The sequence below is a fragment of the Ceratotherium simum genome, chromosome 10 (assembly GCF_057802395.1).
Source record: "Ceratotherium simum simum isolate JZ-2026a chromosome 10, ASM5780239v1, whole genome shotgun sequence".
NCBI classification, from domain to species: domain Eukaryota; kingdom Metazoa; phylum Chordata; class Mammalia; order Perissodactyla; family Rhinocerotidae; genus Ceratotherium; species Ceratotherium simum.
The window spans coordinates 567,382-691,968 of NC_141909.1; the positions used below are offsets into that span (position 1 = coordinate 567,382).

Sequence of the window (124,587 nt, forward strand, 5' to 3'; positions counted from 1 at the left end):
TCGCTAAGGATGCCAGAGCTGTGGTTCCAAACCCAGGCTGCCCCTTACCATCAAGATGTTTTCTTCATTACTACTGTTCTGAGCTCAACGCAGGCCAACTGACCCGGAATCCCTGGGCACGGGGTAATTGTTAAGAACCCCAGTCACTCTAAAGGGACCGTCCACCGCGATGGGAAAACTCGCATACGTGCACAAGCTGATGCCTACTGTCGGGGAAAGAGGGTGAATCTCCCTCTGCCCTTTCCCTTAAGGTTCTTATGGCTGGCCAAATAATCAACAAGACAGGTTAGCAGGAGAAAATAATACCAAGTTTAAGAACATGTATACATGGGAGAAACTCAGAAATGAGCAACTCGTCCCTCTGTCTAAGCTGCTTGCTTAAGTATTGCAGCTAAAGGCGAAGGAACGTGTTGGGGGTGGGTAGTGGCCTGGGACTTCAGAGGGCAGGAGGACAATTCTTTTCAGGGTCATCTATCGATAATGTCGTCAGAGAGAGATAGAGTTTTTTGATAAAAGGGGCTTGGTGCCCCTCCCATTGTAACATCTATTTTACATTATCTTTATAGCCATCATGATAGAAGATCTGTTCCAGGAATGAGCCACCATGTCAGATTCTTTAGGCAGTTAGTGGGGGAGGTCAAATGTCCTTATTGTCTTCAGCTCGAAATAATCCGCATACCAGAGTGGTGCTTCCTGGGGCAGCTTGCCCTGAGCACCATCACTACGAATTACTCAGCGCAGCACCACGTTCAACGGCAGAACAGTGGACAAAACCTAACACCCAACATGGGGACAAGGGACAAGTAAATCCACTTATACAATGGTATACTATGTGGTGGACAAAATGAAGGAAAGCTTATGGATCAACATGAATAAATCTTAAAAACAACGTGGAGCAAAAATGCAAGTTCATAGTATTACGGTGACTGTGATGCCATTTAAATAAAGTTTTAAAGTATGAAAACAATACTATTCACTCACTGATCCTCTCAACAAACACTTATTGAGCACCCACTGCATACACTAGACCCTGAGCCACACACGTGGAAAGTATCAATGAAGAAAGCACACAAAGACCTAGCGGAGCCGGCGTTCCTGTGGAGAAGAGAGATGGTAAGTAGTAAACACAAGAAATGAGAAAATGCAGAGTTCAGGCTCACCGCTCAGGCACTGGCCTCCCTCACCGCTCTTCCTCCCTCACGACCTCAGTTGTCCTCCAGGTTGAGGCTTTGGAGAAACCAAAGATGGGAAGACTGGCAGGGTTCCTGCCCCACACAGGCCTCCCTCCCTGAAGCTGTGAATCTCAGAGGCCCCAGCTTGAATGGAGCAGAGGAAGTAGACGAATTTATAATTTAGAGACCTAAATTATGATCAGGGTGATTTAAAAATACGTAGTCAGGCTGCCCTGAGGAGAATGCATGTGCCCCTTGAGACTGCTCCGGGGGGAGGGGCCCTCCCCGGTCGCCCCCAGTCACTGCAGAGGCAGAACCTGGCGGGGCAGCCGGGAGGCAGAGAGCCAGGGAGCGGCCTTCCCTGGGCTCCAGGGACCGACAGCTTTGCCTCTTCCGGGTGAAAGCAGGATGTGAGGGAGTAGCGGGCTGGACGACCACAGCACATACGCAGTTCTATCACAAAAATAAACTCATCGAGGGTGGAGACTCCTGCCTTTCTGTCCCCTGCTTAGAACCGCGCAGGCTCACGGCAGGTGCTCAGTAAGACAGGTTGAAGGGAGACTGAGTAACCTCGATTCCCAGCCCCGCTCGGCACCTGCTCCCTGCGAGCCGGGCTCATGCCAGGCACACGTCCCTCTCCTGCGGGCGCCTCGCCTTCTCGGCCCCATACTGGAGAACCTGTGGAGGGCCTGTCACCTCAGTCTGACAGATGGGAAAACCAATTTACTAGAGCAGATGGGTCAACAGGCTCTGACAGCAGGGACATGGGCTCTACTGGCTCTAGGAGAGGGATTAAGGAACCATAAAAATTAGCAAGGAGCCACCTCTGTCAGCCACAGGCACAGTGTAGTTCCCCGGTTGGTTCCAGAACGCGGCCCCTGGGTCCCTGTGTGGGGGCAGCACCGCGGGGGCGAGTATGCACAGCCCGGCTCTCAGCTCTCAAGGGTCAGAGGAGGCAGACAGCACAACACTACTCCCTCCTGTAACCAAAGAACCCTGGAGATGACGCTCGGGAATGAATAATGCAGACGGTGTCCAGGGACCCTGCCCGTCTGTCCCTGTGTAAGGGGAGAGGGGGGCGGCAGGGACAGATGGGAGATGCTCTGAGACATGAATTTTTTAAACTGAAAACATGCTCGGGGCTTTGCCTGAGGCCTTGTAACCATGATCTCAGATCCTCTAGTGAGCCAACAGGAAGTTTCGCCCGTCCAGACATCTCAGGTTCCACTGCCCTCTGGCTCACATCCCCACAGGGAGCATGCAGCACACACGATTCCCTGGGGCGTGAGGGCCAACTCGGCCTGGGATTCGGCAACCATAGGCTCATCTGTCCAGTGTCTCCTGTTTTAGCCAAACAGCCTGCGCAGTGGGTCTCGGCAGCCTGGTCGCCGCCCTGTTGAAAGGAGAGAACCATGCCCCTGGCAGGCGTGGCCCGCGCTTAGTGCGGATTAAAAATTGACGGGGAAAAGCAGCGGCCCTAGGCTTCCCCAGAACCACAGGGACGGGCTGGAGCTGGGACGCCGGCACCCACCCCGGCCGGGCTGTCGAACACCAGGCTGCGGGCTCCACACACATGTTTTCAATAACCCCGCAGAGAGAGTCGGCTCTCGATGACCTTGATCCCCTCAGCCTGCTTATCTTGGGTACGTTTTTCCACTGTAACTGAGGAATTGAGGTTTGGTTTTCACAAAATCACATCAAGCCTTGTTGTCGTCATTTTAACGTCTGGGTGGAACCTGAGAGCCCATCTCATATTCATTTTTAATTTCATGTTTTCAAATTGAAGTTTTCCTTTCAAAACTGTTCTTCTATTAGCAGCATGCTGCTGTCATCTGTCTGTTCTATTCTCAGCTGAGGCCCACCCGCCCATCTAAACACTCGAGGTGGGGACGGCCCCGTCGTAAAGCAGAAGGGGGTGAGCTTGTTCCTTCTAAGGCTCCTTGCAGCTGAGTTCTCGTTAGGTAATCAAACATTTACAAATCTCTGAAGACCATAGACAAGAAAAACCCAGCCGCCTATGCAAATACAGTCAATACTCCAGTAAAGGAGCAAACGAGAAGCGCTGGGCGTGTGACCCGGGTCCCAATGATGAGACGGGACCCAATATCCTGGGAGCCAGTCTGTCCATCACCCTGGACGGCCCTGGAGAGCACGGGCTGGGCCTCTGTGGGCTTTCCCCACGGCCTTCCCCAGGGCCAGCCCAGGGGGAGGCGGTGCAGCCTCAGGGAGCGAAGGGAAATTGTCTCCTCCGGGTCCTGGCCAAGCCACCCCAACAGCCATGGAACGCCCCTCCCACCAGAACCACCCACATTGTCCTGTCTCTTTGCTGAGATTGCCCGTTTTCATTTGCTTCGAGCATCTCATAGTTCCTCGTTGAAGCATTTTTGTGACGACTGTTTTAAAGCCCTCATCAGACAACTCCAACATCTGTGTCATGCCAGCATTGGGACTGTTGTGTTTTCTCATTCCAGGGGTTTTCTTGGAACAATGAGAGACTGTCCATCCTCTCCTGGACAACAGGTGTCATGTTGTGGACTCTGGGTCCTATGGGCCATCAGTTTTAGCCACCTCCTCTGATACAGTGCCCGGGGGAGATGGGCAGGTGGGGTGGGAGTCAGGTTCCCTCCCGTCTATGGATGGCCGAGGATGGGGGGTTCTCCTCATTCCTGCCAGGTGGGGGAGGGGATGGGGGAAGCACACGTTCCCATTGGGCCTCCTCGGGCACGGCCCCAGTGGCGCAGTTGGGCACCTTGTCACAGCCATGGGTGGAGGTCCAGGACCTCGCGGGCCATTGCGGTGGGCTGAGGTTGTCCTCGTCGTCTGATGGGCACAGGCGGTCGTCTTCCAGAAGGTGTCTGTCTTGCAGGGCTGGCTCCTCCTGTGGCAGACAGCCGCCGTTCTTGGGGCTGTTTTTGTTTGTATCCATCGCTGCTTCTCTAGCACCTGGTCTGGGGTGTGCGAGGCAGAACGCAAACCCAGGGACCCGCCACCGTGTCTTTCCTCAGGTCTCGAGGTCCCCGGCCAGCCTGCCTTCCCTCCACCTTTCAGAGTCTCCCCGTTTGTTTTACGTGAAGTGTCCAGGGTTTTGGCTGCACTCGGCAGGCAGAATAGAGAACGTGCGCCAACTCCATCGTGCCCAGAACCAAGGTCGACTTCTCATGGTTTAAAATCGGAAAGTGGCTTGAGCCCTCAGCCTCCAGACAACATTCACCCCCAGCTGTGCTGTGCTTCCTCCCACGGTGCTCCCTGGGGTTGGAAGGAGAACGGGGCCCAGTGGAGACGGAGACAGCATTAACTTGGGTAATCACAGGAGTCAAGACCAACCGATCTGAATGCCAGGCTGCAATGGTTCCTGGTGCTTCCGGCGCCTTTCGCCAGGGATCCTGCCAACCCCAAGAGCCCCTGTCCAGTCCGAGACCCTGCTCATCCCAGGGTCAGATGGGGCCCTGCAATGATGAGCGGGTGGGTGGGGAGGAGCAGGAGAAGAGCTGATCTCACAGCAGATGCCAAGGCACACCAGGCCTTTGAGGACACACCTGCTCCCTCGGGTGGGAGGTGCTGGTTGAGCCCCAGGCACAGACACCAGCAGAGCGGGATAAGAGAGGCGCTCGGTCTCACTGGAGCTGCTGACAGGCCGACAAGGGGACCAGCAGACAGACAGGAAGCAGACACTGCGTTTCTCCCCATCTCACACGAGGCTTGGCCCCCAAAGACACGCGGTTACTGCTCATTAGCTACAACCTTTCCCGTATCACACTTGATTTACCTCAATAAGCCCCGGGCCCAGGGGAGTTTATTGGGGATAGTGGTGGAGGGTTTATGGGGTTGGTGGTGGAGGGTTTATGGGGGGGGGTGGTGGTGGAGGGTTTATGGGGGGGTGGTTTATGGGGGGTGGTGGAGGGTTTATGGGGGGTTGTGGTGGAGGGTTTGATAGTAGAGGGCGGCCTCCGTCTAAGGCAGCTCTGTCTCTCACTAGCCGCAAATCCACTCAAAGAAGCAGGATCTCCAACAAGTGTGTGACACAGGTTTGGAATAAAGGGGATTTATATGTGAAAACAGTAGGGACCGACGAGCTAGTGTGAGTAGCAGAGTGAAGCCACATGGGTCCTGCCATCATGAGGGACAGAGTAGACGTGTGGAAACCCAGACGCCCTGGATCCAAGGTGACAAGCAGGGGCTTTCAAGCAGCTTTAGAAATCTGGTGGCCACAAGGAGATGAGAATGAAGGCAAAGTATGTGTGTGCATGTGTGTATATATGCATGTGTGTGCATGTATAAGTGTGTGTATCTGTGTATATGTGTGTGTGCACACGTGTATGTGTGTGCATGTGTGCGTGCATGTATAGGTGTGTATGTGGTCATGTGTGTATGTGTGTGCGTGTATACATGTGTGTGCGTGTATATACATGTATATGCATGTGTGTGTTGACTGTGCATGTGTATACGTGTGCGTGTGTGTGCATGTGCATGTGTGCATATATGCGTATGTGCATGTATAAGTGTGTGCGCATCTGTGTAGATGTGTGCGTGTGTGCACGTGTGCATGTGCGTAACTGCCTATGTGTGGTTTTGAAGGGAAGAATACAACCAGTATTCACATGACAATCTAGAGAGTCCATCCCTCTTTTTTAACTTTTATTTGCACCTTTTTCTGCTTGAATAGAAATTACATTTTTTGTTTTTTACAACCAAAAAGCAGCCCTGAACTCGTTCTGAGGGCAGTCTCTCTAGGGCGCCCCCCAGCCCTCCCTGCGGGACCAGGTTCCTAAGGAATTCCGGGTGAGGTTCTTGGACAGCTGTGTGTCTGACGGTGGTGAAGGCGGCACACGTCTTGTTGGGCCTCCGCCTGGACATGTAGGTGACCAATACCAGACGCCCAGGTGCCCAAGACCCGCGCCCTGTAGGGATTTTGACGCTGGTGTCCGAGGACCCTCGGCTGGCTCATGGTGTGGAGAATAAAAAAGGTCAGGACGAGGGCTTCTCTGCAGAGGCCCCCACCTCAGGCCTGGCGCGAGAAGCCTCCTGGGCCTCCCCCACATAGGCCAGCGGCTGCCCGAGGTGGAGCCAGGTGAGCGGTTGCTGCAGGGGGGCAGCGGGTAGCCCCGTTGTCCAGGCAGAACGGTGTGTCCCCTGGACCCAGGTGAGCAGAGGAGAGAGCTGGAGGACCGTCGTACGCTGCCAGACAGCGAGACCCCGTGGAGCGTGCCCGGTCAGGGGGCTGTACCCGAGAGACGCCCACAGTGAAGGCCCTGAAGACCACGAGGAAACCCCGCCATGAAGAGTGGCCGTGAGCCTGCCCGAAGGCTCAAGATCGCCCTGTACACCTGCCTCCCTCCCGGGCCTCACACGTGTGCGCACGCACATACGTGTGCACACACACGTGTGCGCACACAGACGCACACGCACACATGCGCACATACACAGACACACACGTGTGCACACACGAGCACAGGCACACATGCATACGCAGACGCACGTGCACACAGACACACACATGCATACACACGTGTGCACACACACATGTGCACATGCACACACATGCATACACAGACGCACACGCGCGCACAGACACACACACAGACCTCCCAGGGGCCAGGCGCTGAGATGATTCCAGGGGGTGGGAGGGTTCCTCCGCCCGGCTGGGACAGAGGTGTGAGTGACGGGAGTCACGACTGTCACCAGGCCTGGGATGTTAAGTCACCGCCTTGAGGCCACTGCTACTTCAGTGGCTGCAGGCAGACATGGTCGCCTCTGGGCAGGGGAGGGGCAGGGCGGGCACACGGGGCTGGCGGGGTGCCAGAAGCATCCTGGCTCTCGCACAGGTGGGTGGGTGGCCCTGGTGTCACGGTGTGGTCACTGACTCAGCATCCATGATTCGTTTTCTTTATGTAATACTTTAAGTTTTAAGTTTTTAAAACAAAAATGAAGTGACTACAGGACTTTCAGTTGCTGTGTGTGAACACGTGGGGCTGGCTTCAGTTTCATGGGGGGGAGTTGGCTCCTGAACAGCCAGCTTGTCACAGTCAGTGTATCCCCCAGACCTGCCAGCTCAGTGGACAACAGCTTATTCACAGGCTACGCAGAGAATCTGCAACAGGGTGCCAGGTGTAGCAAAAACAAGTGAAATAATTTCTTAGTGTAAGTGTGTCCTGTGCAATATTAGGGATAACACTGAAAAATTACTTGTTGCTTATCTGAAACCCAAGTTGACCAAAGGGCAGGCTCCACCTTCAGGTATGGTGGGCCAAGGACGGGCACATGGGGACGGGGCCTCCACCAAGCAGCTGAGGCCACTCAGACCACCTTTTGTCAGGGCCACGGGGAGCAGATTAAATGGGTTTAGAAAAATCAGAAACGGGTCCTTCTGGTACCAGATGTAGTGAAGTGAATTTATAGCCATTACTAATCAACGTGCGCTGCCCTAAAAAACAAATCCAGAATTAGGGAGGACACAGTGACCTGTCCTGCCAACAACCCAGCACCCTCAACCCGCAGTCCCTCATGGTGGGCCCGCACAGGGAGAATGAGCCGGTGGTAGTTTCAGGTCACAGACCAAAAAGCACTGGACACCTCCCCAAGGCCCTCGTGGTGGACCACACAGTCAGGGGGGACGACGGTTCTGCTCAGGCTTATTTCACACCCTTTCAAGGGCGCTGCAGGTAAAGTCCTCATGTGCACAAGGGACTAAAGACACACTGGACATGTCTTCACACAATGAGCTGCCCTGTGCACAGGGCACTTCCTGTCCCAAACCCGCTGAGGGACAGTCGCCACCCTACACAGACTAGACCACGAGACACAGCTGCTCCCCATGCTGGCTGGAGGAGCAATCCCAAAAGTGTCCATGCCAAATACTCGCCTCTCCCGAGGGCAGAGGGGGAGCAATGGCACAGGGATGTCTGGGGACACGGACACTCCACCACACTCGGTGTTGAGAGTCTGACGGCAGGGACGCCCCACCACACTCAGTGTTGAGAGTCTGAGGGTGTGGACACTCCACCACACTTGGTGTTGAGAGTCTGAGGGTGTGGACGCCCCACCACCCTCGGTGTTGACAGTCTGAGGGCGTGGACACTCCACCACACTCGGTGTTGAGAGTCTGAGGGCGTGGACGCTCCACCACACTCTGTGTTGACGGTCTGAGGGTGTGGACGCTCCACAATACTTGGTGTGGACATTCTGGGGGTGTGGACGCTCCACCACCCTCGGTGTTGAGAGTCTGAGGGCAACCACACTCGGTGTTGAGAGTCTGAGGGCAACCACACTCGGTGTTGAGAGTCTGATGGCAGGGACACCCCACCACCCTCGGTGTTGATAGTCTGAGGGCATGGACACTCCACCACACTCGGTGTTGAGAGTCTGAGGGCGTGGACGCTCCACCACACTCTGTGTTGACGGTCTGAGGGTGTGGACGCTCCACAATACTTGGTGTGGACATTCTGGGGGTGTGGACGCTCCACCACACTTGGTGTTGACAGTCTGAGGGTGTGGACGCTCCACCACCCTCGGTGTTGACAGTCTGAGGGCGTGGACGCTCCACCACACTTGGTGTTGACAGTCTGAGGGTGTGGATGCCCCACCACCCTCGGTGTTGACAGTCTGAGGGTGTGGACGCTCCACCACCCTCGGTGTTGACAGTCTGAGGGCGTGGACGCTCCACCACACTTGGTGTTGAGAGTCTGAGGGTGTGGATGCCCCACCACCCTCGGTGTTGACAGTCTGAGGGTGTGGACGCTCCACCACCCTCGGTGTTGACAGTCTGAGGGTGTGGACGCTCCACCACACTCGGTGTTGAGAGTCTGAGGGTGTGAATGCCCCACCACCCTCGGTGTTGATAGTCTGAGGGCATGGACACTCCACCACACTTGGTGTTGAGAGTCTGAGGGTGTGGACACTCCACCACACTCGGTGTTGAGAGTCTGAGGGCGTGGACGCTCCACCACACTCTGTGTTGACGGTCTGAGGGTGTGGACGCTCCACAATACTTGGTGTTGACATTCTGGGGGTGTGGATGCTCCACCACACTTGGTGTTGACAGTCTGAGGGCGTGGACGCTCCACCACACTTGGTGTTGACAGTCTGAGGGTGTGGACGCGCCACCACACTTGGTGTTGACAGTCTGAGGGTGTGGATGCCCCACCACCCTCGGTGTTGACAGTCTGAGGGCGTGGACGCTCCACCACACTTGGTGTTGACGGTCTGAGGGTGTGGACGCTCCACAATACTTGGTGTTGACATTCTGGGGGTGTGGATGCTCCACCACACTTGGTGTTGACAGTCTGAGGGCGTGGACGCTCCACCACACTTGGTGTTGACAGTCTGAGGGTGTGGACGCGCCACCACACTTGGTGTTGACAGTCTGAGGGTGTGGACGCTCCACCACACTTGGTGTTGACAGTCTGAGGGTGTGGACGCGCCACCACACTTGGTGTTGACAGTCTGAGGGTGTGGATGCCCCACCACCCTCGGTGTTGACAGTCTGAGGGTGTGGACGCTCCACCACACTTGGTGTTGACAGTCTGAGGGTGTGGACGCTCCACCACACTTGGTGTTGAGAGTCTGAGGGTGTGGACGCCCCACCACCCTCGGTGTTGACAGTCTGAGGGTGTGGACGCGCCACCACACTCAGTGTTGAGAGTCTGAGGGTGTGGATGCTCCACAATACTTGGTGTTGACATTCTGAGGGTGTGGATGCTCCACCACACTTGGTGTTGAGAGTCTGAGGGTGTGGACGCCCCACCACCCTCGGTGTTGACAGTCTGAGGGCGTGGACGCTCCACCACACTTGGTGTTGAGAGTCTGAGGGTGTGGATGCCCCACCACCCTCGGTGTTGATAGTCTGAGGGTGTGGACGCCCCACCACCCTCGGTGTTGACAGTCTGAGGGCAGGGACACTCCACCACACTCGGTGTTGACAGTCTGAGGGTGTGGACGCCCCACCACCCTCGGTGTTGACAGTCTGAGGGTGTGGATGCGCCACCACACTCGGTGTTGACAGTCTGAGGGCGTGGACGTGCCACCACACTCAGTGTTGACAGTCTGAGGGTGTGGACGCTCCACCACACTTGGTGTTGAGAGTCTGAGGGTGTGGACGCCCCACCACCCTCGGTGTTGACAGTCTGAGGGCAGGGACACTCCACCACACTCGGTGTTGACAGTCTGAGGGTGTGGATGCTCCACCACACTCGGTGTTGACAGTCCGAGGGTGTGGATGCTCCACCACCCTCGGTGTTGACAGTCTGAGGGTGTGGACGCTCCACCACACTTGGTGTTGACAGTCTGAGGGTGTGGACGCTCCACCACACTTGGTGTTGAGAGTCTGAGGGTGTGGACGCCCCACCACCCTCGGTGTTGACAGTCTGAGGGCGTGGACACTCCACCACACTTGGTGTTGAGAGTCTGAGGGCAGGGACTCTCCACCACACTCGGTGTTGACTCTTGTGAGGCAGCCATCTCTGCCACTGCTGGGGAGGGAGGAAGCGACCCCCAGAACATGTGCTAAAGCCATGAAGAACCCCGTCTTTTCCACTCCCTGGAAGGACCCCCCGTCAGTCCCACCAGATTGGTAAGTGCCACAGCTCCTTCTGATGTCCCCATGTGGAGCCGTCCAGATGACGCCCCCACTCAATGAGGTGAATCACCGGCCATATTGCCCAGACCCTCTTTTTCTTGACCAGCATGTGGTACACTCGTTGCTCCCTCCCCTTCGTGTGTGTGAGCTGCAGGGGACTCAAGAGAAATTCTCCCCTGAGAAAAGGTCAGACTCCTCCTCTGGAAATGAGTCCCCAGGCTCTAAATTACATCTCCTCCCCTGGGGCTGGGCTCCATCTGAGCCTCCATCATGGTCTCGGATTCCCAGGCCCACATCACCAAATCCAAACACAGGGGCGAAGGTCTTCTGGAGGCAGCTGCTAAAAACTCAGTCCATCCAGCTAAAACACGTGCAGCACTCGAGGACCTTGGAGGTTAAAAGTGTAGTTGGGAATGCCACACACGGTGAGGGTGGTGGCCTGGCTGGTCCAGCCAGAGGATGGGTGTGTCAGTGTCCTATGAGGTCAGGACCTTCAACCTCTAGTATGTTGCTGCTGGGGACACAGAGGGGGCAAGCAACTCCATGCAGCCGAGCAGCCTGCCCAAGCCGGCCTGGGAGGTGAGTCAGGAAAGGGCCAGAGGGAGAACAGCCAGCTTGGCAGACCCAGAGGCAGCCAGGGTGGTGAGCAGGTGCTCAGGTTGGAGAGAGAAGACCCCTGGCCCGCCCAGTCTGCCCGGGGGCCGGGCAGCGTTGCATCTGGTTGCCATCAGATGAGACGTTCTCAGGACAAAGAGAAGCCAGGGGGTGGGCGCTGCGGTCAATCTCACCCCCGACCCCCATGCCATCCCCACCTCCCAGACACCTGGGCCCGGCTCGGGCGAGGCGACCCTGTCGGAGACTGCACTGCTCAGCACCTGGCCGACGCGGACAGCAGTGTCCCCAACGTGCAGGTGACCAGCTCATGCCCTGCCAGCGAAAGGAAGCAACTTCTGGGCAGTTGCAGTTAAGGTGCCAGGGACCCCACGAGCACCCGCTCTCTGAGCGGCCCGTCGCCCTGGGTGCCCAACCCCCGCCAGCCGGCACGTCCACAGAGGAGTCCAGGGAGGTACGCGCCGTTGGTATATTCCATCCAGGACCCACTGTCGTGTCTCTTTTGAGTGAAATGGGGCAAAAGCAGTGGACTGTTTACAGGCTGGGCCCCTGACCCGGGTGTCCCCTCCACGTCTAGGACATCAGACACATCCCCGACTTGGACGAGGAGGCTGCCCCCTCCACGGCGACCCCCTTCATGTCGTCGGGCATCTGCCCGTCAGAGCGCCACACATTCAGTTCCCCAAAGACGCCCGTCTCGATCATCTCCTCCTGCCAGGGGATGGAGCAGCTGCCAGTGGCAAACTCCTGGAAGAATTCCGCGTCCGCTTTGTCAAAGGCCACCCCTCTGACCGTGGAGAAGGCACCCACATCCTGGATGTTCTTGGCATAGACGGTCCTGGAGTCTGGGATGAACGGGGGTATCAGCATTCCTGTCAAAAGACAGAAAACACCGCGTGAACCGGCGAACGGTGGGACAAAACACGTTTGCTAAAGAACCGTCCCCGCTAGGCTAGAGCCGCACAGAGCACGCACCCAGGTGAGAGCCCCGCAGGGTGCAGCCTGGATAGCATCGGAGAGACGGGGCCTCGTCTGCGTCCTCCCCCGCCTCCCCACAGCCGGCATGAGGGACAGCGCGTTCTACCCGCACCATCTCCTCCCTCACACCCGAGCCCACCTCTCTGCAGACCCCAGAGCCCATGCCCTCGCGCCAGCCTCCCCAGGCATGGCTGTCTGCAGGTTGGATGCCTGGAACCCACACGCTCAGAACTGAAGTCCACATCTTCTTTCCAAGGAGGCTTCTCTCCCTGACCTGCTCAGGAGCCGCGACTCTCCAGTCGCCAGACACAGAACGTTAGTCGCCCACGACTCCCACTCAGGCCACCGTCCTTCCTCTCTCTCACCTTGTCCCTCCTCAGCACAGGCCCTGGGCCTGGGCAGCCCTCATGGTGTCCTGCCAGACCATTGCAGTGGCCCCGGGACTTGCTTCCCAGCTCCAGCTCCCCGGCTCCAGCTCCCCGGTTCTGATCTGTCAGAGCTGCCTGACCTCACTCCATCCCGGGCTGGTCCTGATGGCTCCCCTGGTGGAGCCCACCTTCCGGTCAGCTGGGAGCTGCCTCTGCTCTGACCCTTCCCTGCAGAAGTGACTCCTCCTGCTCACGGCTCTGTCCCAGGGGCTCCTGCACGTGGTCACAGGCTCACAGACCCCAGCTGTCAGTTCTGGGGCTATGGCTGTGTCCTATGCCTCTCACTGCAAACACACATGCACATGCACACGCATGCACACGGGATCATGCACATGACACTTGGCGACAAACACTGGTTGAATGACCGAGCTTCTCCCAGGCAGACATCTCCAGGACCCTGCCGTGCCGTGATTGGGGCTCCTTCAAGGACGGGGTGTGGAAACGGAAAGCACAGGTTTGGAGCTTTGGTCCAGGGGTCAGCCTGAGTCCCTACTCATCCTCCCAACCTGCGGCCACCGGCAGGTTTCCCAAGAGGCCTGTCCGTCAGTGCCCAGCCCGGGGCGCGGCGGGGACGAACCCGCAGAGGACTGCAGGGAGGGGCCGAAGGGTGGCTCTCGGGAAGCGTCACCCACACAGCCCTGCTCTGCTGACATCGCCACTAAGCTGAGGAGACGCCAGTGGGATGGGTCAGGCAAGCAAGGGCACCTAACAGACCAGCCCAAGGCCCCCAGGCCCACAGGCGACGTACCGGCCTCGAGCTGCCTCCAGCTCAGGTCCTTGAAAAGGGCGCTGGCGCGGAGCCCGTCGCACGTCCCGTCACGGAAGCCCAGACGCTTCTGGGGGTCCTTCTCTAGCAGTGCCGCACAGAAGTCCTTGCTGGCCTGGCTGAACTTCTCCGGGTACGCGACCGGCTCCGAGAGGATCCTCCGCTTCAGCTCCGTGTTCTCCACCTGCACGCGGACCCCCACACCACGCTAAACCCTGCCGGACCCACCAGCGTCGCCCAGCAGTCACGTCACCTCAGGGGGGCGGCCCCCCCAGTCCTCTCAGCCGGGCAACCCCTCGCACGGGCAGAGGTGACCACAGCACTCGGGGGCCCCCTTCCCGCACAACAGCATCTCAGGGCAGAGGAGAGGACCCACAGGCGCCAGCAAAGCTGGGGTGTGGTGTACTTCAGGGACCCTGGTGGACAGCTCAGCACACTCACACAGCCAGTCCTTACCCACTGGAGGAAAAGAGAGTCAGCCTCACGGAGCCCACGTGGACGGAACCCTGAGGGGGAGCCTCGCGCCTGATTGTGGACCCGCTCTATGGACTGTGATTGACACACCACAAGACTCCATGCTCAGTGATGTGTGAAGAGCTTCAATCAATCTCCAGTCACCCCAGAGTGCCCTGTGCCCTCTGACCATGTCTTCCCCCGACCTCGGGCAAACACCGACCCCTTTCCTCTCACTCTAGACTAGATTTGCCTTTCCTAAGACTTCACAGAAATGGAGTCATCCCAGTGACTCGCCCAGGTCTGGCCTCTTTCATTCAGCGTGACAGGTCTGGGGCCCATCAGCGTTGGGCTGTATCCAAGGTTCTTGCTTCCTGTCGCTGCTGCAGTGGGGTTCCATGGTACCATGGACCACGGATGGCCCACGGTGAGCTCCTGGAAGGGCACCCCATGAAAGCTCCTCTTGCTCGTTTGCACACAGAAAGCAGGGGTGCCAGTCAGGCTGCAGGTCACTGAGAGCTCTGGGGTAGGAGCTTCTGTGGTGGCCCGAGGCCGGCCACCTGCAGTGGACCCCACACCACAGCTCACGTTGCTCCTGTGAGCTGTTGGTGGTCGGGAGAGACACAGGGCGACTCGGGGTGCTAGGCGTGTGAGGACTCTGCTCTTGGAAGACTAGGATCTTGTTCGCTCCACAACTGTCTGAGGGGACAGGAGTGGGGGCCTGGGAGGGACACACTAGGAGGGAGGGACACGCTAGGAGGGAGGTCCAGGCAGAACAAAGCAATGGACATGACCCCCAGACAGGCCGAGCAGCCGTGGCGTGGGCCAGAGAGGTGCTGCGTCTAAAGATGGCCCCGCACACCAGGCCCTGGAGGCCCCGCCTCATCCAGCCTCTTCCCGGTTCATGTCACGTTCCCTTCAAACAAGGGCCATCACATCTCTGAGCCAAGTCAGCATTTGATGAAAGGGAGGAGGCCAGGTTTGCTCTATTCATTTTGAATGGATGGTCAGGCCTTCTGGTGGGCTGGAGCAGAGCACCCCCAGGGATGCCCAGGCAGACTGCATAGGAGAGGAACGAGGGGTGTGGAGGGCCTGGGGTCAGGGCACAGCCATGCTATGTCCACTTCCCTCAAGGACATGCAGAAGTGCTGCTGTGCTGAGAGCGGGGCCTGCAGGCTCTTAGCATCGTGAGTCTGCAATGAAGGGCACAGAGGCCGTGAGGGGGTGGCCTGCACCACGTCCTCACCAGAGTGCCTGGGCCCAGGGGGCTAAGCGCTGCTCATTGGGGTGGGTTTGGGGAGCCCCAGGCACCTGTCATCCTGAAACCCTCCTTAGTGTCAGAAGATACATGAGATGAGGTCACTGTGTCCCCTCTCCTTCCCCCCAGGAAGGACCTGCCAGGAGAAGCCTAGGGCTCAAGATTTGAACAGCTCCCACAAGGGAGGATCATCACCAGCTCAGCCGCAGGGGCACCTGCTCCTGTGACCCCAACAAGGAGGGTCACAACCAGGTCACCTGCAGGAACTCCTGCTCCTATGACCCCAACAGGGAGGGTCACCACCAGGTGAGCTGCAGGAACTCCTGCTCCTATGACCCCATCAGGGAGGGTCACCACCAGGTAAGCTGCAGGAACTCCTGCTCCTATGACCCTGAACAAGGAGGGTCATCTTCAGGTCAGCTACAGGGACACCTGCTCCTGTGACCCCAACGAGGAGGGTCATCTTCAGGTCAGCTGCAGGAACTCCTGCTCCTATGACCCCTACAAAGAGGGTAATCTCCAGGTGAGCTGCAGGGGCACCTGCTCCTAAGACCCTCAACAAGGAGGGTCATCTCCAGGGCAGCTGCAGGAGTACCTGCTCCTATGACCCCAACAGGGAGGGTCATCTCCAAGTCAGCTGCAGGGACTGCTGCTCCTATGACCCCAACAAGGAGGGTCACAACCAGGTCAGCTGCAGGGACTGCTGCTCCTATGACCCTCAACAAGGAGGGTCATCTTCCGGTCAGCTGCAGGGACTCCTGCTCCTATGACCCCAACAAGGAGGGTCACAACCAGGTCAGCTGCAGGGACTGCTGCTCCTATGACCCTCAACAAGGAGGGTCATCTCCAGGGCAGCTGCAGCGGCACCTGCTCCTATGACCCCAACAAGGAGGGTCGTTTCCAGGTCAGCTGCAGGAACACTGGCTGCACCACATCCTACCTTCTCTCCTCGGGCTCGGAAGGGTCCTCTGGCAGCAATCATCTCATACAGCGTGACCCCCAGGGCAAAGTAGTCCACAGAAAAGCCATACTCTTCACCCCGCAAGAGTTCAGGGGCCATGAAACCTGCCGGAAGAGCACAGTTGACTCAGAGCAGGTTCATAGGAGCAGGTGCCCCTGCACGACCTGCTGACCTGCATCGCGTGAGCACCTACCCTGCCCTGGGAGCCGCGGAACTGATGCCCCACGTGCACTGCAGCCGGGTGCTCACACTGTGACATCTGGGGCAGGAATTCTCTGTAGGGGGCTGCGCTTTGCCCTGGAGGGTAAGGAGCAGCATCCCTGGCCTCCACCACTAGTAGTGCCCTCCAGCTGTGACAACCCAAACGTGTCCAAACATTGCTGAGTGTCCCCCCAGCTGAGAACTACTGCTCTCCACACATGGGGTAAAGTCCCGCCCCCCCTTCGGTACACCACCACACAGAGCCACATCCTCGCTCGTCCCCCCCGGCATGAGCGTGACCGGGGGGTCGTGGGTGTGTGTGGTCAGAGGCAGGCCCTACATGCTGCTTCCTGAAAGGGCACAAAAGGTCAGATTTAAGACAAGACATTCCAAACAGCAGTTCAGTTGCCCACCACTGCCCATCTGCCCCGTGCCAGGTCTGTGTCACATTTGGGGAGTTGGGGCCACATGCTGATCTCCACATCTTGAACGTCAACACCCCTGAGAGCCAGCTCGGGCCCCCACTCCCTAACTGCCACCCATGTAGAAGTCAGCCCAGTGAGTAGGAAGAGTGGACGGGCCCAAGGGCCACTCCCCTGGGACCGGGGGGAAGTGCTCTGGGCACGGGAGTGGGTGGGGAACTTCTGTGCTCAGATGACTTTGGACATCCAAGATAAGCAGAGCTAATTGTGTCCATTCATTTCGGCCCTTCCTGGGCCTTCAGTGTTCTGTGTTCATGGTAAGTCCCCAAGAGGGAGACGCGCTTGGCAACACCGGCCAAGCCAAGGGGACGGCAGAGTCATTTCTCCCCAAAGAGGTTACAGGGGTCAAACTCCATAGAACCCCCTGCCCTAAACCCAGCTTTGTAAGCTCTGCTTTTCAGGGAATTACACTATTGTCCAGACTGCCCAGACTCTGAGAAACACCTGTTCAACGGACCACACTTCTAGATTGAAACAGGGTCCAAGAGAAAGGTCTCCCAGACCACAGGGACGGGATCGTCCTCTGCGCATCCCCTGTTTACAATCAATTGTTCACTGACCCCGTGCAGAGGCTCTAGGAGGCCTGGGGCCAGGGGCTGCAGAGGGGCCAGGGAAGAAGGATCTGGAAGGCTCCCGTGGGGCGTTGCTAGATGCCCGGCCTTCAAACTCACACCCTGACTTCAGGATCTGCTGTTGCACCTGACCCCAAATGCAGGGCGAGGTCCATACGCGCCCCTGAAGAGACCCGCCCGCCTGGAGAGCTGCGGCCCTGTGTTCCAGTAAGGCAGCTCGGCAGCCACAGCAAAGCCTACAGGGCCCTCTGGCGGCCAGCGGGGCCCCCGCACTCAGCGATATCCTCAAGGTCAAGCTACTTCAAATCCTGGCTTTGGTGTCGAGTCCCCTGGGGTTTTCTCCTAAGGATCTGAATCACCCTGAAATACATGAGCCGTGTTTCCACTCTCTCGCTCTCGCCTGGGAGTGGAACTTGATAGATTTTGGCTGAGGATCCGGAAAACTCAAGATAGGACCTTTTCCCTAAATAAAGCTGCAGATGAGGACAGACCCAGCACGCCAACAGGTACACACCGAAAGGAGCCCAAACACAGGATTGAAGGTTCCAGGACACAAAACAAGGTCCATATAGGCCCCATTCCCGGTGGCAGTACTTTTTTCCCAGAGCCGGATCAACCCAGGGAAAGGGGAGATTTGCTAAGAAATCCTACAGAAACACACCTGGAAACCCTGCCCCTCAGGAACGTGGAGGAGGGAAGAACCTACACGCACGGGGTTCGTGCTGTGTGCGTGAGCAGGGACTATCGCTGCACTGAACTCTCACCATGGCCTGTGCATGAGCGTGAGAGCGTGAGCCAACCTCCCGTACTGGGCCCAGATGTGAGCCCTTCCTGCCCACTTCTCTGCTGTCTACACGGCTGCTCCCCACCTTGCCTGGGGGCATGAGAGGAGAGGAGTGAGGTGGGGGGGCAGCAGAATGCACCAGGCATGTGCACACACAGACACACGCATGCACACACAGACACACGTGTTCACACAGATATGCACCCACATGCACACAGACACACGCGTTCACACACACATGCACACAGACCCAGGCATGCACACATAGACATGCACACGCACACACAGACATGCACACGGGCATGCACACATGTGTGCACACAGTCATACACATACATGAGCACACACTGACTCACACGTGCACACACATGCTCTGGACGAGGGGAGCCCCTTCTCCTGCAAGCCCTCCGCCGCCTGCCCCACACTCCACCCTGGACTCCTCTGAGCAGTGAAGGCCTTGGTATGCTGAGATGGGGGCCCACTACCCCTCATGGCTTTCCTTCTAGTTGGCCTGCCCAGGAGGGTTTTATCACAGTTGAGCAGGTGTCTGGCACAGACGCCCAGGACTCTGACCCCCACAGTCGAGCGCTCCGGACAACTGCATTCTGCCGATGCCCAGAAAGTCATTAAAGGCAGAAGCTTTCATCACAGAGAGTGCAGCGTGTTAAACTCGACTGTGATATTTTACGTGTGGGGGGGTGCAAGCCCATGGAGCGGCTGTGCAAGCCCCATGCCAGTCCCCTGGTCTCCCCACTCACTCTGAGCAGTGAGAGAGCTGCTTCCCTACAACCCCCAGCCTTTGCCATGTGCTCACCCCAGGCCACAGGGACCCCAGGACCCCGCCTCCCAAGAGCCTGCCCCGTCCTCGCTCTCAGGCCTTACCTGGGGTCCCTGCATAGCCCTTGGTCTTGGTCTGCCCGTCCTTCAGCTCCACGGCCAGCCCAAGGTCGGAAATTCGGATATTGCCTGAAAAGCAAACACAGGCTGAGGTCACAGGCAGCTCCACGGAACAAAGGCGCCTGGTGTTCCTGGAGCCCCGGGAGCCCAGAGCCAGCCTCTGCGCACACACACACGCACATGAGCACACACACACTGACTCACACACACACTCACTCACGTCTCCACATAGGCACACACGCGTGCATGCACACATGCACATGCACACACTCATGCACACGTGCACACGCTCGTGCACACGTGCACACACACGCACCCTGAGGACCCCCGGAGGCCTCAGCACCCAGGTGCCTCTGGCTGAGTCTGCAGAGCGACCACAGGGTCCCAGCAGCACCCGCAACTGGAATTCGGGGCATAATCCACCCAAATTCAGTTTCCTCATCTGTCATCTCTCCCCCAGCTCCGCAGCAACGGCCTCTGAGAATGCCTGTGCGCGCGTGTGACTTGGTGACAGAAAGGGGGGGATCGAAAGGGAAATAAAGGAAGACTAAAGCTGTGTTTATTTTCTGATAAGAATCCCAGTTTGGCTTTACATAGAAGGCAGAAAGAAAGCAGTGATCAAATGAAGATTTGGCCATAAAATATTAACTGTTTGCTAATGGTTCCACACATTATAGACATCTTGGATTAATTCCCTGTAACCCTAGGTGCCTAATATGCACCAAATTTCACCAAAGTCCATCAGAAAGCTCCATTTGGACATAATACCGTTCTGTCACAAAATGATTGAACAAACAATAGACTTAAGATGTGTCCTGGTGCTGTTTAAAGCTGCACTGAGCATTTATCAAAACCAGCCCACGCCCCATGACCCGCCAGGCCACAGAAGCGAGCAGGACAAAGGGAGGTGGGCAAGGAGGGGCCAGGAGGGGAGGCCACCTCACCGTCGTCGTCCAGGAGCACATTCTCAGGCTTGAGGTCTCGGTAGACGATGCCCCTCTGGTGCAGGTGCTCCAGGCCGCTGATGATCTGGGCCGTGTAGAAGACAGCGCGCGGCTCCTGGAAGCCAGGGCTCTCCTCGTTCACGTTGTAGATGTGGTACCTGGGGGCAGACCACACAGAGGCCTGTGCTTTTGGGTCCAACTGTGAGTGGTGTGCCCGCGGTTTTATGGGAAGCAACATCTCCGGAAGGTGGGGAGGGGAGGGCCTCAGAATCCCGTGTTGTGTCGGCAAAGTGTCTGGTCATTTCAGGGCCTCAGCATCCAGCCTGAAGAGCCCACGGCAGAGCAAAGACCCCTGGCAGCTGGTGTGCACACCCTCACAGACCCCTCACCACCACTGTCGCAGGGGAGAAGCGGGGTCGCAGGGTGCACTCCTCCCCCGCCCTGGCCGGCGGAGGCTGGGAAGCGCGCCTCGAAGGCCTGTCACCGTGGCCGGCAGAGCGAGTAAGGGCGGAGGGGGGCGGAGGGGGGCGGAGGGGGGCGGAGGGGGGCGGCACCAGCAGCCAAGTACGTAAGCACAGAGCGTCAGCTACTCCACCCGAACATCAGGCTCCTCGTGGACCCGCGGCAGGATTTCCCTTCCCAGCCCCTCTCCCCGTAGCTGTCCTGTCTCAAGTTGCCACTATCACACTTCACAGAGAAGCAAAACCTAACAAATAAAAGGAAATAAGTTATTTGAGCTAGAGCAACCAGGGAGAGTAGAGGTAAACAGGAACCTTAAAAAAAAAAGGAGAGGGAAAAAAAACAAGGAGAAACCCTCGAATCAGCTGGAGCACAACACAGCAGAAACAACAACATAACAGCTTTTGCATTATATTCATATAATAGTGCTGTGTGGAGTAGTGTGCTGTGCTGTGCTGTGCTGTGCTGTGCTGTGCTGTGCTGTGCTGTGGTGTGCTGTGCTGTGGTGTGCTGTGCTGTGCTGTGGTGTGCTGTGCTGTGATGTGGTGTGCTGTGCTGTACTGTGCTGTGCTGTGCTGTGCTGTGGTGTGCTGTGGTGTGCTGTGCTGTACTGTGCTGTGGTGTGCTGTGCTGTGCTGTGGTGTGCTGTGGTGTGCTGTGGTGTGCTGTGCTGTGCTGTGCTGTGCTGTGCTGTGGTGTGCTGTGGTGTGCTGTGCTGTGGTGTGCTGTGCTGTGGTGTGCTGTGGTGTGCTGTAGTGTGCTGTGGTGTGGTGTCATGATCATTTCCGCTCTCTCTAAGTCACGCCATTAGCACCTCCCAGACCCTCTTCTCCTCTTCCGTCGACCTTCCGTTGACTGGGTTCCTCAGTCAAGGCCTCAGAATCCTCATCTGGAAAACGGGGCTGCAAACTTACCTGGCAGAGTGTCCTGGCGAGGAACCAGGTGGGAGAAGGGTGTGCAGTGCCTGGCAACCACCACAACGGCCCCTTTTATATAAGCAAGTCACACTCTTCTAGGTGTCTCGCTGGCATTCGCTTACTCCTCACGACAACCTTGAGCCCTGGTATTATTCTTTATCCCCGTTTTTCAGACCAGCACACTGAGGCACGACCAGTCAGGTGGCCCAGCCAGCTAGTGGGACTTTTCCTGCTCTGAGAGCCAGTGATGCGACTCCCTAGGGAGACCGGGGCGAGGCCTCAGATCTACAGCCCATCCAGGCCCCCGCACACCGCTGACGGCCCCTGGTTCTCTCCGCCGGGTAACGGCAAAGCCGTGGTTCCCGAAGTCGGCCACGTCGTGTTTCTAGCTCTGCCATCATCCCCAAGAGTGGGTTGTGCATGAAGTTTGTCATCATTTCCCGTCCCTCTTAATGCAGGGCCCCACCCACCGCGTTACTCATCCGTCCAACCAACCAGTACTCCTTCCACGGCACCACACGCTCCTGTTGCCCTCCCCGCCCACCCCCCCATCCGCACAAACTCGTGGTCCACAGGGACACCCCAACGACCAAGGCCACTCCCCAGGGGCTCCTGCTTTCACATGGGACTGAGCACACATCCTTCCGAGTACCAGCCACCAGAAGACAGAGAGGGAGATTCTGATGGGGGCACGGGCTCTTCCGCAGACGTCACCATGTTCTCTGCAGCTGGGAAGTGGCCCCGCTGGGCCCCAGATATCCCCTCTCAGAGCTCGGCCACTTGAGCCCTCCCAGTCCCAGCTCCCACGTGGGGAGAGGAGCCCCGTTACCTTATGTCGCCTCCATTCATGATGGTCATCACCAGACAGAGGTCGGTTTTGGTTTCAAACGCATAGGCCAGGGACACTATAAACCTGCTGTGGACTTTCGCTAGAATCTTCTTCTCTACCATAGCGCCCTGAAAAGCAGATGTCGAACAAGAACACAGGTGTAGGCAGGAGAGTGACATCGCCATAAAAGACCAAGTTCCACAAACCAGAAAACAGCGCGATAGATAGAAACAGAGTTGCAAATACTTTTTAAAAGTGGTTTCCACAAAGCAACTGACATAACTTACAGACATGCTCACTCGCCCCATTTCACAGAGGTGAAATTGGACAAGCAAATTGGTCATGTGCAGAGAACTTCAGGTTTCCTGGAGCCTCCAGCAAGGGGGGCTCGGCCAACAGGCTTAAAAATGCCAGGTGGGGTCCCACGCGCCCCTGGCAGCCTGTTCAGTGCTGACTTCCCTTCCAGTTCTTCCTTAGGTCTAACCAGCTCGTCCCAGCCCTTTCCTCCTGGCCAGGTCTCCAGACAGCAGCAGACAGCGAGGTCCATTGGCCAGCACCCTCCAAGCCACCCCACATCTCTGCTCATTTTCTGTCTCTATTTTAAAGCCTCTGAAGTCCATCTGATATGAATTTAAAAGCTGTGTTTGGGTGAGGAAAGCAGATCCCCCCTCGAAGGCGGAATTCCTGATCCTGGAGCAGGCCCCTGCCCGTCCACCCTGCACAGGAAGACTCTAGGCTGATGTCTCTTTGTATCAAGTTCAACAAGGACCCTGAACTCGGAGCGAAGAGACTGTAGTACTGACTGTTGGGTCAACATTGGGGTGGACAGCCGTGAGGGGTGACTGTGTCCCCCCAGTCCCACAGGAAGAGCAATGTCAAGGAACGCCGGGGGGTGCTCTGTGGCACTACTGTTTACCCTGAGAAGCTGTGTCTGCCACGGGCATATTCTGCGCGGTGCAGCAGGACGGGGACAAAGGACCATGCGGGACACAACGTGCAGCTGGGAGATGAGGTCCTAAGACATTAAGCGGCTTTCGCTGATCCTGCCCAAATGGAGTCTGAGGCGGTTGGAGTGGACACCACACGGAGCACCTGCCCGTGCCTCCATTCCCTCCCCGTCCCTGGAAACCGGCTGTTCTCGGGGAAGAGCCTGTGCCTGGCACCACGGACATGCTCTGCCTCACGTGAAGGACGGGCCCAGCCTGGGCTCCATCCCCATGCGTTCTCCCTCACACACAGCCCAGGACTTTGGGAAAGTGCCGGAAAGTCAGAGTCAAGAACCCAGAGAACAACCTCACAGCCTGCCCCCAACACCTGCCGCTGTATCTCGTGGTGTTGGTGCAGCACCAAGGAGGCGAATCTGGAGCCACTCTCCCAGGAGGGGCCTCGCAGACCCCGTCCGTGTGCAGGGTGCCAAGGCAGGGGGAGAAGGGCAGCCGGACAAGCGGAGTCACAGGCCAGCAAGACCACAGAGGCCAAGCCCCCTCGGGGCCAAGTGCTCGGCCGCAGCACACAGACGGGCTGACCCAGGACAGGGAGACTGGAAACCAGCCGACGGCTGCACAGCGCCAGGGGCTCGGAGTCCAATGGCCAGGTGAGCTGGCCAGCCGGCCAAGGAGCACCGTGCAAAGCCGGATGAGGCACCCAGGGCCCACCCGGCCCGCTGACCCTGCCCGCCCCCTCCGCCCCGCCGTGGCAGCCGGCTGCCCACCTGGTACCCCTTCCTTTTCTTCAGCCTCTTCTTGTTCAGCTTCTTACACGCGTAGATCTTGCCAGTCGCCTTCATCTGGCAGGCCCACACCTCCCCGAAGCCGCCCTTCCCCAGGACCCTGAAGTCCAGGAACCAGTCCTCCCCCGTGGGCTGGGCCTCCAGCCACTTCCACTGCAGGAACCTGCGGAAGTACAGGCTGTCCAGGTACTCCTGGAAGGGGGCCTGGCTCAGGTGCGCCAGGGTGGCCCGCAGGAGGGGCTGGAAGAGCCCGTCCCCGCTCGCCCAGGGCCCCTCCCGGACCCGCGCCACCATCTCCTTGTCCAGGAAGCTGCAGAAGAGCTTGGCCTGGGGGTCCAGGTGCTCCGCCAGGATGGCCCGGGCCTTCTGTGGCCGGAGGTCATCGTCGGCAGTGTCATAAGCCTCGATGCCCTGCCAGAGCTCCAGGGCCGGGACGTGCCTCTCGCAGGCCCTCAGGAACTGCTGGAAGAGCCGCTTGCCGATAGGCTGCTGTGAGCACACGCTCTGGAACGCCAGGTCCAGGCTCTCCCGGAGCACCTCACACCTGGAGAGCGGGGGCAGCCTGAGCTTGGACAGGTACTTCCTGTCCCGGGTGGACGGGGCGCTGCTCCCGTCGAAGCTGCCCCGGGCGGCGATGAAGGCAGAGTTGGCCACCACCGTCTCCAAGGACCCGAAATCCATCCCGGCGCCAGCCTCCTGCAGCTCAGGCGTGAGGGGCCGTGGGCTGGCCCTCGGCACCCGTGTCCCGAGAGGACCTGACCCACTGCCCTCGGCCTGTGGCCTGTTCCTGCCCTCTCAGGACGGGAGGCGTCCCAGCCGGTGCAAGGACGACTGGGGCCACGCCGTGGGCCCGGGGAACCCAGCTGACACAGCTTGGACTAAATCCCAGCTGGGTTACGGAGGACGCACTCAGGGCAGTGAGCAGGTGCCAGAAGACGACAATCCCCTAAGCAGCTCCCAGACGGATTACACGGACCACCCACCCCACTCCGTCCTCTCGACAGCCGTCAGGAAGGACAAACTCCAGGCCCCCAGGTGCTCCGCTGAAGTGCCAGGGCTGCAGATCCATGCTGAGCGGCCCCGTCCAGCCCTCTGGCCTAAGCAGACAGATGGACCGCCCGTTTGTTTCCTTGCAGGGACAAGAGCCGAATGTAAGGGAGGGGGGCCCAGGAGAAACCTTAACTTATAAAGATGACCAGTGGTTTCCCCACTATGTTTCATTTTTGTCTTAAAAAAAATAGCAAGTGAGAAGGAAATCAACTGATAATAGGAATTCAGGGAGAAAAAAAAACACAATGAACAGCTTCCTGGGGTGTCTGCAGGTGAGACCACTGGTCCAGGAAACTGGTCAGTATGTGAGGACTGACATCTGTCCTGACCTGACACTGAGAGCAGCTGCATGTCACAGAGCTGATGGCTCTGAGGACCTGAGGTAACCCTGGCACTTGCTACTCCCTCCACTCACCTGGTATGATGGCCAAGCAGAGGTGCCCGAGACGCAGCCAAGCGAAGTTAGGACAGGGACGCAGGAGACACCCCACGCTACACTCAGGGGGAGGCCCACACAGACAGAGGCAGGAGGGAGGGCAATGAAGAGGCTAGGGGCACACCGGGGCACACTGGGGCACACCGGGGCACACCGGGGACACACCTGGGGCACATTTGGGGCACATCTGGGGCACACTGGGGACACACCTGGGGCACACTGGGGCACATCGGGGACACACCTGGGGCACGCCTGAGGTACATCTGGGACACACCGGGGACACACCTGGGGCACACCTGGGACACGGCTGGGGCACACTTAGGAGACAGCTGGGGCACATCTGGGGATGCCAGGACCAACAGAAATGTCAGCTTCGTGAGGGCACAGCCTTGTCTATTGTGGTATACAGTGGGTGCTCAGTAAATGTATGGGAAGAATGACAAGGAAGTGATGGGGGTGGTTACAGCTTACAAGAGGAGGAAGTAAAGGGTTGTAAAAATGAAGAATGCTTCGGCTCACCTGCTGGTTCCACAGTGGGAGAAGAGGAGTGTCAAGGAGGCATCGAGATTCTGCAAGTGGGTTCGGGGACACGGGTGGATCCCCTGTAGCGACCGGGGAGGCAGAAATGAAAACTTGGCAGCTGAGCAGCGAGGTTTCCCCATCTCCTAACCAGGTGGGTTGGAGTCCAGCCTGGCCACTTAATAGCAGGTGACCTTGGGCCCATGACTTTAACCCCTTCCTGCCGACCCCATCAGAGTTCAAATGGGAAAGTGGTTCCCACAGTGCCTTGCAGAACGGAGCCCCTGCTCGTCCCCACAGTGTCCTGAGACAGCGCGTCCCCATGGTCCAGGCAGACAATCACCTGGAGATCTGGCTGAAATGAAGATTCTGCCTCAGTGGGTGTGGGGTGGGGCTGAGACACGTGTCTCACAAGGTCCCGGGTGGTGCTGACGCCGCCAGGCAGGACACACGGAGAGAAGTGAGGTCTGAGGACAGCTCCTGTGGGATCAACACGGAGCCACATCCCGGGGAGGGGGAGCATCCGGATAAACAAAATTAAACACGTTTCCTATCACGGGACTTAGAGACTTCAGAGAGAACTCGGCTCTAACGGAGGTACAGCACACAGTGTTTCCCAGACTCATTTGGATCTCTTTTTAAATCAGACTTTTTATTTGGGGATAATTGTAGATTCACATGCAGTTGTAAGAAATAATCCAGAGAGACCCTGTGTACCCCTCACTCGGTTTCCCCCAATGGCGACGTCTTCTCAAACTGTAGCTCAGGTTCGTAGCCAGGACACTGACCCTACACAGTGAACACACAGAACATTCTGTCACCACACGGACCCCGATTCCCTTTTACAGACACGCCCACCTCCGTCCCCCTCTCCTCCCCCCACTGAACCCCTGGCCACCACCAATCTGTTCTCCATTTCCATAATTTTGCAGAATGCTGAGTCGTTAGCATCCACAGTGTGGACGGACCATGGTTTGACAATTCGCCCAGTGAAGGCCATCTGGGTTGATTCCAGTTTGAGGCTATCATGAATAAAGCTGCTATAAACATACAGATTTTTGTGCAGATATAAATTCCCATTTCTTTGGAGTTAATGCCCAAGAGTGTGATTTGGTGGGGTCATATGGTATTTGCATGTTTAATTTTTTAAGAATCTGGTGAACTGTTTCCAGGTGGCTGTACCGTTTTACATTTCCACCAGCAACGTGCAAGTGGTCCAGTTTCTCAGGAGCATCCTCAGGAGCATTTGGTGTTGTCACTCTTTTTTATTTTTTCCATTCTGAGAGGTGTGCAGTGGTCTCCCATTGTGGTTTTGATTCGCGTTTCCCTCATGGCTGATGACGTTGAACACCCTTTCATGTGTTTCTTTGCCATCTGTAGACGCTCTTTGGTGAAACATCTCTTCGTGCCTTTTGACCATGTTCTAACTGGACTGTTTGCTTTTGTGCTGTTGAGTATTGACAATTCTTTCTGTATCTCAGATACTAGTCCTTTGTTGGATTTGTGGTTTTCACATGCTTTCTCCCAGTTGTAGCTTTCTTTTCATCCTCTTCACGTCAGATTACACAGAACAAAAGTTTTTAACTTTGTTGAAGTCCAATTTATCAATTTTTCCTTTTACAGATTGTGCTTTTGGTGTCAAATCTAAGAACTCTTTGCTTAGCCCTAGATCTTGAAAATTTTCTCCCACATTTTTTCTAAAAGTTTTATACTTTCACATTTAAACTCGTGATCCATTTTAAGTCAATTATTTTACCAGGCCTGAGGGTGGGTCAAGGTTCACTCTTTGGCCCGTGGATGTCTGACTGACCCGGCTCTGACTATCGAGCAGGCCGTCCTCGCTTCATTGACTCTCTTTGGCACCTTCGCCTCACACCAGTCGGGCGTACCAGTGTGGGTCTATCTCTGGGCTTTCTGTTCTGTCCCCTGGTCTCTGTGCCATCCCTCTGCCAGCACCGCACCGTCGTGATGGCTGCAGCTGCACAATGAGCCTCGAAACTGAGGAGACCGAGTCCCCCCGCTTCACTTTTCTTTTTCAAAAGAACACTTCAAAAAACGAGCTATTCAAAATACAGAAGAAAATGTTCCCCTATTTTAGTTCCTTTGCCTTTCTATATAAATTTTAGAATAGATTTGTCTATATCTACAAAACAATCTTCCTTGGATTTTGAGGGGAATCATGTTAAACCTTTATGCTGATTTGGGGAGAACTGACATATTTCCCGTGCTGAGTCTTCCACCCCGTGGACATAACTCCTGTCTCCCTTGCTTTAGATCTTTAATTCCTTTCATCCTCATCGTGGAGCACTCGGCACACAAGTCCTGTTCGTGTTGTGTTAGATTAACACCTATGTACTCCTACTTGTTTTGAGCAATTGCAAATGGCATGATATTTCTAATTTTGGTATCCCCGTGTTCGTTGCTACTATATAGAAATACACTTGATTGTGGACATTTTTATCTTGTATCCTTTGACCCTGCTGAACTCACTTATTCTAGGAGTGTTTTTGTAGAGTCCTTGGTATTTGCTACATAAAACAGTCATGTCATCTGAAAAGAGGGACATGTTTATTTCTTCCCTTCTGATCCGTAAGCTTTTTCTTCTCTTGCCTATTGCACCAATCCAGTGTTGAATAAGAGTGCCAACAACAGAAATCCATGCCTTGTTCTCCATCTTGGGGTCAACACATTCCATTTTTTTCACCATTAGATCTGATGTTAGCTGTAGAATTTCTGTCAACGCTTTTAATCAAGTTGAGTAAATTTCCCTCTATTCTTAGTTTGCTGAGAGTTTTTAATCATAAAAGGATGTTGAACTTTTTTCAAATGCTTTTTCTGCATCAGTTGGTATGATCACGTGATACTTCCTTAGCCTGTTACTGTGCTGGATTACAATGATTGACTTTCGAATATTGGACCAACTTTGCATCTCTAGAATACAACCCATTTTATCATGGTGTATAATGCTTTTTATAAACTGTTGGGTTCAATTTGCCAATATTTGGTTAAGAATTTTTGTGTCTATATTTGTGAGGGATTTTGGTCTGTAGTTTTCTCTTTTTCTGTACTGTCTTTGGTTTTGCTGTAATGGTAATACTGGTCTCATAAAATCAGTTGGGAAAGGCTCCCGTCTCATTTTCTAGAAGACATAGTGTACAATTTGTGTTGATTCTTCATCAAATGTTTGGCAGAATTCTCCAGTGAAACCATCAGGGCCTGCAGGTTTCTTTGTTGGGAGATTTTTAATTATGAATTCAGTTTCCTTAATAGTTACAGAGCTACTCATATTACCTATCTCAAATTGGGTGAATTGTGTTTTCGGAGAAAGTGTTCCATTTCACCTAAGTTGCCAAGTTTATAAATGCAGAGTTGTGTTTAGTAGTCTCTTGTTATCTCTGATGTCTGCAGGGCCTGTAGTCATATCTAGCTTCATTCCTGATATTGGTGATTTGTGTCTTCTCTCTTGCTATAGGTTTTGTCAATTTTATTGATCTTTTCAAAGAACTGGCTCTTTGTTTCACTGATTTTCTCTTTTGCTTTTCTGTTTTTAATTTCATTGGTTTCTGCTTTTATCTTTTATTTCTTCCTTCTGCTTGCTTTTTTTTCTCTTTTTTTCTAGGTTTCTGAAGTGATTTGAGACTATTGATTTGAGACTTTCCCTCTTTTGTAATATATTCCTTTAGTGCTATAAATTTTCGTGTTAACACTGCTTTAGCTGTGTCCCACAAATTTTAATGTTATATTGTCTTCATTCAGTTCTATGTATTTTTTTAAATTTCCTTTTTGACTCATGGATTTTTTAGAAGTGGGTTGTTTAGTTTTCACATGTTTGGAGATTTTCTTATCTTTGTGTTATTAATTTCTAATTCGATTCCATTGTGGTTGTGTACGATTTATGATTTCAATTCTTTTAAAGTTGTTGAGCTTTATTTTGTGGTCCAGGATATGATCTATCTTGGTCTACGTTCCATGGACACTTGAAAAGAAAGTGTGATCTGCTGTGGTGGGGTGGCGTATTCTACAACCGTCAGTGGATCCTGCTGGTTCACGACGCTGCTGAGTTCTTGTATCCCCGTGCCAATTTTCTATTTAGTTGTTCTGTAAATTGTCAAGAGAGAAGTGTTGAAGTCTCTAACGAAAACTGTGGATTTGTCTATTTCTCCTTTCCGTTCCGTCAGTTTGCTTTACATATTTTGCAGCTGTGCTGTGTGGTGCACACACGTTTAGAATTGCTGTATCTTCTCGGTGGACTGACCCTTTATCATTATGTGACGTCCGTCTCTGGTAATTTTCTCTGCTCTGGTCTACACTATAGGATACTAATGTAGCCCCTCCTGCTTCGTTTGATTAATATTCACATGTATGTCTTCTTCTAGCCTTTCCCATGCAACCCGCCTATATCATCCTATCTAAGGTGAGTTTCTTGTAGATAGCATAGAGTTGGGTCGTGGTTGTTTTTTTGTTTGTTTGTTTTTTTGTGGTGAGGAAGATTAGCCCTGAGCTGACATCTGTGCCCATCTTCTTCTATTTCGTACGTGGGTCATCGCCACAGTGTGGCTGATAAGTGGTAGGGGTCTGCGCCCGGGATCCAAACCCGTGAACCTGGGCCGCCAAAGCAGAGCACATGGAACTTTAACCACTACACCATGGGGCCGTCCCCCGGTCGTGTATTTTAACCCATTCTGTCAGCTTCTGTCCTTTCATTGGTGTGCTTAGACCATTTACATTTAATGTAATTATTAATGTTAGCACTCAAGTCTGCCATCTTTCTGTTTGTTCTGTTTTTCATTGCTCTGCTTGCTTTTTCCCCTTTCCCTGTGAGTTACTTGAGCATTTTTTAGAATTCAATTTTATCTATAGTATTTTTTTTTTAATTTTTATTTATCTATTTATTTTCCCCCAAAGCCCCAGCAGACAGCTGCATGTCATAGCTGCACATTCTTCTAGTTGCTGTATGTGGGACGCGGCCTCAGCATGGCCGGAGAAGCGGTGCGTCGGTGGGTGCCCAGGATCCGAACTCGGGCCGCCAGCAGCGGAGCACGCGCACTTAACCGCTAAGCCACGGGGCCGGCCCTATCTATAGTATTTTTGAGTGTATCTCTTTATGTAACTTTTTATTGGCTGCTGTAGGCTTTACATTATATATACATAACATCACATTCTATTGCTGTCATTTTATCAGTTCGAGTACAGAAATCTTACCTTTTATCCTCCTCTGTTTACAACAGAATTGCCTTAATTTTTTCATCTACGTACATTTAGAACAATATCAGGCAATGTTATGAGTTTTGTTTCAACCATCAAACATAATTTAGAAAACTCAAGAAGAAACGGAAAGCCTTTAGTATTCACCCATATTTTCTTACTGTGTTATTTCTTCCTTCCTGATGCTCTAATATTCCTTCTTTTAACATTGTTTTTCTGCTTTGAGAACTTCCTTTAGCCATCCTTTCAGGATAAATCTGCTGGTGACAAATTATCTTACTTTTCTTTTCCTTCCTTTGAGAATGTCTGGATTCCCCCTTCATTCCTGAAGGGTGTTTTTGCAGGATTTAGGATTCTAGGATGACAGCACTTTTCTTTCAGGGCTTTAAAAACACTGTGAGACTTCCTTCTGGCCTCTGATTTCTGTTGAGAAATCTGTCATTCAAATGGCTTTTCTCCGGCTGCTTTCTAGATTTGTGTGTGTGAGTGTCTTTAATTTTCAGAAGTTTAATTATGATGCATCTTGGCATGGATTTTTGAGGGGTTATGCTGTTTGGGGTTCACTCACCTTCTTGAATCTATAGGTTTACGTCTTTTGCCAAATGTGGGGTTTTCAGCTGTTAATTCTCTGAGTGGTTCTCAGCCCTGCCCTCTTTATTCTCTCCACCCAGGACTCCAGTGACACAGATGTTAGATCTTTATCACAGTGCCCAGGTCCCTATGGCTCTGTGCATTTTTTTGCTGAGTCTGTTTTCTCTCTATTGTTCAGATGAGGTCATTTCTATCGTTTTTTCTTCCTGTCAGTGATTCCTTCCTCTGTCTCTTCCATTCTGCTGTTGAGACCATTCTTTGAGCTTTTTATTTTGGTTATTGTATTTTTTGAATCTAAAGTTTCCATTTGATTCTTCTCTGTATATTCTGTTTCTTTCCTTAAACTTGCTTTTCCTTGCTGAGGCTTTCTAGTTTCGTTTCAGGCACGTTCACAAACACTCATGGAAGTATTTTGTCGTGGCTGCTTTAGAATCTCTACCAGATAATCCCAGCCTCTCTGCACCTCAGTGTCAGCCTCCATCAACTGTCTTGTTTTAATTCATTTTGAAATCTTCCTGGCTCTTGGTCTGATGAGTGATTCTCAGTTGAAACATGGACATCTTCCTATTATCTAACCCTTCGGTTTTAGCTGGCTTTCTCGGACTCCACACCAGCAGCAGAAGGGGGTGGGCTCCACCCCATCACGGCCAGGCAGGGGTGGAGGTCCAGGCTCCCTACTGGCAACCTAGGGTGTGACCTCACATTCTCAGGAGCCCACTCTTTATGGGGCATCTGTCCTACATTCTCAGATCGTGCTGGGGGGGAAGCTGCCCTCTACCAGCGTCCTCTCCCTGCCTCCCCTCCCACAGGCATGTGTCCAGAGAAGGTCATTTTGATAACGGGTGTGCAGTTCAGCACATACTTTCATGCTTCTGGGAATTCAGAGACTAAGTGGGGGAGACTTCCAGAAAGAATTCACATTTTGCTCGTCTCAAGAGCATCTCTGCACTTCACGGGGGGGGTGCATCTGTAGTGGAAGGCAGCTGCTGCACTGCGTCTTCGGGCCCCGGCACTCGGGTCTCAGCCCACAGGACGTGCCCCTGACTCTGCAGCCTGGTGCCACACTGTGTCTTTATTGCCCTAAAATTCCAAAGTTGTGAATGGAACAGTGTTGAGGAAATGCATAGGACTGGTCCACTGAGAAATTAGGATTTCAGGCTAAAATCGTGTGATTCTATCTGAGTTTTCGGGTGCTCGTTTTGCTGACAAACTCTAAATCATCCTAAAGAAAATAAGGCAGAATAATGCTAGAAAGTTTTCATTATTCTTCCTCCCAAAGAAACCTTCAAGTGTGGCTACATGGGTCCCTCCCTCAGAGGGCAAGCCAGACACGACAACGAATGAAATTCTAGATTTTTGCGTACAGTATCCATTATCTTAATCAGGTTTTGACTGAGATATTTGTAAAGAGGCCTCTGTGGCACATGGTATTCACCTGGCATTGCCCTTTCAACCTAATTACAGAGCTGGATGCCCCGGTGAGCAGACAAGATGGCCCCAGCTATGTAAAGAGCGAAGATCACTTGGTTCTGGTCATGCATCAAGATGGTCTGGGGGACCCGTAGCTGTCCAGATGCTCAGGCAGCCCGGGAGATTAGCTCGCTCAGATACTAGGTGTCTGACAGGTGTCAGAGGCTTTCAAGGCGCGCCTGGTGACTCCAATGAGCAGTCAGGCCGAGCGTCCCCGCCTGGACATCGCTGCAGTCCTGCAGCCAGAAGCACAGCCCACCGGGAGCTCCCGGGCTCACTGGGTCCCTGCTGGGTCCGAATCTGCACTTCAACAAGACATCTGGAGACTGGTGTGCATTCAGTTTTGAAAAGCACCTCCAGACCATATGGCTGTAAATTTCTCTGTAGACGCACAGAAGCGGATAGGGCCCCAGTCCCAGCCCAACATCGGATCTCAGGGGACATCACCCTCCTCGCCGAAACCAAGCATCCAGAGCAGCGGGAGGTGAAGACGGGACCCTCTGACCCCTGCATCTGGAACAGAACCTCAGCCCTGTTCTCGCTCTGTCAGATGCATTCTCCCTGGGGAGCCACTCGAGGAGCCCAGCAATCGTGTCATCATGACCTTGACCCCGCTCCACATGGGCTCAGACCAAGAAGCATCTCAGGGGCCGTGCGCGTGGGCCCAGGCCTGTCCTAACGCTGACCTGCACTCTCTACGCCTTTCTTCCTGAAGGAAGGAGACAAGGAGCAGAGCTGAGCGACTGGCTGTTCAGGCAAGAATTTCCCCTTAGTCGTTATCAGAGCAGATAGAGTTCTGGGCCAAGGGCAACCGGGAGCGGGTGGCGCCCGCCCTGCTTTGCCGGGGGGAAGGTGGAGGGGCACTGGGAGCGGGAGAACCTGCCAGTGCTCGCGGAGGGAGCTGCCCACGCTGGTGTTTGGACAGCCGGGGTCTGATAACACGGCTGCGGCGCTTTCCCCAGACCCGTCTCCACGATGCCTTTGACCTCTGAGGGAGGAGACTATAAAGCCCAGAGGAGGACGTTCTCCTCTCAGTCTGCGTGGGGGGCACCCTCGTTCTGCAGGAAGCGGGGCCTCCAGAGGCAGGGACGATGGCCGCGCTGCAGGAGAAAAAGTCATGCAGCCAGCGGATGGAGGAGTTCCGGCACTACTGCTGGAACCCGGACACGGGGCAGATGCTGGGCCGGACGCTGTCCCGGTGGGGTACGTGCCACGCAAGGCGCAAGGGGCGCTCTGGGGAGAGAGGCGGAGGCCCACCCAGCAGCAGCTGGGGGTCAGTGGGCCGGGTGCCCAGGACTCAGACCCTGTCCCGGCTTCCAGCCAGGCCTCGCCTCCCTCACCAGATGACCCCAAAGGCCCATTTCCGCTCTTCTGGCCCTGATGCCAGGTGCCTGCGAGGGGGGAACAACTGAAGGTCAGCCCCAAAGGTTCACCTCAGATTTGAGAACAGCATTTTCAAAGCCGTGTTCGTAAAACTTATAATGCTCAAAAAGACTGTTAAGTTGGGGGTACAGGGTTTCTTTTGGGGTGATGAGAATGTTCTGGAACTAGATAGAGATGATGGTTGAACAACAGTGTGTGAAAGCACTGCGCACCACAGAGTCACTCACTTGTGGACGGTTGAGACGGTGCGTTTACACTGCGTGTTACGCCACGATTAGCAGGCGTGAGGGTCTGACCCACCTCTCTCCGCAGTGTGGATCAGCCTCTACTACGTGGCCTTCTATGTGGTGATGACCGGACTGTTCGCCCTGTGCATCTACGTGCTCATGTGCACCATCGACCCGTACACGCCCGACTACCAAGACCAGCTCAAGTCACCAGGTAACAGGCGGGCTCGTGCAGGACGCCAGGACCCGTGTGTCGGGGCCCTGTGGTGCGGTCAGAATGCAGCCCCCCAGGAAGAAGCCCAGAGCCCGACAGGGGCCTCTCCGTGCCACCCCACTGGCGGCCCAGGGCTTCGAGAGGCACAGCGGGCGTGGACGGCCCCTCGGCTTCCTTTGATGAGGACGATGACCCCGATTATAAAGTCTGACTTAGGCTTTAGCTTTAATTATTGAAACAGAAGGTTTTGTTACAGAGACAGTCTTGATAGCACTTCCTTTACATGGTCACATACCACAGAGAGCGTTTCTAGGGGGAGAGAAAGATGCTCTTCCTGGGGGACGAGGAACGAAGGTTTGGGGGGTACGACTTGTTTTCCGCTTCATCCCCTTGGCTCTGAGGCATCTCTCCTGGGGAGCGAACTGCATTCAGGTTTTCTCAGTTTCACTCTGTCCACTGTTCTGTCCACTGTCCTGTCCACGAAGGAGCTCAGACGGTGGGCTGAGCGTCCCCCCTCCTCTCCTGAGTCGGCACCAAAATGACAGAAAGTCACGCGTGACAACAGGAGTCCAGGGCCTGAGACCGCAAGGTCGCAGCTCCCAAGCCCTGGGGAAGGCGGTTTAACCAAGACTTCCACATGGCCAGTCAGCCCCAAGAGCCCAGAACACGGCCTGGGGGTGGGGGTGGGGGCCTCCCAGCACACAGGCGCTAGTGTTTATCACCTCCATGATGACTCAGAAAACACCCACAGCAGCATGTCCGTGGGACCAAGTGGAGGAAAAGAAAATCCGGGAGCTTTTAAGAGAAGTCACCTCTGACATTGGACGCACAGGCGCGCTTCCCTCAGGTGGTCCAGCCATTCCGCCAGGACCTCCGGTGAATCCTCCTTATTAAAGGATTATTAAATCCTAACGCCAAAGGGCTTTGCTGGGTGTCAGTTTTTAGAATCAACAACAGATAAAACATGGAGGATTTCACTGTAATTTCAGAACAGAATGTAATGTATTACAAACTTGAGAACATGACCGTAATGCAATCTGCCCCAAACCCAGAGAATGGAAGGCAGGGCACGGTGGTCACAGGGAGGTGGGGACGGGCGACAGCTGCCATCTGAAGCTGATCCTGCAGCCGATGAACGAGTTAGGACACCACAAGAAGAGGCCGTGAAACGCGCCCAGACGGGTGCTCGTGGGAGGGAGTAGAGAGCTTGCTTTCTTCTCTTTAGACCTGAGGGCTTTTACTTTAAACCACGCACAGCTGTCACTGTCACAGCCATCTAAACAACAGAACCCTAGCTTGCTTACTTAGAAAGTCTCCTGCATCAAGCAGGGGACTGGCCAAAGAAATCATGCGACCTTCAACAACGAAATGCACTGCATATTCGTGGGAAGAAGGAGGCAAGTCGATAGGAGACGCCTGGGAAGGAGGATGACAACCTGCATCAGAAAGTGACCACAGAGCGTGACCCCGGGTACGCAAAGGATACAGGACACAAGCTTCTGCGTCTGCATTCACAGAAATGGAGAAGTTTCCAAAGGACACACCCCGATGTGAGATTGGGAGACCGCAGGCTGTCGTATCGACACCTGTACACTCTGACTCTTCTTATTTTACAATTAATACAACTTCACTGGGAGACCCAGTTCAGACTCTGGGTAAGTTGGCGCCCGCAGCAGCAGCCGTGGCCACCGGGGGGCGCCGGCACAGCCTCGCGTGCACAGAGCCCACCCCTCCTTCGGCACCAGGACAGGCCTTGGCCCTCTGACTTCGAGGATCCCGGCCTGGTGGGCAGGGTCCTGGGGCCTCCTCACTGTGCAGAGGACACCTGACCACAGCCTCCTTGCCCGGGGGGTCCCTGAAGACAGCGCAGCCTGGACCCGTGGCATCCCACACCCCACAGTTGCCTCCAACGAGCCAGGACGGCTCTCGTGCAACTCACCATCGCCATAGGGCACGGCTTGGATGTGAGGCACATTTGGGAACTTAAGTAAGAAGTGTCATGCTCTCCTTCCAGGGGTGACCTTGAGGCCAGATGTCTACGGGGATAAGGGCCTGGACATTTCCTACAATGTCTCTGACAACAGGACCTGGGCAGGCCTGACGCACAGGCTCCATGACTTCCTGGCAGGTAAAGTTTAAAATGCTTCCGCTGTCTCGTTTTTTCCCTTTCCTAAGATGAAGTCACCGAGGGGCGTGGGCTTCCCCGCCCTCTGACAGCCCCAGGGAGGCTGCCATTGGAGGCAGGTGCCCAGTGTGTCTGTGCCCGCAGGCTACTCGCCAGCATCCCAGCAGGACAACATCAACTGCACTTCCGACAAGTACTTCTTCCAGGAAGGCTTCAGGGCCCCCAACCACACCAAGTTCTCCTGCAAGTTCACGGCGGACATGCTGCAGAACTGCTCGGGCCTGGTGGACCCCAACTTCGGCTTTGCAGAAGGAAAGCCATGTTTTATTATCAAAATGAACAGGGTGAGCAAGGGGTCAGAGGTGAGAGGTCCAGTGTGAGGGCTCCTTGGGAGATGGCTGGCAACAGGGGTCGGGTGGTCGGCCCTCTCGTGACCACACACTACCCCGTCCGGGCATCCGGTGGTGGCAGGGCTGGACTCGCGCTGGCTGCCCCCTCCCCACTCTACACGCTCGCTCAGCACACACCTGCTGCGTTGGTTATGAGCTTAGCTTTTCTCACACAAAACTGAAAACTGCCCGTCCACACGCAGCACTTGACACTGTGGCATCTGGATGCCCAGCAGCAGAGCACGGGGCTGTTCAGGGCGGCCGGGCCACCACGTGCGCACAGTAGCTAGAGAGAAGCACGCTGTGTGCAGAGCTGGAGGGGCACCTGGGAACTGCCCAGAGCAGAGGTTTCCAACCTGGGCCAGGGGCCCGCTGATGGGCACTGAGGGAGGCTGACCGTGAGAAGAGAGCCAACTCAAGCAACCCACAGAAGGGCGCGGTCCATTCAGCCACGGGGGTGCGGGGGAGAGACCCGAGGAGGGGCGGGATCTGGCTGGGTGAGGGGACCCCACTCCACGCTGGCCAGTGAGTGCGGCCTGGGGGCCGGGGGTTCCGAGCACCCGCGCAGGCACCACTTATCTTCCTTCCTGAGGCCTAGAGGAAGCCATGCATCTGTGCGCCGCACACACGTCCCAGGTCCCAGCTGGGGTCCGTCAGAGGTGCCCGGCAGGTGTGATGGCAGCTCACACTAGCACAGCACAGGAGGGCTGTGCACACTGGGAAGGTGTGCAGGGAGGCAGGCGCTACGCTGGCCCCCGGCACAAGCGGGCACACACGAGGGCCGAGACGTCAGGAGGCAAGCAAGGCATAGACTGGAGGAGCACAGGTGGGCCGGAGACACCTGCTCGGGGCACAGTGGGCAGAAGGCAGATGCTGTGCCCATTTCAGTGCCCTGTAGAGGGCCTGGGGGTGGCAGCCTCGGCTCAGACCCTCCTGTCCAGCTCTGCCACCTGCCAGGGCCCAGACCTCAGCCCTGCGGCAGGGCCTCTGGTTTGAAGTAGGAGTTGGTGATCCCGGCCACGGTCATAAGAACAGGAACCACCCCAGACCCTTCCCAGTGCCCAGCGCCACAGGCTCCTCCGCGCTCAGACGGCAAGAGAGCCGCCAACACCTTTCCTTCCAGATCGTCAAGTTCCTCCCCAGCAACAGCACGGCCCCCAGGGTGGACTGCGCCTTCCTGGTGAGTGCAACCATTGGGCAGTCCGTGTACCCAGAATAACTTACCTGATTTTCCCTAAGAACATTTCAATTATCAGCCTTGTAAACCAGATACACAATTGCATGAACCATCGCTTAAAATAGTTCTATTACAGGGGATAAAAATCGAATAAGAAAGGAACAATGGTTCTTTGTTATTGTTTTGCTTCAAAAAGTATCTGGGACAGGACATCACTAACACGCCCCAAAATGTTCGGGGCAATTTGGGAAGGCCAAGGTACTCCTTGGTTTTGACCTCTTTATTTGCTTATTTACAGAAACATGCCAGATCACGACAGCTGTCGTTTATAGTGTATGCATGTGGGCCACTAAGAGTTGCCATTAATTTATTCCAGTTTTTCTCAAAACTCGTTTTTAAGTACAACACGAAAAAACTAAATGTCTTCATTGAATATTTTCTCAAGTTTGTTTTCACCATTACGCCCTCAACCGTTGCCATTAGCAGTGGGTGCCCCGCGTGGGCATTCGCAGACACACCACACCCTTCCAAGCTGTGAGCTCCCCGGGGATGCAGGGTTTGTCTGGTACACGTGTGGGCTGACTTGAGATTTTAGCAGACACCAAATTTCCTTCATCTGTGCTTGACAAGCTCAAGCTATCCGTCGGGCAACTCGCCGACTCGGACAATGAAAGGAAACAAACCCCACGAGAGCGGGTCGAGCTTATCCCAGAAAGCCAGCCCACATAGCCCAATGGGCTCCTTCCCCCGGGCTGACAAACAAGCACATTCTTGGCTCTGTTGACCTTTATTATCCCACGTGGACTCAAGATGGCAGAAATACAAGCTTGGTAAGTCACCAGGGGTTTTGCAAACTAACAATTATACCCCTAATGGGATCTCAATACTGATTATAAAGATGAGATCTAGTTTATGCGAATTGTACGAGAAAGCATTTATGTGGTCACCTGCACAGTGCACACACACGCAAACATGCACGTGCATACACACACAGGCACACGTTACACACAAGCATGCACATGTAGACACGTGCATAGACATGCACAGACGCACGCAGAGACACGCAGACACAGATGCAACCACGTACACACACGCACACACACCGGATCCTGCCTTCTCAGACAGTGGCCTCTCCTCCCCCAGGACCAGCACCACGGGGACAGCCGGCCTCTGCAGGTGGAGTACTACCCGCCCAACGGCACTTTCAGCCTGCACTACTTCCCCTACTACGGCAAGAAAGCCCAGGTAGGTGTGCTTCTCCCATCCTCGGACAATAGCTGCTGAACCATCTCAAATCCAGCAACAACTAGCGAAAGGAAAGCCAGAAACGCTTCACCCACGAACATGAAACCAAGGCACTGCTTAGCCCACCCTGACCTTTCAATGCCCTGGGTCTTTCACAAACCCGCGTCCTCGTAACTACCTGAAAACACTCCGCTCTCACGCAAAACATCAAGTCTAACGCTTGTACTTCCCAAGGGCCTCCCAAATCCTTTTAGAACTGCATACCTGTTTTCAAGCATTTCCTCCAAATCTCTTGCTTTTTCTGTTTTATGATAATCTTCATCAAAGACAATTTGAAGTTGTCATCGGTGCTGTCTGTCCTTTCCAGACCAACTCTCCTTGTTTCTAAGTGGGGAGACACGTTTATCCCAGTGAGTCCGGGCACGAGGCAGAGCCCACGCGCTGGCCCCAGGTCACTCAGGTCCTGCAGGGACAGAGCGCACAGAGGATCGCTCCTGTGCCACCTGCGTGTCGCCACTCGTCACGAGGTCCTGACACGCCTCCTCCTTCCACTCTCCCGTCTCAGCCCCACTACAGCAACCCTCTGGTGGCTGCCAAGTTCCTCAACGTCCCCAGGAACACCGAAGTCGTCATCGTGTGCAAGATCCTGGCGGAGCACGTGACCTTCGACAACCCCCATGACCCCTATGAAGGGAAAGTAGAGTTCAAGCTCACAATTCAGAAGTAAAGCAGCAAGGAGGCACCTCGAAGACCACCCCCAGGTCCTCCCAGGCCAGCTTCCCAACGCTCTGACCACCACATTGCGGTCAGCTCGCTAATCCCACGGGCACCCGCACGTGCAGCGCGTGGCGTTAGAACCAACTGTTTCTTATTAAATCTTTATGTTTTTCAGATGGGATTTGTAGCTTTGATAAAAATGTTGGGCTAAGCAACTAGAAGGATGTGCACCTATGACATACAACTATCTACTGGGGCTTTGGGGGAAAAAAATAAATAAATAAAATTAAAAAAAAAAAAAAAAAAAAAAAAAAATGTTGGGCTAACACGGTAACCCTAAGGCAGCAGCTATCCAACAACGAGACCCTAAAGTGATTCGTTTCTTTCTACACACACTTCTTTTACTATAGTTTATTTTTCTATACGTCGATGAGCTACCGCCTACGTTAATAGAGACTATTAATGCGTTGATGTGAAACGTGACTTATGATAACGTACACTCTGAATGCTTGCTTTACAGAATGCAATTCCTAAATTGTAAAAATAAACCATATTAAAGTCGCTCTAACTCTACATAAGACAGTCATGTCTTTCCTGATAAGGAGGAAAAAATAACTAAAAAATCAAACACCTCTTTAAAAATCTTCCTTTTAAAGTTTCAATTTCAAGTCTGGGAAATCATAGGACGATGTTGGAGTGGGCCATCCCGAGGATGCAGGTCGGTGAGATGCAAGGGTGTCACCCTGTGACAGAGCCCACGAACCGAGGGAATCACAGACGCCAGTCTCCCTTCCACCAGCACGGTCCCTCCTCAAACACCCAGAACGTGGTCTGCGACTCTCGCCCCTTTTGAAAAACCCGAAATGAGAACATTCTGTCCAAACAGACAAAGCTGCCCTCACCGGGTATCGCCACTTTCTACCCAGACCAGAGCGCAAGGCCTGGTGTCCTGACCCACGTGACCCCCGGGCATAATGTTGCCGCCACAGAGTGACACAGCCAGGAAAACCTGTCAACTCCAGACACCACAGGCCCAAATACACAGACTGAGGAGAGAAGCAACACCCGTGAGGATTCCGGACGGACCACTGAATCCCACGTCCACTGGGCATCTCTACCATGGAAGACACTGGAGCAAACGTCTCCATTGCTGACCCATCAGTAAAAACTTTCTGAGCCACCTCAGAAATGTCATGTGAGGTCAGAGGTCAGAGATCAGGCCACCTCAGAAATGTCATGACCCGCCAGAGGTCAGGCTTCCTTAGAAATGTCATGTCAGAGATCAGGTCACCTCAGATCTATCAACACATTGGAGGTCAGATGTCAGGTCACCTCAGAAATGTCATGACACCTCAAAGGTCAGAGGTCAGGGGTCTGGTCACTCCAGAGGGGCTGACTCGTCCACAAGCATTAGGCTGCGCTGGCTAACCTGGCTCTGGGTCGCTCCCACGGATGGTCCATGTGGCCAGCACTGCTCCCCATTTCACAGAGACGGAAGCGGAGTGACTGCCCTGCTTGGGAAGGGAAGGGTGCGTGAAATTTCAAACCTGCTGCATATGGACTACAGACTTCCTTTGGAAAGAATTTCCAGAATTTTCCCTCAAGTCAATGTTGAAAACGTGGAACGACCCAAAGCCTGGGGAAGGGACAGCAGAGGCTCTGGCGTCAGAGGTCAGAGGCCCAGGTTCCAGTCCAGACACTTCTCCTCCCCAGCTGAGCTGAGCTGTGCTGCCTCACGCCAGTGTCACCAGGCCGTTGGCACATGCGGGCACAGGCAGGGCACACACAGGTGCTCACTGACACCCAGGATCACTACGGTGCCAACACCTCCAGGGTCGATACTCGGCCCAAACAGCCACCAGCATTCTCGTTTTTAGAAGTCCAGTACTCACTAGCTTTAGTGTTTTAATTCTTATAAAATGTGACCTTTGCAAACACACACATCCCCTAAAGGTCACAGAGCACCATGGAAAGTTGGAGGCCAAAGAGCACAGGCGTGGATGCCCTCACGGGTGACGTCCCCAAGACCCAGCATGAGATAACCAGGCCACCGCCAATGACCGACTAGGAAGAGCACTGGGATGAATCACCTGCCCTGGCGTGCCCCAGAGCACCCCACCCGCCACCAAGGGTGGACCACGGTCACCCACCCCTCACAGCTCCTGCCCCCGCCTCTCCACAGCCACCAGAGCCCTTTGCTGCTTGAAATTTGGTGCTGCTTCCTCTCCAGGCCCTTCAGAACTGGCCGCCCTGTGCATGTCATCACCCTCGGTGGGTGGGATCCAGCCGGCGCGGTGCAGGGGAAAAGGCGGCAGGGACTCAGCGACTGGGACCGAGGCTGAAGCAGCAGGGCTAGCCGTGCGTCGGCCCACACAGCGCTTGGAGACAGCCCCACCACTGCGTGCCCCACAGCCCTCAGGACGGTCACAGGAAGTCTTCACCAGGAGGGAGGACCGGTTGCCACTTCCTTCTGCAGGACATGTGGCTCCCGCCCGACATCCACAGCCTCTGATTGAGACAGCCACCCATCCGTTCAGCCAACTCAAACAAAAACACTTAATCTCCTTTCCCACCCGATAATCTTAGTCTTTTTCTGCAAGTCAAACCCATCAAGCCTGTCTCAACTCCGAGGATTCATGAAAAAGGCAAGGAGCAAACTCTCCCCAGCTCTAGCCCCCGGGGAGGAGGCCTCACTTTGGTCGTAGTCCACCATCCACCGTGACCTCCTGCCCCGGCCTTGGCCTCGGGCAGCTGCAGGACAGGCTGACAGCCACGGCGGGTCCAGCCACCACTCCTGGGCCTGGCAACCTCTCCTCGCTCCAGCGAAAAGCAAGACCGACAGCATAAAATGACTTCTAGACAGTCATCCTGAATCAGAGAAACACAGAGCTTGTTTAAAATGCCCATGCGCGTTTTATTAATAAAAACTAACAGTGCTGAGTTAAACAAGTCAAACAATTAAAGTCTCTTTATATTCCATAAAATATTACAGAAAAGTTTATTTGTGTTTCAATAAAAAGACTATTGTTTTAGAACAGGCAGCTAACAGCAACTGTGCAGTTAATGGTTCTTTGTGAATAAATTTTAAAAGAGACTACTGCCTGTCCTGAAATTCCTTTTTCTTTTTATAAAAAAAGAACTATTAAAAATGATTGACAAATTTTGAGTTAAAAAATTGTTAAAACATTCTCTATATTTAATTTCAACTTTATAATAGATTACAGGAAGATGCTTACGAAACAAATACAACATTTGTTTCCGTACGTGTCTTTAAACCATAGACTTATAAGTATGTAAACAACTATATAATAAAAAGTTTCCAAACGCTGCCTGTAAGAAATCAGGCAAATTTTACCATAAGCAATACACCATTCCAAGCCTTCCAGACAGTTCTCAGAGCTGCACCAGCAGGGCAGTGCACTTTCCAAACAAAACAACAAGAAAGAGACCTTTGCAATTTGTTTGCTGCGACACAGAGCGAAAAAGGTATCACCTTGATGGACTCGCATTCGTATAATTTAGGGAAAATAAAGTCATAACAAGTCCTGGCGCTTCACGTGGACGAGCAGAGCCCGCTGGCTCAGCTCAGCTGGTCTCAGTTCTCTGCCGTTCGCCCCCAGTGGGGGGTGCCATTCACAACACACTGCAAATAGCGGCTTTCAGCAGCACCCCCTCGAGTGACAGAACTGCGTCTGACTGTCGTTGATGTGAGTGGAGCACAACTTCTTCAGCAAACTCAGCAAGAATTGTTAAGGGGCAAAAACAAACTCTGAACTTAAAAAAATAGAAAATGAAAACACAAAATCCTCAACGGGGTCAGGGCTCTGCGCCAGCACAGTGCATCCACACAGAGCTCAGGCCGTCCGAGGCCCTGGGAACGCCCTTGCCTGCTTACCGGAGGCGCACGGCGGATCAACAGCTTACCGACGACTTCCCAGAAGGCCAAAAGTAAAGAGAAAACCCACGCTAACAAAAGCGTCTCTTCCCCACACGTTTTGCTGCAGCTGCGTCCGAGGGCGGGCCGGCGGGCAGAGCGTCAGTCCTCGTCGTTTTCATTGAAGTCGTCCTCGTCCTCCTCGTCCTCCCCGACATAGGACACCGGCGTCTCCACCCTGGACCCGCTGTACTGGGACCCGCTGGAGCTTGTGGCCAGCATGCCGTCCGCACCGTTGCTCAAGTCACTGCAAGGACAGGAGGCAGGCGGTCAGCGGCGCACGTCCACGGCCGCGCCCATGACAGGCCGGCGTTTCAGGGAGGTTTGGGTTTTTCCAATTACACCAACAGAGATGGAAAACGTCGCGCGTCTGCAGCACGGCACCCGCACCCTGTGACGAGTGCCACACTCTCAGATCCTCCAGCCCTGCCCTCCGGGACACCCAGAACCGAAAGGAAGGGCATGCAGTCTCCCCACCACACCCCGCTTACTCCCGTGCACAAACTGGAGGACCACCAGACCCTCCCTTCCAGGCTTTTCCCTTACAACCTCCTTAACCTCCAGGAAGGACGTGGAAACAGACTGGAAGAGGCCCCAGAAAGCACAATATGGGACCCCCCCAAAGCAAAGCTCCCCAGACCGCAGCATGTGAGGGCGCCCCACAAGCCGTGTCTCTGCATGCGCACAAGTGGGTGCTTGAGATGTTGGGCGCATGCCTGTGTGCACGTGTGGTGTGCGTGTGCACACGTGTGTTGTACTGTGTATGTTTGGGTCTGTGTGCACATGTGGGTGTATGTGCACGTGTTGTGTTTGTACGTGTGTGCACATGTGGGTGTGCAGGCACATGTGGGTGTCTGCGCATGTGTTGTACTGCGTACGTGTGGGCACATGTGGGTGTGTGTAAGTGTGTGTGGTGTGTGCATGCCTGTGTGCACACGTGTGGTGCGCGTGTGCGCACGTGTTGTATTGTGTGCATATGTGTAGGTGTGGGTGTGCACACGTGTTGTATTGTGTACGTATGTGCACGTGTGGGTGTGTGCTCACGAACATGCATGCGTAAGTGCATGTGGTGTGCGCATGCCTGTGTGTGCACGTGTGCCCACGTATTGTACGTATTGTATTGTGTGCGTATGTGCACATGTGGGTATGGGCACATGAATGCGGATGCGTTAAGTGCGTGTGGTGTGCACATGCGTGTGTGTGTGTAAACGACGTCCCCAGTGCCCCCGAAGCTCCTCTGTGTCTGTGGAGAGCCCAGGAAGCCGAGCTGTGACAGGTGCGTCTCACGCAGATGCTCTGTAACCTGCACTTCCAGGAACGCTCTGAGGACCCCACAGCTTGCTACAGTTTTGTGGAACAGCATTTGCTGAAAGTCGGTGGGGCCAGGGGGTGCAGCGCTGGGCTGGGCGCTGGTGAGAGGCAGGGCTGCCCAGCCTGCCATGCCGGCCCTTGGGCGGGTGACTGGAACCCACCTACATCTGCCTTATGCTTCAGGGAGTTTCAACTGGGACATGTGACGATCTGATTGTCACAACCTGGGGGGAGGTGCTGGCATCTGAGGCCGAGGACGCTACCAAACGCCTCACATGGCACAGGGCAGAGCCTAGAACAGAGTCATCCAACCCAGAATGTCAACAGTGCCACAGGTGAGACCCTGGCCAAGAACGGAGAGAGGTTTAAGAGCTGGGGTCCTGGTGAACGGCCCCTGGGCTGAGCCACCACCTGGCCTCCCAGCTCAGAGCGAGTCAGAAAGACCAGTTATCATCCCAGGGCACCGACAAGTGATGGCCCAGGCCAGCCATGAGTGAGATGGACAGACACACATTCCACTATGAATCAGAACTTGCTTATTAGGTTATCGTCAAAAATAATTCTGATTTCTTAGTATCTGAGTTGAGCAGCAAGAAAAGGTATCCTGCACTCGGAGAACACCTCCTGTCAGTGTGTGGAGGCCCGGGCACCCCCGGAGCAGCCTCACGCACAGCTCCCTCTGTGCCAACTGAAGGCCTTCGCTGCCTCCCACAAAATGAAGGAGATTATGTTTTAAACAGTAAATCCGTTTATGGATAGGACACAAAATGGTCAGAGCTGCACTGGAACTGTGGCCGTTACACACGGAGGAGGAGGGGTCTGGGGGCGTGCCATGACAAGGCCACGCGTGTTGCTCTAATCTGGCGACAGGGCTCAGGAACCCCGACCGACTGCAGCAGCACAGAACCCACCACGGGCCAGAACCGCACCACATTCTGACGCTAAGAAACACTTTCCTAGTAACGTAAACCCATGGGCATATACTTTAATACCTTTCACCGTTATTTATTAACACTGTACAACAAAAACTACTAAACGTTATGCTCTTTGACAAAGTAATGCCACGTCTGAGAAACCCAACCTAGCAACAAGCCAGAAAAGGTGAGGAACACAGCCACAAAGCTGCTCACCGCAGCTCTTCTTATAACGGGGAACCAGCACAGAGGGCACTGCAGAAACTGTCACGCCTCCAGGAAACACCGGATCATGCTGGCATTAACGTCAGCTTTTCTGAAACGGCAAGGGCTTTGCTTCCCTCCTTTTAAAAAATGACCTGAGTCTCTGAAGATTTAATCAATAAAAAGGATTTCAGGAAGACGAAAGTTCAGAAAACACCCAAGTTCCACCTCTTGGAATAACCGGTGTTCACACACTGACCCTCACACGCGCACATGGTGGGAGACTGAGAATTAAAACCTGAGCTGAGCTCATGGAAACCTCACCACGTGCCCGACACCCCACGAGGGGCTTCACCGCCTCTCAGCCCCTTGGCCATCAGGGACGAACCATCGCCAGCCCCGTCTCTCCAGAGCAGGCCGGGTTCCTCCCCCAGAGCTGTCCCCATGGCCGTGCCCTCCTGCCCATCGTGCACAGCGTCCTCAGGGCCTTGCTGTGGCCTCTTCATGTCACCCAGACACTCAAAGTGGGGCACTGCATTGGAGACATGCATGCGCTTAACCTAGTAGATCAATCCCGTCTTGTAGGACCTACAGACTGCTCACTTATCTCATATTTTAAGAAATTAAACACATATTAATATCTAGGATTAATATAAAGTAATGTAACATATAACAATATAAAAGTTAATAAAACCATTGTTTTGTCAGTACTTAATGCTGAAATTTATCTTATATTTTATCTTTAAAAAACTAAGATAAACACCCAGGGATGACACAATTCTGCTCTGTGGATCGCTAGGTCAAAAGTTAAACACACACTGAGCGGTTGGCCTGGTGGTGCAGCGGTTAAGTGCGCGCGCTCCACTTCAGTGGCCCGGGGTTCCCAGGTTCGGATCCCGGGTGCGCACCGATGCACCGCTTGTCAAGCCATGCTGTGGCCGCGTCCCATATAAAGTAGAGGAAGATGGGGAGCCGGCCCGGTGGCACAAGCGGTTAAATGCACGTGCTCTGCTGTGGCGGCCTGGGGTTCACCAGTTCAGATCCCGGGCATGCACCGACGCGCTGCTTGGCAAGCCATGCTGTGGCGGTGTCCCATATAAAGTGGAGGAAGATGGGCACGGATGTTAGCCCAGGGCCAGTCTTCCCCAGCAAAAAAAGAGGAGGGTTGGCAGATGTTAGCACAGGGCTGATCTCCTCACAAAAATAAAAAAATAAAGGAAGATGGGCACGGATGTTAGCCCAGGGCCAGTCTTCCTCAGCAAAAAGAGGATTGGTGACACGTTAGCCCAGGACTAATCCTCACACACAAAAATAAAAAGTTAAATACACTATGATTTAAATAAAAAAGCTCCTTCAACAGCACAGAATACATATAATAAAAGGTGAAGTGAAAAAAAGTGGGGAACAAAATTATACATGCATTTTGACCTCAAGTGCCTTAAAAAGAAATAGGAAAAAATGATCGAGAAACACCCTGTCACTGAGGCTCCAGCAGGGGGTCCAGGCGGGTTGGCCCCCACTTCACTATGTGCTACTTTTTAAAAAATAAAAACCATGTATTACTTTTCATTTCCAGGGAGAAGAAACCCTTCCACGCAGGAACGAGCTACAGGTGCGACTTCTGGCCACGCGGCTCGGGAACTGCCCCAGGCAGGGAGACACTGAATCCAGTCTGAGCAGCCGGGAACCGAGGTGGCTGATAGGAAAGCTGGGGCCCACTGCCCACCCACCCAGCCAGGACCGCGGTCACCTGGCAGAGAGCCTCGTGCCATTGGAAGTCGACACTGACGACGTGACGAAGACACCGCTGATTGATCCTTGAGCCATTTCTGAAAAGAAAGAAAACAAAGCCAATGTCACGAAACAGAGACCACAAGAGACAGAGGCGCGCATGCTGAGACCAGACGCCACGCCCGACAGCTCGGATCTGCCAGCCTTTTCTGCATGACGCCACCTGCCAGAAAGCAGCCCTGCTGGTCTGGTGTGCGGCCACCGGGGCAGCCCTCTCTCAGAAGACACCAAAGTCCTTAATTCATGTGCAGTCACTGATGACAACCCAGCTGGGACATAGGACGAAAGCCATCGTCGTGAAGCAGAGGGCGGGAACCGGGGGAGGATGGACCACTGTCCACTGCCATCCTACAGATGACGGGTCTGTGCCAAGGACAGGACAGTGGACGTCAAGGGCGGTCAAGGGCGCATCAGCTCGGGCGTCCCGGCAGGGCAGTGGCTGGGGTCTGGGGGCCGGCAGGCACCAGTCTCACTGGACGATCTGCAGCCAGATGCCCACTTGCTCTGGACGCTCAGGAGCCCTGCAGCCCACCCAACGCCGGGGCTCTCGGGAATAAAGGCACCCTGCACAGTGGGGCAGGGACGGCAGCCTTTTCTCACCACAAAGCCCCGTCCTTGCCCTGAGGCCAGCACCCGCCAGCTCAGCAAAGCAGTCGTCAGAACGAGAGCCAGAGAGCCGCTCGCCGGCCAACGCCTTGAGCTCTTGCGCTGCAGGGACCACGCACCACCTCAGGGGACACGTCCGAGCCTGCCACACTCCTCAGGGAATTTCAATCTCCCCCACCGGGGCCCTGCCTGGAAGGTGACATCCTGACTCACAATCATCACATAAACTGCACAGCAAGCCACGAATGCCACTTGGGGACCGCCACACCCACACCCCACTCACTCCCACAGACCCCGCGACCCCTCACGTTCCGCTTGTCTTTGCTCGTGGTGCTGGCACTTGAGCCAACCTCAGTAAAGGAGGGCCAAACGTCGGGGACTGGGGGCCGTCCCTCACCCTGGCCACGTGGCCACTGTGGGCATTGGGACACAACTGACCTGTCACGTAGGGCTCCAATGCCTTCGGTACCAAGCTCCTCACCACTTTCAGGTCTTCGGCAGAGCAGCCGCCCGACTCCAGCCCACAGGCCATCCCCATGCGCTTCAGCACCTCGATGTCGTCGTGGATCTCAAACGTGTTGTCAAAATTAAACAGATACTCGAATCTGGAGGAGAAAGTAACTGTCAGAGAAGCACCATCTTCAAGACGGAGACAGACGCACTTGTTCAGGGCCCAGAGCGGGGCACCCACCCACTCCAAACCATGTCTGCCGTCTCCGCAAAATGCATGGACTCAGAAACAGACAGACACGAGAGGCTAGGGCAGCATCACAAGCCGCCTTCCAGCTCTACGGGCCCGGCCTGGGACACGGGACAGTCCACCCGCAGCTCGGGCTGCCTGCCGCCCCAGGACGGACAGCAAACACCGTCTGCTACTTGTGCAGCGTTTACACAGCTGCCCTAATAACAACCCTAATAGGTTTGATTTCTTTTCCTTTTAAAAGAGAGATACACAATCAGAGAAATGAGCAGTGGCTCTAAATTAATTATGCTAAAAGGCAGTATTCCTTAATAGTAAACTAGATACTTTTATAAACAAATGAACCAGATGGACTAGCCTCTTCCTCACACCACCGACTACAGCGTCCTTCACGTCTGACTTGCGACTCATGGCAGAGACACAGAACCTACTTGTCATTAGAAATGCTGCAGTCGATGACGGTCTTCTTGCTGGTGTTCACGAGGATGAAGGGCAGGTGGATGACGGAGTTGGGCGGGGGCGGCCGGCTGGCTTGCTGCTCCGCCTGGCGGTTTCTCTGCACCAGATTCTTGAAGGCAATTTGCTAAAAAAGATGAGCGATTGACATACCACTCGTAGCTAACACGTCCTCCCAGGCATCCTCAACGACCTTCCTCGAACCCCACCAGATGGCAAGGGGGTCTGGGCCCCTTTTAGAGATCAGAGCAAAGGCTGAGGGGCTGCAGGCTCTGTTGAGCCACCCGGCACAGAAAACGCATCCTGAGAAACCAAACACACGGAGAACTGAGCCCATGGAGACGCAGGCCCTCACAGAAAGACGCAGAGACGCAGACCCGAGACAGACAAACCCTCACAGAAAAGGACTAAAAGACGCATTGGCTCGGGAGGTTTCATTCCCTTGCCCTCTCCAGGAAGGGGTCCTCAACTGTCCGTGCCTGTCCCACCCACGTCAGAAGGCAGACAGTCGGTCGTGGACCTGGAGCCTCCCACCCCGCGGACCTGGTGGTCAAGGGTTTCTCCTCTGGGGGGGAGTGCTCAGGCCTGAAGCCAGAAAGCCAGGGCCCTGGGCCCTGAAATGACGTTTACCTTCAAGATAACTCACTTGCTGTTAACTTAAAGCCAGACAGACCCCCTCTGTCCCTGGCCGGCCTTCTCCAGTGCTGCCCGGCCTTCTCCAGTGCTGCCCGGCTACGAGACCCAGGACCTCGCAGCTCAGCAGGAGAGAGGTGGCCCTTTGGATTTTTTTGTAACTGGCAAGGCCAGACACAGAAGAAAAGAACAATTCATCCTAATGGGGGCAACTGAGTGGAAGGAAGAAGTGGGGAGCCGGGAGGGCCCCCGCCTGGTGCCACCTCCTCTCCCGGCAGTTCTGTCCATCTGCTCTTCCGTTTCCCGACTCCCCTCTGCCCCCTCGGCCCTCGACCACTTCCCCACCCACCAAAGCATCCCCTCCCCTCGGCTGGCCCCCAGGGGGGTCCGGGATGCCTCTCCTAAGGGCGATGGAGCAAGCCAGGCTCAGTGAGGCGCCCCGCGCTGAGCACACCTGGCCTGGGTGCCACACTCACCCTCAGCCATGGTCCACGGGCAGTGCTGGGCGCTGGGCCAGCCAGTGTCCCAAGCCCCACGCCGACCCCTCCTGGCCTTTCCCCAAGTTCTGAGACCACCCACCCTCAGCAGCCGGCCCATGCTGACCCCGCACTTCCTCCCAAGTGTCCTTGCTGCCACAGCTCCTAACACCCCTGGCCCTCGGGTTCTTGGATGCATGTGCCCCAGGGTCCTGGGGCTCCCCGATGCCCTCCAACCTGACACATGGCGCGTGACCTCTCAGCCCCCGGGGTCCACAAGCATCTCAGTAAATCACTGCTGAGCTACCCTGCCTTCCCTGACCCACCTCCCCCACGCTGGCAGCTGCCCCCAGCCCCAAGCCCGGCCGGGCAGCCCCACACCACGCTGCCTCAGTCCAGGGACCAGCCAGCCCTCCAGTGTGCTTCCTGCACATGTGTCTGCATTTTTGCTTCCAGCCCAGGACACGCGACTCTAGGACCCAGCAGGGTGAGGCCCATGCTCGGGGAGCTCTCTGCAGGCCCAGAAGCCGGCGACACGCACCCAATGACACGTGTGCTCTGACCACACGCGACGACCTCTGAGCAGTAACTGCCAAGACGCACCCCAGGCTCCCCTGCAGCTCATATCTCGTCGGGGCCCGCCACTCAGGACACGCTCCACACGTCCCCGAGGACTTCCACATGCCACCCCTCCTGACACTGAGACACTCTGTGACGAGCGACACTCACACTCTCTCTCTCTGGGAACACAGCCCACATCTGCGAGAGTTTGTGTCAATGACCCTGCACAGGAGGAGCTTGATGACTCGCTGTGAAATTCACATCCGGAATCTCCAAGCAGAGGTTTTATTTGCCACACAGGAATAGAATGAGCTGTAAGATGCTGCTGTTGAGAAGGAACTAAATTATAGAAGAAATAAAAATTACCTTGTCTCCACAAAATAAGCATGTCATTACCTGCAGAATAAGTTCTTGAAGCTGAGACTGTTTCTGTTTTATCCTTTCAAGTCTTCTCTGTCTTTCTACCTTCAAAGATAAACCACCAGTACAAGAAGTCGTCACAATTTGTTTAACACGGCATATTTTAAAATCCATATCAACACGTCATCTAAGTATGTTCTTGCCAAAAATGTCTGCCCCGAATCCCAGGGTGGGAGACAGACGAGTGTAGAACATGGCAGGTGCCACAGAAGATGGGAGAGTTTCTCCTCAACCTCAAAATTACACATCCTTCTCCCGTCTTCTCTCATTTTCTGGATATGACTGTGATGTTAAAAAAAAAAAAACACGCCACAAGCAAGGATTCAGAATTTACCTACACTAGAGTTCCCCGCCCTGACTGGGCCGACCGCCTCTCCCAGCCAGCGCATCTGCAGAGCCCAGGCAGGCTACACGGGCAGCGCACCATCAGACGGGAAGGGACAGGCCCTGATCAGAGAATTCGGGATACAGGGAAACACCTGTCCACCTCGTCCAGGCCCTGATCAGAGACCTCGGGACACAGAAAAACACCTGTCCACCTGGTCCAGGCCCTGATCAGAGACCTCAGGACACAGGGAAACACCTGTCCACCTGGTCCAGGCCAGGCGCAGACGGCACAGGACCTGTCGCAGGACCCGGGGTGCAGACGACAGCGCCTGCTTCAACAGACTGCTGGGGGTGAATCGACACGGACACACGGGAATGAAAGGCCGGGGTACCTCTAAATTCTGACATTCCTGAGCCGAGTTGGTGGGCAGACCGATCCACTTGATCTCCTTCTTCTCCTTGGAGATGATGTTCATGGCCATCAGCACATTTAAGGCATCGTAGACTCGCCGCCTTATGTTCTTCTGGTCGTAAGCCTGCAGAGACAGAGCGGGAGCATTCCAAACGATCCAGCAGAGCTCGCAGACAGACTCAAGGAAGGGCACCCTCGACGCTCCCGTGCGGTATAAGCCCATCGCAGCAGCTGCCAGCATCACTCCCAATGCGTTCGCAGACCGGCCGGGAGAGGGCGCTTCTGCTGGGGGAGTCATGCGACACCAGCCAGAGCCCGCGCCTGGAAACCTTCAGGGGTGACGGGCGTCCTAGCCGCACATGGGTGAGGAAGAACTCTTGAGCATGGTTCTCAGAACTTCTCCGCACATTTGAAGTTACTTCAGATGCAAACAGAGTGGGCAGTGCGATGCCAGTGCGCTCGCTGACAGCTCCCCCGTGCGGGCAGCGCACACTTACCGACTCGTTGGGCAGGATGTGGTTGTCGGCGGCGCTGAACTCCGCGACCAGCTCATCGGCCACCTCGTTGTAGGACGTGGTCCCCTTCCTCTGCACCTTCTCGCAGACCTTCATGGAGAAGTGCCGCAGGCCCTTCCCGTTCTTCTCGCCTTTCCTGCTCCGCTTCCTGCGGACACACCGGGGGCCCCTTAGCATTCTGGAGCCCGCCTGGAATCAAGACACACGCTCACCCCCAGGGGCCCGCATCCACTGGTGCTGGAGCCCACACGAGGCCAGCGGCCCTGACCCCATCTCAGAACACTGGTGGGCGTCCAACACCTCCTCTCTTTCTTTAAAGGCCAGAAAACCAACATTTAAGTGGCCAGACTTCACCTCTGTACCTCTCTCAGGAAAAACGGGGCAGAAGTCCACAAGGGCGGACAGGACGCAGCACTGGTCTGCTGCACAGACACACTGACACCGCTTCTTACAAGATGCCGACCAACAGCAGGGATTGGGGAAGCTTTACTGCAAACTTAGGAACTTTTAGGGCAAATATGAGGAGGCTATGAGACAAGGCGGTGCTGAGGCCGTGACGGCCGTCTGGCAGCGGGCGCCACATGCTGCAGGAAGCCAACGTCTCAACTCTTCAAGTCACCGTGTGGAGGGACCGGTCCCCCGAGGCTCTAACCGGGTGAACTTCCAGGACTGAGGAGCTTGGCTTCAGAGCCGACACAGACATGGTTCTGTGGCTTTGTTTTTGTTTGTTTTTAAGGAAAGTCGCACAGCTGACCTTCGAGTAAAACTGTCTACATCAGTCTGCTTTGGTGGAAGCAAAAATCAAAGCAGCAGTGTGGTGGGCCCCTGGGGGCCGTCGCTGGGGAACAGCGGCTACGTGTGGCTGCAGGGGTGAAGCTGTGGTGAGACCATCACATTCACATGGTGTTGCTGGGACGCCACCTCCCGTTGTGGACTACGGGAACTTCAAAGTCACCCTGCATTGAGAAGCCAGCTTCCTCCCCTTCTCCACCAAGAGCTGACCACCCTCTACAGTGTAGCCATCACCCAAAACCACAGGGGGCGGCTCTCCCGCCCTCTACAGTGTAGCCATCACCCCAAACCACAGGGGGCAGCTCTCCCGCCCTCTACAGTGTAGCCATCACCCCAAAACCACAAGGGGCGGCTCTCTGCCCTCTACAGTGTAGCCATCACCCCAAAACCCCAGGGGGTGACTCTCCCACAGCCCAACTGGTCCCTGATGAGGAAGGAGAAGCGGGCAGTGAGGACCCATCTCTCCTGGACATGGTGCGTCTGCCTGAGGCGCGGCCCTGCGGCCAGAGAGAGCAGAGTCATGACTGTAGGCCACGTGCTCACCCGGCAGACCAAGGTGAGGGGTCTGAAGGCTGGTTCTGGGAGACAAAGTGGGTGTTAGGGGTGTGCGGGCTTCCCACCACGATCGTGCTAGGCGCTGCAGGTCGCTGGGGCGTGCCGATCACCTACGGCCAAAAAAACAAGCAGACGATCAGAACCCCACACCCGACGCCGTCACCTCATCATTTCCCACCATCCACAGCCACGGCTGAGTTTTCTTAACCACATAGGCCAGAAGGAACAGGAGGGGTGAGGACCCGGCACCTGGCCCCTAGAGGACAGCACCCCACCCCCTGAACGTGGCTGTCTCCACCAGGCTTAAGCGAGAACCTCTCCCAGGTGAACAGAAGCAGCAGGAACATCAGGCAGCCCGGACGAGCCAGCCCACGGCACACACCTGGGGGCACAGCCCCGTCAGCTCAACCTCATTGTGTGGGGCCTGTAAACCGGGCGTCCCGGGCACGGACTCTGCGGGACCCTGCACGCCTCTATCTCCCTCTCATCCTCTTTTATGTCCCTTCCTTCGATGACTTGGACAGGATAAAACTGTCCTCCAGTGGTGCTAACAGAAGGCCAAAGACAAACAGGGAACAGCTCTCAACACAAAAGGGACCCGGGGCGGACACAGGGGGGCCCCCAGCTCATCCGTGTGCGGGAAGCCCTGTCTCGATGGCGGCTTCGTGGGGGACCCGGGCACCCCAACAGCACTGGGTGGGGAGGGAGCAGAGGCAGGGTTCCCTGCCCCAGGGGACACACCGGTGATCGCAGCTCTGGAGACGCAGCGCTGAGCCGCCCCCGCACGCCGTGTCTGGCACCCACCACCCTTCTCACTAAAGGAAGGGAGCCCTGCCTTGTCTTTTGACAACAGAGACTTAGAACTTGGCTTCCATCAGTCAACCTTCAAACGCTGACATGGGGACAGACATTGCCTCGTCCAGCCAAGAAAAACCAACTTTTCCAAGATCTTGCTGCACGACCATCTACACCAATTAACCGACTCAGGGAATTACTCGAACACCATTCCTCAGCCACCACACAGCACAGTGCCGGGGACAGGGCGGCCCCGAGGAGGGCAGACTGTGGCCTCAGGGACTTCCGCCTGGGCTATTTTAAGCTGGATGCCCCCTCCCGTCCCCTTCTTAGCGGGATAAGTGTGTTACCTGCACGGCCCTAATTCAGCTGACAGGGCACTCCATAAATTATCCCTAAGCCCAGGTCACTGCCAATGATAAGGACCCACAAACCACGGCAAGAAAAACAGCTCCAGCGAATTTCATTCTTTTAATTCCTATTTCCGGGGATAAAAGCTTCATCACAGTTTTTCTAACTGTAGATCACCTTCATTCAAAAGCATGAAATCAAATAGCAAATTTTCTGAAAAATGAAACAGGAGAGAAACGAGAACAAATCTCCCCAAGATGGGAAGGCCGCATGAACTTGTTCCCGCCCAGCGGGTGCGTTACAGGCGCCGAGGCTCGTGGCGCACAGTCCACACAGCACAGACTCCTGTCCCTCGGGTCCACCTGGACCCGCCGGTCGCTCCCAGGAGAGCAGACACAGGACACCAGCACGCCCCCGCAGGTGGGCAGAGGCCAGACGTGATGGCCTCACGTGCTCTGCTCCCCCAGAAGAGGGCCACCTAACCTCAGGGCCAGGGCCCGGACACGAGGAGAGCCAGGGGGCCAGGCGCACAGTGGGTGCTCAGTGACGGCTCACCACGAGAAGGGCCTTCCGACAGGACAGGCAGGTGAGCCCCGGAGGGCTCCTCGTGCCCGCAGGCCACACCCATGGTACCCACACCGCGGGTTCTCTCTCTTCTTTTCTATTTTACATGGAAATCTCGACCCACGGGCAACAGTCTGGGCTGTGAGCCGAGCACCCAGCACGGGTCAGGTGAAGTGGGGGGACTCAACGAGCCCCCAGTTATATCTTCACCCATGTGAGGACGAAGCCTCAGCTCCCCGGTCAGAACCAGCCAGTCCCTCACTTCTGACCCTTTGGCAAACAGCGATTTACAAGACGTGTACAACGTGCAGCCTTAACTCACAGTGCTGGGATTTTGTGAAGGATGAGTTACCATTACCAGCTCCACCCACGACACCTTGATTAAAATCAGCGACTTAGGGGGCCGGCCCCATGGCCGAGCGGTTAAGTTCACCAGCTCCACCTCAGCGGCCCAGGTGCACAGGTTGGGATCCCAGGGGTGGACCCACACACTCGTCAGCCAGGCTGTGGCGGCGCCCACATGCAAAGTAGAGGAAGATGAGCACAGATGTTAGCTCAGGGCCAATCTTCCTCAGCAAAAAAAAAATAAAATCAGCGATTCAACTTTCAGACTGATACAGTTTAAGGGGCACAATAGAAAAATCTTTATGTTAATCTTCCTCTCAACTATTTATACTGGCAATAAAAACAGAACTGTTCTAATACTTCATGAGGTTTATCCCAAGCTAAACTCTGCTGAAATATAATATACAGTACCTACAAAATAAAATAATAGGAACCATAAAGTAAAACATAAAGTGGAATAATTTATATCAAAAAGACATTTATTGAAAAGCTATGACGTGCCAAATATGGTCGAGGACTTCTACACACTATCACCTTCAAAACAACCACAGCGATTGTGCTAAGAAAACATGATCACATTTTCCTCACGGGCTGAGTGACAGGGAGCACACCTGCCTAGAACAGGAGCTGGGGTCTGAACAAGCCCAGGTGGGCAGTAAACGCCCTTCTCTCCTCACGGCCCAGGAGTAGGGACGACTTCAACCCAACCAGCATTGCGTCGGGAAGAGGTCCGATAAATCCCACAGGTGGGAGCTGGTCATGGGTGGGGCACACAGGGGCGAGGGTGCCTGGCAGGGTCCTGGGAGCGCAGACCCACCTCTGGCCCCTCCCGAGGGATGGGATGGGACGGGACAGGCAGGGACGCGGCTGTCCTGCAGAGCCCTAACCCCGCCATGAGCTCCGCACGGACACCACCCTCGTTTCCCAGGCAGGTGGAGCAACGTCCACCCTGATGAGGGTCAAGGCCAAGCTGCCCTGTCCTGGCCCAGGTCCCACCCTCCAGCCACACAGACAAAGCCCTGAGGAGGAGGGACACACCAGCACACGGAAACCACCTGTGCTAACCAACACTCTTGAAACCTGAGCAAGGTGACACGGTGACCATCCCAGCCCCACGAGCACACGACAGCAAACCACAGAAGTCAACCCCCCCAACCTCCATGCCGGAACCTGGGGGCCGCCGTCCCAGAGCCACAGCCTCCCGCCTGGCCTCACCACTTGCTGCGTGACGTTGACACTGGACTGTCCGAACGTCTTCGGCAGGAGTTGCTTCCCGAGCGTGTTCACCGTGGATGGGTGGACGGCCACCAAGGACACGACCCCTGCAACAAGCACACGGGGGTCAGATCTCTCCCGAGTCAGGGTCAAAGTGACAGTCCAGGACGACGATGCTTCCAATCAGAAACTCATCCTCTCCCCGCTGACCACTGTAGATCCGTGGCTCGACCGCCACGACTCTACCAAGCTTAATTCTCAGTCTGGGGTGCTGCACAGAGCTCGCTCTCCCGGACAGCTAGCCCCTCTGGGCATTTCTGCGTCCGAGAGCCGGGGGCTCAGCTGGCCCCGGCATATCCACCTGCTCTGAGCCCCTGGGGGGCATCTGCCCATCAACGCAACATTCTGGTGGGACGGCAAGACCTGGAGGTAACAGCTCGTAAAAGTCCACAATTGTCTGACAATTAAAAAACAGAATTTTAAAATCAGAATTAACTCGTATCCCAACATTTCTCTATATGTTCGCAAAACTAGTTTAGAAATCCAACAAGCCCCTTTTCCTTGAGAAGTGGAATCACATTTCTGTTTCCAGGAAGAAGAACGCCCTGTGAGGAGCGGCCCCCTCTGTTCCGAGAAAACCTCAGCACAGAGCCGAGGGGAAGGTCTCCGGGGGGAGGGGAACGTTCACTCAGTCAACAGGTGGACACTCAGAGCGTCCACGCCTGTGCTGTCCTCGGTCCGGGGGACACAACAGTGAATGAAATAATAAAATATTTCATTTTACATAACAGATAATAAAATATAAGATAGAGTAGAAAGGATAAAAATTCAAAGTATAAAAATAAAGCCCTTGCCCTGATGGTGTTAGAGGGCAGAGAGAAAATAAACAGGAGATACGTAAAATGAGTGGTGGTTCCCTGGGAATGAGGGCAGGGCACACAGTGGCCCCCGCAGGAGGCGGCATGGTTCGGCCCTGACGGAGAACCAAAGGAGAACCAGGCTGCGCAGGCTGCCTCCAGCAGGAGCTCGGCCCTCAAGTTCAGAGGGCCTCAGCTCCCTCCGGTGAAGGTCCACGTCCAGGCCTCTGCCACACAAGGAGAGAAGCCCGTTCTGGTCATGCCCCTGGACCCCTCAGGTCTCCCCAAAGCCCACAGCCTCTTCTGGCCAGCCGTGGGCGAGCGGAGAGCCAGGCTGGTCCTCGAGGGGGTTGGAGGTGATGGCTATGCGGGCGGGGCCTCCCCAGAGGCTAACAGCGGGACAACACCTCCCTCACGTCCCCGTCGGCATCGTCACGGCCTCCAGCCGTCCAATGAGACGGCGTCTCCCACTCAGCTCAGCCTCAGGCTTCAGTGTGGAACCCTTCACAATCCACACACTTCAAAGAACAGGCGTCTTCACAATTCAGGAAACAATGGGGTTTGCTGCTACATACCAACACCGAGCAATTTCTCTTAGGAATCTAAGGTGACCAATACAGACACCCTTCAGTTCAGCTGGCTAAATGCTAGTATTTTTACCAACGCCAACAGACACTAAAATTATTTTCTGTGAATAAGTTTATCCACTTTGAGTTTTTATTTTCCTCTAAAGATAAAGATCTGTATCTTAACAAAAGCAAATTTTTAAAATTGTCTTAGATATGTGAAAAACATTTTAAAAGACAAACATCAAGTTATTCTATTTTGCACTGAGAGATTTGAAATACATAGTTAGGCAATTAAACATTTCCCTTTTTGGATTCTCATACAGACTAGTAAGTTTCCAGAAATACTGGATTGATTCATAAAAAAAGATAGCATTGGGCTTTTTTTCCAACTTGCAAATGATTCTCTAATTTTCAATGAATCTGAAGAAAGAAAACAGACCTTGGAGCAGCAGCTTGCAGAGTCATGTCAACATCGGCAGTTCTCCCAACACCAAATTTTAAAGCTTATTTTGCACGTCAAAGTCAGAACACGTCGGTGGACAGGACCAGGCGGTCATCTTAGATAGCTAGACCCGCCGGTCCGGCCACAACACCGCCCACTACGCGTACAACATACCCACCCATAGCCACGGGCACACGTCTGGACTCCCGTGTTCTCTCAGCTGGGGTCCCGGGCGACGGCAGAGCGAGGCAGCAGTGGACGGGTCAGGGCTCTGCCCCGACCAGGGTCTCTCCGCTGTGTTTTCGTCAAGCGAGAAATTCTCCAAACACAAGCACCGTCTGCAGACAGGCCCGCTTCAGGCACCAACAATTGACGCCCGTCAGCACTTCGTCACAGCTGCCAGGAGGCAGCGGCAGAGCCCTCCTCACAGCCCTGAGCGGCCCTGCAGCCACTCTCAGGTCGAAGATGCGCCCGTCCATCTTCCATCTTTCTCCACGCGCGGCCAGAATCCAAGAACACAAGCACCATTTGTGGGGCCTTTAAAATTCAGAAAAGGCTGTCTATTGCACATATCCTGCATCTCCGCTCAGGCTGTTTCGGGGACTTGAGGATCCATGGAGAGATCTGGCTGGCGTCCTTGATCACAGCGCCGTGCTCCGTCATAACCAGCGACCACGTGAACACACAGACGCCACGGAAAACGCTCTCACTCTGCCTCACGGACGCGCGGCCGACGTCAGGCGGGCCCCCTGCGGCCGAGCAGGGCTTTCTCTCAGGCAGAGGCGCCAAAGGGGACCCGGTCCCAGCGACCTTCTGTGTCACAAGATTCACCACAGCACCTCCATGTGGCCGCTCCACACGCGCATGCATGCACGCACACAAGCACACACCACAGGCACACACACCACAGGCACGCACACACAAGCACACATCACAGGCACGCACACACCACAGGCACGCACACACCACAGGCATGCACACACAAGCACACACCACAGGCACGCACACACAAGCACACACACACCACAGGCATGCACACACCACAGGCATGCACACACAAGCACACACCACAGGCACGCACACACAAGCACACATCACAGGCACACACACATCACAGGCACGCACACACAAGCACACACCACAGGCACGCACACATCACAGGCACGCACACACCACAGGCATGCACACACCACAGGCATGCACACACAAGCACACATCACAGGCGCACACACACCCAGGGGCCGGAGCTGCCCTCTCCGAGGCTTAGGTCAACTGTTGACTCTGTAAAACTCGTCACTGTTGGTCAAGCTCAAGGATGGAAAGGTATCTCATTTTTGGTTTAATCTGGCCATAAATCAGAATGCTTAACACATTTTTCTGATCAAGACTGTCACAATCTATTTTTGGGGGCAGGAACTAGCATTTCAGTAACAAGACGGGTTAAACTGTAACACTGTCCAGGAATCGACTCAATAGAAATAGTATTGCTTCAACCGTAAAATGTGCTTTCATGTAAATTCTGCTTTCATCAACAGAAAAAGGATTCTAAAAATATTACATAAGCATATCTTTATAATTAGTAATCACGTTCTGTTAATCTATGTTTTAAGGTATCTTAAATTACGAAACTATAAGGTTTAGTGTTTCCTTGAAAATAATTTAAAGCAAACATTTTTAAATTTTCAGAGCCTAATGTTTCAAAAGTTACGATTTCGCCCACCATGCTACAAATATTCTGTCTGCTAACACGGCCCATGGTCCCCAGAACGAGGCCCGTCTGCCGCTGCGTCTTCACGGCTCTGCGGTGGGTGGGAGCGGGTACTGCCCCATGGCGCAGTGGCCCTGGAGCGGTTCTCTTCTCCCAAAAGGAAGAGCTTCCTTCCTTCCTGTCGCAGCGGCCACATGCCCCACGCACACCAAGCCACGTAAACACGGGAAAAACGGGCCCTGTGGGGAGCTCCTCTGCAGATGGAGGTGGTCCTCGCGAACCCCCGTGAGGACCCACACCACTCCTCCGCGGGGCAGCATTTAACGGAAGCTTGGTCATCGTCTCAAGCCCAGGAGCAAGGCTCACAGGCGGGCGTCGCTGCCGCGCCTTAAAGGTCCTTGGGGGAAACAGGGACGGGGGAGCGAGTGCCGACGCCTCTGCCCCGCATCCGCGGAGGGCGGCGTCGGGGGCGGACCACGTCTGCTGCCTCCTCACCCCTGGGCTCCCCTCCCAACCGCTGCAGAAGGGCCAGCCTGAATTCACCCCACGTGTGCGTGCGTGTGCGTGGGGTGCAGTCTCCACGTTTCAAGAGTTATAAATAACACGAACTTTCCAGCCACGCGTCAGCGCCAACTTCTCACCTCTCCTGCCTTCGTGCCCTGTTCTACAGCTGAAGACATCGAAGCAGAAGGAACGACACGCGTCCCGGGGGGAACGCCCTCTCACTCGATAGAGGACCGAGACGCGGGCAGCAATGCTCCAGGGAAGAGCGTGGGGGACAGCCCTGCATCTTGGGGCTGAAGACAGTGACCCGCACATGCCTGCACACACGGCTCAGAGCTCCTCAGGAGAAAGCCGGGTTTACGTCAGTAATCAATCAACAGGTATGAGAGCTCTGCATCAGAGAGGGGCTTAGAAACGGCCCAGAACGGCCCGGCCACGGAAACTGGTCACAACACTGCCCGGAAGGCAGTGTGCGAGTCTCAGAACATCACAGGCACACACACAGGGGGTCAGAAAGTGTCCCCCACAGTGAATACCGACACGCATCCACACTTCTAACTGTCCTTGCAGATACAGCGGGGTCTTTCTCAGTGAGCATACGTTATTTGTGTAATAAACACAAACTTCTCAATTTGAAGAGGCAGCAAGTACGATGCAGTGCGGACAAACAGAGGCAGACCAGCGCAGAGGGCGCACAGGCAGCTGTGGCCCCAGGTCGGGCCTGTGCAGAGGACTGGCAGGGAGCAGGCACGTTGGGAAGGGTGCGTGGGCACCTGCGTGGCAGAGGAAGGCGGCCTGAGCCCCAGAGCAGCGGCTCCCATCTGGCGGGAAGACAAGGCCCGTGGAGGAACCTCAGGAAACAAGGGCAAGATGAGGGGCCGGGCTGGGAGCTCCTCCAGGAGGAGGGGGTGGGGGCAGGGCACCTGGACAGACTCCGTCCAGCGGTGGGGGCGGCAGGAGGGAGGCAGGGAGAGGAAAGACTGATCAGGCCCGTGAAGTCTGAACACTGACACCTGCAAGCGTTGGCGAGGATGTGGGTTGACTGAGTGTGAAAGGGGGCAGCCGAGAGATGGCTCCCACTCCTCACATCTGACCAAAGCACAAAAGCCAACGTGCGCGAAGGCCCGCCTGCATCACCCACGAGCAGAGCCTGGAACAGCCCCGAAGGCCCCACGCCAGCCCTGCGTCAGCCTCTTGGATGCAAAAGCCTGGGGCTCAGTGTGTTTTTTTGCAAAACAGCTTTTTGAGTCTCGAAGACGGTGGTGGTCAACCTTGTATGTCCGTCTGCCGGGTGCTAGTCCCCGGTTAACAAATCAAACACCAACCTAGGGCTGCTCTGGAGGGCCCGGGGAAACCCGTGTGACAGACGGACCAACGGGACAGAGCACGTGCACCACAGGGCAGCAGTCAGACGACCTGGTCCTGCTCCCTCTATGTCCAAGCCCCCACCGGCCAGAACAGCACCAGGCTGCGTGTTTGGACAGACAACGGCTCCGTTTGTTAAAAACAAGTTATCTGGAAGGAGGAGAAACGTGGCAGCCTCGCCTGCGTGTGCTGGGGGAGAGCAGGGGAGTGGGGCAGCTGTGTGCCTTCCCACACCTGAAGCACTACTGTGCGGAGGGAGGGATGGGAGCCTCAAGCGCCTGGGGCCACACTGGTCCCAGCAGAACCACAGACACACAGGGACGAGCCAGGAGAGCCACGGAGGGGGCGACTTGGCAAGTCCACGGCCCACCACGGGACCAGAGGAGCCTGGTCAGGAGGCCTGGGTGCGTGGTCCAGGGGCTCCATGCGCAGACGTGAGCGGAGCTTCGGGGCCAGCAACAGCAAAGGCAAGCTGGACAACCAAGGCTGGAAGAACGCACAGGGCAAGACGAGGGGCCGCAGAGCACCAGACCACGCCCAGGATGGCCACAGGGTGTTACACACGGCACACGGAGCTAACACCAGAATATGCCAGCAGAATCAAGAAGCTATTTTCCGATCCCTCCAATTCAACTCCTTGGTTCACAACTCAATACAGACTCGTTCATAAGAAGGGAGGAGACAGCCAGCATGCGGCCCTAAGTAATCTTACTTGGGAATATTTCAACCATGGAGGAATTCAAATAAACACCCACAGGAAAGGCTCCCATCACTCCCAGGGGAGCACAGTCTATGGGTTTTTTCATTATTATTTCCGTTTCATCATTTAATAAAAAATGTAATGCCTGAAATTTCTGAAAATTTTTAATGTCCAATTAGTTACACTGAAATATTTCACTCAAGCAATCTGTGAACGCTAGAAATGATCAAGATAAAGACGTCTGCCAACACTGCATCCTCCAGGGGCTCTCCGTCCTTGGACACGAAGGGAAAGAGGAACAGCATCGGCAGAGAAGCAGGGACCCGCCACGACGTCCCAGAAGCGGAGACACTGGGGGACCACACATGGGCCCGCGGCCGAGCCCCGCTCCAGACGGGCGAGTGGCTGCTGTGAGAGGAGGAGAGATCAGCCGAGCCCTCAACAGGGTGCAGGGGGAGGGCGTGGACGGCCGGCACGTGGCCATGTGTGTGAGGCTCTGCAGGCAGGCGAGCCTCCACAGGCACCTGAAGGTGAACTCCCACTGGGACACGGGACAGGCATGAGTCCACCAGCCCACGACACCCAGGCCCCTCGGGGCATTGGGACCTGGCTCCACAGGGAGGAGTGTACGGGGAAAGAGATGGCTGGTTCCCATCAGCACTGCCAGCAACAGAGGGACGTGAAGGGGCTGGGACACGGCAAGACCAAGTGGGGCCTGGCACCTGTCTCAGATTCTCCCACAGTCACAGCAGGCACCAAGAGACCACCTATTTGGGCCTCGCTGTTAGAGTAAAAAATAACTGTATGTACGAGGATCACGAGAGAAACCAGAAATGAGCGGTCCTTAACCAGAACCTAAGCCTCACCCACAGGCCTCGCAGCTACCAGGACGGCTAGCACCAACAGGTGGAGGTGACGCTGCAGCCACCCACTCGCTCTCCCCAGCCCTGCAGCAAGGTCTCCGTAAGATGCAGCCAGCGTCCCCACAGCCCCCTCTGCACTCTCCTAACAAGCCGCATCGAGAGCCCCGCGCAGACCTGACACAGCCCCACACCAGCACAGCTGCAGCCGGCTGGTGCCGCCCATCAGCCTGAGGTGCCCGTCCAGCATTCCGACCTAGCAACTCCCCACCCCGGAGTTTACTTGAGGAAATAACCCAAGCTCAGACGCACAGGCCTGTGACGTTCATCACGTGTCACCTACAGGAGGGAAGTGCTAACTGACCCATCCCACGTCCTCCCGATTCCCCAGATGCAGAGCAGCATCGACCCCCCGAGCTACTACAGGTTCACGTGCACCTCACTGCCGTGGACGCCGGTCGCACCACCCGTGTGCGTGCCACGAGCCCTTAGATTCCAGTTTGCTTCAACAGTCGGTATGACTGGCCACAGAGGAGACGTTGGAAGGGCCCCCGCTGGCCGCAAGGCGGGAAGAACACAGTGGCCTATATTTTCTTCTTTATAGTTTTCTACATTTCCTGAATTTCTGCAAATAGTATGTGACTTACAAACCAAAAGACACTCAGCCCCCAGCATGTGTGTGCAGTGGTGCATCCCCCGGCCGTGGAGGGCTTCGGGCAGCAGAGCCCACAGGGGGGCCTCCACGGGTGACAAGGGGCTTCCACATCAGAGAATCGCATGAACACATTCATCAACAGACTCGCATCTCCGACACAGCGGCCTTACCTTTTCCAGGACTAAGGTTCTGGTCTATGAAGACCTTTAGCTCCCCGTTGGCTTCAATTAGACCGGCCTGCAGAAAGCAACAACAACAGCAATAAATACGACATCGAAGAGGGGACAAGCCGAGGTCGTCATGAGCATCCTCATGAGAGGGTGGTGTAAAGTAACACACTGGAGACACAGACGTCACCTTCAGGTAAACAAGGGCAGAGAGCCCGGGGGCGCCCAGGCCCTCGCAGGGGCCGGTGGGGCTGAGGCCTCCGAGTTATTTGGCTGTGATTATCAGCTTAAAAGATCATCTGAAGATTTCAGCCTTTAAAGCTTAGCCCTTGAGATACCAAGGAAATACTGCTTTTATTCATGAATCGGCACGTGTATTTCAAATGGTGGTGTCTGAGGCGGGCACAGGCGGACCGCGGGTGGAAATGAAAATTCATTCAACCACCTGGGAAGGAACCCGGCGATCCAGCCTGAGAACAGGGCAGGGCCTATGCTTGGTCAGAGCCCGGGGAGCAGTGACGCCTCCCCAGCAGGGAGCGGACACACCTCCGTGCACAGGAGGAGCGCGGGCCTGGGCCAGGCAGCCGGGCTCCGTCCCTCCCTGCCCCTTCACGACTGCAGGAGGCCCGACACCCCAGCACCCCCACCTCGTAACCGGGGTGACCACAGGGCATGCTAGGCAGGACCCATACAGCAGCGCCCACTAGCGGGGCCAGTACCTGTAGGTGCAACGCAAGGTCAGATGAAGGGCAGCACGCACAAGCACAGAAGAGGCCGGGGGAACGGAACGTCACAGTGCCCGTCTCCAGGTGGAGAAACGACTGGGACCTATCTCCTGCCTCTGTTTCTCCAGATTCTCCATCAGGAGAACTCAGGTCCTAAGGCCTGATGGGCATCCTGCACGGTCAGCGCTGGGGCTCGTGCAACACCTGCCCCCGGGTCTGAGAACCATGAGTCTCTCTTCCCCACCAAGGACCAGAAAGAGCATCCATGGCCCCCCACAAACACCACTAAGGTTCCGCCGGGGTACCAAGGGGGCTCGAAACCCAAGCCTCCCAGCACCTGACATGCCAGGGGACATCACACGTGTGTGCACACACCTGTGCATGTAAACACACACACACTCACAGACTCATACGTATACACACCGACACACACCATACACACCATGCAGGTGCACGCATGCACATGCACACACGTGTACACACCTGCACACAAATACACACACATGTACACAAACGAGATGGGTGAGTCAATCTGGGCAGACGGGCCTCCCCTCCCTCACGCCCAGGCCTCCGACAACCAGAGACCAGGGCAGCGGGCTGCAAAGTATGAAGCCCCAGGAGACCCAGGGGCCCAGGCTTGTAGGGGCTCACACCCGCATATACACAGTCACTTTGCACACACGCACCAGAGCGAGCGTTAAAACAAAACCCTCTGGATTTCCCTCCTGGATGTGCAGGCACAGAGCCAGCCTGTGAGGGATCAGACACGGCCCCAGGAGGCCAGGGCCTCTCACAGCTTTCATTCTCTTCCGCTCTGGGAAAAACGGCAGTGCCCAGGGGTCCGGCGGGGCTGGAGCCCCGTCCCCGGAGGAGCCTCAGGTCTGCAGCCTCCGGAAGGGACCTCCTCCGAGTGCACGTGTGGCGGCGACCAGCCCGGAGCACACAGGTGCAGCCCACCTGAGACCGGCTGCGGAGACGGCCCGCCTCAGGCCCTGCCCCAGAGGGGGACGGGCGCACCATGCCCATGAAGCCACAAGAAACCCAACACGCCCAGATGCACACTCCCTGCAAGAAACCGTGGCAGCAATCCGACCCACTGACCTGACCCGAGACGGACGTCAGGGCCACTTGGCTGAGGGACCACTGCCACGCCTCTGAGCCCAGCAAGGCCAGGTGGGCCATTTCCTGGACTCTCCAAAACTCCACCCACCCAGACAGGGAGGGTGCCGAGCGCCTGCCCGCGAGGGCATTCACACTGACACATTCACACTGCCCCATTCTGAACCCCCCGACCAGGAGCCGGCTAAGGATGGACATCACGCTGACCATGCGGCCACTGCCATACAGAGCAGGGCAAGCCCGCACGCCCGGCCAGGAGAAAAGGACCAGGGCAGCCGGGCCCAGCAGGGCGTCCAGCTCTGGGCTGAGGAACCGGTGCAAGTGCTGCTGGGAGCCTGGTCACGCTGGTCCCAGCCACGTCCCAGGGACACAGGCCCAAAGCACCCTGGAGCCACAGAACGCCCACCGCCACAGAGTGAGGACCCAGCTGGGGTCGGGAAGGGCTGCAAAGGCCACGCACCCGACAGAGGCCAGGAGACAGCCTGGACCACCCTCATGCTGGACGACAGCCACTGTCAGATGGCCCGGCCCTGCACAACACTGGCGCCCCCGGCTTGTCCCTCTTGCAACCCCAGGGAGCTCATCGGCTCCATACAAGGTGGCTCTGACGTGCTGTCCATCATCCTCCACCAGAACTGACACAGGAGTGTACGCCCAGTGGACAATGCAGCTGGCGGCCATAGAGTGCCAAGACTCGACGAGAACAGGGCCTGTTACTGGTCCTGGAGGTCTGTCTCGGTGGGTCCGGGCCTCTGCCCCACCCTATCTCAATGAGGCCACTGGGTGCTGCTCCACGCCCTGGTACACTGACTGCCCACAGGAATCGACCTTTGACATGGGCCAAGGAAGCTGCAATCACTGGCTGTCAGACGGGAGCCTCTGACGTGTCGCAGGAACCTCCGGATGCTTCTCAGTCCTGCTCTGACCTTTCGCGTCAGCCCCGGCGGGGACCTGACCCCTGCAATCACTCCGCAACCCAGATCTGGGAAGCCCAAGGCCCCAGGAGCTGACCCGTCACTCTGGGGGACGCACAGCCTGACTCAGGCGTGTCAGTCAAACCTGCTCTCTCTTGGGCAGAAACGCTTCATCTTCCCTCAGCCACACGCTTCTGCGGTAGCTGCCCGGTGAGTGGAGGGGCCAGGAGCACACCAGCACGGCCCTTTCTGGAAAAATCTGAGCATGGATAAGGAGACCAGTGTTTCTCTGCAAGCCTCGATTTTATGATCTAGAGCTGAGGAGTAACAGGAAGACACGGGGACAGGAGATAAGGGAAGAGAGCAGGTGAAGAGAACACAGCAAACCACACAAGCACCAAACTAGGGACAGAGGCGTCACACCCACAGTTCCGGCCACACCTGCACACAAGCAGCATTTCTGCTCCTGGACACCAGAAAAATCCTTAAAGTCTACTTGCTCACGCTCATTACAACTATGTTTCCGCCCCCTGAACTCCAGAAAGAACCTAATGTAGACAATCGGGCTGGACCTTTAATCCACAGCCACGTCCGTGATGGACAGCTTGTGCGAATTCCATCAGCCACGTGTGCACCACTCAGGGCTGGACACTCGGTCGCCACCTGCGTCTCACGGGTCCTCGTCGCCCCTTGTTCTCGACAGCGAGAACCCCAGTGCACGGGGCCTGCGAGAAAGCAAAGCCGACGTCAAAGCAGACTCTGTCAGCCGCGGTACAGCTGCCTCTCGGGCCTGGACGCCGAGGGCCCGGGGCCGTCCTCACCACAGGGCCAGGGCACCCCAGCTGTGACGTCGCCCTGAGAATGCCCGACCCACAGGCGTGCTTCCCAGGCTGCGCTGCCTCTGAAAGACCTCTCCCCAGAGCTGCCGTGTAAACAAGCACAAACCCAGCCCAGCCAGGCGGGCGAGACCCACAAGATGGGAAATCCGACCAGAGGAAGCCGAGCTGCTGCTGACCAGCTGTCCTGTCCCCACATGGGGCAGCGACCAGCTCCCCCACAGCGCGTCTGACCGGCACAGAAATCATCCCTATTTCACAACATGCCGTGTGTTAAAATCGCAGAGGACACGCAAGCACGCTTTTCCACTGAGGAGCTCAGAAAACCAAAACACAGCTCACAGTTCTCTTGTTCACAGATCATCTGAACAGCAACGTGAGAACGTTCTACAAACCACCCCTGGAGAACGACCTCCTTACAGACAGAACCTGGAGCCCACAGACCCCAGACGGCTTGAGGGGAGTGAGCAGCCAGCCTCTGGGAGGCCCCCGCCCGCCCATCCCTCCCTCCCCAGTGGGCTCTTGCCGGAGATCAGATGGAGACGGAGGGAACAGCGGAGTGTGACCCGGGGCTGGGTCATTGTCTCCCTGGATTGCTCACTCAGGAAAGCTGGCGGCAGGTCAAGGACGCTCCAGCAGCTCCACGGAGAGGTGGGGTGAGTAGATGTGAGGGCCCCACCCACAGCCTCCTTGGAAGCAGACTCTCCCGGCCCCAGGCCTTCAGATGGCTGCAGATCAGGGACATCTCGACAGAGCTTCCCCAGTGAGCAATCCCCAAATTCCCAGCCCTCCGAACTGTCCAGGGGGACACACGTTTACTGTTATTCTCAGCCACTGAATTTGGGGGTCATTTGCTTCACAGCAATTGATAACAGTGGTTAAAGATTTTTCTATAGAACATAAAAAAAGTGCTTCTTTTCTTCAAACCAGGGAGTCACAGAAAGTATTCTCAAAGCAAATCTTGACAGTACGGGCAGCTTTCCCGACATCATGTGAGTGACTGACAAACGGTCACGACCAGAACAACTTACCCAGGTCTCCTGGTCTCAGATAAAGACCAACAGCCACATTTTCCAGTTGCCTCCGTGAGGAGTGAGGCCCTGGGAACGTGGGCTGTGGTGGTCTCTGGTCAGCCAGGGGGAAGGCTGCTCGGAAAAGCAGAGCCGCTTCCAACAACTGAGCAGTTACAGGCCTCATAGGGAAAGCATCAGAGCAGGATAGACCCTCGAGGCCAACTGGCCTCCACCACGACTAACCACACCAGTTCCCACACTAGCTCATCATACAATGAGACCACACATTTTCCCAAATCCAATCCGAACCCAAGGCCCCAGCATACTCCTTCCAATTCTGCTCTCTATGAAGGCGACAGACGGGTCCGTGGGCTGAAGACCCACTTGGAGCAGACACGAGCCCACCCACTCCAGGCCATGTGTGGGCCCAACATCATGTCTCCACCACCCGCAGGTACAAAGCCCCCCAGACAGAGCCTCCCACATGCACAGTGGCTGGTGCAGGGGACACTGTGGTGGCACGGGTGGCCCAGGCCCCAGCACTGTGAGAACACACTACACGGGACGGAACCACCATGACAATGTGGCAGTCAGGGGAGAACCCACGTGAACTAATTCAGGGACACATGGAGAGGTCATCGGTGTCGTCACCCAGAATGGCAGCTTCAGCCTTCTCATAATGGTGTTTTCTGAAACACCGCCCCCTTCGTGGAGCACGAGCCCCAGAGGACGACTGAAAACTCATCACAACCCCGTCAACAATTGTGAGATGCAGCAAGACCCAGCCAGGCACAGTGGAAAACACCGTCGTCCCACGGAAGAGAGCTAGCTCCCTCCTGCCCACTCGACCACACGTGGTGGGCTGCAGGCCTGTCACTGCCACTCGCTGCTCTCCACCTGCAAAGAGCACACCTACCCCACCTCTGCCCCACTCTCGCTGCCCTGTGGTCGGCTGCCCCTTGGCCGGCGTGACCCTGGGCAACTCTGAAGTCCGGCTCCGTCCTCCTGCTGCACCAGCCGACCTCCCTCACCGCCTGACGGGGATTACAGCTTGACATGTGAACCTTTAAAGATCCACACACGGGCTGACGTGGGACTAGGGGTCCCCAGGGGGTCCTGGGGCACAGGACAGCCAGAGCTCAAAGCAGGAAGGTCCTGGACCAGCTGCAAGAGGTCACTGTGAGCAGTTATTAGCGACGCCTCCACAGGTCCGCCTGCTGATGACGGCACTGCTACGAACAAGACTCATAAGGGGCGCAAACCAGCCTGCAGAACACGGCTCCTGCCTGCGCCGCGTCCCTGCTCCCCTCTCCTCCCAGAACCCAGGACTCCGGGGGCGCCAGGCGAGCATCTCACCCCCACCAGCACAGCAGGTCAGGCCAAGGCCACGCAGCAGCCACGGCATCGGACGTACTGCAGGATGCTCCACGGTGGACTCTCAGAGCCTCCCTGGATTTCCGTCGTGAAGCCAGAGGCATAGGTTGACAGTTGTAAACCCTACAAACTCCAATTACACAACCACAGACATCAAACTCACTCGGTCACCCCGTGCCCCCCAGCCCAGGCCGCCCCTGCAGGCGCTGACGACGAGCACCAAGACGCACGCAGTTTTTATCATTTACAACGCATTACTGACACTGCAATTAATTTAAGATAAGCGCACCAGACTTGTTTTCCTACAAAATCTTTATACTGAAGAGTCAAACCCTGCTTCCTAGAGGGAAACGTCACACCGTGAGATGCGTCCACACACCAACGGCACAGGCCCCGTCTGCCCCAATTAACCTTAGTTTTTCTCAGAAAAAGTGTATTCAGCCTTTTGTGTTTGTACTCAATAGAAATGAAAGTTGATTATTCTCTTATATTAGATAAAATTATCCCATTAATAGTACAATAACAGTAAAACACATAACCTGCTAGAAAAAGCTGAACCAATCAAAAACGAAAACTAGGAAAGTGAATACGATGATTTTACTTAACTTGGCAAACGTACTAGTTTAGAAACAGGGACAGATTCAACCCCCGTGGCCGCCGCGAGGGTGTGCGATGACTACCACGCTTCACAGGCAGCCCCGGGCCAGGCCGCGTGTCCCCCACACTCCGTATCACCCCACTGGCCTCCCCGTTCCCCACCCACCCGCCTCCTATACCGCACGTGCCCACAGGTCCCTCCCAGCGCCCCCAGGAGAACCTGCAACTCCTCAGCTGGACAGAGACCCAGGCTCCGGGCCCAGGGCCCATCCGCCCCTCTCAGGGGCTGTCAGAGAGCCAAGGACTCCTGACCGGGTGGCAGGGCACAGCTCAGGGCCGTCTGGGCTGGGCGTTCACATGGGAAGGGTCCCTCCCAGTGAGAAGGGGAGGGGTGGCCGGTGCTGGCGAGGCCGGCAGGGCTGGGCGCAACCCGGGAGAACCTCTCTGGCACTGCCAGCCCCCGCCCTCCACATTCCCTGCCGCCCGACCCAAGTCCTCTTCACCCTTCCTAACTTACTACGCAGGTCACTAATGTTGTCCCTGCTGCCTCTCCCCTCCAGGACACAAGCTCTGTGAGGGCCGAACGTTTGCCTGGAAAGAAAACCAGGCAGCAAGGACCCCAGACGTCCTGACCAAAGAGGCTCACCAGCCCGGAGGAGAGGGGCTCACTCTAGCGTGAGGGTCGCCGGTCTCCGCCACAACGACCAGCTGGGCCGCCGCAGCACCAGAGCAGCCACAGATGGCATCAAACAAGTGGCAAGGTTGTGTTCCAATAAAACTTGATTTACAGAAACAGGCGGTGGGTCAGGCAGCTTGCCAACTGACACGCAGGTGTCAGTCAAAGATGAAGCAAGAAAACACAACCATGAGGCCAATGAAAGGATGAGGGGCAGAGGTTTTAAACAGCATAATGACGTGAAAACCTGAAAAAGATACCACAGAAAAAGAAAACTACAAACCAACCTCACTTATCGCTATTTATACAAAAACACTGGCAAATGTAGCCCTCCAAGCACATTACCAGTCCACAATGGCCACGCGAGGGACGACACCACGAACAAGCACGAGGAACCTTCGTGTACTATTCACCTCACCGCCTCAGCAACGCACGTCATGAGGTCAGGTCTGCCTGACTCTCTCATCACAATGGGCTCCCTCCAAGCGACAGTTCACACGCACGCACACCAGCCACCAGCAACTGACCAACAGTAACAGGCCGGAGCACTCCGGAACCACAGGGACACAGAGTATGTCGGGGCTGTCTGGTGGCTCCTGCACCCATCAGACAACTGACCAGGAGGAGGACAGGAGTCATCACTATCAGTCCCCGTGAAAACCATGAACAAAGCTAGTATCACATCAACAGCTTTCCTTCCTATCAGCAACAACCTGGTACAAAAGATAAAAATTAAGCCCCTTTCACAATAGCAGTAAGAACATCAACTACCCAAGAGCAACCTCAACATGAAAGTAGGCAGAGACAGGAAGAAAGCTCCCAACCTCACAGAGGGACACACACCACACTACTGAGCAGAAAACGTTAATTCTGCAAATTAAACTGCACAATAAATGCAACTTTAATCAATATCACAAGCTTCAGGTTGTGAATCGAGAGAATCTGATTCAAACTGAGAATCAAGAGGTTTTTAAAAGGGCTGGGGAGCAAGCCGACCCCCGACAGAGGACCTGACTGCGAGCCAGGGCCCTCCTGGCAACAGCTCCTCCTGAGACCCGCCCTCACTTGCTCCGTCCTGTGTTTCCTGCGTAGCCCTCCCTCAGACTCCAGGTGGACAGGGGCACGTCCCCGTGGACGACTCTAGACCAGGCAGGTCCAGCAGATACAGCCTGTGGCCGGCTCTGGGAGTGGACCCCCTGCAGGCCTGGAAGCGCCCAGCACCAAGAGGTGAGGCGGCCTCCCCCCTGCAGGACTTCACGTCCCTGCCCAATCCCCCTCGAGTGTGGCCTGACCTGGTGACCGAACCTGCAAAGGCCAGGTTAGGCCTCAAGAGACCAAGACTTCCGCCCTGCTGGCACGCACGTGTGCGTGCGTGTGTCTTTGTCTCTCTCCGTGTCTCCCTCTCCATCTCCCTCCCTCCCCCTGGCTCGCACGCTAACTCTGATGATGTAAGGTACCCCAAAGTGGGGCTCATGTGGCCAGGAACTGAGGGCAACCTCCAGCCAACAGCCCTCAAGAGACTGAATCCCAGCAACACACTGTGGAATAGAACAGCAGGGAACAGAACGGTAAGTTCATTTACGCAAAAAAGTGTGTAATATGTGTGTACGTTTAAACACACATCTAGGGAATTATCCCCCAAAACAATCACCAAAATATTTTAATAGAGTCATCCTGAACTAAGATTTCAGATGACCATTAACTTTCTTTCTGATACCCTTTGAATTTTTAAATAAAATCTATATTTCTGTAATTGGATAAAGCATCAGGCTACTGTCATTTTCTAAACAAAGGACAGAGTCCCCAGGATAACAAGATTTAGGGACGATGAGGATGGAGGCCGAATGCCGCAGAGCCGAGGTCAGGACCCCACGGGGCATCCGCGGAAAAGAGACTAAGATGGCGGCGAGAGCCCAAGGAGCAGAGGCCACATCCACAGAGAGTGGACAGAGCAGGACAGGAGGTCCTAGACAGCTGGCCGAGCCACAGGCAGGGCAGAATTTGGCTGGAGAAGAGAAAACCGACAGTGCAGAGAGGAAACCTCCAGGCGAAAGCCAACCCTGCCCCAAGACTGAAGTGGCTGCAGTAAGTGGGCCCCAAGAAGCCCACGGCCTCGAGGGAGAGTCTCCAGGCAGTCAGTGAGGGGCGTGGAGGAGGCAAGAGTTAAAGCTACAAATTCCAGCAGGGCAGAGGAAAAGGAGAGGAACGGGTGCAGCTGACGGGGAGGGTTCTTTTTGTGCCAGGAGCAGAGGATAAGTCGCCAGGATCTGAAATTCCAGGGAGACCCCAAGTTCTCTGGGGGTGAGGGGGACTTGACATCAGCGATCACCCAGCTACAGCTGTCCTTCCCCCAAGATAAGCAAATCGGGGCTCAAATGGACAGCGCAGGTTAACTTCCTCAGCTCCTCTCTTTGGTCGGATGTGGCCGTCTCCAGTCTCTCCCAGCTCTGAAGTGCCAGGATTCTCCAGCTCCTCTGCAGTAGCACCCGCCTCGGCCTCCCGCACACGGCATCAGAGCCAACTCTTCAGAGAGTCAGTACACATCAACACTTCCATCCACCTCCTGCGCCACGCTGGACCCGGGTGTCAACCCAACATGGAACCATTCACCCTATCATCCTCCCCCCACTCCACACAGCACCCCGAGGGAAGTGCCTCTGCTCACGCCGAAACATGAGGTCCCGCGTGCCCACCGGATTCAGTATCTCTCAGCCCCAGAGCCACAGCCCTTCCTAGAAAGGCGCAGATCCAGCCACAGGATCTGCTTCTAGCCCAGCCTCTGACTGCGTCCTCCAGGCACCACTTTAAACCTCGGCTTTTCTGCCAGAAAAATATCAAATTTATTCTAGAATAGGCACAAATGCAAAACTGCCTCGAAGAAAACATAACATGGTTCCAAAACAATTTTTAAATATTTGCTTATGTCCCACTTTCTGGAGTTTCTGTGGCAGATTTGCACTGGGTTAGCTGTGTGCGGTGTGTATTGCCTTCTCTCACTGCTGAACAGTGGAGGGTAAGACTGCTCACCGGGGCCTGCTGGGGACACGGCGAGGCAGTGACCAGAGGACACACAACGGCAGGCTAGGATCCGATTCATCAGTAAGTCGCTCCCCAGGAGAACATGATTTCACATTCACTATAATGACAAAGGCTGGACCAACCAGAGGGCTGCCCTGAGCCCTTCTCTCCTGAACCAAAGCCGAAGCCATGTTTACCTGCCCCACGGCCACCCTCACCTGGCCACAGCCCCTGACAGGGAAGCCCCGGGTGCCAGGGCTGCATCAACCCAACCCCATTCTAGCAGGCCCTGCCCCAGGGCAAGTCCCTGCTGCCCACCACCCACTTGACTCCTCTGAACTGTGCCAAGGGAAGCTGGAGGTGGGCAGGGCAGAGACCTGTCTGCAGGAAGACTGGAGGAGAGGCAGGGAGCAGGGCCGGAACTAGCCGTGTGGTCCCCAGGCGCTCATGGCAGAGCAGCATACCCCCTGCACGCTGCCTCTGGCGGCCTGCCTACTTCACCCCTGAGCTCGGGCTCTAACAAGGAGCTGATCCCTCGGCCGCACGAGGAGTAGGGTCTCCCCCAGAGCTCTGATCACACCAACCACTCACGGCCAAGAAGTATGCCCCGAGGCCCAGGTGCAGATCCCTCAGAGCCTCATGCTTACTCTCTAGAACCCACCCAAGTGCTTCCTGGGCCAGCCGAGGGCATGACACGTTACATCCCTTACTCTTCACTACCCGAGAGGAAGGCACTCCATTACCCTCATCTTACAGATGAGTAACCGAGCCCCAAGGTGGTCACACCACCAGGCAGAGGCAGAGCTGGGACCCACAGCCAGGCAGTGCAGGTCCCCTCGGACCACTGCCTTTGTCCTGACGTGGAAATTGCTTCCAGGGAAACTCCCACAGTCCTGCGGCCTCGCGCGCACTCGGGCGCCGCCCGCCACTCCAGAATGGTGGGGAGTCCAGCCTGCGGCCTCTCCTGGGAACAGCACAACCAGAGGTGGAGTGACTTTCTGCTCATCTAGGATATTTATTTTATGAGCTAATTTTTAAAATAATAACACACTAACCTGACTTCTCTACTGGGAAAGTTGTTGCAGGACACTGTTCTCCCTTCAGAAAGAACCCAAGTCTCGTCCTAACAAAAACTGACTCATCCAAGGCTGGGAGCTGGAACAGGACGGCGCTCTGCGCGGGGCCCAAGGTCTGGAGGCTGCAGGGGGCCCAGGCGGGCAGTGGACGGCAGGGGACGGACAGCTCCACTGCACGATGCACTGTGACAAGGGCAGCCCCATCTCCCACCATCAGCCCTTTCTCTTCCCAGGGGAGAAGGACTCAAAAATACAGACTAAGCCGAGTTTCCAGGACCACGGTCCACACGCTATCAACACATCACTCAAACAACAGCCTGCGACGTGGGGAGGACAGAGCCACCATCATCACACGAGAGGTCGGGGCCTACAGTCATTCAAGAAACCCACCCCACAGAAACCCACCACTTATCCTTTGCCCCAAAATGAGATCTGCTCTCGAAGCCCCCACGGAAGCCACTTTACAGTCTGTTAAGGAAAAAAGGGGTTATATCCATGGGAGGAAGGTGTCCCTGGTAGTCCCCGCTTCTGGCCTGGAAGTGCTCTGCTAACATAAGGTGACAGGCCAGGATTTCAAAGTTGCAAAACCCCGTGAGATTGTTTAATTCTGTGACTTCCCTCCGACCCACACTGCGTGTGTGCTGGGGGAGGGGCATGTCAGGGCATCACAAAACGAGGGTGAAACACCCCATAATCCACAGTCATCCTCACCTACAGGCTGCTTATCTGGACAATATTAAGGCAAACATTTGTCTTTAACACTGCACATTGTTTCAAACAGGTACCTAAATTTTAAAAAAGACAGATTTCAAAAGAAGTGCTAGAGCAACAGTGTCCTCCAAGAATAAACAGCTTCTTCATCTGGGTCACTCTAAAAGACACCAGACCAAAGAGGGGTACGATCTTGTAACTGATGCCAAACTCAGCCCTGAAACAAATCCAGAGGTTAAATTCTCACGTAAAAATCTCCCTTTTCACCCTTCTTCCTGCAAAATAGGATTAAGGTTCTATCAACACAGATGCCTAAAATATTTTCACTCAAATCCTGATTTTTCTGAAAAGCAAATAAAACAATAGAAAAATAAGCCCACACTAGGTGCTCCAAGTCATTAATGCTTTCAAGCAGAGGAAGTACGATATTGTGCAATAGTTGAAAAGATCCGACGGGCTATACTTATGCTGTGCTGTAACCGCTGACCCAGGAAGTCACGAGGGTGCGGACGACCATCGTGAACCTGGGCCTCCCAGAGTCGATGACACTGAATAGAGACGAACACAACACACCACCAAGCAATGACGGAAGAACACCTAGACTGCCCGAAAACGACCTGTATTTCACGTTACAACTCAAGGTGTGTTCTCTGTGGGTCCCACGGAGCTGATGTTATAGTTACAACTCCTGCTGAAGCACAAAAGCAAACCTAACGTTGACATACTAACACTCTGCCGTGAAATTACAAAGGTTTACTCTCCTTAACCTACAGTGATGCAAATCAGCAGGAAATAAACACCTGAACAGAAAAACGAGCACAGGATATGTTCATCAACTCACAAAGAATAATACTGTTTTAAAATAAATACTGTTTAAAATATTTTATTTTAAAATAAAAATATTCAACTTCTAAATCAAAAACTGCAAACTAAAACAAAACACAATTTAAAACTTCACCTATCAAATGGAACAAGTTTTATGGGTTTTTAAATTATTATCGAACTCAATGTTGAAAAGGGAACGTTAAAATGGGCTCCCTTCTACAATCGGATGGAAGTAAGTGTAAATGGTGCAGTCATTCTGGAAAGTCACCTGATGATGTCTCACAGACACGGTGCATACGTGTGCTTGCCGTCCATGCATGCCCATGCACACCCAGGCACGTCCACGAGTATCCACGCGGACCTACCCTCCCAAGAATCTATCCTAGGATGTCACCAGGGATCTGTGCAAATCTGAGACTTCATGGGAAACCACCGGAGTCCTCCCGGGGCCGGGGACCACGGCACAGCCGCCCAGTGAACAGGGGATCTGCTGAATCAGCTGTGCTCGCCACTCCCTGCAGGAGGCCAGCAGCACCCCGGACTCTCGGTCCCCACAAGCCCGCGCCCCACGAGCTCAGCAGCACGGTCGCTCACTGTGTGCACGTCTCAGCACCAGGCGACACCAGCTGGATTTGTTATTAGAAGCCTGGAGAAAACTGCAGACAATCGAGAGGCTGCCTTCAGTGCCTTTAAACGTCTTCTGTGCTCTCCACCCCTCTAGAGAAATCAGAACTGGACGTTATGGGTACGGTTTACGCAGGAAACTCAAACAGGTGGACCAGTACGCCAGGAAAGGGCTTCACCCTATAGCCAAAGGACTGGGGAGCAAGCAGACATTGGTTTCAATTTAAAATGACATGTGCGGGTATGTATCCTTTTTGTTATTTCCCATTTTAACTGTTTCTCCGTAAGTGACCATCCACAATCCTCCCACGTCAAATAAACGCGCAGCTGCTAAAAATAACGCGGCAGAAAAAAATGACTGACCTGGGGAAATAACATGTTCAAGAGAAAAGGAAGAGGAGACATGGACACACAGAACACTTACATCTTGTAGAGCACGCCGTCATCAGACGTGACTAAATAAAAACACAACAGGAATATACACAAATCCCGACAACTCCTCCGATACCGGCTCACAGAGACTTTCTTCTTTTTACCTTTCTGGAACTTTCTAGCTGTTGTACAACTAACATTACTTTTACAATCAGAAGAAATATTACTCGAACTCTTTCAGTAATTCAAACTTTTTTCTTGTGGAAATTCTGCTACATGGATGACCCCATGACTATGACAGAGAAGCTTGCTGGTGTGACAGGAGGGCCTTCAATAAAGACAAAACTCGGGCCGGTCCCGTGGCTTAGCAGTTAAGTGCGCATGCTCCGCTGCTGGCGGCCCGGGTTCGGATCCCGGGTGTGCACCGACGCACTGCTTCTCCGGCCGTGCCGAGGCCGCGTCCCATACACAGCAACTAGAAGGATGTGCAACTACGACATACAACTATCTACTGGGGCTTTGGGGAAAAAAAGTGAGGAGGATTGGCAATAGATGTTAGCTCAGAGCCGGTCTTCCTCAGCAAAAAGAGGAGGACTAGCACGGATATTAGCTCAGGGCTGATCTTCCTCACAAAAAAAGACAAAAGACAAAACTCAGTCTAGGCTGAGCACAGACAGCAGGACACAGGACAACCCAGGAATGACCAATTGCTCCGCGGAAGAACCACGCAGGCGGCCAGCACACCTGTCACATGGGCAGGGGAGGCCGAGCTGGGGGCCTGGTCACCACCCGCCAGCGCTGCTCGCTGTCTCCTTCCCTCGGGCCCTCGCTGACGGGAGGTCACGGAGCAGGCCTCAGGGGCACGGCGCGAGCACATGCCTTAAGAGTGCTGCACTGCAGACTCTGAGGATGCACAGCGGTTTCCTTCCATCAAACCTGAGTTCCCTCCACAACTGGACTGTGCAAAATCAGGATGCTGATGAGCAGGGTCCTAGGTTCAAGCAACAGACTCTGACAGGAAGAGGGGGACACGCATCTGGAGCACACCGAGGAGCCAACGCCGGCCTCTGCGTTCAAGTTCCGATGCAGAGTCGGGTCTGCAGAGTCCCAGCCGGTCAGCAAGTACTGACCGATGGCCCCGACTCCCTCCCAGCCCCAGGCTGTTCACGGCCGACACTCTAACATGATAACCATCTGAGTCAGAAGGCGCCTGGGGAGCCCCACCTCTGATCCGGCAACGACCCCCACGTCCCAGGTGACACGTCCCAGAGGCCTGGCCCTCTCGCCCTCAGCAAGGACCCCCGGTGGCACCACCTCTGACCCCCCGTGTCCCTCCTAACAGTACACAAGACAGCACGCAAGAGAAGCCAGGGTCCAACTCCAAATGAGAGCTTTCCAATCGTTCTACACAGAAAAATAACATAATTCTTCAGATATCAAAAGAGAAGAGGTTGTAAGGGTGGCTGTGTGAGGAAAATGCCCCAGAAGCCACAGGGGTGCAGGCTGGGTAGACACCACAGGTGGGTCTCCACCTGCCTCACAGCCACGCCGGAGACAGCACCTTCACACACCACGGCACAGAGCAAGAGAACTGGCTCTACGAGGAAAAACACCCCTTCCATCTTCTGAATTTTATACCAGGTGTTCGTATAATACTTCTTTTAAAGCAAGATGTTTTAGGGCAACACTTTTTTTTTTTCCCCCAAAGCCCCAGTAGATAGTTGTATGTCATAGTTGCACAGCCTTCTAGTTGCTGTATGTGGGACGCGGCCTCAGCATGGCTGGAGAAGCGGTGCATCGGTGTGCGCCCGGGATCCGAACCCGGAGCGCACGCACTTAACTGCTAAGCCACGGGGCCGGCCCAGGGCAACACTTTTAATTAAGCTGTAATTTTCTGCTCTTTATTACCATCTCAGAGTTTCTCCAATTTCATCCCATGTAGAAGAAAATGAACTCAAACAGTTGTAAAAGCTTGGCCAGCGTCACAGCCTTCTTCCCTGTCTACACCTGAGTGGGCTCAACTCCTACCCTCTTCCTCTGCTGTGAAGTCGGGACACTGCCCCCAGAACTCGCGGCACCGAGACTGAGGGAAACGGCAGCCCCGTGCTCTAGCGGGTCTGTGTCTTCAGCCCTGACCCCGCCCCCGAGGTCCAGGTTTGCAAATACTCAGCACGAGTACTGTCAGACCAGCTCGCCCCTCTCCTGATGGTATTACCCCAGGCCACAGATATCATCCCTCAAAAGCTGCGATATGACGCACGTTTTTGGTTGCCAGCTCTCAATACTACAATTTAGGGATTTTCCCACAAACTCACAGAACACAAAGTGGAATCACAGAGCAGCTTCCAAAACTGAGGCCCGTGAACTCGCCACAGTTACGGCCACCTCCTCCCCGGGAACATCCAGGGCACTGCCCCTTAACTTACACGGCCACCTCCTCTCCCGGGAGCGTCCAGGGCACTGCCCCTTAACTTACACGGCCACCTCCTCTCCCGGGAGCGTCCAGGGCACTGCCCCTTAACTTACACGGCCACCTCCTCTCCCGGGAGCGTCCAGGGCACTGCCCCTTAACTTACACGGCCACCTCCTCTCCCGGGAGCGCCCAGGCCCCTTCCCCTTAACTTACACGGCCACCTCCTCTCCCGGGAGCGTCCAGGGCACTGCCCCTTAACTTACACGGCCACCTCCTCTCCCGGGAGCGTCCAGGGCACTGCCCCTTAACTTACACGGCCACCTCCTCTCCCGGGAGCGTCCAGGGCACTGCCCCTTAACTTACACGGCCACCTCCTCTCCCGGGAGCGTCCAGGGCACTGCCCCTTAACTTACACGGCCACCTCCTCTCCCCGGAGCGCGCGGGGCACTCCCCCCTAACCTACCCGGCCACCTCCTCTCCCGGGAGCGTCCAGGGCACTGCCCCTTAACTTACACGGCCACCTCCTCTCCCGGGAGCGTCCAGGGCACTGCCCCTTAACTTACACGGCCACCTCCTCTCCCGGGAGCGTCCAGGGCACTGCCCCTTAACTTACACGGCCACCTCCTCTCCCGGGAGCGTCCAGGGCACTGCCCCTTAACTTACACGGCCACCTCCTCTCCCGGGAGCGTCCAGGGCACTGCCCCTTAACTTACACGGCCACCTCCTCTCCCGGGAGCGTCCAGGGCACTGCCCCTTAACTTACACGGCCACCTCCTCTCCCGGGAGCGTCCAGGGCACTGCCCCTTAACTTACACGGCCACCTCCTCTCCCGGGAGCGTCCAGGGCACTGCCCCTTAACTTACACGGCCACCTCCTCTCCCGGGAGCCGCCCAGGGCACTGCCCCTTAACTTACACGGCCACCTCCTCTCCCGGGAGCGTCCAGGGCACTGCCCCTTAACTTACACGGCCACCTCCTCTCCCGGGAGCGTCCAGGGCACTGCCCCTTAACTTACACGGCCACCTCCTCTCCCGGGAGTGTACAGGGCACTGCCCCTTAACTTACACGGCCACCTCCTCTCCCGGGAGCGTCCAGGGCACTGCCCCCCTCTCAGCATCTTCCTCCCACACGGACATCCGTCCTTTGGCTGAGTGTGCAGTCTGTGGGGACTCACTGGCCGCGGGCGCAGGCTGCCCTTCTGCTCTCACACCTGCAGCCTGGAGGGGCGAGGCGGGCCCAGGATGATTGCCGCAGCCTACGCACCCTCGCCTGGCCGTCTCTGGCACCAGCACGAGTCATCTCACAAATCCACTGTCACCTTCCATTCTTTACAAACCGTCCCGGCCCGGGATAGGGACGAGACCAGGATCCTCCCGGGGGGACAGGGCCATGCGAGCTGCTCCTCCTCGGGCAAGGGCGCGTGAGGAACCCGACCAGGAGCTGGGGACAGGCTCTGCCTGTGACCTTGAGAACGCCCGAGACCTCTCTGAGCCGCACCCCCACCCACGGCCCCTCCCGGCTCCAGTTCTGGAAGAGCCTGGGCCACCATGCAGGCTGTTCTCTCACCTACAACTCTCACAGCACACGCTGCTCACGGGGCTGCAGGCTTGACAGGGACGGAGGGAGGGCAGCCCGGGGCCACGGCAGACGCGCACGCACGAGTGCACACACACTGTGTCAGACACCCTTCACTTCCTACACAGCTGCAATTTTTCATCGGTGAGTATGCCTCTAACAATGACAATTCTTATGTTTTCTTTCAAGCTGGCTTTACCTCAGGAGTCGTCCTCGGTGCCAAAGACGTGACTGCACCCAGCGAGGCCGACCTGCCCGGTGGTGTTCTGTCCGTGGGGCCACGGTCGGCACGACGTAAATTCACAGGCACCTAGGTGTATAAGTCAATAAGACAATGAACTACATTTGTCACCTACCAGGGTGTCAAGACCGTGATGGAGGAAATGGCCCCAGCTGTGGAAGCACAGACCCACGCAGCTCCAGGACAGTGACTGGAACGCGGGCCACCACGGCCTGTGCCCTGCCTAGACTCTCTTCACGACTGTGGAAAAACCCTCCAGAATGCACGTCTAGGATGGTCTCTGAGCCTCAGGCACGAGAGCAGAGGGACAGCCTGCGGCGGGCCTGGTCCCCTGTGGGCGCTGATGGGAGACCTCAACGGTGGTTCTCTTCCAGGCTACACTGAGCCCCAGGGTGTCGGCAAATGAGAGTGGTGGCGGCCTCGCGGCTGTCGAGGGACCAGGAAGGGACCACTGTCCCTGTGTGGGCCAGTCCCCCAGCAAGGAAATTCCTGCCCCAAACGCCAACAGCAGCCAATCAATTCTCTTAGGTTAAACTTCTGGAAGTCACCCCCAAACTGTTGCTAGTGGTCACTTGGGGAGCGATGGGGCCTGCGGCTCTATAACCTCCACTCCGTGTCCTTCCGTGCCGGCCGCATCCTTCCCTTCCTGCTTCCTCCCCCTCCCCCCCACGTGTGGATACTGAATTCGAATTTCTACCACTTGGATTTTTCACCTCGAGCACGTACCAACTTAATCCAAATCAGTGAATGCTGAAGGAAAGAGGGAAGGCTGACTCCCGAGCCGGCTCCTGCCCCAGCCCCCAGGCCGGCTTCCCCAAGACACGTAGGAGCGGGCATCTGGGGTTGGTCAGCACAACACCTCCCCAGGCAGCATCTCCCCTCTACGAGGACCAGAGTAAAACCAGAGAAGCAGGACAGACACTCGCCCCAGGGCGCCTCACGCGCCCACTCATTCTGTGGCGCACCTCCAGGGGAAGGAACGCACTTTTAAAATGAAATATTAGCTACAAACCACCAAAGACTCAGGCTTATTTTCACATCTGCTGGAAACTATGGGGGCTTTTTGAAACAAAGGAATCACGGCATTTTGTCTAGATATCTTTTGTAAAAATACACAAACACTTATTTCTGATCTAGACACAGAAGACGTAAGGTGTGCAGTCAGTGCCAGCGCCACGCTCGCCCGCCCGCACACCCACTCGGCTCGCTGCCTCGCCCTCCGATCTCAGCAAAGACGGCGCTGCTCCTGAGAGACCCAGCCGGCCCGAGCCTGTCTGCTGTCCGCGCCCACAAGCTCCTTGAGTGCAGCCGGCCCCGCCGCTGCCTGTGCAGCACAGGCGCTCCACAGCAGCAGAGCACGGACGCAGGGATGGCCAAATCCCCCCACCTTCCTCCGTTCCCACTCCAAGAAGCAAGGTGGGCAACACATGGGAACCAGGGGCCTGGCTCGTCCGGGGTTCTAACCAAGACAGGACGGGGGACACTCCCAGTCCTCCTGGGAGACCAGACGACATCGGGCCCTTCGACCAAAGACACAGTCCAGCGGATCTGCCTGCGACAGTCATCCGAGCCCAGGTGCCTGCCCATTGGCCCTGCTGCGGTCCCGCTCACCCGTCAGGATGGCCCTCACTGCCCCACCTGCCACCCCTCCCCAGCCCAGCCCACCACCCTCTCCCCCAAGGGGCTGCTCTTGCCTTTAAAACCCGTGCACACCCACCACCCCGTCACCGTCAACCGGCTTGCTCCCGTCCAGCCATTCCCGTGGCTGTGCCCCCTGCACCTCCACAGGAAGCTGCCATTCGCCTCATCCTCTTCACCAAAGTCTGCCTGGCTGACACCTCACTGGTCCCCTAAGTTTGTCCTCCTCTGCTGTGACCCCCAGAGCTAACTCCAGCCCCCTCCAGCCTCCCCAGCCCCCAACAGCCTTCCATGGGACCCCCAGAGCTCTGGCTGACGCCCGTCAACCCCGGGGGCTCGGCTCCCACCTATGCTTACGGGCTTGATCTCACACCTAAGATCAAACTGGAACGCCAGAGCTGACATTAACCACGGCTGCTTCCCCGCCAACCCTGGCTGCCAAAATCATCCTTCCAAACCCAAATGTCACACCCCCACTTAAAAAACTTAAGGCAGCCTGAGGAAAGGCCAAATGCCTGGTGGAACCTGGTTCCAGCCACACCTGGTGTCGCCAGCTCTCAGGACAGGGAAGGCCCCTCAACTCCGCTCGCCCCATGATGGTTCTCAGCCCACACTACCCTGTTATCATCGCTGCGCCCAACCCTCCACAGGGTCACCAACTCACATGATGATGATCCAACACCAGATGCGGGGGAACCACCCCACCATCCAGCCCTGGGGTGGCCTGCAGGAAGTGACCCCGAAGAAGATCGTTCACAAGTCCTTCCCCTGCAACCAGGTGGCAGCAGCCTCGACTGTCTTTACCTCCCAGGCCAACGAGGAATCACAGGGCCTCCCAGCAAGGAGTCGCTCCCTCTCCTCCAGTCAGGTAATAAAAGAGGGCAGATAACTTGCTTCCCTGAAACTCGCACCCCCAGGACTGCAGACTAACAGGCTTGGGGGCCAGCAGCGCCCTCTGAAGGATGCGACTGTGACTGCGCGTGGCCACCTGCCTTGCATCTTGGGAGAAACACACCACAGAACTGGGCACCACCATCAACAAATGCAACGAGAGACGATAAACCACCTCAATCATACACAGATTACGACTCTCCCTTAAAGGACACCACACAGGGTGCAAGTGTGTGTTCACACACACCCTCCACCAAACCAAAGCCAGCGCCTAAGGTGAGGGCCTGCCGGACGGTCGGTGAGAGCGAGGGGCGCCCTCTGGCACCTTCAGAGAACATTAAACCCCCTGAACTGATGGGAAGGCTGACATGGTCACTCGGTCCCCAGATACGGACACATCTTCACCACCTCTGGCTGTGGTTCAGGTAGACGCAGCTCCTCTGAGCTGTATGTACAACCCTGTGCAATAAACAAGCAAATGGCCTCTCTTCGCTAATGTTTACAGAGCAATGCATTCCGAGACACTAAAGGGCGCAGCGGGGTTTCAGGGAATTTAACTGATCTTACCAAGTGTAGTCAAGAACCACATGAGCCATTAAATAGACCCTGTTTTTGCACCTAAAAGCCTATTTGTTGGAACAGATTTAAAAATTCAGTATATTCTCTAGTTTCACGACAAATACAAAGCAAGCTAAGGTAGAATTTTTCACCACATTTCATTAATCACCAAGTTTCATTTTTTGAGACAAAGGGAGCCAAAACAAGTGCTCAGCACTAGGACGGACCCAGGCTGAACTAACTCCCCACACTCTGCACGCAGGGGCTCGGCGGTGGGAATGCGCCCAGCGCCTGACCCAGGCCCCATCCCAGCGACTGAGGGGTCTGTCCTGCAACAAGACAGAGTCCACGTCCAGTCTGAGAGGACTCGAGGCCAGTGTGTCACGGATGCTGACACGATGTCTGTCACCGGGGCTCAGATGCAAACCCAGGTGTGGAAGGAGGCCCACACCCGCGCCAAGCACCAGCTGCCCCGACGGTTCCCCCCGCCCCCCCGCGCCGCCGCACTTGCTCTCGAGACCGACAGCAGACCCCGCCGCCGGCACGGTGTCACTCTCAACCGCAGCGGGAAAACCACAGAACGCGGCGCCAACGGCCGTCTGTGCACGAGGCGGGCATACTTACATCTTTGGCCATGTTACCAGATCCGTGAAATCGATGCTATAACTGTCCACCCTCCAGAGAAGAAAAGTGATTTTTCTGGTAAGAAGGAAGGAAAAACAAGAAATGAGTAAGAACGAGAAAACAAGTTAACACAATATCAACCCTTCCCGCGGCACCCCCACCCCGGCTGCCCCTCCAGGGTGCTGGGCCTTCCGTTCCAACCACAGCCCCGCCTCAGAGCGCCGCTGGCAAAAGCAGCCCGACGCTGGGATTTTAAGTCATCCCGGCGGATGGAGGCACATCCAACACCAGGATGCCCGGCGATGCCCGGGCGCCCCAGCCGCGGCCGTGCTCCCCGGACGCCCACACAAAGGCCCTGCGCCCCCGCCTGGCACACGGCCGGCCCCCAGGACGCAGGGCACCGCTCACCCCGCGCCGGAGGGGACCCGCGCCCCGCGCAGTGAGCGCCCCGGGGCGCCCGCCCGCCCGCCGCCCCCCGCCCGCGCCCCCGCGGCCGACCGCGCCGCTGACAGGTGGGCTTCCGGGGTCCCGCGCGCCGGTCACTAGGCCGCGGCCGCCCCCGCGCGCCCTGGAACCGGCAGTCGGGGCAGCGCCGCCCCCGGACCCCGGACCCCGGACCCCGGACCCCTGCGCTCGGCCGACCCCGACCCAGACCGGCCCCGACCCGACCCCGCCGGACGCGGCGCGGCGGCTCCGCCTGGAGGCCCCGCCCGGACCCCGGCCCCGACCCCGCGGCCGGGTCATCTGGGGGCCCGCGGGCGGGCGGGGGGCGCAGGGGTCCGGGGACGCGGACCGGGACCGTCGTGTCGGGGTGCGCCCGCGTGCGCCCTCGGGACCCGGCCGCGCGGCCTGCCCGCCGCACCTGGCTCGCGGGCGCGGACTCGGCGGGCGCGGGAGCGGTCCGGGCGGCTCCGGCCGCGGGGTCGCTGCCCGGCCGGGGTCCTGCCCTGCGAGGCGCCGGCGCGGGGCTCACCCTGGAGGGAGCGTCGGGCGGCGTGACGTGCGCGGCGCGGTGACGTGGGCGCGGGCCCGGCTCCCGCAGCGCGCCTGCGCGCCTTTTCGCGCCTTCGGCTCCCTCCTCCTCCTCGCCCTCCGCCTCCCGCCGGTGCGGCCCGCGCTCGCGCCCCGAGGGGGATGGGCGGCGCGTGCGCGTGTGCGCGGTGCGTGCGCGCGGGCGGGCGGAGGGGGGCCCCGGCGTGGGACGCGGCGGTGCGCGCGCGGGTGCGCACGCGGGGGAGGGTTCCGGGTGTGGACGCCTGTGTGTGCTGCACACGCGGAGGAGAAAGGGGGCGGATGCATGTGCACATACGCACGCAGGGGAGAGGGGGGCCAGGTGTGTGCATATGCACATGGGTGTATTTGCGGGTGTGCGTGCACACAGGCAGAAAGGGCACAGATTTTGTGCTCACAGGTGTTTATGTGCGCGCACGGAGGAAAAGAGGCTGGGTGTGTGCACCGTGGAGGAGAAGAGATCGGTGTGTGCGCGCACGTGTGTATGTGTACTCGCGGAGGAGAAAGGCGGGCTAGGTTTGTGCACGTGGGCGTGTTTGGGCGGGTGCGTGTGTAGGTGCACGGAGGAGACGATGTGTGTGCGCGCAGCGCAGAGGGCCCTGTCCACCTGGTGGTGCTCTCCTGTCCGTGCTCGGCCCTCCTCCGCCCAGATTCTGCGCGTCCTTGGTGCAGAAGGGTGCCGGGGAGGGAAACTCGGCAGCCGGTTTGCTTCTCATCTCCAGGAGCGCCTGGTGGACCCTGAGCCCTGGAGACTTGTCCTCCCTGCAGCCCACCACCACCAGGGCATTGGGCCCAGGGCCTGGAGACCCAGCAGAGGGCGGGCTGGGCCTGGGAGTCAGTCCAAAGTTCAAGGCTGCATCAGACGACGGTGTGCAGCGAGCACAGGCATAAGAGCACAGGCATAATTACCATCTCGGGACTTGAGCACGGGAGCAAAGGCCTCTGCACCGAAGGGCAGCGTGTTTGCATTACACCCCCTAGCGCGAGGTCAGTTTAGGTTACTCCAGTCTTAAACTGTTAACACCTTAGTGAGCACTAATTTCTTCTTGAAGACAGCAGAAATCTTCATTCTTTGTCCAGATTAGCACACAATGGACACATGGGCAGAAACATGGATGGTACCGTGATGGAGGTGCATTAAAAGGGAGGGAAAGTCCTACAGAAGGACCTTATTTCTCTGCTGGTGGAATTTACACTGCTCTACCCTTAGCAAGTGCCCATGATACCGGAACCTACATCCCTCCCTTTCGTACCTCCAGTGGCCATATGTCCCTAGCTCCATTTTTCTTTCACAGTAATTCGTTTTTGACTATATTTGGCTATTTACCCCCAGATGGCAGCCGGAAGCCCCCTTCCCAGCCCTTGGACCCAAGTGCACAGGACAGCAAGTCTCCTGTGAGAGCTAGGGGCTCAGAGTTAGGAAGAAATGGAGGATCAGAGGACGGAATCTTAAGCCTCTGCCTACAGATTCAAGGTTCCCGTGATTCGATATTGTTTACACGGGATGACTACCTGTAATATTCAAAATAATTTCTGCACAAAAATCCCTGTAGTGAAATATTCTGAACTCACAAGAGCTACCACAGCAATGACAGCTCTTTGAGGCTCCGGTTTACTTGGGGAAAGGGAAAACACTTGTTCCTCTATAGTCAAATATCCCCCATTTCTGTGTTAAAAAGTAACAATTCTCTCTTGGTTGAAGATCCAAATATTTTCAGCCACTGCCTTGCCTTGAAGTCTCTAGATCAGATTGCAGGAATGCAACCTCTTGATAAGTACCGCACCCCAACTCCCTGTATTCATCTGATCCTTCCAGCGCCATCTGTGTCTGGGGCAAGAGTTGTTCAGGAAGCGTGACTTCTAGTGTTGATCCACTTCCCAGTGGCTGGTGTCCAGCCCCGCCTCATCGTCCAGGACACCACAAGAAAATGGTTCTGAAGAAAGTGATCGGGGTCCTTCCCAGGAAAAGTCCTCATCTCCCCAAAGCTCCCTCTCTCTTTGTGTGTCCAGTCTGTTGAGTCTTAGCGCATGAGACAAATCCTTACCCCCTCCCCCACCCCCATAAAAGAGAGAGAGGAAATTTTCTAATCCCTTGAAAACTTTCATTCTAAATCTGTTTGTTCAATACCTGCTTGTCTTTGGCTCCCCCCTCAACGACACTGGTCTTTTCGCCAGCCCTTTCCTGTTTCCCATCTTCCTGGGCCACCTCAGCAACGGTGATGTCAAGAGGTGGGAAGAGCGGGAGGGGACGGGGCTCGTGGGACTTACGGGGGATGTTTCGGGATGTGGACAAGTGACGCTTTCTCATTCTTTGGTAAAATATAAATAAAGGCATCTTGGGAAAACTTTGTTCTGCTTATTTGTGTGTATCGTAAAACTTAAGTAAATCAACGTGCTTGCTCAAGCCCAAGATAAATCCCCCAGCCCTCTCCCCAAGGAGGTCACCGCCTCTAAGCCCCATCTGCCACCCAGACACGTGAAGACGCCTTTACTTCACGTGAAGACGCCTTTACTTCTCTCTTACTCTTCCTTATGTTCACGACTCCTTTTGAGAACTGCCGGTCAAATCCAAAGTCCTCCTCTTGGAAGGAGGGTCAGTCCCTGACGCCCTTGCATCATTATGCTTTGGATATTGCTCATGCCTCCATCACTGAGTCACTTGAACAAGCACTTACAGGCTGAAGCCACAGTCCTTTGAAAAGTGACCCTTGGATACAGCTAATTCTAGAAGACGACAGTGTCCAATTTACTCAAGTATCTCTCACAGCGCTGTTCACTACTTAGACTGGCTTTTCATCTGAAATGTTCTCTGGCTTTTACAACAAAAGAAATCCCTTCCGTTCCTTCGCCATTTGACTCCACAATCCTAAAGTGTTCCTTCTGTGTGACTTCCCATTGCTCTAGCTACGATGATGTCAATGTTACTTTCTTCCACGGACCCTACAATGTAAGGCTGAAAGACCCAAGTCCTCTTTGTACCCTTTCCTTCCTCAGTAGAGTCCGTTTTCCATCACCCGGGAGTGAAAGCAGCCCCAGGAGCCTGCAGCACAATTTTAAGAAACTTGACTTTATGTACAATTGAGTACTTTTGGTCATTTCTCTGCTACCTGTCCACTCATCTTACGGGTTCAGAGAAGGACCTTGGAGCCACCCGCTACAATGAAGCTGAGATGAAGGGCAGTCAGACAATAAGTAATCTCAGCTTCTCTGATGTTCAAACTCCTTTAGCTCAGAAATAAGCAGACCAAATCTAGTTCTCTGATAGGAAGACGAACCGCAATTTCAAAACCTTTACCTTTCCTGCGTTCCTCATTCACCAAACATGTTTGAGCTCAAATACATGCCAGATGGGACTCTGAGTGCTGAGGTTGCACAGATTAGTAAAATGGAGGATGGCTTAAACAGGAAAGGCAGATCACGTACAATGGAATACAAGAGGAGACAATACTCTTCGCTATAGGGGAAGGGAATTACAGAAGCAGGAACCCTTGTTCCCCCTGCAGGCAGTCCGGAGGGCTTCACAGAGAAGGTGACATTTGAGATGAGCAGTGACCAGCTGAGAGTATACAGAGAGGTGTCGGGCAGTGGTTGCGTCCCTCTGTCCCCAGCTCCTGTGGGGGCCCCTTCCACAACTGTCTGCTCAGGTCCCTATGCTGTGCTTGCTCCCCGTGCCCTCAGCCTGGGGGGAGTAAGGGCTTCCTGCAGGTCCTCGTCACCTCTACTGGAGTCGTTAGCCCACCCATACCACTACGTTGGTGCCCTTTCAATCTCCATAGACAAAGCCTTCGGTGTCCATCTAGTCCTGCCAACACTAGGGCTGTTCAAACTCTAAACGTTAAAAGTGGTTCCTAATGACATGGATCGATTGATTTGCAGAACCAAGAAAGGATATGCTTCAAGTAGGAGGGAGTGATCAACAGTGTCAAATGTGTTACAGGATCAAGTAGAATGAAAGGTGAATAGAGGTCATTCTACCTGGCAATCAGGTAATTGATGATTTTAGGAGAACAGGTCCAATACCATAGAGGGCAAAGGCCAGAAAGCATCTACCAAAGGAGGTGAGGGCATGGGGGTGAGAGATGGAGGGTAATATCAGAGGGTGAGGGCATGGGGGTGAGGGATTGAGGTGAGGGCATGGGTGTGAGAAAAGCAGGGTGAAGGATGGGGGTGAGGGCATGGAGGGTGAGGGATAGAGGCTAAGGAATGGAGAGTGAGGGATGGAAGTGAGGGCATGGGTGTGAGGGATGGGTGTGAGGGCATGGGGGTGAGGGATGGAGGTGAGGCATGGGGGTGAGGGCATGGGGGTGAGGGATGGAGGTGAGGCATGGGGGTGAGGGATGGAGGTGAGGCATGGGGATGAGGGCGTAGAGGGTGAGGGATGGAGGTGAGGGATGGAGGATGAGGGATTGAGGTGACAGCATGGGTGTGAGAGATGCAGGGTGAGGGCATGGAGGGTGAAGGATGGAGGTGATGGCTTGCAGGCTGAGGGATGGAGGGTAGGGGATAGAAGCAAGTTTAATTACATTTTCTTCATATAACCTATCATATTTCTCTAAAATTGCATACACACCATTCTAGGCAAACTTCTCCTTCATTTTTTCCTCTTACAGTCTAAACCTTCCAACACTAAAGATACTTAATTTTTCTCCAAATCTAGGTTTGCCATTCTATGACTAGAACACAAATTCCTCTGGGGGAAACTATTTAAAATCGTGGTTTCATGGACACCCTCATTCACCATTGGTGGGAATATTAATTAGCACAACTTCTCAGTAAGGCACTTGGGCAAGTGTGTTATTCCTTCAAACGACACATGATATAGCTGATCATGAACTCAGGACTCTTCTACCAAACCAGCTCCGCCCCCCAGCATCCACTAGCTCAGGAAATGCATGGTGCCTACCTAGCTGTTGATACTAGAAACCTAGATAGAGGTAAACAACTCCATCTCCTCTCGCTTCCTCCACTCGTATCCTACTCTAATCTCTCATCTATTCAGCAGCCAGAGCAATGTTTTAAAAATGGAAATTAGCTACTTCCTGCTTCTTCAATGGACTGACCTGCTTCTGGGTTGATGAGAAGCTCAGGGGCCCTGAAATAAACAGACCCCAAGGGAGACTCGTACCTCAGTGCACTGCTGCCTCACAAAGCATGGGCAAGGTCTCCAGGGACCTAGTCCCAGAGAATGTGCGCTTGAGAAGAATGTGTCTTCTGCTACTGTTGGGGGGAGTGCTCTGCAGACAGTTAGGTCCAATCGGTCTACGATGTTGTGCAAGTCCTCTGTTTCCTTGTTGACCTGTTGGGTGTTCTATCCACGATCAAAAGTGGGGTATTGACGTGTTCTCTATTATCGCAGAGCTGCCTATTTCTTCCTTCAATTCTGTCAATGTTTGCTTCATATATTTAGAAGCTCTGATGTTTAGTGTATATACATTTATAATTGTTATATCTTCTTGGTGAATTCACCCTTTGATCATTGTTACAAGAGACAAAAGAGGACATTATATTATCATATCATTATTATAATATCATTATCATTATATTATCATTATACAATGTCCTTTGTCTCTTGTAACAATCTTTTACTTCAAGTCTATTTTGTCTCTTATTAGTGTAGCCACCCCTGCTCTCCTTTGGTTACTCATTGCATGTAAAATATTTTTCCATCCTCTCACTTTGTCTGTGTGTCCTTAGATGGAGAGTGAGTCTTGTAAACAGCATATAGTTGGATCCTGCTTTTTACCCATTCTGCCAGTCTACCTCTTTTGATAGGGGAGTTTAGTCCATTTACATATTTATATAGTATTTGCTCAATAACATAGACTTATAATTATTTTAATGCATTTGTCTTTTAAATCATGTAGGAAATAAAATGTGGAGTTACAAACCAAAAATACAAGAACGTTGGCTTTTATGTTTGCCCATGTATTTACCCTTACCGGAGGTCTTTATGTCTTCACACTGCCCTGGTTACTGTCCAGTCTCTTCCATTTCAACCTGGAGGGTTGTCTATCGCCTCTCTTGTAGGACAGGTCTAATGGAAAAGAACACCCTCTGCTTTTGTCTATCTGAGAATGCCTTACTTTCTCCCTTATTTCTGAAGCACAAGAAATAGAATCTTTGATTGGCAGGTTGTTGTTTCTTTCAGCACTTCAAATATGTCATCCCATTGCCTTTTGGTCTTTGTGGCTTCCGATGAGAAATTGGCTGTTAATCTTACTGAGGATCCCTTATAAGTGATGAGTCATATCTCACTGCTTTCGAGATTCTCTGTCTTTGTCTTTTGAGTTTGAGTATAATGTGTCTCAGTGTGAGTCTCTTTGAATTTATCCTACTTTGAGTTCATTAAGCTTCTTGGATTTATAGATTCATATCTTTCATCAAATTATACACCATGACCAAATAGGATTTATCACAGGAATGCAAACATTGTTCAACATAAGAAAATCAATCAATGTAAACATCAAATTAATAGAACAATATATATATACACACACACAAGTATATCTGTTAGATACTTGTATGCCAATGTTCATCGCAGCATTATTCACAATAGTCAAAAGATGGAGACAGTTTAAGCGTCCATCAACAGATGAATGGATAAACAAAATGTGGTATATATGCACAATGGAATATTATTCAGCCATATAAAGAATGAAATTCTGACACATGCTACAACATGGATGAGCCTTTGAAACAGTACACTAAGTGAAACAAGTGAGACACAAAAATGACAAATATTGTATGATTCTACTTCTATGAAAGATCTAGGATAAGCAAATTCATAGAGACAGAAAGTAAATTAGTGGTTACCAGTGGCCAAGGGCAGTAGAGAATGGGGAGTTATTATTTAACAGTTACAGAGTTTCTGTTTTGGGTGATGCAAAACTTTTGGAAATAGATAGTGGTGATGGTTGCACAACATTGTAAATATAATTAATACCACAATTGTACACTTAAAAATGATTAAGTTGGCAAATTTTATGTTATATATGTTTTACCACAATTTTAAAAATTAATAATATAACAAAAACCATTGAATTGTACATTTTAAATGGGTGAATTATATGGTACATGAATTATATCTCAACAAAACTGTTTTTTTAAAGCTAAAAAGGACATTTTGGATACAATTAGAGAAGACTGTATATGTTCCAAATATTAGATAAGAGAAGAAATTGTTATTTTGCTAGGTGTGACAATAGTATTGTGGTAGTGTGGGAGACTATCCTTTTTCCTAGAAGAGGCATGGTGATAAATTGAATTGCTAAGTATGATGATACCAGTGATTTACTTCTGAATGATTCAGAAAAAAAAAAGTATGTGCAACTTTTGTGTATATACTTTCAGACAGGAGAAAGAGAGAGAACAAATATGGCAACATAATAATTGTTTAACATATGGGTGTGTATTTTACTATTTGTTCAACCTCACTGTATTCTTAAATTTTCAAAATAGTTAGGAGTAAACCTTATTTTATTCAACATTAATCAGGAGGTCCTAACCAGTTCAACAAGGCAAGAAAAAGAAATTAAAAGCCATAAATATTGAACAGGGAGAAATTAAACTGTCTATATTCCTAGAAGATGTGATTGCATATGTGGAACACCAAAGGAACCTACTAGAATTAGTCAGTTAATTTAGCAGATTCTCTAGATATAAGATCTATGCAATAAAATCAATTATATCTCTATATACCAACAAACTATTGGAAAAAAATGTTTTAAAAATATTACTTACAATAGCATGAAAAGTATAAACTAACTAGGAATTAATTTAGATGTGTAAAGATCTATAGAACAAAATAAAACATTGCTAAAAAAATCTAAAGTAGACCTAACGTTTTGGAGACACACCATATTCTCGGATTGGGAGACTGAATATTGTTAAGATGTCCGTTCTCCCCAAACTAACCTAGAGACTCAATGCCATCACAACCAAAATCTCAGCAATTATTTTGGTATAAATTGAAAACCTAATTTTTTAAAAAAATAGACTTTACTTTTTAAAGCAATTTTAGGTTCATAGCAAAATTGAGCAGAAAATAAAGAGTTCTCATATACCCTCTGCCATCCATGCACACACAGCCTCCTCCACTATCAAAATCCTGCACCAGAGTGGTACATTTGTTACAACCAGTGAACCTACACTGACACATCACTATCACCCAAAGACCATAGTTTACATTAGTGTTCCCTCTTGGTGTTTCTCGTACATTCTACGGTTTTGACAAACGTATAATGACATATATCCACCATTATAGTATCATATAGAATAGTTTCACTGCCCTAAAAATCCTCTGGATTCCACCTATTCATCCTCCCTTCCCCACTAACTCCTGGCAAACTTGTATCTTTTTACTGCCTTCTCCAGAACGTCATATAGTTGGAATCATACGGTGTGTAGCCTTTTCAGACTGGCTTCTTTCACTTAGTAACATGCATTTAAGCTTCCTCCATGTCTTTTCATGGCTTGACAGCTTTTTTTTAGCATTGAATAATATTAAATTGTCTGGATGTTCCACGGTGTATTTATCCATTCATCTACTGAAGAACATCTTAGTTGCTTCCAAGTTTTGGAAATTACAAACAAAGCTGCATAAACACCAGGTTTTCGAGTGGACATAAGTTTTCAACTCATTTGCGTAAATATCTAGGAGCACGATTGCTGGGTCTTACGGTAAGAGGGTGTTTAGTTTTGTCAGCTACTGCCAAGCTGTCTTCCAGAGTGTCTGTGCCATTCTGCATCCCCACCAGCCATGAGTGAGCAAATGAGACGTCTTCTTGCTCCACATCTTCCACGGCATTTGGTGTCGTCAGTACTTTGGATTTGGGCCATTCCAATAGGTGTGTAGTGGATCTTATTGTTGTTTCAATTTGCACTTCCCTGATGACAAACGATGTGGAACATCTTTTCATGTTTATTTACCATCTATATATCTTCTTTGGTGAGGTTTCTGTTCAAGATATTGCCCATTTTTAAATTGGGTTGTTTGTTTTCTTATTGTTGAGTTTTAAGAGTTCTGTGTATATTTTAGGCAATAGTCCTTTATCAGTTACGTCTTTTGCAAATATTTTCTCCCAGTCTGTGGCTTGTCTTCTCATTCTTTCAACACTGTCTTTCACGGAGCAAAAGTTTTTAATTTTAGTGAAATCCAGATTACCAATGATTACTTTCATAGATTGTGCCTTTGGTGTTGTATCTAAACACAAAGTTATCTAGATGTTCTCCTGTTATCTTCTAGGAGTTTTATAGTTTTGCATTTTATATTTAGGTCTATGATCCATTTTGAGTTAATTTTTGTGAAAGGTGTAAGGTCTTTATTTTGCATGTGCATATCCAGTTGTTCCAGTACCGTTTGTCGAAAATACTATATTTTCTCCATTGTATTCCTTTTTCTCCTTTGTCAAAAATAAATTGACCATAGATAGATAGATAGATAGATAGATAGATGGATGGATAGATAGATAGATACATAGGCAGACAGGGCTATGCTCTGAGAAATGAGTCTGTGCAAACATCATAGCATATACTTACACAAACCTAGACGGTACAGCGGAATACACACCTAGGTTATATGGTGATATTCTTATGGGACCACTGTCGCATATGTGGTCCATCGCTGACCATCATTATGCAGCACATAACTCTACTGTAGCTTTATAGTAGGTCTTGAAGTCAGACAGTGTCGGTTCTCCAACTTTGTTCTTCTCCTTCAATGCTGTATTCATTATCTGAGTCGTTTGTCTCTCCATATAAACCTTAGAATCAGTTTGTCAATATCTACACTTGACTTGCTGGGATTTTGATTGGGATTGCATTAAATCTGTGCATCAAATTGGGAAGAACTGACCTCTTGACATGGTGAATGAGGCTTCCTATTCATGAACATGGAATATCTCTCCGTTTATGTCGTTTTTCTTTGATTTCTTTCATCAGAGTTTTGTAGTTTTCCTCATGTACATCTTGTACATATTTTTTTAGCTTTACATCTAAGTATTTCATTTTGGGGGTGCTAATGTGAATGGTATTATGTTTTTAATTTCAAATTCTACTTGTTCATTGCTGGTACATAGGTTAAGTGATTGACTTTTGTATATTAACCTTATATCCTGCAACCTTGCTATAATTGCTTATTAGTTCCAGAGTTTTTTGGCAATTCTTTTGGATCATCTACATAGACAATCATGTCATCTGAAAACAAAGATAGTTTTATTTCCTTCTTAACAATCTTTATACTTTTCATTTCCTTTTTTTTTTTTTTTTGTCTTATTGCATTAGCTAGGACTTCCAGTATAATGTTGAAAAGGAGTTGTCAGAGGGAATATCCTTGCCTTGTACCCTGATCTTAGCAGGAAAGCTTTGAGTTTCTCCCCATTAAGTATGATGTTAGCTGTAGGTTTTTTGTAGTTGTTCTTTATCAAGTTGAGGAAATTCTCTTCTATTGCTAATTTGCTAAGAGCTTTTTAAAACCACGAATGGATTTTGTCAAATGCTTTTTCTGTCTATTGATATGATAATGTCATTCTTCTTCTTTAGCCTGTTGTAGATTTTAGTGTAATTTCTTCCTTAAATGTTTGGTAGAATTCACCAGTGAACACATATGAGCATAGTGCTTTCTGTTTTGGAAGGTTATTAATGACAGATTCCATTTCTTTAGTAGATATAGGCCTATTCAGATCATCTATTTCTTCTTGTGTGAGTTCTGGCGGATTGTGTCTGTGTGTCAGTCCCAGCCTATTGATAGTGATGCTCTCAGCCAGGATCACCTGAGGCACTTGTCTGGGCCCATATTACTCATGGGGAACCCCCACAGACATTTCCCCCACCAGGGCCAGTGTTGTGGATGGACTGGCCCTTGTGGTCCTATTATGGTCACAGGACACACTTCAGCAAAAACCTTCAGGGAACATTGAGGAACAAGATTTATTACTCACAATTCCTGGAGGCTACACAGCACAACAGAGGCCAGAGAACAAGGTTGCAGAGAGTGTGGACCTGGGGTTCTGCCTTTATTAGGTAACAAGGGTGTGGTGTCCAGGATTTTACAGGTTCATTCTGTATTGGCTAATTTAAAGCATAAGAGTGGGAATTAGGGCGTGGGAAGGGAGAAGTGGGGTCACTCAAGCAGTCAGTTATCTAGGTTACCCAGGGCTTTCTGAAAGAGGGACCTTCAAGGGTGGGGCAGCCTGGGTCCTTATCTAGTTCTTTTGCTAGCAGCTGTGTCGTACAGCTGCCAATATGTTTATTTAAGGTGGATGTCTTTTGAAACGGATGCCTCAGCAATCAAAAGCTTAATGTCAAAAATCAAGTGCTTAATGCACTTAAACTACAGTGTCTTTCAAGGAATTAGTTCATTTCATCTAGGTTATCAAATTTGTGGGCATAGAGTTGTTTATAACATTCCTTTATCACTCTCTTAACGTCCAGGGATCTGTAGTGATGTGAACTCTTTCATTTCCGATATCAGTAATTTGTGACTTCTCTCTTTTTTTCTTAGCCCAGCGAGAGCCCAATATGATTTTATTGATATTTTCAAAGAACCAGCTCTTGGTTTCATTGATTTTCTCCATCAATTTCCTGTTTTCAATTTCATTGACATCTACTCTAATTTTTATTATTTCTTTTCTTCTGCTTACTTTGGATTAAATTTGCTCTTCTTTTTCTCGTTTCCTAAGGTAGAAACTTAGATGATTGATTTTAAATCCTTCTTCTTTTCTAGTGCATGTATTCAATGCTATAAATTTTCCCCTAAACATTTCTTTCACTGCATCCTACAAATTTTGATAAGTTGTGTTTTCATTTTCATTCAGTTCAAAATACTTTTTAATTTCTCTTGAGATTTCTTCTTTCATCCATGTGTTATTTAGAAGTATGTAGTTTAATCTCCATGTATTTTCAAATTTTCTAGTGACAATCTGATTTTAAAATTTATATTGAATACCAACAGACCTAATAATACCAAGACAATCTTGAAGAAGAACAACAATGTTGGAGGGTTTACACTACCAGATTTCGATGCTACATTGAGACATCATGATCATGGCACAAGGATGGATAAATAGGTCAATGAGATGGAACAGAAAATCTCAACACTGACCCACATGTTTATGGTTACTTGATTTTCAACAAAGGCATCAATGCAATTCAATGGGGAAAGGAAAGTCTTTTCAATAAACGGTGCTGAATCCCCTGTACTTCCATATGGGAGAAAAATGAACTTTGATCTGTACCTCACACCAAACCCAAAAATTAATTTCTGAAAGCTAAATTTAAATTTCCCAGAAGAAAACAGGATAGGCAAGGGTTTTTAACATAGGACAAATATGGCACTAACCATAAAAGAAAAAAATGTATTAATTGGACTTTATCAAAATTTAACTTTTGCTCATCAAAAGCAAGTTTAAATAACATCCATAGACTGGGGAAAATATTCACAGTAGATATATCTAATAAAGAACTCATATCCAGAATAACTACAAATCAATAAATAAGGCAAAAAGAACTCAGTGTTAACATTGTCAAAAGACTTGAACTATATTAACTACATTAAAGAAGAAATCCAAATAGCTAAGAAGTGTGTGAAAATGTTCCCAACTTCTTTATTAATCAGGAAAACGCAAATTAAACCCACAGCAGGATACTATTTCACACCCATCAGAAAGTCTAGAAAGCAAGGGGTTGCCAACAGCCAGTGTTGGCAAAGATGGGGTATAGCAGGAACCGCTATCCGTGGCTGTAGGAATAAAATATTGAAATCCCTTTGGAAAACTGACTGGCATTTTCTAATGAAGTCAAGCATGTAATGGCTCTGTGATCTAGTGACAGCATTCCAGGAAGATATCCAAGAGAAATAAGCCCATGTCGATCAAGAGATGCCCACTGGAAGGTCTACAGCATCACCAGATGTGACAGCTCCAAGTGGAACTCGTCTACTGCTCCCCTGCAGTGGACGAGACAAACTGTGGAGTCACATGGACTGAACTGTCCACAACTACAGGCAGTGATGGGTCAGTTCCACACACTGTTTTGAGCAAAAGTAGCCTGACACAAAAGACTACAGTTTGCAGGAATCCATTATTATGAAGTACCAAGCAAGCAAAACTCACCCAAAACTAACCCAAGCCAGGTGACTGGCTACCTGTGGGGGTGGGAATCAATGGAAGAGAACACAGGGGGCTTTGGGTCGCTGATAAGGTTGTGTTTCTTTTTTGTGAGGAAGATCAGCCCTGTGCTAACATCTGTCAATCCTCCTCTGTTTTTGCTGAGGAAGATTGGCCCTGGGCTAACATCCATGCCCATCTTCCTCCACTTTATATGGGACGCCGCCACAGCATGGCTTGCCAAGCCATGCGTCGGTGCGCGCCCGGGATCCGAACCAGCGAACCCCGGGCCGCCGCAGCAGAGTGTGCGTACTTAACTGCTTGCGCCACGGGGCCAGCCCCAAGGTTGTGTTTCTTGATCTGAGTGTAGGTTAAATAGGTGTGTTCAGTGAAAATTCATGAAGCTGTAAGCTTGTGACATCTGCACCTTGAGGTGTGCACATTATACTGCAATAAAAAGTGTTTTAAAATGCCATTTAACAATAGATTAAAAATATGAAATACCTAGGAATAAATCTAATGAAAAAATACCTAAGACTTCTTTATGGAAGTCTACAACATAGAACGGACTAAAGTTCTTCCACTAAAGAAGAACTAAATAAATGGATATGCTATGTTCATGGACTAGCAGTCAAAATTGTAAATTGGCCAATATATATACATATGAATTGATTCTTAGTCTCATTAATTACCAGGGAAATGCAAATGAAGATCATAGTCAGAAATCAAGGGGGCCGGCCCCGTGGCTTAGTGGTTAAGTGCGTGCGCTCCGCTACTGGTGGCCCGGGTTCGGATCCCGGGCGGTCACCGACGCACTGCTTGTCTAGCCATGCTGAGGCCGTGTCCCACACACAACAACCAGAAGGATGTGCAACTATGACATACAACTATCTACTGGGGCTTTGGGGAGAAAAAGGGATAAAAAGGAGGAGAATTGGCAATAGATGTTAGCTCAGGGTGGGTCTTCCTCAGCAAAAAGAGGAGGATGGCATGGATGTTAGCTCAGGGCTGATCTTATTCACACACACACACAAAAAAAGAAATCAGGTTATACCCATGTGATATGCAAACGTTAAGAAGTCTGAGAGACAATGCCAGAGAGGCTGTGGATCAACAGCAGGTCTTATACTCGACTAGCAGGAGTGTAAATTGATTCAACCACTTTTGAAAATACTTTGGCACCATCTTATTAAGTTGAGCATTTGTATATCCTACTACCCAGCAATGCCACTTCTAGGATGCGTCCTGGGGACATGCTCAGCATCAATGTTTATATGAACAGTAAACTGGAACACAATTCAAATGCCCAACAGCAGGACACCAAATAAATAGAGTTGTGTATTCACGCAATGGAATAATAGGCAGCACTGGAAATGTCCCAAAGCCCACACAATATCATCCCCTTCTTGTAAAGTTTAAAAACACGTGCATGCATAATATACATAAAAGAAAACAAACAGAAAAAGGAAAAAGCTGGAGGGGATGATAAGCATCAAATTTAGGGCAGTAGCTATGTCTTCCAGGAGATGTTTGCCATCCGTGTTCTGGGGTGGGGTGAGGTGCATTAGCCTGCATGACGTTCCTTGGACAAAGAAACTGAGACAAGCCCGGACCGTGCGGCTGACGTAGAACCACAGGTAATGACCAACCTCGTCTCTCTACCTGAGGTCCAGCTCTGAACAGATCTCACCCTTCTTTCAACCCAGATTTCTGTTCATCTGGCTCTGCAGTTTGGGCTCTGATGTCTCAGCCCTAGTCTGGACTATTCCCCTCGTTAACCACATTCAGTCAGACCAAGAAGGAAGGAGACCTTAGGACTATTTTTACTTCTTGCTTTACATTGTTTTTTTAGCGGTGAAATTGTAGGCACTTTTTCCTTTTTTAACTTTTTCTGTATTTCCATATAAATATATAAAACAAAATCTTAGTTTTAAAAATGCAGAGAACATCATTTAGTACGAAAGCTGTAAACTGATGGTCTGCCCTTTCCAAGACTAAGAAGGAAAAAAATCAAAGAATGTTGCCAGAATTCAAAACTCACAGCTGTATCCAGACTCCAGATTTCTGGCTTCTCCTGCGTCAGGTAACCTGGCTCCAGTGTCCGTGCAGCGGCCGAGGCCCAGGCCCCGGCCTCACCGGGCTGGGCATCTCACCGCCCTGGCCCGTGTCAGTGGTTTCTCTCTGCCCTCACTACCCCATTGGCTTGGTGTGTTTCTGTCTCAAGCGCACATCCTTCTGGGAAATAAGAACCACCCCCCTTAGCAGCTGAGAATCGGCTGGTCTAACGACTCCCTTGGTGGAGAAGGGACACACCTCCAGCAGGTCGCCACTGGGCCGTGGGGCAGCCTGGAACACAGGTCCCGGCCAGCTCCCACTGTGGGCAGGACCTGGACCTGCAGGGCAAGGGGGGGTGGTGTGTGGGTGTCGGGGAGTGGAGTGCTGTCAGCCTGAAGAGCTGAGAGCTCCCCCACTGGGGATGCAAAAAATAAGTCCTGGATGGGACGAAAGCAGCAACAGAGAACAGAATCCAGGACAGGCACGACGTGGGGCCAGGCCAGCAGCGGGAGAGACGCTGCGGTGTCAGCCAGGACTCTGCCTTCAGAAGACACACCAAAGCCATGTTGAAAGGAGACATTCTCACGTGCCACCTGTGCCTCAAACCACAGAGGGCAGTGGAGGAAGGCTGTCGGGTCAGGTGGGGCCTTGGGCAGGCTGGGCGCCCGCATCGGCCTCAGTGGCACCTCTGGCACCAGACAGAGCCCAGGGCGCTTTGCACCATTTCTCCGATGTAAAGTGTTTTGCACGGCACCGATAGCGGGAAATGTTAACATGATCAACCCAACCCCCACGGGGCAACGATGAAACTCCAAACCTCTGAAACGAAAGGCTTGCGTGTCACCAACAGGCGATTCGGGTTCGTTTGCCAGAGGACCTCAAATTAGCCCACCTGCTCCCTGTCGTTCTTTACATGGCACCTGGTCCATGAGGTCAATGGAGTCCCTGGGCCCCACCCTGACAACGGTGTCCGAGTCTCAGGCCACAGAGAGGACGGTCCCTCTGCCTCCTCGGCGGCTCTCTCTTGATAGGAGCTGCAGGAAACGGTCAGCTACAGAACCAGACAGACGGGCAACCTAAGCAGGTGCTTCCGCCCCAGATACGTGGCTGCATGGCCCCGGGCTGTTTCTGTGGGAGGTGCCAGCAATGGGAGGTAACCAGAGCTGCATTGGAGACAGCTGAGGGCCTCTGAGCTTGCCCTGGCCCGACCCGAACACCTGCCCAGGGACCAGAATTAAAGCAGCAGGTGTCTGAGCCCTGCACAGCCGTCTACACTAGCAGGTGGCTCAACTAAGAGAGAATCTCGGACATCACTGAAGATGAAGTGAACACAGGACGCTACGAAGTGCCACTATTTGGAAATAACTCTTTATTTTTTTAAACTCTCAAGTGTTATTACAAACCGCATGGAACAAATGAAAGTCCCTTGCCTGGTACTGGCCCAGAGCAGAGGTCACTAGAGGTCACTAAAGGACCCCAGACTCCCTAAGGTGCTCTGAGCACCAAGCCATTAACGGAAGTAAGGTGCCTTTTAAAGACGACAATTGCAATCATAAAATAAAATGCTTTTTCATCGTTTATTCTCTGGGTCTCTTGGTCTCTGGGTCTCTGGTTCTGTGGGGTGGCACCCAAAGAAGGGCACAGGGGGCCCTAGGTGCCCCCACGAGTTGCCCCGTGGAGTCTGGCGCCAGCGCTGGGCTGCCGGGACCTTGGGATCTAGTTCATCCCAAGACTGAGGCCTCCCTCCCTGAGCCGGCCTGGCCCCCAGGACTGGAATCACCCACGTCACCCTGTGGAGACGCCGAGACAAGCCCCCCACTTGCCCTGAGCAGTGAGACATCAGGCTGCGCGTGGGGGGGCAGCAGGTGTGGGTACAGGGAGCTGGGGGGACCGCGATGCACCTCAGATGGTTGGCAACTCGATGACAGCATCCCCACCAGCAGGCCTGTGGTGCCTGGCTGCTCCCTAGAGGTCGGGGCTTTGGTGTTCCAGTGACCAGGGGAGCACTGCAGTCACGGGGGGCCACACCTGTGCCAGGGCCTCACCTGTGGGGGGCTCACCTATGGAGGGCTCACCTGTACCCTGGGCCTCAATTGTACCCCAGGCCTCACCTGTGGGGGCCTCACCTGTAAGGGGCTCACCTGTGCCAGGGCCTCGCCTGTGGGGGGCTCACCTGTACCCCAGGCCTTGCCTATGTGGGGCTCACTTGTACCAGGGCCTCGCCTGTTGGGGGGCTCACCTGTGCCAGGGCCTCGCCTGTGGGGGGCTCACCTGTGCCAGGGCCTCGCCTGTAGGGGGGTGCTTACCTGTCCTGGAGCCTCTACTGTGGGGGGCTCACCTGTACCCTGCGCCTCGCCTATAGGGGGGCTCATCTGTGTTGGGGCTTTGCCTGTGGGGTGGGCTCACCTGTACCTTGGGCCTCGCCTGTGGGGGGGCTCGCCTGTGCCAGGGCCTCACCATAGGGGGCTCACCTGTGCTGGGGCCTCATCTCTGCCCACCCCGTGGGCCCTTCTCCTCACTGAGCCTGGAGGGGTAGGCTGGCCCAGGGGCTTCCCCGTCACCCCCTCACACAGTGTCTCACTTAGTCCCACAGCCACACTGAAACCACGCTGGGAGTGGAGAAAGTCCGCATCCCTGAGCTGGTACAAGAGGCCTGTGTCAGTGTCCTGGGGCCACAGCAAGAGAGCACCCAAACCGGGCAGCTTAGAACAACAGAAATCTCGTCTCTCCAGGGCTGAGGCGGCAGTCAGAGATGGAGGTGCCATCAGGTCGCCCTCCCTCTGAAAGCTCTGGGGGGTCCTTCCTGCCTCCTCCAGCCGCCAGTGGCTGCTGGCAGTCCTTGGCGCTCCCTGGTGTGGGGTGGCATTGCCCCGTCTCTGCCTCTGTGGTCACGTGGCTTCTTCCCTCCGTCCGTCTCCGCATCTCTATCCAAATTTCCCTCTTCTCACAGGGACACCAGTCATGGGATTAGGGCCACCCAGGGACACAGTCTTATCCACCACAAGGCCCTTAGCGCCTGAGGCCCCGCTGGCTGCCCTCAATGCTCTAACCAGGCCTCTGGGCTCCCGGCCACATGGGCGTCGAGACCCAGACGCTCCGCCCCTGTTCCCTCCACTGGTTCTGCTCCACCCCGATATCATTCCTCCGACCTTGTGTGGGGCTGTGCCCTGCCCTGCACATGGGGCCTCAGTCTGTGCGTCCTCTACAAAGCGCCGGGGAGTGTGGAGAGCGTTCCCGGGCTCAGCCTCGGGGTGTCTACACCTTACGTGGTGTGGAGCCTTACGTGGCAGGTATTCAGAAGAAAAAGTCGGCTGAACTGAAGTGAGTGGGAAGACCTGAGAAAGAAGCACAGAGGAGGGACACTTGGGTTCTGGCCCTAAGCCGGCCGGTGCCAGGAGCTGGCTTGCCTGTGGCCTTTCTGAAGACAGGCTGCCGCTGGACCCCGTGCAGTGACACACCATGTCAGCTCCTTCAGTCCTGCTGCGGCACCTCGGCCGACTGCCCACCGGGCTCCTGGCTGCCGAGGGGGCCGAGGATGACCTTACGCTCACACCGATCGGTGCCCTCGAGGTAAAAACTTCTCTCTCCCACATGGGAGCCTGGCCAGGCTGCCATGGTCACACTCTCCCCTCTGACTGTGCGTCCCTCCACGGTCTGGTCTCAGCGGTCAGTGTGGGTTTTCAGTTTCCCCCTCCCCATTACCTATTCGTGATGGTTCTCCCGAAAGAAGAGCTGTCCCTTCTCCAGCCAGCGGTTCACGTGGGCACAGCTTGCGCACGTGGGCCTCCTTCTGTGGGTTAGAATCAGAGCCGCCCCCAGTATTTGGCTCATGTGGTCCCCTCCGTGGCCACTGGCAGCACCTTCAGGCTACGCTGTGTCCCTCTGAGGCGGCGACTTGAACAGACTTACATTATTTAACCCCCGGTTGCAGTGGGAGGATGTGTTGGAGCAGGGGCTTGAACGGACACAACACCTGGCTTCTGGGCACCCGGCAGGCCATCCCATTCGGGCCGAGCCCAGCAGGTTTGGTGGCTGTGGGCTGAAGCTCAAGCCCAGTGGGCAGGAGGAGGGTCCAGGCCTGACAAGCTGCACGGGTGACTCCTCACACTGGTCAGTGAAGGGCGCACAGTCGTGGCCCGGCAGGCCCGCCTGTTTCTCCCCCTCCCCCGAGGGTCTAAATTCTCTGGGAGTTGGTCCAGGCGTCGAGGCTGGACCAGAATAAACATAGGAGAGTGTCAAGAGCCATCGGTTTTAAGGGAAGCAGTAAGAAAACGTTACCTCAGAATTAGACTCCGCCGCAAACAGCAGACGCGGTGTGTTCCGACCCTGATAACTGGGTCAAACACACCCTGGAGAAGTCGAAAACGGAGACGGCGGCTGTCTGTGCTTGCTACTTCAAATGGACACAATGCCAAGGGGTTGTTTGCGGCCGACAGACAAACACCGGGGGAGCGTGGGATTGAAAGACGGAGAGGAAACACTCCAGCACGCGCACCCGCTGGCATTCACCGTTCTCGTCTCGTGAAGGTGTGAGCGGCGCACACGGTCTCACGGGAAACGTCAGCTCATCTGTTACTCTGGAAAAAACTAGAAAAGGCATGGAATTGGAAATCTGAAGAAGGGAGCCAACTGTCCTCCATTTAACCTTGAAATTCAGTTCTCATGGTGCTGCTGCAGGTAATTTTGGGGTCAGTGGGGTTTCAACGGTGAATACAAATACGTAGAAGGAGGAGACCAGACAACAGCCTCCCCCAGGCCTCAGGGTTTCCCATTCCCAGCCGGTGTCTCACAGGGACAGAAGCCTCGCTGACGGGGACACAGCGGTTAAAAGGAAAGGGGCGCCTTCATGTTTTACAATCTCACATCAGCAGCAAGTCCCCACGTCTCGCAGACCATCATCAAACTCCCTCATTTCAAGTTACTCTCCATTTTTAACTGGCCAACCAGGTTTGGGGTCAATCTGTTTCCTTTGACATCTCTGACTTCCTTCTCTCTAATGTCTGTCTAATCTTCACATTTCAAGTGAAAGTTTTGAGGGAAAATGGCAAGCACCAACACTAATTCAAAACTACACAAATCTGCAGAGGACACAGCCTCATGCTGGGTTAGCAAGGCCACTGTCCCCTCACCCTGACGTGGCTCCCACCGTGGAAAGGACGACATAACCGAGTAACCTCCAGCAGCTCTAGTGTCCACGCCTGACTCTGCAGGACCACGGTGGCCAAGGCGAGACCGTGCCGGCTATCCCGGTGAAGGGCAGGCGAGAGCGCGAGCCGTCCGTAGTGCTCGTCTTCCGGTTCAGTGTCTACCCTCCAGGCTGGCGGGAGCTCTCCTCTCGTCCTAGTATGCGCCAAGCCTCGGCCAGCGTCCCGAGTCACTGCTCCTCCATGGACGTGGGGTCCTTCGGAGGCTGCTGGGTCCTGTCCTCCAGCGAAGTGGGCGCCTGCTCCCCGACTCTCCCTCTGCATTCGCAAAGCCACCCCGCTCTTGCCTTCTCAGTAGATCCCCCAGTTCTCTGAAGAGCAGGGAAGATTCAAGCCACCTCTGTCCTCTGGACCGGCCCCATCTACCCCGGGATGCTGAAGTGTCCGCTCTGAGGGAAGAAAAGCGAATTGACGGGAGGAAGAAAGCCTTATCTCGAATCCCGCCCAGTGCCCATGGCAGGGGTGCACGCCCATGCGACACTCTAATCCAGAAGAGGGGCCAGTGCACAGCGGCGCTGTCTTCCCCACGGACGGGGGCTCCCTCCTCAGGTAAACTTCTGCTCAGGACACACAGACCCTCTGCAGGGTCTCCCTCCACGCCCACCCCGCCCCAGGAGTGCGATGCTTCACTTGACAAGACTGCCTCCTCTCAGAGCCTTCTATTTTGAGCTATGCTGCCCCTGGTGTTCACAACTGTCCCTCAGACGATAGCTGACGGGCTCCCCGCCCCTCTCGCCCGCGTCCACGCACCCCGAGTGCTCAGGCTGTTTCTCCAGACTGTGCTCCGTCTCATTCATAAACCGTGAAATTGTCTTGTTCAATGGTAAAGAGAGAGCGACTCCAGCCACAGGCCTCGAGCTGACACTGGGGCTCCCGCTGGCACGAGGCTGGGGGACGCCGGGCTGTCACTGGACAGCGCCCAGCTCCGCCCCCCTCACAGCCTCTGCTCCCCAGCCTTCCCAGAACGAGGGAGCAAGCTGCCCCCAGGCCCACTCTTCCTTCTTTGCTGTGGACGCCCACTGTGGGGCCCACTCGGTGCCGGTACAAGGGGTGGAAGGTGCTGGAAGCCAGGGAGGCACGCCCCGACTTCGGGTCACTTGTCTCATCATCTCGGCTCAGACCCTGGAGCCCCCTGAGTTCTCCCAAGGCCTGCAGCCCTCTGCTGCCCTGGTCACCGACGGGCCCACGGCCCTCCCGCCCCAGGAAGTGCCCTCTTATGCCCTCCTGGACCCTCTTCCTTGAAACTGGGGGCTTCAAACTTTCCTGTGACGAACATGCGTATGTGACACAAACGGGTAAAATCGAACCAAAGGTTCATGCGCCGGCACCTCCCTCCCCGGGGGGGTGCGCTCTCTTGGGCACAATCCACGGACTGATATCACCCTCCACGGGAGGCTGCTGTCTGAGACACTGTGCTGAATGGTCCTCAGGGCAGCCCAGCACAGCGGTGGCTCTGTTACTGGCTCTGTTGCTGGCTCTGGGGCCTTTATCGTCACCCCCTGGGTTCACTTGTTCAGTCATTCAGCAAACGCTCAGCAAGGGTCACTGTGAGCTGGACCACTGCTTCTCACGCCCGGTCCCGGACCAAGAACATCAGCGCTGCCTGAAAATTTGTCAGAAATGAGCATTCTCAGCACCCCGACCCCCCACAGGCCACCAGAATCTGAAACTCTGGGTTTGGACAAGCCTTCTGTGTATTCCGACGTCCTCTAAAACTTGAGAGACGCGGTGCCAGGTGACGGGGACTCTCAAAGGGCAGCCCTTGAGTCGTCCTAACCGTGCTGAGCCATTGAAATGATGCAGTGTGCACAGTGGTCCGGCGGCTGCACAACGAGCGTCGTCAGCCTGCTCTTCCTGGGCTGCCTCCACACTGCTCCTTACACCAAACCCCCGGCCCCGCCTCGGGACTAGCGCTCGGAGTGAGCCATCGGAGCCCCCTGTGGTGGCGAGCCTGAGGTCCCGGGGGACCGTGACGACGGCTTGGGCCACCCCCGGGAAACGCTGACGCTGCTGCCAGAGGAGCCACATCGCGTCCACACCTGCACACACGGCTGCGGTTCTGCGTCCACTTACGGGAGGGAAAAGACCCCTGACACCCAGGGCCAGCCCCTCGTGAGGGACCCCTGCCTCTGCCCTAGACGAGCCTTTCCAAAACTGTTCCTCGGAACAAAGGGAAGCACGCAACACCATAAACCGTGGGGAAACGAGCGCCTTGGAGCCTCCTCCCGGAAGGGACGGTCACAGAGCGGTGAAAGGTCATGGATGCAAGTCCGGCCCACGGACGCGACTTAGAAACTGCGATCCAGGGAGACACGTGTGGCACAACTTGGCAATCAAGGCGGTGAAACCGGGAAGACCACACACGCTGTCAGGGAGGCCCATGTCCGGGGTGCCGGGGACGCGAGGTGGGATGAGAGGCGCGCGGAGGCGACGGCCTCGGCGATGCCCCAGGACCGGTTTGTCTTCCACCGTCTCCACGTGGCTGTGGCATGTTCCGTGTGTGAGAAATGTCACATCACAAGACGTTTACAAGGAGACAGGTGGCCGCCTCACTGCAAGGTCCCCGGCCGCCAGCGAGCAGCTCGAGGACAATGTGGGAGGAGGGACGTGGTGCCCCCATGCTAATCAGGGCTGCACCACCCTTCCTCCGGGGTGCCCACGCCAGGCTCTCAGCGTCATCATCACATTTCTAGACAACATGCAGGTAGCACTCCTTGCTTCTTCACACCACATTCAAGAGCAGGTCAGCAGGCATCTGGCATGGTGCCCCAGGCATCAGGGGCAGGGCTCAGCCACCGAGCCCTTGTGACCCCCTTCCCTGAGGAAGCACGGGCAGCGGGGCATGTGTGGAGTGGCTGGGGGGATGGCCCGAAGCCAACCCCTCTCAATTCCTCAGGTGCCCCCACCTTGCAGATCCATCCCCGCACCAAGCAGAGCTGGGCCTCTTCACTCTCCATGGCGGGCACGCTGGAGGCCTGCAGGACACCGACCTGACCTGCTCTCGGGACAGATGCGCTGCCTTCTTCCTGGAGAGAAGAGGAAACGCAGCAGCCGTCGTGCCCGTCACCCAGCATGGCGAGCTTGGTGGCCAGGCCTCACAGCCCAGTGCCTCCTTCCAGTCCAGGCCTGGTGCTGCAGAATCCAGAGATGTTGCTGATGCAGCTGCAGAAGGGCTTTCTGAAGGTGTTGACCTGCGGACCGTGCAGCCACAGACGGACTGCGGAGAGGGTGAGCTCTGCGGGAAGCGGGGGATGGTGTGCGGCCTGGGAGGGGCCGGTGGGACCGCGGGAGCGGGAGAAGATGCCCAGGATGAAGAAGCGGGTGAGCCGGGCTTGGCTAACTCCCCAGGTTAATAAGGACGTATAGGGGCGGGGGCTGGCGCCGGAATCACGCAGGAGAAAAGCAGCCCGGGGGCCGCAGGCGACAGCCGTGTTGGGTGGCAGGGTGGGGTACAGTTGGCCACACGGGTACGCAGTGTGGACTTCGGGCCCTGCGGCTGCAGGAGCACCCTCACACTCCGGCTGCCCACCAAGGGCTGGACAGCAGCGTGATGTCCGAGGGGAGCGGGGAGAGGACGTCCACAGACAAGGACGCCAGCGCCGTCTCCCCTCCTGTTGCACCCGCACCCGCCCTCGCCCTGGTCGCTTCACCTGCCCGCTCCTGGAACACCTGCCGTGGCTGGTCTGCAAGAGCCACATACACGTGCCACGCAGGTTCTCGGCCTCACCTGGGGCCACGGCCCCCTCCACGCCCACACCCGGCTCTTGGCACCGTGGCCTTGCTCACTCGGCCCTGCAGGTGGTCCTGAGTCTGAGCACCACCCCCACCCTCCGGGCTCTGACACGGGGCCACTGTTTTCAGGCGCAGGAAACAAAGCAGAGGTCGTGGCCTCCATGCTGCCCTGGAGGACCCGTCTCCAGGCACGTGTGGGCAGCGTGTCTGCCCATGGGCTCCAACTGCATCTCCCGTCACCACGCCACGGATTAGTGCTCCGAGGAAGACGCAGGGACTGCCGCCACCCTCCTCCAGGGGCACGAGGGGCCCCCTCAGGGTCTCTGCTCGGGTCACCTCGCTCACCTGTCACCCGATGCGGCAGAGCCACACTTCTGCAGAGCCACGACTCCACTCAGGCGGAGAGCTGTGGGAAACCTGGTGCACAGCACTCCGACCTCTGACCACCTGCAAGTCCAGCCTGGACGCCTCTCCCAAGAGGCCATGGAGACCACCCAGCATCAAACTCCTCCCGCAGCCTCCGCGCCACCCGGCTGTCTGGCCCGCGCTGCCGAGTCACTGCCCAGTGCGCCTGCACCGCGCACTCGTGTCTCCGCCCGAGATCACGGTCCCAAGAGGCGGTCACCGTCCTTGCTTCTGCACACTCCCACCACAGTGCGTGCAATCCAGGACGCATACATGTGTTGGATTTTGTGTCTGTTGCTGAAACAAACCGAGGCGAGACTCCTTCCTAACTGCTCTCCCTTGAAAGGTCCGTGCCGCAGCCATTCCTCACGTCTTGCTCGTCCTCTGCGGCGCCATGTAGCTGTCCCGCATCTGACGTCCTGGTCCACCCCTTCAGGCCTGAATCAAGCACCACATCTCTTCCCGCGGGAGCTTCAAGCCGCGTGAACTCAGGGAGCCTGCTCTGCGCCGCTCAGCAAAGCTTCGGGACACTGGGGACCAGGACAGCCCTGCTGTCAGGAGTTCGGGGACGACTCACAGACCCGTGAATCGAGGGCCAGCAGGCTGGGGCACGTGCGACGTGCGTGGGGACCCAGGCGACAGAGCCAGCAGCGTGGGGGGCGGTGGTGAAGCTTCAGGCTGGGGCTCCAGGTGAGGTGCTGGGGGGACAGCTGACACAGCACCCCTATGTTCATTGCAGCATTATTCACTATAGCCAAGGTGTGGAAGCAACCCAATCGTCCACCGACTGATGAATGGATAAAGAAGATGGGGTGTATATGTACAATGGAATACTACTCAGCCATAAAAAAGAGAAAAATCATCCATTTGCAACAATGGATGCATTGTGGCAAAGGATGGAACTCGAGGGTATTATATTAAATGAAATAAGCCAGACAGAGAAAAACAGAGACCTCATGATTTCACTCATATGTGGAAGATAAACAATCACATGGATAAAGAGAACAGTTTAGTGGTTACCAGAGGGGAAGGGGGTTGGAGGGTGGGCATAAGGGGTAAAGGGGCACATACATATGGTGACCGATAAATAATAATCTACAACTGCAATTTCACAATGTTATAAACTATTATGACCTATATAAAAAAAAAAGTGAGTGTGCATTACTTGCTCACTGAGAAGACCCATGAGGAAATGGAAGACAGAGGGTTCTAGATCCCCCTGAGGCTGAAAGCTCCTAGAGGGCAGGGCCTTCTGCCAGGCTCCTTCACTGCTGGCTCCCCAGGGCCAAGCACTCTCCCTGGCACACAGGGTGCATTCAGGGTTTGTTGAGTGACTACACGAGTGTTGGGCTTGTTCTGCACATCACCCACAGACAGAGAGGCTGGGAGGGTCAGAAGGGAAGGTGCTTGCACAGTGCCTGACGGATGAGGCACGACGGGAAGCGAGGAGACGTAGGCAAAGGCGGGAAGGGCTGGTGCTGAGGGTGCGGCGGCCAGATATCACAGTGCGGGGGGCGGCCGGGCGGTGATCCCACCCGCTGGCTTCTCTGCTTGGGGCTGGAAGTGGCAGGTGCGCATCTCCTCGTGGAGGCCCTTTCTGCCTCTGTCGGGGAGGGACCCCACAGAGAGACCCAGCCTGGCCCCTCGGGAGGATCTAGCAGAGAACAGAGCATCCACCCAGCCCTGATCCGTAGACTGGACACTGAGCCCCCACGCTGGGGTGACTCGATCTGGGGAATTAACCCGCAGCCCAGTTTGCTCCGTCCGAGACGGGGAGAGCAGCCGCCCCAGCTAATCCCGCCCCGGGCCCCGCACCCCCGTCCAGGAGAGCTGGGGGCTGGCTGGAGAGGAGACTGAGCCTCTGTTCTACCAGAGGTGGCTGAGTCCAGGCCATGCCCCTCTGGGGGCTCCCAACTCAACCACACAGGGGACATCACAGGGCATCAGCGGGAGACGGGCCCGGTGGGTCCTTGGTGGCAGCGCTGCCTGGAAGAGGAGGAAGAGCCGTCAGGAGGAGATTCTATCTGAACCCTCAGGCCTGGAGGCCCAGACAGGACTCCCACAGCACCGGGCTGCCCTCAGGAACCTCTGCCGAGGAGACAACAGTATCCATGGCAACCGTGACTGTGAGTCAGCCTTGAATGACCAGGCTCTCTGCTCAGGGCCTTCACGCATTATTTTATCAGATCCAACACGCCACTGGCCTGGCTATTCTCATCTCTCGCCCATTTTACAGACAGGGAAACTGAGGCTCCACGAGGTGGACTAATTGGCCAGGGTAAAATGAAGGAGTGATGAGAGTAGCAGCCATCACCTCCAGAAAGCCCTTCCACCCCCCTAGGCTGAGTTACACACTCCCCAGCCCCACCCTGTGCTCCCCGATCCCAGCTCGGATATGGAGCGTGAGGCTCAGAGAAGTTAAGGAATTTGTCTAGGGTCACACAGCAAGTCAGAGGCAGAACTGGGACTAGAACTCGGTGCCCCTATTCTCAGGCCACTGGTCCCCCCACTACTCTTCCCTGTTGGGTTTGGGGGAAAGGATGAGTGGAGGGAGGATGGAGGACTGGCACCCCCCATCAGGACCCTTAGGGACGTCTTAAATCATGACCATTGTTTCTCCACGTCAAAGTCAAGGAGGGCAGCTTCAGGCAGCAGCCCCTGGAGCAATAGGTGTGAGGGCGGGACATCCTGGAGGGCCGAGAAGCCCAGAACAACCCTGTCCCCTTGTCTGTGCCCTGACCCCGCTCTGAGCTAGGGGCAGGCCCACGGTGGCCCAGTGGCCTCCCCCGGAGAAGAAGCTGCAGCCCTGCTGTCCTGGATGCCTCTCCAGGGACTGTCCCTCACCTGCGTCCCAGGTCCTGACGGGCTGGCAGTGGGGACAGGAGGCTGTGCCACTGCCTCTGGGGACAGTCTTGGGGGTGAGAACACGGTCCTCCTAGCCTGGGGACGAAACCAGAACAGTCAGCTTCGGCTCCCTGGATGGACGTGGAACTGGGAGCCGTGAGTGTGATGGTCTCTCTCCTCCTCCAGAGGGTTTCACAGGCTCTCTTTTCTCTTGTGTGCACACACGTGATATATGTGCATAAATATGTATGTATAAGCGTGCATGCACATATACACATTAAACATGCGTCTGTTTACTGTAAGCTCTCTCAGGCTCTGCTTCATCTCAGATCCTATGTAGGCACCAGCTGCCTGGCTCCTGACACACAGGCTGGGTCGGGATGGGACAGCAGCCCAGGAAGACGGGATCAGCAACGACAGAGTGGAGCTCCTCCCCAGACCCAGACCTGCTGGCTGGGATTGGAAGGGCTGGGGCCTGGGGTCAGTGGTGTTTCCTCCCTGTGCTCTGAGGGGCTGTAGACTGGACACAGTCACAGTGCGGGGGTCACAGCTTGTTGGGAGAACTGGACGGCGCTGTGTCCATGGGACCTGGCAGCTGTAACCGCTCCACATGATTCGACAGTTGACAGACTCTCGGGTCCTCACCCAGCCCCACCATCCCCCGCCTCGTCCATCCCTGGGTCTCAAATGAGACCTTCAGAATCGCCCGATTGCTGATCGGATTGCTTTCCCTCCTGGGCCGTGGGGGGTCCCACTCTGTGTGTGCACTGGGACCCTCTCACTTCCACCTCCTTGGCCTCTGTCCGCTCCACCGGGGCAGATATGTGTCTCCTGTGGCCCCTTGTCCCCAGCCCCCAGCCCTGTGGCTCTGAGGTTAACCACCCCCACGGGTGAGGCGGGGGGAGAGCCGCGTCTGCAATTCACCTACGTGTATAGTAACCCAGACAGCGGCTATCACTGCCTATTTGTTCCTGTCTTCTCCGCTCTGCCCTCAGATTCGTGGAAGGAGGGGCCATATCCATATGTTTTCATGTTAAGCACTTTGAAACCCTCCTGTGTGTCATCTGCAGCCTGACTATGTGCCCGGTGCCTGGTTCATGACCCAGGGGCCTCTGGGGACTCAGGCCTGAAGGTCGGCCAGGAGTAAATGATGCCATGTTCCCCCTGCAGCCCAGGTCCTGCCACAGCAGGCAGTTCATCAACCTCTGTATGATTGACAGCTGAATGGGCTTCCCCAGAACGAAGCCTGGCCCCTGGGGAAGGGGAGGCATCGGAAACTGTTTGCTGAATGAATGAATGAACAAATGCACCGAGGTTCATGGAGGTATCACTCCTGAATGTTTTCCGTAACACAGAACACATAGAAAATGGTAGTATTTGAACGGCCCACTGGATGAATGGAAAGGCTTCTCAGGACAGAGGAGACCACCCTAGGGACTGCGCCACCGCTGCCCTCCCTTCACCACCTGTGTATTGGCCCCGGAAGGTGACCCGGTCTGGCTGTCCAGGGCTGCCCACCCCTCTCACTCCATCCCGAGCTGTCTGTGGGCTGTCCTTGGGCGTCCTGCTCTTCTCAGAGAATAGCCGTGCGGAGGTGGGCTCAGATTCAGAAGCTAGGGTGGAAAGAGAGGAGCGTCAGAGCGCAGGGGCGGGGTTGGGGGTCCCCCAGCTTGGGCGTGGGCGTGTCTAATCAGACTGCCCCTCGGTGACAACAGTAGACATATTCACACCCCAACCTTGTCCTGAGCGCTGGTCTGGACACGGGCGGGCGCCGTCCAGGCACCCTCACGACGACCCCAGGAGGGGTGCTGTTATTACCACACTGCTAGCTGTCCCTCAACTGCACAGAGCAGGGAAGCAACCTGGCCAGGTCACAGGGCCAGGAAGGAGGGGCTGGGGCTGGACCCCAGGCACCGATTCCAGAGCCATGTCCTGCAGCCGCGTCCTCTGCGCTTTCAGGCTTGGGGTCCTTAACTGCAGAGCGTGGACAGCAGGACCCATCGTGCAGTGGAGATTCAGCGAGACGAGGTACACGCAAAGTCCTCACAGACACAGTGACTTATACAGAGCATCACCACTGCCTCCAACAGACTCACAGAAACCTTCTCGATGCTTCTTCCAAGGCTCCTGCTGTGATCCCCGACCACTGAGCTGACAAGCCCAGACTGTGGCCTCCAGAAATAAGCTCTGGCAGGCGGTCACTTACTCAGGGACAGTCGGGGCACCTCCCAAGTCACCAAGGAGGACCTGGCCTGCCGCCTCCCTGCAGGGACAGCTTGCTTGGCGCCTCCAGGCTCACCGGACCATCTCTCTGTGGGTTTACTAGCAAAAGGGAGGGAGAGAGGATGTCGCTGGATGACGTCTTATGCAGTCTTTAAGGATGAGCAGTGAGAAGGCCCCCCAGAGAAATGCTTATAACAACTTGGGAGGAGGAGGGCACAGAAGTCCACACCAAACACCCCGTAGTCAGAATAACAGAAAACGGCTCTGAGCCTCTCTGACCCTCAGTTTCCTCATCTGTCAAATGGGGATAAGAAGAGCAATTACCTCAGAGGGTTGTTAGAAGAATTAGCGAGACAGTGTCCATAAAATCCTCACCGTCTTGCCCTGCCACAGATACACTGCAAAGTGAGCTGATTTTATAAGTCATCATAAATGAACGAGGACCAAGTGAGTGGGTGAGAGGGAGAGAGTCCTGGAAATATTCCAGCTTAGAGTCGGGTGGAGAGTTCAGGGATATCCATTGTATGCAGCTTTATTATTGACACACACGTTTAATGTATTCTTGTGTGCATCGAATATTACTCAGGAAAAAAATGTCAGAGTGAATGAATGACGGAGTGAACGAGTGAGAGAGGGGTGTGGCCGTGCCTGAGTCCACATGTTTGAGGAGACCCCCAGAGGCCGGCCAGGTCTACTCTCTGTGGCTGCCACCAGGGCACAGGGGCCGGAGTTTTGGGGTCATCCACCTGCCATAGTGGGAGCCCCAGGCGGCTAAGGACTCTGCTGGCCCGTCCCGGGCCCAGGCGGGCCGTGGAAGGCAAACGCTGGGCGCGCTGAGCTGCCCTGGGGCGGCTGGTGCAGGCTGTCCTCCAGCTACACACGAGCCGCGACACCTCCTCCAGCAGCTCCAGGATGGCCTGGCTGGGGCAGGGTGTGGAGACAGCAACAAAGAGGAGACGCAGGATGAGCTCAGCTGCCCCAGAGTGCAGCACGGATAACCCCGTCCTTAACCCTTTCGAGTAGGCACCGGGGCCAACTGGGGTCAAATGACTCTAGAACTTCCTTGTGCGCCACTTTTCTTTCTACATCTCCTGACCCCTCTCTGAGTTCATGTCCCTGCACATCCAGTGAGCAGAGAAGAACTTTCTTGGAGGTTTACCCAACCTAACATGCAGGGCCTCTGAGAAGCTATTCTGAAACCCAGGGACGATTTCTCAAGACAGGGTGAGGCTGCAGAGTAAGGAGGGCATTGGCTCCAGCTCCACCTTAGAATTTGAATTCTGCCCTTCCTCGGCCCCTGGGCTGCCCTCCCCTCCTCCACATTTGTCTGTGTCGGTCCAGGCCAGCTCCTTCCTGCCCTGACTCAGCCCCCCATCCTGGGGTCCCCCAAACATTCCCTACATTGTTCAAGCCCACCTCTCCACTCCTGGGAGAAGATGCTGGTCCATCTGTCTCCCAACCAGAGAGTGAGCCCCTGGCAGGTGAGGAGCAGGCCCCATCTTACACCCCGAGATCCTTACACCTCAGAGATGCTCAGGGAACCTTACTGAACAGACTCCAGGCTCCAAGAGGGAGCCGAGTCAAGGGCCGTGCATGGAGAGAGGACAAGGAGACACACGGTTCTTGCCATCACCACCCGAACGTGAGCAGGCGGGAAGATGCCGGGGCCCCTCTGCAAGGCTGCTGTCATCCCCGTGGAACCCCAAACACAGCCCGCCTGTTATGGGACCTGTATGAGCTGCTGGGGAGTCAATCCCGTTGGCACTTCTCTCCCCGGCTCCTGCATCTCCAGTGTCCCGTTCTGAGGGCAGTGCCGACATTGTGGCAGACAATCCCCCAGACGCCCTACACAAAACCCCCCGACACACGGAGCGTCAGGCTCTGGGCTGGGCAGGGCCGTCCCCCGGTGAGCCAGGCTCTCCATCTCCACCTTGGGCAGCTGCTGGGGCGGGGCCCCCTCAGGGGTACTGTTGCCTGGTAGCCCTGGACTCGGGGGTGAGTGTTTTCTGGTGCCACCTCCAGCTCTCAGATGAGTGACCAGAGGGAGCGGGGACCTCTCTCTGCCCCCAGGGCAGTGGTCCCCTCCATCCCCAGGGAGATGCTGTGGGGGTTTCACGGCAACTGTGGGGGCGCTGAGGAGAGCACCCTCACCACTCAACCCCTGGGAGGAGGGCCCAGGCTCCGTGCTGCATACAGACCGAGGGCAACTCGGGGCCGTGTCTCAGGCCAAAGGCTGCTGAACGAGGGCCGAGACTTGGGACACCCACGTGGGTGTCACATGACCTCTCTGTGTTGTTCCTATCAGGATCTCAGTCTCCCTGACTTAATCTTTAGTGGTTGATTGACAGCTGGCACTTCAAATTCATCTTTCCCACAAACTTACTCCCCTCCTGAGGTCCCCATCTCTGCATCAGCACCAACTTGTCAGCCAGTCAGAAATCTGAGTCATTCCAGACCCTTCTCCTTCCCTGAACAACCCGAAAGTTAACCAGCTCCCAAGTCCTGTAGGTCCGACGCCTAAACATCTCTGCTCAGATCCCCCCCCCACCTCCCATCGGCCCCACCATCTCGCCCGGGTGAGGCAGCCTCTCAGCAGCCTCTGGGCCTCCATTCTCACCTCCTAGCGGCCAGAGAACTCTCTCTAGAACATAAACCCGACCGCGCCACTCCCCTGCTAAAATCGCTCTCGCTGTCCTGGGATGGACCTTCATGGCTTCACGAATGTTCAGTGAACACCTTCTCTGGGCCCAGCCCCCCCCCCCCGGGAGGCCCTCCCCAACCTCACGTTGCAGGAAAACAGACTCATCGTGTTACTGGGAAACAGGACCTGATGTTGCAAGAATGTATTGCCTGTATGCTAAGAGGGAGGAATTAAAAAGGTAATTAATTTGTCTCTTCTCTTACCTGAAGTCTCCTCAAATCCTCCCTGAACTCTGAAATAGCGTCTGTCTCCTGTATCGGCAGCAGCATCTTCCACAAAGGCTCAGGACGGTTGGCTACAGCAGCTGATGTTTCAAGGATTAGTGCAAAATGCAAAGAATTGTTCCTCTGGGGTCTGAACACTGTTGGTTGTGAGAAAGGTTGTTTAGGGCTGTGGGCGCTCTGTGCCAGTCCCAGGCACCAGATCCCAAGTGACAGAGGTGCTTATGTGTTCTTTAATAAACTGTGTGTGTGGGGGGTGGACCCTCTAAAGCTCTGGGCTCTGACAGGAGCCCTAATAGCCCGGGTCTAATGGTGGTGGTGTCCCCCCAACGCTCAGCCTCTCCTGGAAATAAACGGTGCCTGCATCAGTCCCCTCTCCATCCTCTCACAGCTGGACCACTGCAGCCGCCTTCCCTGCCCTCCCCACCCACTGCCCTACTCTGTCCTCCCTTCCTCCCTCTGCAGACAGAGTGGTTATCTAAACAACAAATCTGACTACTCACCACTCACACACTTAAAATCTTGCAATTTCTCCCCAACACCCCAGAGTCCACAGCAATTCCTCAGCCCAGCTTCCCTGTCCTGCAAGCTCGGATTCCCGCCAACCTCTCCAGCATCTTCCCTGGTCACCCCAAGGCCATCACACGCCCCACCTCACAGACCTTCCAGGTCCTTCTGTCCCACGCTCTCTGTCACCCACGCTCTTCCCTCCTGAAAAACCCGTCATTTATCAAGACTCAAATTGGAACAATGCAAATTCAAAACACTAACTGAGCTGCCAAACAGACAGAAAAGAAGGGAAGTTCCAGTTCAGGCCAGATGCGGAGAAAGAGACTCGCCTGTGTACTGTCAAATCGGCACAGCATCAAAAATTGTCAGTGTTCTTTGATTTGTCCTGTGTTTGTTTTCTCTGTTTTTAAATCGACTTAGTTGAGGTGTAACTGGCACACGATGAAACGCACACACTGTGGGTTACAGGTCACTGAGTCCTCACAGGTGTGCATCGCATGTGTCCTCACCGCCCCCATGAAATACAGAGCATCGCATCCACTTCAGAAAGTTCTCCCGCGCCTTCTGGCATCAAACCCTCCTCCTTGCCCTGGGCAACCAGTGATCAGATTTCTATCATTATAGATTAGTTTTATCTGTTCTAGAACTTTACATAAATGTAATCCTACTGTATGTGCTCTATGAAGTCTGGCTTCTTTTGCTCAGCATAATGTTTTGGAGATTCATTCATGTGGTTACACGTATCAGTAGCTCATTCCTTTTTATTGCTAAGTAATATCCCACTGTGTGAAAAGGCCACAATTTGTTTTAACACTTTCCTGTTGATGGACATTAGCATTGTCTCCAGTTTCTGGCTATTTACACACCACACATGCTTTTCTCTCTCTTGAATGGTACCATATTTCTGGAAAGCAATTTGGTCTCTCTCTGATGCTTATCATCAGAGGGACAAAATCACAGTATCAAATGCTATCGGCAATTCTGTCTCAATAGAGCTGGAAAACATAAAACAAAACACTACAGATACAAGAGAGGACATGATTCTGTCAGTTAGAATCTAGGAAGCAAATGAAAGGTTATGTATCCATTCAAATCACAGCTACCAACTTCACCGAAACATGAAAAATTATTGAAAATATACAAAATGAATAAGAATCCAAAATGGTAAGCACACCGTAATAATACTTTTTGAAAGTAGTTATTCACGTGGATGAAGATTTGAGCCCTCAGGTAGAAACGCAAAAGGGCAGTGGAATTATTCATCCGCATTGGTTCCTGAGGCCCCGTGCGCTGGGCGCTGCTCCAGGACAGGGACGTGTCAGGGGACAGAGAGGCAGCTCCCTGCTCGCATAGCAGGGGGTGGAGACCACACAGGGATAACTTCCTGTTGTGGATGTTGGGAGATGGTTCAAGCAACACATTTCCTAGAAACAGACATTCAGCATGGATGCCCCCTTCTTTGGGAAGCGTCCCTGCCTCCTGGGAGTCGGGCCCCTCTGGACTTTTGCTGTGTCACACTTGTCACCACACTCAGTTGAAATGAATCCCTGTTTGCCCTCCCCCCACCCCAAAACCCCTCCCCCAGCCCATCTCCCCCTACACCCCACTGGAGCCAGGGAGCTCTAAGCTGCCTTCAACATTTGATCTATGGCTGGGTCTCTCTCAATTCAGTGGGACAGGAGTTGGATGAAAATGAGAGCTTGCTCAGAGGCCCATCTTTTGAAACCCACATGTTGACAAATATCCGTCCAGCCCACACCCACCTCGACCTTGAACAGCCAGACCTTCAGGCTCTTGTAACCCCCCAGGTCAGGGACCCAGATTAGACCTGGGTCTTAGAGGCTTTGCCCACAGCTAGATTTCAGGGAAGGAGGGAAGGTTTTGTGTAAGGCATTTCCCCATCTCCAGCTTGTGTCACATCCGCCCACAGCTCCTTATAAAGGTCCCTGCACCCTCCAACCACCAGCTCTGTTTGGCTCCAGGTGCCCCCCTTCTCAGCATGGCGCTGCCCTGGGCCCTTGCCGTCCTGAGCCTCCTTCCTCTGCTGGACGCCCAGAGCCCAGCGTGTGCCAAGTTCAGGGCAGCACCTATCACTGACGTCACCCTGGTTCGGGTGAGTGCTGGGCCGGTGGGCAGCTGCCTCCCTCTCTGGGCTTCCCTTTCCCCTGTTGGCTTGTGCTCAGCCTTCCTCCTGACTCTGCCCTTTCTCTCCTGGGGCCTGGGGAGAAATTCTGACCAGCCTCCAGAGGCTTTCCTCAGCCTCCACACTCAGAAGCCTCGTTGCCAGGTCCCTC

The 124,587-nt window shown here is 54.5% G+C and overlaps 4 protein-coding genes and 1 pseudogene across 7 annotated transcripts in view; 2 read left to right on the forward strand and 3 right to left on the reverse strand.

Moving 5' to 3' along the window:
* Nucleotides 1–11,507: 11,507 nt before the first annotated feature.
* Nucleotides 11,508–24,694, reverse strand: GRK1 (G protein-coupled receptor kinase 1). The gene is made up of 7 exons (XM_004423190.2): nt 23,996–24,694; nt 22,285–22,412; nt 20,080–20,237; nt 19,121–19,204; nt 16,179–16,303; nt 13,510–13,711; nt 11,508–12,227 (listed from the first exon to the last, which is right to left on the reverse strand). The coding sequence occupies exons 1-7, from the start codon at nt 24,692–24,694 to the stop codon at nt 11,929–11,931; spliced, it is 1,695 nt and encodes a 564-aa protein (XP_004423247.1). The 3' UTR covers nt 11,508–11,928.
* A 9,584-nt stretch (nt 24,695–34,278) lies between these two features.
* Nucleotides 34,279–41,076, forward strand: ATP4B (ATPase H+/K+ transporting subunit beta). Its single transcript, XM_004423189.3, has 7 exons — nt 34,279–34,487; nt 34,980–35,108; nt 37,123–37,236; nt 37,378–37,577; nt 38,746–38,802; nt 39,943–40,044; nt 40,610–41,076. Exons 1-7 carry the CDS (start codon nt 34,376–34,378, stop codon nt 40,769–40,771), a joined length of 876 nt encoding a protein of 291 aa, XP_004423246.1. The 5' UTR covers nt 34,279–34,375; the 3' UTR covers nt 40,772–41,076.
* A 2,666-nt stretch (nt 41,077–43,742) lies between these two features.
* On the reverse strand, nt 43,743–89,275 carry TFDP1 (transcription factor Dp-1). Of its 3 annotated transcripts, none has more exons than XM_087435793.1 (13): nt 89,258–89,275; nt 88,285–88,359; nt 84,532–84,642; nt 66,469–66,535; nt 58,639–58,745; nt 55,357–55,478; nt 54,004–54,169; nt 53,487–53,630; nt 52,744–52,812; nt 50,653–50,804; nt 49,960–50,126; nt 48,875–48,953; nt 43,743–44,942 (listed from the first exon to the last, which is right to left on the reverse strand). In XM_087435793.1, the coding sequence occupies exons 2-13, from the start codon at nt 88,294–88,296 to the stop codon at nt 44,798–44,800; spliced, it is 1,341 nt and encodes a 446-aa protein (XP_087291919.1). In that variant the 5' UTR covers nt 88,297–88,359; nt 89,258–89,275; the 3' UTR covers nt 43,743–44,797. The 3 variants fall into 3 exon arrangements, with proteins under 3 accessions (XP_087291919.1, XP_087291918.1, XP_087291920.1); XM_087435792.1 differs by lacking the exon at nt 89,258–89,275 and adding an exon at nt 89,147–89,250; XM_087435794.1 differs by lacking the exons at nt 84,532–84,642; nt 89,258–89,275 and adding an exon at nt 89,147–89,250.
* Nucleotides 89,276–115,727: 26,452 nt separating this feature from the next.
* Nucleotides 115,728–121,831, reverse strand: LOC101403903 (microtubule organization protein AKNA-like; annotated as a pseudogene).
* A 2,434-nt stretch (nt 121,832–124,265) lies between these two features.
* The window catches only part of LOC101403648 (alpha-1-acid glycoprotein-like), a 3,255-nt gene continuing 2,933 nt past the window's right edge, over nt 124,266–124,587 (forward strand). For both annotated transcript variants that reach the window (XM_087435753.1, XM_087435754.1), the window contains exon 1: nt 124,266–124,406. In XM_087435753.1, coding sequence (XP_087291879.1) covers nt 124,293–124,406 — 114 coding nt within the window. In that variant the 5' untranslated portion in view covers nt 124,266–124,292. The remainder of the gene's footprint in view (nt 124,407–124,587) is intronic.

What these genes read in the sequence shown, in the direction of transcription:
- TFDP1 (XM_087435793.1), bottom strand. An exon ending in CCCTCACCTTGGTCTGCCGG is followed by an intron (nt 54,170 to 55,356) that starts GTGAGCACGTGG and finishes GTGTGTCCGCAG; the next exon opens with GAAGCGGAGCAGGAAAGGCG. An exon ending in AGGAATGTCAGAATTTAGAG is followed by an intron (nt 52,813 to 53,486) that starts GTACCCCGGCCT and finishes TTATCTTTGAAG; the next exon opens with GTAGAAAGACAGAGAAGACT.
- GRK1 (XM_004423190.2), bottom strand. Translation starts at nt 24,694, where the DNA reads ATGGATTTCGGGTCCTTGGAGACGGTGGTGGCCAACTCTGCCTTCATC. An exon ending in ATGAATGGAGGCGACATAAG is followed by an intron (nt 20,238 to 22,284) that starts GTAACGGGGCTC and finishes GTCTGCCCCCAG; the next exon opens with GTACCACATCTACAACGTGA. An exon ending in TGTGCTCCTGGACGACGACG is followed by an intron (nt 19,205 to 20,079) that starts GTGAGGTGGCCT and finishes TTTGCTTTTCAG; the next exon opens with GCAATATCCGAATTTCCGAC.
- ATP4B (XM_004423189.3), top strand. Translation starts at nt 34,376, where the DNA reads ATGGCCGCGCTGCAGGAGAAAAAGTCATGCAGCCAGCGGATGGAGGAG. An exon ending in CCGGACGCTGTCCCGGTGGG is followed by an intron (nt 34,488 to 34,979) that starts GTACGTGCCACG and finishes CTCTCTCCGCAG; the next exon opens with TGTGGATCAGCCTCTACTAC. An exon ending in GGGTGGACTGCGCCTTCCTG is followed by an intron (nt 38,803 to 39,942) that starts GTGAGTGCAACC and finishes CTCCTCCCCCAG; the next exon opens with GACCAGCACCACGGGGACAG.